Genomic DNA, 121,170 nt, shown 5'->3' with positions numbered 1-121,170 from the left:
GTTAATCTGATTGTCTAAGAAATAAACAAAACTTGGGGAGGGATGAGAAACTAGAGAAGAGGGAGATTGATGGACTACCTGGTGGGGGGGGGGGGGCAAAATATTTCTGAAATCAGAGAATATTTGTTCTATTTGAAGATTTTTTTGAGTTTTTATACTCCAAACACCCTCTGTCTTTCCAAACCTTCAGTAAAACCACTAAAACATATGGAGAGTATATTTTGTTTTATTTTGTTTGTTTTGTGGAAGTCAGGGAAGGAAATGAGTTCAGTGTTTGGGTTTTCTGGGTGTAGGACAAGGCAGTACTTGCTGTCTATGTGAAGACTGGGCCTCCCCAGAACTTTGGGGAATATTAAATACTTTCTGAGTGCTAGGTGCTAGCTAGGTACATTAAAAGCACTCTCTCCTTGCATTTACCTTGCATTGTTTCAGATATCAGAAATGTAATAGTCAGACCATCTATGAACTGCAACATGAGGTGGAAGGTCAGGCAGAGGGATGACCATAAAGAAGTGAGTCTTGGCCCTCTACTTCCACATTTACGGAAGTCATGAGGAGGACACTGTCTTCTAGAGGGAGTAAAATAGGAGTTCTGGCTATCTTATCCAGAGCTGAAAGGTAAAGAGACCCAGTTGACGTCTGGGTTGCATAACCGAGCAGATTGTTAACAGGAGATAATACTGGTCAAGCGTCTGACTCAACAGAGAGTCATAATCAGTATTTACTAACCAAGCTGTTTTGTACCTTTCTGAATCCCAAACTTGGTATTTAGGATCCAGAGAAAAGGACGGTGTCTTTTTCAGTTAAATGATACCTAGTCCACCAAGTGCCTAGCACAACACTATGGATAGAACAGGCACTAAACAGATGTTTGTTGTTACCAAGTTCTCAAAGTTCCCCTAATATGAATAGGTTCAAGGGCTGTATTAATCATCTGTTGATGCACAACAAATTATCCCAATACATGGAGCAGTGGCTTAAAATAACAGTTATTATTTCACAGTTTCTGTGGTTTATGAATTTGGGAGCAGTTTAACTAGATGCTTGTGGCTCAGGATTTCTTAGTAGCTGCAGTAAAGGCATCCTCAGGGCTGAAGTCACAGAAGCTAGACTGGGGCTGGTTTCCATGGCCAAGATGACCCACTCACACAGCTGCTGGCGGGCAGCCTCGGTTCCTCACCACACAGGCCTCTCCATAGGGCTGCCCACAGCATGGCAGCTGGCTTCTCTCAGATCCAAGAGAGCGAGACAAGGAAGGAAGCCACGATATCTTTTAAAACATAAAATGTGGAAGTTGCACGCCATCTCTTTCACTTTATTTCTTCATTAGAAGTAAGTCACTAAATCCAGCTCTCACCTTAAGAAACGTGAATTAGGTTCCACTTTGTGAAGGAAGTACCAAATAGTATGTGGACATATTTTTAAAACCACGACTGGGACACAGTGTGTTGCATATGGCAGTGTGCCCAATACATTTTCTTAAATAGATCCAAAGATAATGACATAAAACCTTTCTCTTTTATTCCTATTGTTTCTCTTCTATTCCTATCCCTGTCCCCAAAGATAAGACAGCATCTGGGGCCTTTCCGATGGTAAGGCCTTATGTGTCTCCGTGACCAACATTCAAATCACTGTTCCCTGTGGAGACAGTGCTATTGACCTGAATCTTCCCCGCCACCTTCCTGATTGGTTTTAGGGTTGAAAATTCCCCCTGTGAAATCCCTCAGTGTGCTAAGTCATGTTCTCCCAGAACCTGGCAGCTTGAATGGAGGCATCAGTGTGGTGCGTCATGTATTCCCATGGAGTGATGCAAGCGGGGGATAAAGGCACGATTGCATCACAACTCAGGGAAGGATGGGGATGAGGAAGCTGCTGCTGCTGATACACATAGTTCTTCCAATAACTAGACTTAATCTTTAAACATTTTTCCCTGACTTCTCCCAAAGAGGATTTAAGGCTGCTTTTCTGTGTGTAGTACTTTTAGCTCATTGATCAACCAATTTCTTTTTTGAAAACATTAAAAATGTAAGACATTTTTATTATTTTACCTCTAATAATAAAATTTTCTTATATTACCTCATGTTCTACTTTACAAAAAATTTAAGAAAAATAATTATGAGAAATGTTTTTATTAAGCAATATATTTTATGAATTGATGGAATTTCCCATTGCATAGATACGATATTTCTTAAAAATGTGAATTTTTAACTTCATGTGAATTTTCTCACTTTCTTTAATTTCTTCCTTTGGTCTTATATACTTTTTTTCTTGGACATGCCCAGTCAATGACTTCTTGCTTTAAATAGTTCATATAAAGTATTTGGGAGTACTCATATGAAAATGATGGCTATTCTCATAATGGTGTCCTTCTTTGTAGGATCCAAATCTAAAAAAAAAAAAAGTAACAGATATATAAAAAGTATTCAGAAGGATATGATCTTACGTTGCATGTCAAACATAATCCACTGTGGTTTTACTTATAAAACCAGGAGAGATGTGGTCAGTTTATAAAACATCAAATGAAGAAATAAAAAAAAAAAAGACCCATGAACATGGGGAAGGCAGACTAAAATTTTAGCCTCCAAAGTCCACTTTTTGTGGTTATGGATAATTCCAAAAGTACAGTACAACTGTTTAAGAATTGTTGGCTGTTGACATTGCTGAAAAATAAGTCTGGGTTTTCTTTCTAGCTCTCAGTTTACATAATATCCATTCCATAGGTAAAGAGTACATGAAGCCTGAAATGTCATCATAAACATTTGCACATATATAAAATCCATCTTGGCACTTCTAAATCTTTATATGTGCTCTTCAAGGTAATCTAAAGTTCAGCCAGAGTTGAGAATCATGGCAACCCAACAATGCTAATAACACACTTCCTTCCCACATAGTAACTCCAAAAGTGAGGAGATGCAACCCAAGTGAAGTTACTTCACTTTCCTCAGCCTGAGCTTCCTTATCTATAAAATGAGGATAAAAGAGAACCAAGCCAAAGAGGATAACTTAGATAACACACACAAAGTACCTAGAATAAGGTCAGGGACACAACAATGCTCAAATATTAGTAATTATTATTCACAATTGCCAAAAGATGGAAGCAACTCAAGTGTCCAAGAAGAGATGAATGGGTAAACAAAACATGGTATATGCATACTAGGGAATATCATCCAGCCTAAAGAGGAATGAAATTTTGATATATGCTACAACACAGGTGAAACCTGAAGATATCACATTGAGTGAAATAAGCTAGACTCTAAAGGACAGATATGGTATGAATTCACTTACATAAAATAGTTAGAATATGCAAATTTACAGAAACTGAATGTATATTACAGGTTACTGGGGGTGGGGTGCAGGTGGAGACGGGGACAGCAAATGGGGAGTAAATGCTTGGTGATGCAGAGTGTGGAGTGATGGATAAGTTTTGTTAACGGATGATGGTGATGTAATATAATTAACAACACTGAATTGTATGTTTGGAAGTGGTTGGGATGGCAAATTTTATGTTATATATGTATGTTACCACAATTTAAAGAGAGAGAAATACTAAATAGATGATGACAATTAAATGCAATACATGATCCTGTACTGGATTTAATAATGGAGGAGAACATGCCCAAAAAAGACATTATTGGGATAAGGGAAAAATTAGACTATAGATCGTATGCTTTATATCAATGTTCAATTTCTTGAACTTGATAACTATAATTAATGTGGTTAGATAAGTAAATATCCCTGTTCTTAAAAATGATACATGGATGTATTAAATGGTAAAGGAGAATGATGCATGTAACCTACTCTCAGAAGTTTAGAAAATTAGATAGATAGATTAGATAGATTGATGGATAGATGATAGAAAGAAAAGAAAGAGAGAGAGAGAATGAAAGAAAGAGGGAGAGAGAGAAAAAAGAAAGAGAACGGAAGAAAGAAAAAAGAAGGAAGGAAGGAAAGAGAGAGAGAATGAAGGAAGGAAGTGAGGGAGGAAGTGAGGGAGGGAAAAGAAAGAAAGAGGAAGGAAGGAAGGACAATCATGGCAAAATGTTGAAGGCTGGTAAATCTGGGCATCTGGGGAGGGGGTATATTGCAGTTGTTGGTGCTATTTTTGTATTATGGTTGCAATTTTCCCATCAGTTTTAAATTATTTCAAAACAAAAAGTTTTAAAAAACTATTAGCTATCATGATGATGTTGATCGTGACAGTGGGGATAATGTAATCTGTTTTTACCTTAGGTTGGAAATAGTAACATGTTTCTCTATCTCAGAAAGCAGGTACCATAATTTCATCCTAAAATGGATTTTATCATCTTTACTGAGATCTCTAGAACAAAATACAATTTGTAGCTTATTTTGAGGTAGGATTTAGACTCCCTAGAGGGGATGTGGCGTCTCACAGCTGTAGTCCACAACATTAAGGCATTTCCTTACCTGGGATTGAAATGAATTTTCTCAGGAACTTCCCTGTGGTCTATGACCACTTTCTGATTGTCTCTATAATTCACAGGGTCATCAGGGATCCTAAATTTGGCCATCTGAATTTCAGAGTCACTCAGTTCAGCACGGGAGATTCTTGCATAGCCCAATCTGTGGCATAAATAGAAATGATTTTTAAAGGCTTTTTTCATCATCTAGAAAACCAATGTGACCTAACAGATGGCACCTTCATTATTAAACTAATTTTCCATTTCTAATACCTCATACTCTATATATCACAGCTACAACTAGCTTAGAACTAAGTATTAATCATAACGTTACTTTTACGAGATAAATGAACAAGGAACATTCACACAGAACATACGTGGCAATTTCACTTTACTTTTTTACACTAACGAATATTCTCTCTACCCAAGTTGTCACCCACACAATTATGTTTTGAGTCAATAATAGGAATTCTTCAGAATGACCAGAGTTAGTACCGGAATTCTTTTCTTACCTTTAAAATTCCAAATATCACAGAGATATTTTCACCCACATTTACAAGGCTAAAATGAAAGATTTTATATGTCTGAGAAAACTCCACATCTTGTTTTAGCTTAGAACTCTCAGTTCCACAGGAAATTCAAAGCACTTCACAGACATCATCTAAATAATTCTTATTGAGACACTCAGATGGAAAAATGGGGAACAGTGAGCAACAAAATATTCATTTTCTCTTATTTATAACTTGTTTATTCCAAAAAAATCAACTCAGTTTCATTCATTCTATTCAATGAATAAATATATGTTAATCCCTATTGTATACCAGGCACTGTTTTAAGTACCAGGAATAAGCAGTGAACAAAACAAGGTCTTTGCCCTCAGGAAATTCCATTCTAGTCAGGGAGGACAAATTAAAAATGTATGTACGAATGTATGCATGGATGGATATATGATCTATCAGGTGGTGATAAGTACATTAATAGTACAGAGAAAAGCCAGAGTAAGGAAGATAGTGAGTGCTGGGTGGCAGAGGTTATTATTTTATAGTGGATGGCCAGGGCAGATCTCTCTGATAAAGTGACATTTGAGTAAAAAATAGAATAAAGTGGAGGGGAACAAGCAACAGATAATGGGGAAAGAGTGTTGTAAGGAAAGGAAGAGCAAATGCAGAGACCCTGAGGTTGAATGTGCTTGGCATTCCTGAGGACCAGCTCTACCATGACTGGAATGGAGGGCGTTAACCGAGAACACCGATGAGCTTAGACTTCGAGGCGGGGGGCGGATGATGCAAGGCTTTCCTTGAGGGCCACTGGAAAGACATTAGCCTTTTCTAAGAGTGAGATAGGAATCTAATAAAGAGGTCTAGAGCAGAGGTCTGCAATGGCTACTGTGTGGACAATCGGCTCCAGGGAAAAGGTCCAAGCAGGGAGACCAGTCAAGAGACTATTGCAATAATTTAGGTGAAAGACAATGGATGCTTGGACCAGAGAGGTAATGGAGTAGCACGTGAAACAAATCCTATAACTACCTTCAAAACAGAAACAGAAACCCAGAGTTATGTAGCATGTCTGATCACCCTAAAGGATAACAGAAGAGCTGTGCCTAATTATCAGATGTGGGTGTGAGCTGTCTGACAAGTGAATGTATTTGTCTAAGATCAGGTCCCAAATGCATGCTGCTCCATAGACTTTGAGGTCAGTGTCTCTAGTAAATCCAGGTTATTTATTTCCCAAATCTCTAAGATCAAATTTCTAAACTGTTTCTTAGACACTGTGTTCAGGGGCACTCCAAAAGTCCTTGAAGACCTGACAACCCAAATCTTCCACTAAAATGGAGAAACTCTCATTGTCACACAACATGTATATAAGAGCCTACTGTGTGCAGAGCATTGAATTAGGTCATGAGATAAAGTTTAAAGAACTGTTTCTTTGGGCAGAAACTGAAGAAGGAGTAGTCCCTAACTTCGATGATTTGGGTATCTTTAAAATTACCTTCCCATCTTCTAACAGTCTTACTGAACTTATATATATTCATGAATGTATCAAAATTTATATACAAAAATCCATCCTATCCCACATTCCTAAGGAGAGGTAATAAAACCTCTTCCTAAGGAGAGGTAAAAAAAAGTTGTCTTGGAAAACCAACAACTTTTACAACTTGAAATCATACCTATTTCAGTCTATATCATAAATTATTTTCTAAAAATTCTAATATCCCCATTAAGACAACCACTTACAGTAAATATTTAAACAGAAACTGTTTTCAAACTGAGACATAAAGTACTTTACACAACTAACATTTTAGCATGCCCCCTTCCCAACTTACCTCTTTGGAAATACCAAAATTACAGTCAAGCTAAACGGCCCTGCCACCATTTGGGCATGTGCTGGGCCTTTTAGGGTTTCTGAATTAGTATTTTAACCAGAATGATCCTAGCACCTCAAAGGTCTCCTTGACCCACCTCAGTAAGCACATAGACCCATGGAGTCATCAGGAACCAAGAAAGGGAATCAATTATTCAAATATTGTCCTTAGTAAGGGTCTGCAGAACCTTTCAACATCTATGCCCTTCCCTCTCTGCCCACACTTAACTCAGTTTACCCCACCAACACCTCCCCCCTCCACACACACACACACACTCCAGCCCCTCTAGCCTTACTTTTCCGCAAACCTACCTGAAACTCCTGCCTTAGAGCCTTTGCACCAACTGGTCTCTCTGCCCGGGAGGATCTTCTCCCACATACCCACATGGCCTGCTCCTTCAAATCTTGGTCCATTACTTCAGTAAATTCTACTCAACCACCCTAGTCACACTTTCACTTCCACATTCCGGATGCTCCATACTGCTCTATTTTTTCACCACAGCACGTGTTACTTTCTAAAAACACAATAGCATGGATATCACTTATTGTCTGTCTTCCCTCCACAAAGGGGGGATCCTTGTCTGTTTTCTTTACTGCTATGCCCCTGGGGCCTGGCATACACTAATCTCGAGCAATACTTGTTAAAAGAAAAATGGGGCACAGCGCAGGAGACCTAAAAGTCTGCTTTCACAGGATAGTTACTTATAACTGAGCAACCTAGATTCAGGTTGTTCATAACTGAACAACCACTGGGAGGGGAGGTGATCCTGTGAAGATCTTCTAGATGATCCTAGAAGACAACCATTTTCCTTCAGAAATGGGGAGACCCACAGATCTTAGAATACAATGTGACTTATAGGGTGATCAATGTCAATCATCAGCCACTACTTCCAGGCAGGTAATGCCAAGATGCTTCTGGGTGATCGAACTGCTCTGTAAGAATGAGGGTCTAAGACCCAGAGAGGTCCATCCTAGAAGCCCACTTATGAGTTCCCAGTACTTTCCCCAGGAAGGGAAGTAAAGGCTTTGGGTTGAATATCTCCAAACCTCTTCTGTACTAGCAGGAGGAGCCCCCATGAGTTTCAGGGAAGGTCTCCAGACTGCAGGAACTTTCCCTTGACTGAAGAACCCTGAAAGTGGAGGGACCTGGAAATCAATCGGTCCTCGTGTTCTGTTCCCCTGACCTCTCTGACCTCACCTCCACTACAGACACCATGGGCTCCTCGCTATTACCAATAAATATCAAACCTACTCTCCTCTCATGATTTTGCACTTGCTGTCCCTCTGCCTGGGGTGCTCTTCTCCAGGATACAAGCAAATTGACTCCCTCATTTCATTCAAGCTGTGATCTGAGCATCAATCCATATTATGGATGAAACATGTCATCAAGAAGATATGTCAAAGTCTTAATTCCTTGTACTTGTATGTGACCTTATTTGGAAATTGGGTCTTTGCAGATGTATTCAGGTTAGATGAGGTTATGCGAAGGGTGAACCCTAATCCAATAGTACTGGTATTCTTGTAAGCAGAAAAGAATTGTGAAAATCTTGTGTCTGATGGTCCTTTTATCTACCTTGTCAACAGACGAGTAGAACAAATGGAATAAAAATAAATAATAGGGGGAACAAATGTTAAAATAAATTTAGTTTGAAATGCTAGTAATCAATGAAAGGGAGTGGTAAGGGGTATTGTATGTATAAATTTTTTTCTGTTTTCGTTTTATTTCTTTTTCTGAATAGATGCAAATGTTCCAAGAAATTATCATGATGATGAATATGCAACTATGTGATGATACTGTGAATTACTGATTATATATGTAGAACGGAATGATCAAAATAGGAATGTTTGTGTTTGTTTGGTGTTTTTTTTTGTATTTAAAAAAATAAAATAAAATAAGTTCAAAAAAAAAAGAGGAAGAGAGAGACAGATATACAACACAGAGAGGAGAATGGCATGTACATGTCTATACAGGTTGAAGAGAAGAAAGCCATGTGAAGATGGAGATAGAAATTGGAGTTATGTTGCCACAAGCCAAGAATGCCTAGGTCAACAGAAGTAGGAAAAGGCAAGGAAGAATTCTTCTTGAGAATAGTCAGAAGAAGCATGGCCCTGCTGACACCTTGTTTCAGCTTTCTAGCCTCTAGAACTGTGAGAGAGTAATTTTCTGTTGTTATAAGTCACCCAGTTTGTGATCCTGAGTTATGGAAACCCTAGGAAATGAGTATACCCCATCAGAAGGACCTACTCTACTCACCCTTTATACCATACAGGGCCAACCCCAGCACTCCCCATCCATCTTACCTGACTTTATATTTTTTCATCACACTTTCCAATACCCGTCATATCCTATAATTTCTAATTTGCTTATTCTTCATCTCTTTCCATTGGAATGTAAGCTCTACGAGAGTTAAGGATCTTGTTTCCTTCCTGTTTTATCCACATCGCCAGGGAGATGCATGGCACATAACAGATCCTTAATAAATACTTGTTGAATGAATTAATGGATGAAAGAATGGATGGTTATTTCTTGTTAAATCATTAGGCCACACCTTGAAAAGATTGTTAAATTGTACAACTGGCCAAATCAATGTTAATAAAAAGTAACAAAAAATAATTGCTTTCATAAAGTTTCTCCTTCTAGAATAGATGCAAAGAGTAAAATAACATATTTACGAAACATAAAACATCTGTCCTCACCTGATCAGCCCTCGATACATGATATATTCACACCATCTGTTATGGTCAGTGCTGTCGATATCCTAATACAAAGCAGAGAAGAGAATGCTTAAAGCCTAAAAATCTTGTATTCTGAATTGCCAAGAAAATGTGTTAGCCAGTGATAGCAATGACTTTGTGCATGCTTTTTTTCTCTGCCTGGCTTCGACTCAAGTTTTAAAGTCCAAATTATTTACTCATTCCACATATATTTCTTGAGAATATATTATGTACCCATCTAGTTCCTGGACTAGAAGTGGGGAATACAAAAATGGAGTGGTTTAGAAAGGGAGTTAGGCAGATGTATTAGTCAGAATTTTCCAAGGAAACATAACTTTAGGAAATATATGCATATATATATAGATGTAAATATTATGAAATTTATTATAGGAATTGGCTCACACAACTGTGGGGATGGGCAAGTCCAAATTCCATAGGGCAGACAACAAGCTGAGAATTCTGGTGAAGGTTTTTACTGAATTCCCCAGGAGAAGCTGCTTGGCTGAAGCAGAGATGGAAAGTCTTCTTTCTGACTCCTAAAATCATCAGTTCTGCTTTTAACGTTTTCAAATGATTGGATGAGACTTCTTTCATTGTTGAAGGCAATTTCCTCAGTTGATTGTACATGCAATCAGTCATAAGTGCAATCAACTTACCGATCATTTAAATCCACAAAGTATCCTCACAGTAACAATTAAGCCAGTGCTTGCTTGACCAAACAACTGGACACCATAACCTAGCCAACATGAACTTAATCATCACAGCAGATAATAATAAAGTCTGTGACTCCTTGCATCTTTCCAAGACCCCCAACCTAAGCAGAATTTACCACATCTTCCTCTGTCATTCTCTGTGGAATAATAGTTCATGCACACCAGCTACACCATTCTGCTAAAGGTATTTGTTTATATGTGTCTCCACCCTCCCCTTCCTGAGAAGAAGCACTCAATCAAATTTGTCTCCCTTGCACTTAGCACAAATCCAGGCATTCCACAGATGCTCAATATGTGCCTATTAAGTTGAATCATGGAAATAAACACATTTTGGAAGTAATCATGAGTCTTTTTCATGTTGAAAGCTTGAGATCAGGGTTATTTTTCATCAGGGAAGCAGAACAGAAACCTATTCTTTTTCCTACAATGTGTTCAGAAAACTCAAAATATGAAGCTGTTACAGTAAAGGAAAAAGTCTCAATTTTCCTCTGTTGAAAAATCCCATAAATGAAGACATACCTGACCTTTTGCCATTTCTGAATTTTACTATTAAAATTTATCTAAAACACATTTTAAATCACTAAAAGAATATATGGCAATTTATTTATCTACTACTTAACTTTGTCCTTAACGTTGGTAGTGGATACATGGATGCTACTGAGTTCATCTTTACTTATCCTACACATATATACCTTTTTTACACATAAGAAAATTATGCTAAGTTTAAGAATTAAATTAGAAATCTTAAAGATGATATTAAAAATCACTATTCTGATTTGTTTTGGGAAAAAATCAAAGTTTAGTCATCCAGCTATACATACTGGGAATAATAAACAATGAATCTGTTTAACTATGATTTTATTTTATTAGGTTTTAAAAGATGCTGTCAAATTTTAAGACTTCAGAATTTAAAAACTCATTTCTTAAAGAGTAAAATCTGTTCATCCAAGTATTATGACTATAACTCCTTCCCATATTCATAAATTTCCTAATAGAAAAAAACTATGAAAATCCATTGTCAATCTTGACACAGCTTCTGACAGTGATAGTAGAAACCAACAGAGGATTAAATAAAAATAAAATTAAATTCCTCTTCCCTAACACACACACACACACACACAGAGAAACACACACACACACACGTCCTCTCTTACTATGATGCAATTTTTTCTCTGACTTGCAATACATTACCTTGTCTAACATTCTTCCATATGCTTTACAGATGTTCTTACATACACATTTATCTGACATATATATTTATTGAGTCATCCTACATCCAAGGCTGAGGGCTTTGTAGACATTACAGTATGTTCCATCCTCATAGCAACCCCATGATGCAACAGATACTACCATCAACACTTCACAGACATGGAAATTGAAGCCCAGAAAAATTAAATAACTTGCTCTAAGGTCAAACTGCTGGTGAATAAAATCTCAGCTGGGCTAGTGAATGATGAGGGGCAGTGTGGAGCAAGTCCAGGCTACCAGCAGGCCCCAGTGCTCCCGACATGTGGGTGGAGCCATCACAGACTTTCCAGCCACAGCTGAGCCACGAGCTGAGTGCACGAATGAACCCAGACAAGAACAGAGAACCGTTCTGTCAACCCACAGAACCATGTGAAATAATGAACCACTGCTGTTTTAAACTACTAAGTTTTGAGGTGGTTGATTATACAGTGATAAATAATCAGTGTAGTCTCTGTGATTCCACACTCTCCACTTTCTCCTCTTGTGAATTCTCCTTAATCTCCTTCTTGAAATTATCTCCCTTCTCCTCCCTCATCCACCACCTTAAATGCGGTTTGATCAGGGATCTTCTTTGGTCTTCCTTTTGCACTCTCAACCACTTCCATGGTTTCGATAATCACCTTTATGCTGGCAATTTCCTTCACTCTCTAGTCCTGATTGTCCTTCTGAATTCCAGATCCATATGTCCAACTACCTATGGGACATCTCCATTATGTCCCACTAAGGACTCAAACCCAGTCCAAAGCTGAATTCATCATCTTCTTTGCAAAAGTGCTTCCTTCTGTGTTCTCTATAATAAACATCACCACCATAAAGCCAAAATGGGGACTCTACTTTCTGCCTTATGCACGAGGACAGAGACTAACTCATGCTCCCTCATATCTGTCCTGCTTTTCTTCCAAAGTTACAGCATTTTAAGCTGGGTATATGGCCACTGAGATTAAATATCACAAACCTCAACCACTGTACAGCAAAGGGTGGCCATATGATAAAATTCCAGCCAATGAAATGTGAGTGGAAGTGGTCAGTTTTCTTGCACTGGCCTTTAGAGATACCGTGCATAAGCTTTTTGTTCCTTCTTTGTCCCCTCCTCTATCCTGGTACCTAAAACATCTTTGACCATGAGGTAAACTTGGGAATGGAGCCCTTGTAAAGTGGAGCCACAAGATGAAAGAAGAAAGATTCCTGACACCACAAGTGCCATATCAGTGCAAATCACCCACCCAGAATTTTCTTCTATACAGAAATAAACTTTTATCTTATTTAAGCCACTGTTACTTGGTGTTTTTTGACACATGTAGAAAATCCCATTATGCCATTCTCTCTCTCACCTCTGTCACTCCAAGAACTTGGTGTATAATGTTACACTGTAAGAGTTAAAGTAGTAAACTCAACGTAATATAAATAACGGTTTTACTCTGTAAGCATTATCTCAAGACATGGAGTTAAAAGCAAAAGGACCAAGAACTCTAGAAAAGGCTTAACTATATATAAAAATTTTATTTCTCATTATAAATTATTACATTTGGCATGTTAGCGTACAATCAGTGTCTTGAGGATTTTATTAGTGTGTCAGTTCCCCAGAGCATGATCACATCTGAGTATACTGATGATTTTAAGTTTTTTAGACCTAAAAAGTTAAGTGTCACTTGGTGAGTACCTGTCTGGCTGATCAGCCAGCCTCTCCATGTGGCATTTCATTTTTTATTTTATCATCTCAAAAAGTGGAAGGCTGTATTTTCTACATATGGCCACAGCAATATCTCATATCCGTTCTTATAATGTGTTGACACTCCTCCAATCAAGAGGTCGCTTTATATTTCTTTCATTTGAATCTGGCTTGTGACTGTGGCAAAAGTGACACCACGTGACGACAGGGCTAGGCCAAACAAGACAATACAGGGTCAGCCCACTCACTCTTGGAACCCAGTCACCTCGCAAGGAAGAAGCCCATGGAGAAGAACGAAGACCCCAAGCCCAAAGGCCCAGCTGAGCTCCTAGTCAACAGCCAGCCCCGACCTGCCAGTCATGTAAATAAGGGATCTTGAAAACCCCTCACTGAGTCACCTAACCCTACATGGAGCAGAGATGAGCTGTACATGCTAAGACCTCTGCAAACTGCAGATCTGTGAATAAGTAAATGGTTGCTGTTGTTTAAAGTTAGTGTGTTTTGCTATGGTTTGCTACATAACAGTAGATAAATGAGAACACATAAAATTGTTGGATTGTTTTTTTTAACATGGAAAGAGACATTTTACTTAACAAATCAGAAAACTTACTAAGATTGCGTTACCTTCAAATTGCCATGTTCAATCAGCTGTAGATAATCTCTGGAACCAGGCGCTGAAGTGATATATCCCAGAAATATCACTTGATTAGAGCTACTTTTCAGTAGTTTTGAAACAGCAATAGCTTGAAGTTTCCTGTCCAGGTCATCTCTAAGAAATGCAAAAAAAAAGGGCATCTCTTTATTGCATTTGCAAGGCAATTTTTTTAAGCCTTAGGTACCTAAGTTCCCACTGAATATCTTCAAATAGTGCACAAAACCAGAGTAATTCCTACTTGGACAAATGTCTTAATGTTATGCAACTGCACAAATCATAGATACAGTGCTCCAGCTGAGAAGGCTGACATACTTTTGACTAAGAACACGATCCTTCTCCACAAATCATTTGGCATCAAGTTGACTTAAAATATCAATTCTACAAAACTACATGCATTCAACTTTTCATCAGGAGAGATTATATCACTAATGTGAGACCTCATCATCAGTATTACAGCTGAAGAACATGTAGCAAAAAAGAAAAAAAGCCAGAAATATTGGTAAGAAGGAGAATCCTGACATTCACAGAACACACCAGGAGCACATAACCCACTCTGCTTCTTCTAAAACATTTTCTAAAACATTCTCTGGCTTCCCCAGCAAAATCCTGACTAAATGTGGTACTTTTGCTATACTAAGCACTGTAGAATTATAACTGAGGTAACAGGCAGGGATATCAAGCTTTTGGCGGGGGCGGGTTACAGTCAATCTGTTGGAGGAAGAGAACATCACATTTGACATGATCCAGCCAGGAAAACTGAAATCATTCTAGGTGTTTCAAACAAAATGAAATTAACATAAGGAATTGGTTACCAAGTAAATGGCAGCCAAAGAGAGGGGGGTGAGGGAACCAGAGATTCGCAATAGCGGAGAAACTAATACCACCTCTGTGGCTACAGCAACCACAGAAGGAGGTAATTACTAGATTCTAGAACTGCTGGTAGAAAAGGGAGTTAAGGAGGAGGCTCCCCAGAAGGGGCTAGGACCATGTAGGGTAAAACTGTATCCACAGAAGAGACTCAGTCTCTGCCAGAGATACCAGAGGAAGCAGAGAGAGAGGAGAAATACATGGCTTCTCTCCTCCTTCTACCTTCCAATCTTCCACTAGTGCCTCCTATTGGCTACAACTACCCAGAAGCCAGCAGGCAAGGGAGTTCGGGGAATAAGGTTCCCTGCAATATACAGGAGAGAAAAAGAAAAATTCATCCAAGAGCAAATAGAGAGTGGACCAATACAAGGATTTATATAGAAGGATAGCCAATAAATAAGCCTTAAGGAAAAAAAAATGGCAAAGGAAGATGGTGGGGAGACCAAGGACAGAGAAGATTGGGGAAATCTCATTGTGGCAGGATCTGAAGACAGGATTAAGCTTGGATAAGCATGTAAAAACAGATAAGCAATATTAAAAGCTATCTCAACAAATAGAAGAGTGAAAAGAATGACCATTTGTTAAACACATACTAAATGCCAGGTACCGTGCCATGGTAACTGAGTGGCAGGCACCGGCTCTAGTTTGAAATGAGGTTAACTAATTCACCTTTGGCTGTTCTCCACTTCCCCTATACAGATATGGTCTTTGCCCTCCTCTTGCCCTCAGAGGTTGACCCCTGCAGAGTTCATCTTTCAGGCTCCCTTGTCTGCTGGTTTCCAGTTGGGTTTCGCCAATTGGAGGCACCATTAGGAGATGAAAAGGTGAAACGACAGAGCAGTTGGGGTATTTCTTCCCCAGTACCTCCCACCTGTGTGGCAGCATCTCTGGCAGTGGCTGCATTCCTCATGCCAAGTGATCCCCCTGCCTTCGTCCAGATTTCACTGGGCTTTAGGAACATTATTTGTTCCGCCCCTTTAGCCCTGAGAGAGGTAATGACTCTCACTGCTGCTAATATCTCTGAGATCTCAGCATCTTTTCTCTGTTCCTTTTAACATCTTAGAAAGTAGTCCCTTCATTAGGTATGCAGTAAATTCTGTTGCTTCTGAAACACAGAACTAGGATTCAAATCCAGGTCCAGAAAGATCCAGAAAACTGCAAGACAGATGTGTTGTCATTCAAATATATTTTAGCAATGTGTTATTGGAAAAGTAATCTGTGAGTTTAGTTTTACATTTTCTCAGGAAGCAAATGTTATCTGGTGATAAAGTATATGTATTTGTGTGAGGAGAAAGAGTATGTTGTATGTTTTCCTATCTGTTAACACTGACCAGCCCAATAACACTGTTATGTGGTGTGCATAAGGCAATTTTATCCCATTTTTAGAGACAAAAGAAATGGAACTCAACAAGGTTATCCTGTAACAAAACCAAAACTAGAACACAGGTCTCTAGACTACAGCTTCTGTACTTGTTCCTCTTTGTACATGGCACATATTATAGATTTTTAAAAATATAATGTCAGTTAACTGATGGGCTAAGTTAATTACATAAAATTTTAGTTTATGATGTTTGCCTAAATGATTTCTAAGAAGTACTGCTATTTCCTAGTTATCAATTGTAAGAGATATTTGTGTAGGAAGTAATTTATAAAATTTTGATAAAAAATGCATGAGCATTTTGTAATTCATTACTAATGTGATTTTACATTTGTATGCCATAATCCCCAGAAAACGAAACCTCTATTTATTTGCAGTGAGAAGTTTTGTATCTGCTATTGAGTTTTGAATCTAGTATTATAGAATACAAAGGCAAACAAAAATATGCAACAATGGCTTCACAAATTATTCAAGGTCCTTTATGTGTTCTAGTTTTGGTTTTGTTACGGGATAACCTTGTTGAGTTCCATACAGCAGTGCCCACCAACAGTCCTTCTGGGCAGTGACACAAGAATGGTGGCTCCTTAAGGACAGAGATTACATTTAGCACTGTGCTCAGTATGCAGCAGATGCTCAATTCATGCTCAGTGAATAAATTATTTTTAAAGCTGCCTGGTATTTAGTGATGTCTGATTTGATTTCATAATAATGGCCAGTCCTAATGGAGAGCTTACTGTATTCATGTACTTTGCGTATGTTATCTTACCCTATGAAGTATGGAAGATTATTGCCACTGAGGCTCAAGGAAGTAAAATAAGTCTACGAATGTTGCACACCTAGTAACAGAATTAGAATTCAAACCAGATTGTCTGAGTCTACAACCCAGGCTCTTACCCATTAAAATATACTTCTTCCCTCCCTGGAGTTATAGATCTTTAAGAAGTTTCAACCACTATTACTGCTATGGTTGATTTTGTTATTATTAAATTAAATTGCAAGTAAAGGATACAGTGTTAATCAAGGGGCTTAAATATGTGGTCAACAGAAAGTTAAATAAGGCAATCCTTCCCTCCTCTTTTCCAAGCATATTCTTAGGATGTCTTTTTAAGTTTCTTTTCCCTTTTGACTTAACATTTATTCTTTACATTGGACAGGAGGTTGAAAGGTTAAAGGGAGCACAGAAAAAGTAGATTCAATTGTTTCTTAGGTAAAATTCTAGGTGAGGTTTTGCAACCTTTAGACACTAAAGTATCTATTTTTAAAGAGATAAAGCCAACTCAGTGCAATTAAGGTGGAAGTGGAGGGATTTTCTGAATGCCTGTATTTTGTGTATGAAAATTACTGGGAGAAACAGAAAGTATTTCTTTAAACAGCCTTTTAAAGAGAAATGGGTCCTCTATACCATCCATCCTACAAACACCCTTCTTATTTCTAAGGAGTCAAGCAGAAGACTGAATAATGAATGGTTCGTGTTCATTATATTTGGATGGATTGCTTACATTATTTATGCTCTGACATAAGCAGAAAACATTCAAATATGCTTTCACAGATCCATGTCTAGTGAGAAGAAGTGAGGTAACCAGGAAAATAAGGATAGTAGACATGTTGGTATTTTATGTGCGGTACAATAATGTTTTTCTAATGTTTTACATGTAACTTTAAAGCTCTGAGGTCTCCTGTATAACTAATGGGGACAGAATAAGCATGTTTATTTTACTACACTTCTATAGCACTTTGCATCATTGTTCTAAATCATTATGGTTTGGAATGGTAAAGCATTATTTATAAATTTTTATCTTTGCTTTTAATATATTGTTGGCAATATTCATGAATCACTCAATACTAACTCATTGACTGTTATTCTTTGGGGAATAAACTCATTCCCCATTCCCGAGCCTTCTTGTATAGGAGTTTCCTTAGAAAACTATGCTGGCCTCCTTCCCTACCCTTTACTTTGGGGGAGGACTTTTTAATAAGTTTGGAAGAATTAGCTGAGCATGCTTTTCTCAAATCCTTCCTTCTTGTTCCCCTTGAAACTTGCCAGTTTGCAGACAGGGTGTTTTCTGACCTGCTCTCTCTACCAAAGAGAAAACCTGACAGGGCAGCTCAGCCCATGCTGGGTAGGTCAGCTATTCTGGAGAACGGTGTCAGTTGTATGCACTGTTGGAGAATGCATTTGCATGCCTATAAGAGCATAATTAAGTCATGTCTTGCAAATAGGCTTATTAGTATTAAAAGTGATATTTTGATTTCCATCTGCCAGACACCTTTGTCTACGTATAAGCTGATTCTGAAAACATGACAGAAAAAAGGAATGGTGTTTGGTACCCTCAAATCCCAACAGTAACTTCTAATTGTAGTACTAATCCTGGCGGAAAAGGATTTTCATTTTTCTGTAGTTTGGTTTACTCTCTAGTTAAAAAAAAAAAATGTGCAGGTTCTAAAGTTGGGGGCACCTACTTCCTAGTTCATGATCTTGGTTAGGCCAGTTATCTATCCTCTCTCAGATTAGTTTATTGATAAAATGGTGTTAGAACAGTGCTTACCTTGTACAGAATGAAGATTAAACACAATACTGCACTTAGCACAGCACCTACACAGAGAATATGCCCAGTAATTGCTGGCTACGGTGGCCATCATTTCTGTCCTATGCCATAGCTAAAGAGCACATGCATCTCAGAATATTTCTCTGCCTGGTTTTTTTTCTTTCTATTTTTTAAATGTTTATGCTTGATTTTTAAAACCAGCAACATGGGGGGGAAATACTTAAGGAAAAGAAAGCAAATCAATGTCCTGTGTTAATATTTCTTGACATTTGTGTAATATCAGACAGACTAAAGAAACCCACTCATGATTCCCAAAGTGTGTCACAACAAAATCCACCAGTTTGTCTGTGACGTTAACAGTCAGCGTAATGGCTGGTGCAATCTCGCCCTCTGGCGACGGAAGAAGGTGATGCTCCGACTTCACTATCGGGTATCTTGACAAAACCATAATCCTGTATTGGAAGGAAAAGAAACGTGCATCATTGTTGGCCGCACATAACACGCAGCAAGACTAAGTTGTGTCTTACTACAATGATGTGCTACAAGAATGTGTCACGTTACAAGCATCCAAGGGGCATTAAGAGAAATAATGTGACAGAGATGAGCTACAACTGCTTGTCAGTTCATTGTATCTCTGCTATTTAGCATGTCTTGCTAAACAACAGCTATCAACTCTTTTTTATTATTAGAGAAGTTGTGCATTTACAAAACAATCATGCATAAAATACAGGATTCCCATATACCACCCTATTATTAACACCTCGCACAGTGTGGTACATTTGTTACCACTGATGGGTGCACATTTTTATAATCATATTCGCAACTACAGTCCATGGTTTAACTTAGGGTTTCTTGTTTTAATAAGTCCTATGGAGACTCCCAAAGAGCAGCATTAGTAATACACAAAATCCGTTTTATTTGCATGGTTACTCTGGCAACATATTTTCATAAATAATTCTAATATTAATCAAAACATACAGAGCTTTACAATCTCACTAGCTGTGCTGGTCTGAAACTGTGGTGGACCCCAGAAAAGTCATGCCCTTTGATCCTCATTCAATATTGCTGGGTGGGAGCATTTTGATTGTTTCCATGAAGATGTGACCCACCCAATTGTGGGTGGTAGCTTTTGATTAGATGATTCCCATGGAGGTGTGTCTCCACCCACTGAAGGTGAAGTTGCTTGCTGGAATCCTTTAAAAGAGGAAACATTTTGGAGAGAGCCCCTTTTTGGTAGAGACACGTGAAAGCCAGGGGACGCCGCCATGTTCACCACGTGCCCTTCCAGCTGAGAGAGAAACGTTGAACATTGTTGGCCTTCTTGAACCACGGTATCTTTCCCCAGATTCCTTAAATTGAACATTTCTATAGACTTGTTTTAATTGGGACATTCTCTCAGCCTTAGAACTGTAAACTAGCAACTCATTAAATTCCCCTTGTTAAAAGCCATTCCGTTCCTGGTATATTGCATTCCGGCAGCTGGCAAACTAGAACGCTAGCAAAGGAATGAAGTAACAATTCACAAAATTAGAGATTAAAAACTTTCCAATAAATATATATTTAAATGTTCAATGTCACTAAAAATTAAAGAACTATGTATGAAAAGGATGAGAAAAGCTCAGCCGCAACTGGCTTCTCTTCTCCAGCTATATGAACTATTCCCCTGGTGCCCTCATGGAGTCCAAGCAGAACATTCTCTGCAGCGATGATACACGAATTAACAGCCCCAGTCTGTCCCGGCATGGCCCTCCAGGCTACACGCATCTGTTACGTGACGGTGCCTGACCATCCAGGGCCATCTCAAACTCTGCACAAAATTGACGCTTTTCTGGTTGTTCCAGTCCCGTAAAAAGCATCATCTACTATCAGTTATTGAGGTCAAAAACCTAGACTCCAGGGTCAAGATGGTGGCTTAACAACGTGCGTGTTTTAGTTTGTCCTCCAGAACAACTATTAAATAACCAGAAACAGTACAGAACAGCTCTGGGGCCACGTCAGTGACCAGACACACAGCGTACCCCAGTCTGGACCAGCTGGACCAGCTGCGAGCACCCCCCCAAACCGTGAGTTCCCAAAGCTGCGGCAGCCAGCACCCCTCCCCCACAGGCCGCTTCCCAGAGGGGAAAGGAAAGGACTTTACCAGCAGCAGGGACTAGGCACAATCAAATGCCAATTGTGGAACTAAGTAACAAGTTCTGACTACTAAAAATAGGCCCCCAGCTCAGGTGAACCTGATCAAAGCAGAGGTTGCTCATTTGTGCCCCGGTGCCAAGTGGGCAGGACTGACAGAAAAAGGGGGGAAAAAAAAGGAAACAGAGGTTTTTGTGGATGTGTATCTACAAAGGCTTGACTGCCTCTGGATACAGCAGCAGGACTTTTCAGGCTGCAACTGCCCCAGGCATAGGCAGAAGTGAGCTCTTTTGGGGGCTTGTCTGGAGCCTGTGCGTTCGCCAGGGGAGGGGTGAAGCCCCACCAAGGTGGAATCCCTCCTTCAAGGAATTCAGACACCAGGGCTTCAATTTGGTAATTTGAAGCCATTAAAACCAGCCTACAACCTCTCCTCTGTCTCCACCACACCCCCAGCAGGGAGAGTCCACCAAAGTTAAAGGTACTGCATCATCTTACACTGGTGGGACCTACAGGCAGACAAGCACCACACACAGGGCAGGATAAGAAAAACAGAATCCAGAGACTTCACAGGAAAGTCTTTCAACCTGCTGGGTCTCACCCTCAGGGAAAACCGACGCAGGTGACTCTTTCCTCCTGATAGGAGGCCAGTTTGGTCTGGGAAAATCTGACTGGGGTATATAATATCTAAGTAGACCCTCCTAAGTGTGTGTAGGGGGGAAGGCACCACACAAGCAGGGCAAGAAACAAGAAAACAAGAACTGAAAAATTCTCCTCTGTTAAACAAAACTTAAGCTAAAGGTCCAGATAAAGCTGAACGGAATGTCAAAGAACAGATAGACAACAAATTCATCCAGCAAGAAAACCCTAGATAAAAGAAGTGAAAACAATCTCCAGAATAAACTAATTAAGGTAATTAAATCCTAGACGCCAGCAAAAAATAACAAATCACACTAGGAAAATTGAAGATATGGCCCAGTCAAAGGAACAAACCAACAATTCAAATGACATACAGGAGCTGAAACAATTAATTCAGAATGTATGAACAGACATGGAAAACCTCATCAAAAACCAAATCACTGAATTGAGGGAGGATTAAAGAAGGCAAGGAAAGAACAAAAAGAAGAAACTGAAAGTCTGAAAAAACAAATCACAGAACTTATGGGAATGAAAGACACAGTAGAAGAGATGAAAAAAACAATGGAAACCTACAATGGTAGATTTCGAGAGACAGAACATAGGATTTCAAAACTGGAGGTTGGAACATCTGAAATCTGACAAGAAACAGAAACTATAGGGAAAAAAATGGAAAAATATGAGCAGGGACTCAGGGAATTGAAAGACAATATGAAGCTCATGAATATACGTGTTGTGGGTGTCCCAGAAGGAGAAGAGAAGGGAAAAGGAGGAGAAAAACTAATGGAAGAAATTATCACTGAAAATTTCCCAACTCTTATGAAAGACTTAAAATTACAGATCCAAGAAGTGCAGTGTACCCCAAAGAGAATAGATCCAAATAGACACACTCCAAGACATTTAATAATCAGCATGTCAGAAGTCAAAGAGAAAGAGAGGATCTTGAAAGCAGCAAGAGAAAAGCAATCCATCACATACAAGGGGAGCCCAATAAGACTGTGTTATTGAACATCTCTCAGCAGAAACCATGGAGGCAAGAAGACAGTGGGATAATATATTTAAATTATTAAAAGAGAAAAACTGCCAACCAAGGCTTCTATATCAAGCAAAACTGTCCTTCAAAAATGAGGGAGAAATTAAAACATTTTCAGACAAAAAATCACTGAGAGAATTTGTGACCAAGAGACCAGCTCTGCAAGAAATACTAAAGGGAGCATTAGAGACAGATACGAAGACAGAAGAGAGAGGTGTGAAGAAGAGTGTAGAAAGGAAGACCTAGAGTAAAGGTAAAAAGAAGGAAAATTAGATATGACATATAAAATCCAGAAGGCAAAATAGTAGAAGAAAGTACTACCCATGCAGTAATAACACTGAATGTTAATGGATTAAACTCTCCAATCAAAAGACATAGTCTGGCAGAATGGATTAAAAAATAGGACCCATCTATATGTTGTCACTACTCAAAGGACACGAGGCCAAGGACACAGGTGGACATTTGCACACCAATATTTATAGCAGCATTATTAACAATTGCCAGGAGATGGAGGCAGCCAAGATGTCCATCAACAGAGAGCTGACTAAACAATCTGTGACATTTACATGAGATGGAGTGTTATTCAGCTGCAAGACAGAATAAGGTTATGAAGTATGTGGCAACATGAATGGACCTTGGGGACATTGTGCTCAGTGTGATTAGCCAGAAACAGAGGGACAGATACTGTGTGGTCTCACTGATGTGAACTGACATTGGTGAATAAACTTGGAATATTTCCTTGGTGGCGGAGACCATCAGGAGATAGAAATAGGGTGAGATATTGGGTGGTTGGAGCTGGGGGGATGCAGATTGTGCAACGGGACTGAATATAAAACCTCGGAGATGGATGGCGCAGTGCTACCTAACTGTAATGTAGTTATGTTGGAACACTGGGTGAGGCTGTGTGTGGGAATGGTAGAGGGAGGAGGGCTGGGGACATGGATGAAGTCAGGAGGAAGGATGGATGGCAAAGATTGAGATGGTGTAATCTGGGAATGCCTAGAGTGTGTGATAGTAGTGAAATGTACAATGTACAGATTTTGAAAATGTTTTTGCGTGAGGGAGCGGAGGAGTGTCGTTATTGCAGGGTGCTGAGAATGGATGATGATTGGTGCTTTAAAGTGTCACCTTGTGAGTGAGACTGAAGCAAGGAATGTTTGTTTGTTACAGAATTTGTATTTTGACTAGAGCATTTCCTAGTAGAGCTCATGTAGATAGTTTGATTGAATGTCGTGAGTGCATTGAATGAGGTTTTGTTGGCTTGTCTGGGGTGATGCCCTGATGAATCCCAGGGTGATTTGATCAGTGACTGGAAGAGTGTTTGTGGGTCCCCTTCGGGGAGTGGTGAGAGTGGGGAGAGGTTCAACTTCCCCAAGTTGAGTTCTTGATGTTCTCACAGGCAGTGTGGACAGCCAGGGCTATGGGCTGGGCCCCCAGTCTTGGGGTTTGTTCATATGAGGCTTGGCCCCACCAGGGATAGGTCAAGCCTACTTAAAATTTGGGCCTAGGGGTCACCCCCAGGAGAGCCTCTTTTGTTGCTCAGATGTGGCCTCTCTCTTCAGCCAACACGACGAGCAGTCTTACCACCCTCCCCCTCTCTGCATGGGACATGACTCCCAGGGGTGTGGACCTTCCTGGCAACGTATGACAGAGGTCCTGGAATGAGCTGAGACTCAGCATCGAGGGACTGAGAAAAACCCTAGAATGAGATGAGAATTAACATCGAGGGATTGAGAGAACCTTCTCGACCAAAGGGGGAAGAGTGAAATGAGACTAAGTGTCAATGGCTGAGAGATTCCGGGTGGAGTTGAGAGGTTATCCTGAAGGTTATTTTTGTGCATTGAGTGGATGTCACCTTGTTGTTCAGGATGTGGCGGAGAGGCTGGAGGGAGCTGCCTGAGGATGTGGAGCTGTGTTCCAGTGGCCATGTTTCTTGGTGATGGTTGAACAATGGTGTGGCTTTCGCAGTGGGACTCTGTGAATGTGGAGGCCTTGGGTCTGATGCTCCTTTTGGCTACTGTATCGGCAGAGGAGTGGAACATGTGGAGTGAAGATGGATAATGGGGGGAACAAATGTTAAGGTGAATTTAGTTTGAGATGCTGGTGGTGGATGGGGGCGAGGGGTGAGGGGTGTGGTGTGTGTGTCTTTTTTTTTTCTTTGTTGTCGTTTTCTTTCTTTTTCTGTTTTCTTTTTGTTTCTGTTTCTGGATTGAGGCGGATGTTCTGGGAGGTGGTGGGTATGCAACTGTGTGATGATGTTGAGAGTTGCTGGTTGTGTATGTGGAATGGAATGATATCTTAATGTTTTCTTTGTTAATTTTTTTTAATTAATGGAAAAAGTTAAAAAAAATTTTTTTAAGAAAAAAAAAAAAAAAACCTAGACTCTGTCCCTGATTCTTCACTTCCCTCACCCCAGACAACTAAACCATCATCAATAAGTTTTCAACCCTATTTCAAAATATTTCCTGAATTTGCCATCTTCTCTCCAACCTCATTGTTCCCAATATCATCTCTCATCTGTGCTACTGGACCTGCCTCCCTGCTCCCCCTCTTCCCCTCAGAACAGCCAGAACAATCTCTCTAGACTGTAACTCAGAGCGCTGCCCTGCTTAGAATCCTCCCATGGCCTCCCATCACACTGGCTTAGACCCAGAGTCCTGCCTCCCATCACACCGGCTCAGACCCAGAGCCCCGCCTCCCATCACACCGGCCCAGACCCAGCATCCCGCCTCCCATCACACCGACACAGATCCAGCAGCCCGCCTCCCATCACACCGATGCAGACCCAGAGCCCTACCTCCCATCACACCGGCCCAGACCCAGCATCCCGCCTCCCATCACACTGACGCAGACCCAGAGTCCCGCCTCCCATCACACCGACGCAGACCCAGAGCCCCGCCTCCCATCACACCGACACAGACCCAGAGCCCTGCCTCCCATCACACCAATGCAGACCCAGAGCCCCGCCTGCCATCACACCGACGCAGACCCAGCATCCCGCCTCCCATCACACCAACGCAGACCCAGAGTCTTAAGTCGGACTAGCAGGCCCTCTCTGATCAGGTGTCTGCCCGTGACCTAATTCTAACCAGTCCCCCTCCATCCTATGCACCACGCTTGACACTCTGCGGATCCCTTGGCTCCGGGCTGTCGCATCACGTGGCCTTCAGACAGCCCTTCCTGAACACCTGAGCCGGAGCAGGAGCCCCCCTCCCGCCCCCGTCGCCACTACCCACCGAGCCACTCTCTCTCAGCACCTTGTTTTCTTTTCCACATGGCCCTCTTCAACTATATCCAATTACTTTCTTTATTCCGTTGTGTGATGTTTATTTCCTACCTCACCACACTAAAATATAAGCTCCATAAGAACAGGACAGAAGTCAGACATGCTCCCTGCTGGTCTATAATAGTGCAAAATTGGAAATATCCAACAACAGGAAAACAAATAAATGGTAGAATATGCGTGTCACATATGCATGCAGGATGTCAGTCCCACACCCTTTCTATGCCTTTGCCATTTTCCCATCCTCTGACTTTCGCCTCTTTTGGGGACAGGCTACCCATGCTTCCCCAACTCCCAGCTCTCCCACTGTATCCTGGTAGCTCTTAGCCAATGCCTGAGAATTCAGGGGGGAAATACTTAAAGGATAGCCAAGTCCAGAGATCTTACTGTCAATTCAAAATCAACATTTTCAAAATCAAGCCTCTTCCCCCCAAAATATTCTATTCTCCCAATCTCAGGGAAGAGCACCACCATTCCATCAACCTCTCAAAGCCAAAAACATGGCAGCCACCCTTGAATCTCCCCTCAACTACCCCGTAAGTAGCCCTCAGACCTCTCCACTCCTCTCCTTCCCTGTGCCTGCATCAGACCTTCTTCATTTCTAGCTGGGAACACTGAAAATAGCTGCACTTCATCTGCAATCTCAGCTTCCTCCTTTCTCCCTCCCTACTGCCAAATCAAAATCCTTCAGGAATTTTATAGAGAGAATAACTAAGCTCCTTAGAACTTTTCATACATAGTTCATTAATTTTTAGTGACATTGAACATTTAAATATATATTTATTGGAAAGTTTTTAATCTCTAATTTTGTGAATTGTTACTTCATGCCTTTGCTAGCGTTCTAAGGAACTTAGTTATTCTCTCAAAAAGTCCTTGGAGATTTAGGACCTTCCAACCTCTCATGTTTGCCATTTTACTAAACCTACCCAGTTCATTCACACTGAGCTACTTCTGGTTCTGTGAATGAAAAATAGTCATCTCATCCCTTCTTTTGTGCTTGAAAAACACCTTACCTTTTAAGAGCCAGCCTGAGCTCTCCATGTTATGAAGCTGACTGTAAGCCCCGCTTAGCTTGAGGCGGTCCCTTCTCTGTGCTCCCATAAAGACCTGTACCTCTGTTCTATCTCTCATAGCTCGCTGTGTACTCCGAGTGTCTGTTTGCATTGCTAGACAGTGAAACCCTGAAAGGCTGGAATGATGCTGAACTCTGCTATATACACCTAACAAGTTAAAAAATGCCATAACAGCACCCAATTTAAAATATATATTATTGGTTTCAATTTCCTCTTTTAACGAACTTTACTTGAAGATACAAAAAAAGAAAAGTGAATTAATCGGCAATTTCTTTTCATCTTCCTGGCATACTTCATGCAGAGACACAGTCAAAAGAAAGGTTCGATCAGATAGTTCTATCTCCCTACTCCATATTAGTGACAGACCCTTCCAATATCAAACATTTAGCATTGCCATAGCCCAAACAACCCCAATGAGAAGTATGAAAAGATCAAAGGTGATGGTGGAATTATACATAGAAGATAGGACTTAACAAATGGATATGAATGCTGAATCATTAAATTTGTATCTCTTTTAGTCTCCAGTGTTTTAGAGCAGCTAGAAGTAAAAACCTAAAATTTGTAACCCATGTCAAAGTCTGAAATATGTTCTACAACTAATTGTGGTGCTGTGTTTGGAAATTTGTAGCTTTTGTGTATATATGTTATTGTTCACAAAAAAGGGAAGGAAAAAAAGTCAATTGTGATGATAAAAAAAAAAGTATTGAAGCCCTCTAGCCTCCTATATTCTGGAGCAGCTAGAAGGAAAAATATGAGAGGATCATATGGTAGCCCATGACAAACTCTGGGATCTATCCTGCAGCCACTTTTTGAAGAGTACTTTGAAAACTATTGCTTTTTTATTTCTTTGCTTTGTATATATGTTTTACTATACAATAAAAAAGTTTAAATACATATATAGCTAAAAAAAATTGCTATCACCAGCTATAATAAATGTTCCACACCAGTGCAAGATGTTGGCCGTGGGGTGATGTAAGGGAATCCTGTATTTTGTGCTATAAATCCACAACTTTTCCAATAAAACCCAGACTGTAAACCCACAACTTCTCTAATAAAAGGTTTTAAAAAAAGGTTCAGAGAGAACCCAGCAGCAAGGCATGGCCTACACAATAGACTTTCAGGGCTCCATGTGCTAGATATGCCGGCAGCCTTCAAAAGACATAGCCATTTTGAGTTGGTACCAACCCGTCCTATTGGGGTTGTTCTTAAACTTATTTCATTAAAAAATAAACCTTTAGGGTGGGCCACGATGGCTCAACAGGCAGAGTTCTCGCCTGCCATGCCAGAGACCCGGGTTCAATTCCTGGTGCCTGCCCATGCAAAAAAAATTAAAAATAAAAATAAATAAATAAATAAACCTTTCATTTGAGAAAGTAATTTTCCTGATGGCACATTTGAAAATGAATTTCAATTCGTTTCAAAGGGGTTAATATACCTTGCATTTTTAATAAGGAAAATCTACATCAAGTCCACATAGTCCTGTTCAAAGGTATTGGCTGAGCTACAAAACATAATTCCAAATTCAATAAAAGGATCCCCCGGATTTCACTTTAAACTGAAAACATAAGCACTTCTTTGGAGAAGCTGGCAAAGGACTCCAATTATACCTTGCCTAGAACGTTCTTTAGCAAAAGCATAGCACATCCTATAAGAACTTTGCTGTAGCTATACTTACACCTATTCTTCTGCAAAGTGCTTTCCTTTAAGTAGGCATTGCCATTCGCAAATGCCTTGTTGTTCTTCATTCAGGAGCTCTTAACCAGAGACATCAATGGAGCCTTTAAAAATATTTCTACTCAGCCTTCCCACTCAACAGTCTCTGACCTAGTAAATCTGGCACGTGGTTCAAGCATCAGTTATTTTTCAGAACTCCCATTGACTATCCACTGCCGAGAACCACAGCTTTGGGCTCTAAGCTCAGTGGTGTACTGAACAGTTCTAACTGACTCTGGAGTTACAAAGAAGAGAGTGCCAAAGGAGCCAAACCAATTCTGCTGGGAATTGTTTTCAGCACCGCCAAATGGGAGGGATGCTGGGCTGTCAGCCCTGTGTGAGTCCTCATCAATATCTATTCTTCAGCATGTCCTAGTTCCCCAAGAATATGAGACATCTTACATGAGGAGGGTAAGATACTCTTAACTTTCCACTCCAAGCCTGGGCTGTCTAGTCCGTCAGGGCTACATTGAGGATGAATTCCCAGTGTATACTCACCCCCACGTGTGATCCCTTGTGCTCGGACCGAAGTCGGTATAGAAACCCAACTTCTCCCCTAGCCACATAGTTAAGTCATTGTTCCCTATATAGGGCTTAGAAGCATCACTCTCCAAAATTGTTATGAAATCTGCACCTGTTCAATAAAAAAAAAAAAATGCACATAGTGGTTAGAGCATTGGAAAAAAAAAGTTTGTCAAAACTTTATACTTAAAATTAACAAGTGATGAATTGTGTGTGAATGTGGTCGAAAGAGGAAGTTTAGAGTTATTTATGTTATCAGGAGGCAAGCTCGAGACTAAAACATGGGACTGTATAGCACAGCGGATCTTGTGGTGAACGATCGTGATTAACAGTACAAATGTCAAAAAGTTCTGTCTTGATCTAGAACAATTGTACAACCTATTACAAGGTGTCAATAACAAAGTAGTATATGGAAAAAATGTACCTATTGCAGACTAGGGACAACAGTCCACAGTACTATCCACAGTACCACACCAATACCAAAGGCCAGTAATGGAGGTGAGGGTGGAATAAAGGGTCAGGGATGTTTTGAGTTTTCTTTTTTATTTCAATTTATTTTGATTTTTTGGATAATGAAAATGTTCTAAAATGTACTGTGGTGATGAATGCACAGCTGTGTTATGGTACTGTGATCCACTGATTATATAATTTGAATGGAGATTTATGGTGTGTGAATATACTTCAATAAAGTTGTATTTAAAAGAAACTATACTTGACCTTAATCCATTAACCTTTACTCATAAATTAAAAAAAAAAAAAGCAATTCCTAATGAGTGACTAAAGTGAAGTGGTTCAAATATGAGCTATAAAGGAATTTTCCCATGTTTAGAAAGTAAAATATGAAACATCTTGAGGAAATACAGGAAAGGTTAAAATATGAATTTTCTAAATTTTCAAATATTCTTAACATCCTTCTTAAATACACAAAATTTCAAATAATCTTAATGCTTTTCTCAAATACCCATTTTTATGTCCTGAAACATTACAGTTCACAATAGCATTTTATCCCAGGGCAAACACCCCATGGTATCCATACAGAAGAAATTAACTTAATGGTTTTTTTCAGACCCTGACCAGATATGCCTCGAAGGCATGTAATTGGGAATAAATAATGACTAAGGGCCAAAGAAAAATTATTTGCATTACAATCATACAGTCAGAAATTTCTCAGGAGAAAAGCGTATCAATAGGAATAACAAGAGCAGTTTATCCTTTACTTTCCTTGACCTACACGCCATGTAGTGGATCTAAGAACCAAACCCCCACGTATTTTAAAGGATGCTTCATACGTCATTCAACGATGAGCACCACAGGGCATGGAATCAATTTGCTTCACTAATGAGCATCACTCTGGCACATTCTGCCTTTTTAATCCAAGAATTTTCTAGGGTCCCAACAGTAGGTCCCCAATTACAAGGGCCACCAACAGGGGGCACCTCTAATAACAACAGCCTGACAAGAATCCCTGCGTCTATCCAGGATGAGGCTTTGTTTAGAGTCAAGTGAATTGCTCTCAAAGACAGATGTGCTTATAAAAGCTTAGTCCGCCTGCAGTTGCCCAGGAAAGAAAAGCCTTTTTAAGAGGAAATTAGTGTATGACCCAGCAAGCTGTCCTCCAAGGACTTATGATCTTACTCAAAATAAAAGTGATGACAGCTGTTTCTCAAGAACTAGTTTCTTAAAAACTAATTCTAGTAAGGCTTACCTGTTTGATTGAGCAGTTGAGCTGATCTCTCTAAATTACACCATCCTTCATTGTCGTATCCAAACCTGAAAGGCCAGATGGCGGCAGAGACCTCTTTGACTGGTGCCTGAGGAATTGTTTCAGTGGTAATTTAGGATGATTGTGAACAATGGCAGTGTGGTGACCCATTTTCTCCACCTCTCTACCAAAATTCATATTTACCAAGTATCAGCAAAAGGATATCCTCAGACATTCATTCACACTTAATTCATAAAGACAAGGAGATATTTGCTATGTGGTATTTGCATAATAAATCTCCTTTGAACTTTTAACTTAAGGTTGGAATAGAGGAATGTTTGGAAACTGAGTAGTTATAATAAGAATGCTCTACAACAGCAAAAAATAAAAACCTGGCAGTTCATCAATAGGAAAATTAATAAATGGTTATATATATATATATATATTGGAATGCCAACAGACCTAAAAAATGAATTAGGGCTATATGTCCCAACATGGATGAATCTCACACAGATTATTTAAGTAAAAAAGTAAGTTGCAAAATATCTAGGTAAGACATCATTTATATAAAGTGTAAAAGCATGGATAAATACAATATTGTCTGTGGCTACATCATATATAGTAGCAACATAAAGAAATATATGGACGTGATGTCATCAACATGGCAACGTAGGACATCCCCAGGTTAAAGTCTCTCCTCAGATCAACTGAAAAAGGAGAAATCCCACTTGCTTGGATCTTTGTATACAACTTGAGAAGGACTCTACAAATGCTGAATCAAAGGAAAAGAAAGAAAAGCCAACCCAATTCAGGTAGGAGATTTACATCCCAAGCCCACCAGCCCAAATCTTCCCCCTCACTGGGTCCCATGCAGCTTGGGAGTCGCATAGAAACAGCATAACCTTGGTTCCTCCTGCTGCTGATACAAACCATAAAGCCATTCACAACAACAAACCCTACTCATATCCAAGTCCAGGGACCCATGTCAGCAGAGTACCAGGGAGGAACACAAGTGCTTGAAGAGTACCACAAACAAAAGTGTCCCCAGGAAAAAAAGCAGACTGCAGCAGAACTGCTGGCAAGAGGGCACACATTCAATCAGGCTCTACTTGCTGGACCACCTATAAACAAAATAGACCTTTCTGAACGGATGCCATCTGGCACCCCACAGTGAGATACATTTATGGGGAAGAAAACAGAGGCAGAAAAACCCCACAGGGGTTAAAAAAAAAAAAAAAAAGAGGGGGTGGGGACTGAACTGCAGTGTGACAGGACAGGTCCCAGAACTGCGAAGTGTAACAAAAAGAGGACACTAAGTGAAGGAGAGAATTTAAACAAATCATGGGAGCTGGAGGAATATTCTGAGCAAAAAACAAACAGAACACATCAAGATTTCCAAAGAAGAAACAGAGGAAAGGAAGCTTTCTCCTGTAGGTGAAACAATTGCATACAAAAGGACACTTTTAAAAACTTTACTGCATATCCAGGGCAAGAATCAAGTGCAGAAGAGCTGAGAAAATCTGAACAGTTAAATCTATTCTACATGTCCAGAATAAGTTGGACCAAGCTTCAGAGAAGAGCTTTAACACAAACTGACCTTCAGAGTTAATACATCACAATAATCAGATGCCCAGACATCAGCAAACAATTACAAGCTATAATAAGACACAGGAAGATATGGCTCAGTCGGGGGAACAAATTAAAACTTCAGAAGAAACACATAATTTGGAACAACTACTCAAAAAAATTTCAAACAAATCTCCTAAATCAATTCAAAGAGATGAAGGAAAGTATGGATAAAAGTACAGTAATGGTGGCTATAGAGCTAAAGGATATTAAGAAGAAAATGTATAAGCAGAAAGGAGAATTCAAAAGCTTATTGTATTAAAGGCAGAATAATGGAGATTAAAAATACACTAGAGGCGTACAAGAGCAGATATGAACAGGCAGAAGAGAGAATCAGCAAACTAGAAGACAGAACAATCAAAATCAAACAGTCTGAAGAACAGATAGAGAAAAGAATAGGAAAACTTGAGCAGTGTCTCAGGGACCTGAGTGACAGCATGAAGCACACAAATATATACATCATGGATGTCCCAGAAGAAGAAAAGGGGTAGAAACAATATTGGAGGAAACAATATTTCCAAGCTTTTATGAAAAACTTATATGCACATGTCCAAGAAGCACAATGCACTTCAAACAGTATAAATCTTAATAGATCTACTCTAAGACACATACTAATGAGAATGTCCATGCCAAAGATAATGAGAGAATTCTGAAGGCAGCAAGAGAAAAGCAATTCATCATAATCAAGAAGTCCTCAAAGACTTAGTCCTGATTTCTCATAAAAAACCATGGAGGCGAGAAGGCAGTGGGATGATATATTTAAGGTACTGAAAGAGAAAAACTGCCAGTCAAAAATTCCTTATCTGGCCAAACTGTCCTTCAAAACTGAAAGAGAGGGCGGGCCACAGTGGCTCAGTGGCAGAGTTCTCGCCAGAGACCCGGGTTTGTTTCCCAGCGCCTGCGCATGTTAAGAAAAAAAAAAATGAGAGTTCAAAATATTCACAGATAAACAGAAACTGAGAGAGCCCATCAACAAAAGATTTACTCCACAAAAACTGCTAAAGGAAGTTCTTCAAGTTGAAAGGAACAGCCAAGATAGTATCTTGGAGTAGTGGGAGGAAGTGAAGATCTTCAGTAAAAGTAACTAAAAGGGTAAATGCAAAACGCATTAATACTGTATCCTCCATGTATAATCTACTCTTTAATTCCTATAAGAATCAGAATACAATTGTACAAGAAAAAGTTATACTTCCTGATAATGGACGCAGAAAGTATAAAGAAGTGATGGGAGACAAAAATAACATAAATAGGGGGAACGGAGCAATAGGGGAACAGAGAACATGCGTACTATTGAAGCTAAGTTGGTATCTTTTCAAATTAGTAGGTTACAGTCATAGGTTGTATAATACAAACCCCAGGGTTACCATGAAGAGAGTGTTTTAAATATATACAGAAACAGAAATGAGAAAGAGATGAATCATATACATCACAAAAGATCAACTATAGAAAAGTAGGCTGCAACAAAGAAAAAAAGAGAAAAAGGTACATAAAAATCACAGGATAAAATAGCTGAAGTACTGCCTTTACAGTAATAACACTGAATGTTAATGGATTTAACTCCCCAATGAAAAGGTACAGATTGTCAGAATAGATTAAAAAGCATGGTCCAACTATATGTTGTTTACAAGAAACTCACCTTAGACCCAAAGGAAAAAATAAGTTGAAAGTGAAAAGATGAAAAAAGATAATCCATGCAAATTGTATTCTAAAAAGAGCTGAGGTAGCTCTATTAATATAGGACAAGGTAGATATTAAGTCAAAAGCTGTTACAATAGACAAGAAACACTATGTATTAATAAAAAGGTCAATCCACCAAGAATAAATAACAAGCATAAATATTTATATACCTAACCATGGCATCCCAAAATACATGAGGCAATGCTGGCAAAACTGAAGGAAGAAATAAGACAAAAACAACTGGAGACTTCAATACATCACTTTCATCAACATACAGAACATCTACATAGAAGATCAATAAAGAAACTGCGAAATTGAATAATATGATAAATGAACTAGACCTAACAGACATATACAGACTATTGTACCCCAAAACAAGAGAATATACATTCTTCTCAAATGCTCATGGATTATTCTTCAGGACAGACCAAATGTTGGTTCACAAAAGAAGTCTCAATAAATTTTAAAAGATTGAAATTATATAAAGCCTCTTCTCTGACACAGTGGAATTAAGCTAGAAATCAATAAAAGGGACAACTGGAAAATCAACAAATATATGGAAGTTAAATAACACACTACTAAAGAATCAATGGATCAAAGAAGAAATTACAAAGGGAATCAATAAATATGTTGAGAAAAAGGAAAATGAGAACACAACACATCAAAACTTATGGGATGCAATGAAGGCAGTGCTGAGAGGGAAATTTATAGCCCTAAATGCTTACATTGAAAAAGATGAAAGCATTTAAATAAAAAACCTGACTGCACACCTGGAGGAACTAGAAAAAGAAAAGCAAATTAAACCAAAGCAAGCAAAAAGAAAGAAAGAAAGATTAAAGCAGAGAGAAATGAATTACAGACATAAAAAAACAACAGAGAGTATTAATAAAACCAAAACTTGCTTCTTTAAAAGATTAATAAAATTGACAACCCTTACCTAGATCAACAAAGAAAAAAGAGAGAATTTGCAATTAAATAAAAAATGAGAGGGTGGACATTATTTCTGATCCCACAGAAACAAAAAGGATTATAAAAGTATTTATGAACAACTGTATGCCAACAAATCAGATAACCCAGAAGAAAGGAAAAATTCCTAGAAACACACAAATAACCCACACTGATTCTAGAAGAAACAGAATATCTCAACAGGCCAATTACAAGTAAAGAGATTCAATCAGTCATCAAAAACCACCCCAAACAAAAGAGCTCATGACCAAGATGGCTTCATAGGGGAATACTATCAAATATTCCAAGGAGAATTAATACCAATCCTGCTTGAACTTTTCCAAAAAACTGAATAGGCAGGCACACTATCTAACCCATTCTATGAGCCAACATCATCCTAATACCAAAGCCAGATAATAAAGACATCACAAGAAAAAAAATTTAGATCAGTTTTTCTTATGAATATAGATGTAAAACTCCTCAACAAAATACTAGCAAATCAAGCTCAACAGCACATTAAAAGAATTATAAAACATGATCAAATGGGACTTATCTCAGATATGGAAGCGTAGTTCAACATAAGAAAATAACATCATACACCACATTAACAAAACGAAGGAAAAGAACACATGACCTTCTCTATTGACGCAAAACAAAAGGCATTTGACAAAATTTCCTTAGTAAATTAGGAATAGAAGGAAACTTCCTCAACATGATAAAGAACATGTATGAAAAACCTACTGCTAATATACTCAATGGTGACAAACTGAAAGCTTTCCCTCTAAGATCTGGAACAAGACAAGGAATGCCTACTGTAACCACTGTTATTCAGCCTAGAACCTGAAGTTCTAGCCAGAACATTTAGGCAAGAAAAAAAGATAAAAGGCACCCAATTGGAAAGAAAGAAGCAAAACTTTTATTATTTGCAATGACATGAGCCTACATATAGAAAGTTTCAACAAATCTACAGCAAAGCTACTAAACCTAATATATGAATTAAGCAAAGTAGCCTGGTACAAGATCAATATGCAAAAATTTGCAGTATTTCCATGCACCAGTAATGAGCAATTTGAGGAGGGAATCAAGAAAAAAAAATTCCATTTACAGTAGAACTAAAAGAATTAAATAGCTAGGAATATATTTAACCAAGGTGGTAAAGGACATATACATAGAAAACCACATAACTTTTGCTAAAAGAAATCAAGGAAGCTCTAATAAATGGAAGGACATTCCATGCTCATGGATTAGAAGATTATATATTTTCAGGATGTCAGTTCTACCCAAAATGATTTACAGATTCACCATAATCCCAATCAAAATTCCAACAGCCTTCTTTGCAAAAATAGAAAAGCCAATCATCGAATTTATATGGAAAATTATCATGGTGATGAATGCACAACTATGTAATGATATTGTGAGCCATTGATTTTACACCATGTATAGAATGTGTATGTATGAAGATTTCTCAATAAAAAAAATTTTTTATGGAAGAGTAAGGGGCTCCAAATAGCCAAAACCATTTTGAAAAAGAACAAAGTTAGAGGGCACACACTTCCTGACTCTAAAACTTATTACAAAGCAGTAGTAGTCAAAACAGCATAGTACTCGGCTCCTGGTAGTGAGCCTGGCCCTGTCATCATGGGACTGAGAAAACCTTCTTGACCAAAAGGGGGAAAAGAAATGAAACAAAATAAAGTTTCAGTGGCTGAGAGATTTCAAATAGAGTCTAGAGGTCATTCTGGAGGCTATTCTTATGCATTATATAGATATTCCTTTTTAGTTTTTAGTGTATTAGAATAGCTAGAAGGAAATATCTGAAATTGTTGCCCTGTACTCCAGTAACTTTGATTCTTGAAGATAATCAGCTATAATCAGCTATATATAACTACATAGCTTTTACAGTGTGAATGTGTCATGGTGAAAACCTTGTGACTGGCATTCCCCTTATCCAGTGTATGAACAGTAAGAAAATAAAGACAAAAAATAAATAGTTAATGGGGGGGTTAAGGGGGTTATTTTAATTTTTATTCTTATTTTTATTCTTTTTTTACTTTTGGAGTAATGAAAATTTTAAAAATTGATTGCAGTGATGAACACACAACTAAATGATGATACTGTGAACTGCTAATTGTACACTATGAATGATTATATGGGATGTGAAAATCTTTCAATAAAATTGCATTTAAAAAACCAGCATGGTACTGACACAAGGATAGATATACAGACCAATGGAATCAAGTTGATAGTTTGGAAATAGACCCTCACATCCATGTCCAACTGATTTTCAGCAAGGCTGCCAACTCCACTCAATTAGGAAAGAATAATCTCTTTAACAAAAGGTGCTGGGACAACTGGATATCCATATGCAAAAGAATGAAGGAGGACAGCTACCTCACACCACATGCAAAAATTAACTCAGAATGAATCAAATACCTACATATAAGAACTAGGACTATAAAACTCCTAGAAGGAAACATAAAGAAGCATGTCCAGGATTTTGTGTTAAGCAATGGTTTCTTAGACTTTACACTCAAAGCACAAGCTACAACAGAAAAATTAAATAAATGGGACCTGATCAAAATTTAAAACTTTTGCTCATCAAAGGACTTTATTATGAAAGTAGAAAGACAACTTAATGGGAGAAAATATTTGGAAACCACATTTCTGATAAGGGTTTACTATCCAGAATATATAAGTAATCCTACAACTCAACAATAAAAAGGCAAACAACACAATTTAAAAATGGACAAAAGATTAAAATAAACATTTCTCCAAAGAGGAAAACAGCTAAAAATTATGTGAACGGATGCTCAACATCATTAGCTATTATGAAAACTCAAATCAAAACTACAATGAGATGCCCTTTCACACCCACTAGAATGGCTACTATTAAAAAAAAATTAAGTTTAAAAGATATGGAGAAAGAGAACACTCATTCATTGCCGGGAGAAATGTAAAATAGTGCAGCCACAATGGAAGATAATTTGGCAAGCTAAATATAGAAACACCATATGACCTGGCAATCCCATGTCTAGGTATAGGCTCATAAGAACTGAAATCAGGGACTCAAACACAGGGACGCATCAATGTTCAGAGTGATATTATTCAAAATTGCCAAAAGTAGGGAGCAAGCCAAATGCCCCTCGAGTGATGAATGGATAAACAAGATATGATATATATATATACAATGGAATATTATTTAGTCCTGTAAAGGAACAAAGTCCTGATACATGCGACAGTATGGATGACCCTTGAGGAAATTATGTTGAGTGAAATAAGCCAGGCATAAATTGACAAAAACTGTATGATCTCACCAATATGAACTAATTACAACAAGCAAACTCATAGAGTTAGAATCTAGAATATAGGTTACCAGAAGACAGAAGGAAGATAGAGAATGAGAAGCTAATGCTTAATTTCTGCAGAATTTCTAATTAGATTGATTGTAAATGTTTGGAAATGGATAGATGTGATGGTAACACATTACTGTGAGTATAACTAACAGTGCTGAATGGTGCGTGATGTGGCTGAGAGGGGTGTTTAGGGTTGTGCATACCATTAGAAGGAATGCTAGAGGATGACACATGGGACTATCACACAATCAGCCCTGTTGTGGAAAATCACTGTGGTTAATAGTACAGATATAAGAATGTTCTTTCATGCACTTAACAAATGTACATCACTATTACAAGGTGCTAATAAAAAAGGTGGCATATGGGGAAAAAATTCACCCAATGCAAACCATGGACTACAGTTAACAGTAATGTTACCTTTCATCAGTTGTAACAAGGGTATCACACAGATGCTAAGTGTAAACAAGAGGGAGGTACACAGGGTAAGGGTTTTCTTTTTGCAAGTTATGAAAATTTCCTAAAATTGATTGTGATGATAAATGCACAACTCTGTGATACTTTTTGCTGTACACTTTGGGTGGATTGTATGAAGTATGAATATACCTCAATAAAACTGCTTAAAATTTTTCACTTACAACTAAAAAAAAAAAGGAATGAAGTTCTGATTCATGCAACACCATGGATGAATCTCAAAGACATCATGTTGAATGAAATAAAGCTAGACACAAAATGGCAAATATCGTATGATCTGACTGATATGAAGAAATAAGAATAAACAAATTCAGAGCCAAAATCTAGAATATAAGTTACCATGGGCTGTATTGGGGTAGGGAATGGGAAGTTAATGCTTAAATTGTTCAGAATTTCTACTTAGGTCAATTGTAAGTTGTAGTAATAGATGGTAATGATAGTAGCACCATACTGTGAATTAATTAACAGGCCTGAATTATTTATGTGAATGTGGGTAAAATGTGAAATTTTAGGTCATATATATGTTACTAGAATAAGAATTAAAAAAAAACATAGCACTATACAACACAGTGGACTCTGCTGTAAATGATGGACCATAATTAATATACAATTAGTAAATGATGGACCATAATTAATATACAATTAGAGAGGTATTTTCGTGAATTAAAACAAAGGTACCACACAAATGCAAGGTGTTAATAATAGGGAGGTATAGGGGAGCTCTGTGTTTTATGTATTTTATGTATGATATTTCTGTAAACCTACAACTTTTCTATCAAAAAAAATTAGTGAAAAATCATAGAAAAAGAAATGCATGGAAATGATAAACACCATACTCAGGATAGTGGTTACTCTTGCACAAGAGAAGAATGACATCACAAAGGGATACACAGAAACCTTTAACATATTTGTAAAGCACCGACAATTCTAACCTAATCAAGAATGGTGTTACACCTCTACTATACAGGCAAGGCAAGCTTCAGGAGCTTTTGAGAGCTCCTCTTTTGGATCCATGAGCTTAGTCAGAAAATGCACTGTCCAGTATTAACCATCCATCTTAAATGAATACCCAATGAACTACAACAGGAATCCTTTGAAAGATCATGGCCAGATTAGAGCAAGCCAATCACCACATGTGGAAAAAACAACTCAAACTGGACCACACAAGTTCAGTTTGGGAGAAGGATAAGTTATACCAACTTTGCATAAACAACTTTTATACCAACTTCACAACAGCTCAATGTGCGTGTTCTACCATCAATGAGCTGGACATTTCACCTGTATATAAGAGGGATAATTCAGTTCTGTGATGGTTATAAAAAGGGAATGGACTTGTCAACAGATTTCAAGAGGTATGGCTGTCCTCATTAAGCTATTCGTTTTCACATAACTACACTTCGATAATTCACATAACTACACTTCTATAATTAATTAACTTCATCACTTCAAACTCTACTATTTCTTCATTTTTCCCATGCCAGTAAATACCACCAGTCTCCTCCATCCAGTTGCTTAAGCCAGAAACCTAGAAGTCATCCTTGATTCCTTCTTCTTCTCATCCCCAGCATGTGCTCCAACAGCAAATCCTATCAACTCTACTTTCAAAATACATTCTGGGTCTGTCCACTTCTTTCCAACTCCAATGCCACCATACCCATCCAAACCACCATTTTCTCCATCCTGAACAACTGAAAAGGCCTCAAAACTTAACCCCTTGCTTCACTCTTTCCCCTCTATGATTCATTCTTCACAGAGCAGCTAAAATGATACCTGGTTTCTTCACTCTCTACTTAAAATAATCCAATGGCTTCCATTGCAAATAAAATAAAACCAGAACTCCTTCTTGTGTCCTACCAGGCCCTTTGTGATGTGCCCCCCACCAGCCTCTCCAACTTCATTTCCACCATTTTCCCCTGGCTCACAAGCTGCAGCATTCTCTAACCACCCAGACCCAGTTACTCCCTGCTGCATAATCCTATTTCCTTCAAAGAAGCCCTGTCTAAAGTTGTAGGCTTTATTTATTTGCTTATCTGAATACTGTCTTTCACTCCTACTAGAATATAAACTCTACACAGGCAGGCATCTTATCCAATTTGTATACCTCTGAATCTCTGGCACCAGACACATAAGAGACATTCAATAAACATTTATCAGATGAATGAATGAAAAAAAATGAATGATAGAACACAAATCAAATGATTCCTTTTGAAAAAGAACCCCTGGATGACGTTAGATATCCTCTATGTTAGCCGAAACTGTAACTCTAGCCTCACTTTGAAATGCATCAAACTTTTTGTCAAGGAAGATAGACTTGCATTGCTCCTGCCCACCCTTCTAGAAGAGAAAGAGAAAATTAAAATTGTAGGTGGCAAGAGGGGAAAGGAGGAGACAAGAAAACTTTCACAACGCATTAATACACAAACTACTCATAAACTGCAAAATCAAGAATTGTCTGTAAGATTTTTCTTAAAGGATTCCACATTGTTGTCTTCGGCAACTGCAAAGGCATACAGAGAACTGCATTATAAAATAGTTTCTTATTGCATCATTTAAGTTTATTAAATCATAAAGGACAAAAATTACTTCAGGTAGCAAAATGACAAGCAGTTAGCCTCTAATATATGGATCTATGCTGTCCCCAAAATGCAACTTCATAAAACTATATTAGCCTGTGATCTGAAGTTTCAGAAGATGAAATCCAGGACCCTGAAGCTATCAAGTCCAGGTCTAGAGTAGAATTAGAATGGCAAAGTATGTGCATCTGTGCATGCACATATACAAATATCATATAAAATACTATTTCAAAATGTTTAATTACTTACCCCTTTGCCCAATTTTCTCTCATAGGTTTTATACCGTAGTCCTAGTCCCAACAATCCCACACCAACAAGCAGCCACAAAACTAAACAGAAAGAAGAAATAATTGTTTAAAAGATTTAAGCTTAATATTTTGAAAAACTCACGTTTATGATTGTATTGAATCTTTTCACCAATAGGGAAGATATCTAATTCTTGCAAAGGCAAAATGTGCAGCCCTTAGGTTAATTTTCATGTGTGACTTACATGGCTAACCCATATGTAAAATATTCCAAGGACATAAGCTTAAAGTAAAAAAAAATAAAATCATAAAATACATAAGAGCAGAAACACTGAACAGGAACCAGCAGGGAAAAGCTCTTACAGAATCAAGTCCCCAAGACTTCAGATGTTGAAACTTTAAGAAACAGAATTTAAAATATGTTAAAAATGTTTTAAAAAATAAAAGAAGGTATTCAAAAACATGTCTAAGGAACTTGAGACTATAATAAATTATCAGGAAAAATTTTAAGGAAATAAAAGACTTCTAGAAATTAAAAATGCAATAACTACAATAATTAAAATTAGAAACTCAATGGAAAAGATAAACAGATTACACAAAGCTGAATTAGTGAACTGAAAGACAGATCCAAGAAAATTACACAGGGTACAGTGTGAAAAAAAAAGTAGAAAATATGAAAATGGTTAAGAGACATGGGGAACAGAGTAAGAAGCTCTAACATGTATCTAATTGGAGTCCAAAAGAAGAGAAGAAAAAGGAAGGGTAAGAGGAAATATTTGAAGAAATAATGGATGAAAATTTTCCAGAATTGATAAAAGACATCACTCTTCAGATTCAAGAAGCCCAAAGATTCCCACATAAGATGGGGAAAAAAATCTACAACCAGATATATCATAGTGAAACTTCAGAGCACTAAAACAAAGAGAAAAATCTTAAGAGCAATCAAAGAGAAAAGGCACATTATTTTGAAAACAGCAATAATTACATTGACAGTTGACTTCTCAAAAGCAGAAGCAGAAGCCAGGGACAGGGGAATAATATCTTCAGTATGCTGAGAGAAAAATAACTAACTACTAAAAGAACAGAAACTGAAAGTATAACTTTTAGAGTTTATCAAGGAGTATGGAGGAGAGGGATAAGAAAAAGAAAAGAAAAGAAAACCTAGCAATACAAAAGCAAGAGGAATAAAGAAGAAAAGATATCTAGAGAAAGTAGAAAAAGAAAAAGCATGGTAAGATGATAAAACTAAAACTGCAATATATCAGTAATCACAATAAAAATATTTGGAACACTCAAATTAAAAGACAAAGATTGCAAGGATTAAAAACAAACAAAAACTACCAGACCCTGCTTTCAAGTTATATCTGAACCATAAGAATACAAAATAACAAACAAACTCATTTTCTCCTAAATTTAAGTATAATAGCTTCAAATTATAATGAATATGTATGAACTCTTTATACAATGGTCTTATTGTTTTGCACATTTTAGAAAAACACTGAACATTGATTTAGCTTTTAAAACTGTTTTCTATCTTTTTACACCATAATATTTGTCTGCTTTATTCAACACCTTGAGGGTAGGGGCCATTTTTACATTCCTTTGAATCCTACATTAACAACTATCCAATACATTATTTTCGTACTGTAGACATTTAATAAATATTTTTAATTTAATCCAGTACATTTGAAATAAATTAGACCTTGAATAAAAAAATTGATTTCATATTTGAGCTTCTAGTACATCTGCAACCCTAACATTAACCATTTCGATACACACAAAAAGAAAAGTGGAGGTGGAATAAATAATTCCAAATATTAGAATAAAAGCATTTTGGAAAATTCATCTGTTATATCATCTTATCTATGTTAGAAACGAAAAAAACTAAAAGCGAAGTATTTGTAGGTGAAATTATATGATATCAGGAGCTTGCTTTATTATACTTCTGCAAAAAAAATAGTAGGGAAGGTAGCTTTTAAGAACACAGGTCAAAAAAAAACAAAGGACACAGGTCAAATGTTGACAAATTGTTGAAGCTGAGTGAATGGTACATTAAGGTTTATTACAGTTCTTCCATATGTTTAACAATTTATACAATAAAAGCCTTTTTTAAAAAAGAAAGCAAAACCATACTTACAAAGTTTTATGTATTTTTCACTCTTTTGGAAAAGCACTTTAGGACTATTTTTTGTTTGAAGAAGTGAGTCAAGGCTTTTCTTAGGACCAATGAGTATATTCAGTCCAATAAGTAGCATGATTGTCCCTGTTATAAAAGAAAGAAAGAAAAGAGAGAAAGTGAAAGAAAGACAGAGAACATATTCTTGAAACTTCTTCTTTGACCCATGTATTATTTAGAAATGTGTTGTCTCCAAATATTTTGGGTTTCTCCCATATATCTTTCTGTTATTGATTTCTAGTTTGATTCCACTGGGTCTGTATGCTTCCTATTCTTTTAAATTTGCTGAAGTATGTTTTACGGCCCAGGATGTGGTCTCTCTTGGGGAAGGTGTATTCCTCAATTGTGAAAGTCTTCCGTAAATGCCAACAGATCCAATTGATTAAGGTTGAGTTCAGCTATATCCTTACTGATTTTCTGCCTGCTGAAATGTCAATGACTGACAAAGGAATGAAAGATATTTCATCTAAAAATCCTTCAAAAGGTAAATTCCAGGAGCTGAGTTTTCACTTAAATAAATATAACTTGAAAATTCAATTAAGATAATTTATCTCAGTCCCTAAGACGGTACTCCAGTAGTAATTTTGATAGGTAGGGTGATCATAAGATATCAACAAGGGTTCTAGTTATCATGCCCTAAACCAGCCTTTTCCTGATGAAGGATTTCTTCTAATTTCCTAGCTGTTAGGTTGCTGATAGTGTAAACCAATGACTGTGGAAGAAATGAATGTTGATTGGGCAGGGGAAGACAGAACACAAGAAAAAGGAGAACTCTGAACTGGCCTAGGCACTCAATCTTCTCAACTTAAGAGGTCTGTGCGTGTGCCATACCAGTGTAACGGCAATGCTTACTCCACAAATTCTCAGTTGTGTACAGCTGTAACGAAGCACTGTTTCTGCAACCTCATAATCAGTGAAAAGGAACTAAAAAAAAGCTCATCATTTATAAGTTCTGAAGAACAAACTTATGCATATAATGGAATATTTATGGACTCTTACTTTCATCGGTATTCTCCACATGGCAGACCCCTAAGCAAGCTGGAATGAGAAAAAAAGCAGGGCAGTGGACAGGAAGATAGAGTAGGACAGAGTATACACACCTGAAAGAAACCAGAAGAAATACAAAGTTCGCAAGGGCAAGATCATTCCAGAGGAAATGCAGCAATGTATTTCTCTAATTAGATGAGAGCTTGGGTAATAAAAGAGCTATAAAATCCTCAAAAGTTGCTTATAAAATATTTCATGTAATTTAAACATGTATCTTCCAATTCAGCCACTCCTGACCGCTGTCTACCACGTGGGGCATAAATGTTTACATGACAATGTGCAGAGTAGCTGCATTCTTCCAAGGACACAAGAAGTAGCCTATACTTCTCCTTTCCAGCACTAACCCCAATTGAAATGTTATAAGTAGTTGTACAGTTTTATGTATGGTGTTTCCCACATTAGGCTAAAGCTCCAGGTGGGTAGGGACAGTATGTATTTTGAACCTCCAGCACCTGGAATTGTTGCCTCGCACATAGTAGGTTGCTTTTTGTTTTTTGGGGTTTTTTTTTGGGGGGGGGGGGTAGGGGGCATGGTTCGGGAATTACATCTGGGTGTCCCATGTAAAAGGCGAGCATTCTACCACTGAACCACCTGTGCACCCCATATAGTAGGTTGTTAATGAGTAAATAGGCAAATGGAAAAAATCAATGTGCAAACAAACAAGAAGTGGATCCCCTTATAAGCATGTTTTGTCTCTTCATTTATCAAAGAAGTTATTCTGAAAACATGTGTTATATTTTACTTAAACTAAAACATAGACGACATTGTGTGGGCTTGGTGTATGTCAATTCTTTTATTACTTCCAGAAAATAATTTTTAAAACATTAAGCTAAGCTAAGTTCGTGAAATTTTAAATGTGATACATAAGTTCATTACCACTAAAATAGAAAATATATTTCTTCTATGATTAAGGAATTTACCATTTACACTACGATATATATATGCAAAATATATTTTATCAGTAAAAATATGAGAAATAAAAATCATAGATAAAATTCAGGAGAACCAAAAATTACAATCTTTACATATAATTATAAGCCTACTACTGAAGTAGCATCATGAGCATCCTGATCATACCTTTTCTTGACTTTTCTTATACATTATGGATTAGAATTTTTCACAACTAATTCACTAAACAAGGCCTTGGCAATAATAAATGTTATCGAAACTCATTGGTGATTAAGAATTTTGTTTTTAAGTAATCATTTGGACATTCTTAAAATTTTTTTAATCACGAAAATCTATTTTCCTAAGAAAGGCACGACCATTCTATTTATTTCCACCAGTCACGTAAGGTATTAAATTTTGGTCAGTTCTGAGGTATATTTTTGGGTAGTCACTTTAATCCAGACATTTCTAATGTACTCACCCAGAAGCATATCAGATCTTTCTCTAGTGTAGACACCTCCGGGGACAAACTTAAAAGCTGTGCACCATGCACAGAAAAATATTTCTAGAAGATAAAATAACATGGCAATGGTCATGGTTTTCCCAGGGTTTGTCCCTGAGCTAATAAGGTGTCTGGACATCTGAGGCAACAGAGATGTTGTGAAGACGGCGAGCACACAGCCGCAAAGAGCAGCGGCCCATGTGGGCAGGTAAAGGAGACCCACAGCAGAAGCCAGACCTGTTTGTGAAAAAGAAAAAAAAAATCAGACAAGAAAGTGGTAATAGTTGTTTCCACTTAAAAAAAAAAAAATAGAAGAAAAAAGCATAATAAGTTTATAGGATGATCAATGTATAGCCATTTAGAAAGCCCTAGAAGGGACTTGAGAAGCAAACTAGGCCAAGCTCTTGACAGATGAGAAAACTGAAGTCTTGCTGGAGGCCGCACAGGTAGTTAACAGCACATATAGAGGCGGAATGCCAGTCTAGTAAGTCTGAGTCGGATAGTATTTCGGGGGGAAGAGGGAGAAAAGGGGTAACTAATTTTAGACTACTTGTGTTAAGACCCACAACAAAACAGAAATCTGTAATGATCAAAAACATGTCCAATAAATTTAACTACCCAGATCCAAGACTTTAGAAAAACATTTTAAAATCAGGGTAGTTTGCAGGCATTTTTGTTAAGGAACTTTCTAAAGGAATTTCCCTCCATTTAAATGCTGCCCCTTATCCTATAATATGTAAACTGGATTTCCCAACCACGCTGTCCCGTAAGAAGATGTGGCTGATGTGGTATTTGAAGACACACTGCCTCGGCAAGTCTGCAGTCATTTTGTTTGTTATTCAGCAGCCTGATCGGTGTTGGGATCTGTGCAATTGCCTGTCCTTATGAGGTACTTAGTAAATGTTTGTTAGTTTGTTGACTAACACTAAAGCGATGTAACACCTCTCCTAATTCCTATGAAGTCAGTTTTGAGACGGTACTTCAGGGTACTGCAGCAGCCTAGTCTGAAGCCATCAACCTATCACCTTTCCATAAACAATATGGCATCTTCTACACATTTCAGTCAATGTTGTGTAATTCCAACCCACCCATTCAAGGGTGCTACAGAAGACTCCTCTCTGCTCCGGGGCAAGACCTCCAAACCAGGAGGAGTAGGGCGCAGAAAGCCAGCTCCATGACACCCCCGGCTCATAGCCATCGGTAAGTTCCACCTGCACCATCACAGGGACAACTCAGTTATCTAGTCCTCCCCACTTCAAAAGCACACCCCTCAGATGAGCATGAGAACAGACTCCAGGGTCCTCTACAACCATGGAATTCAATTCTGTACCGAGACCTTCAAATACTTTGATCCTACAACGATTATTTTAATAACACATTTTTTTTTCATTTTGAAATAAAACAAATTGAAGGCTAATTCACTGTAAAAATTTGAAAAATACAGAAGTATAAAAGAAGCAATTAAGAATCACCTGAGACTGAGATAACCACAGCCATATCTCTATGTATTTTCCCTAAGTCTTTTTCTATGTACATATAGAAGTGTTTTTACATAAATGGAATCATACCACATATAAAAGATTATATTCTGACTTTTATATGATATTATATCAAAACAGTTTTTTTATTTTTTTCTAAAACATTATTTTAATGTATATATGATATTACATTGGATATGCCAAATGACCATTTGCTGGCCATTTATGAAGCTTCCAATGTTAAGCTTTTACAACAATACTGTAATAAACATTTTTCTGTCAAACAAATCTTTTACCATATCTCTGATTATTTCCTTAAACAGATTCCTAGAAGTACAACTATTGCATCAAGAAGTATAGGATTTTTTAAACTTTTATTGTGTAATATAACATACATACAAAGCAATGAAAGTAAAAAGCAATGGTTTTCAAAGCACTCTTTAACAAGCAGATACAGGACAAATCCCAGAGTCTGTCATGGACTACCATACCATCATCACAGATTTTTCCTTCTAGCTGCTCCAGAACATTGAAGGCTAGAAGGAATAAATATTTTTTATCATCACAATAGACTTTTTTCTTCTTTTTTGTGAAAATAACATATGGTATAAGAATTTTAAAGTAGTATTATTTATGGCCAATTGCTTTGTCTACACTTCCTCAGAAACCTTACCAAAAGTCTCTTTTAAACTTTGCCAAAATTATCTCTTTAAAAAAAATTGTGATGCACATAGTATCACATTGCATCTATTTGATTATTACAGACAGAATTTTTCCTGTTGACTAGCTTACAGTGACTGTTTTAAAAAAGAATGAGTCCTAATTTGATAGTCTAATCTAAAGATATTAGGATGATTTTGTTGCCTCTGTTTTATTACACAGAATTAACTGTAAGGAAAGAAAGCATCTGTTTAAATTTACCTTGACTGTTATTGTTCTTATTTTTAATTTAAGTTCTATTTTGAAAAAGGTAATATATTTTAAATCTATTAAAATTCTATTTTAAAATAGGTTCCAAATTCAAAATACAGAATTCAAAAGATACACAAGGGTCTCTCTGACCCTTATCACCCACTGGTTTCCCTTGGTTAAGGCAATTAATAGTAGCATTTTCTTCTGCTTCCTTTCAGAAACACCCTATGCATACAAAGAAATATTTATGTGTGTACATTTCCCTCCCTCCTTGCAGCATACAATACACAGTTAGCCATTTCGCCTTTTTCACTTAACTGTATATCTTAACTGTGTTTTGTCTCACACTGAGTTCTTCCAAATCATCTCTCCCAAATCTTTACATCATCTAAGGCATCAGGCAGAATGAACGGCAATGGAGCTGACATTAGTTTTCAATAGATCAAATTTTCATATAATAAAATTGTATGCAGATGGGATAGTATAGTGGGGTCCTAGTTAATGTGTTTAATACATTTATGCCTCTCAAAACTTAGTACAAATTTAGTTGCTATCAAGATTTAAAGCTCTTGTATTTTTGCTTTTAGGAAATTCTATTGGTCACTGCCATCATTAATTTCATGCTGAGTCCCCACTTGGGAATGCAGGCTTTAACTCTACAACAGGGAAAATATGATTCATCTTCTATTCTGCTTTATGATGTGGTTTCCAAAGATGAATCACAGTGAAAAAGTGGCACCATCTCCAAATAAGTGTGAGCTCTGATGTATTTCAGGGGAGCAGGTGATCAGAAAGGGAGATAAGGCTGATGCATTAGGGCCTTGCTTTCCTCCCCACTGCCAATAGCCTATGGGAAGGCAAATCTGCCCACCCCAAGGATCTTTAAAGCTGATGTTTTTGCCAGGTGCATGGGTAGTCCAGTTGTTAGATGCCCGCCTTTCATGCAGGAGACCCAGTTCAATTCCCAAACTATGCACACACACAAAAAGAAAAAGCATGCTAATTAATTGCTCAATAAGCATTTTGCCTATATTCTGTGAAAGAAGGCTTGATATAAATGCTGAACATACATTCAATGTGTTTCAGTTTCTTTTTCCAAATAGTCTACAGATTATGTAGTCAGAAATGCTCATTGCAAACTCAGCATTAACAAAGTTACCTTGTCCTTTTTTTTTGAGGAAGCTCATGAGATAGATGTTTTGTAAAGAGGAGAAAGGTTATTCCTATATACATACAAACTTCCACAGACCCCACATGGAACAGCTCAGTCTCCCAGAAAATATACAAGCCACAGTCTGCTCACACAACTGCAGGCAGATGAGGACCTAGTCAACCTCGCTTAATTTAACAGCCTATTTGATTATACACAACATTACTACGCAAGTGTGATGGTGCTTATAGTGTGTGGAAATTTCCTTGTGTTATTCATTCTCACATTTTCTACTACTGATGTACAGTCCCCAAACCTACACATGATACCCAGTGCCATATTCTGAATTGCCTGCTTAATTAATATGAATAGAGACATCTATGCTCATTATAACTATGTACTCAGTAACATACTAGGGGATTTTTCATTTAATACCAAAACTGACTATAATCAGTTCTGCCTGATTTTAAGGGGAAGGGAAACAGGCTACAGGATAATAAGTGCATTTCTCCCTCAAGCTTACAGCAATTGGTGGGAGAGGGAAAAAGGGAAGTATGATAGCCTTTATCCATATTTCTGTGATCCTAAAAGATATGACTGGAAGGTGATGGTCCAAATCTTTGAATAAACAAACATGAACACTGTGCCGGTTTGAAAGGATGTATGTCCCCTAGAAAAGCCATGTTTTAATCAAAATTCCATTTCGTAAAGGCAGAATAATCCCTATTCAATATTGTATGTTTGAATCTGTAATTAGATCATCTCCCTGGAGATGAAACCCAATCAAGAGTGGTTGTTAAACTGGATTAAGTGACGACATGTCTCCACCCATCTGGGTGGGTCTTGATTAGTTTCTGAAGCCCTATAAAAGAGGAAACATTTTGGAGAATGAGAGAGATTCAGAGAGAGCAGAGCAGAACGACATAGCCACAAGAAGCAGAGTCCACCAGCCAGTGACCTTTGGAGATGAAGAAGGAAAATGCCTCCCAGGGAGCTTCATGAAACAGGAACCCTAGAAAAGAAGCTAACAGATGACACCATGTTAACCACATGCTCTTCCAGATGAGAGAGGAACCCTGACCATGTTCACCATGTGCCTTTCCAGATGAGAGAGAAACACTGACCGTGTTCGCCACGTGTCCTTCCACTTGAGAGAGAAACCATGAACTTCATCAGCCTTCTTGAACCAAAGTATCTTTCCCTGCATGCCTTAGATTGGATATTTCTATAGATTTGTTTCAATTGAGACATTTTCTTGGCCTGAGAACTGTAAACTAGCAACTTACTAAATTCCCCTTTTTAAAAGCCATTCCATTTCTGGTATATTGTATTCCAGCAGCTAGCAAACTAGAACAGACCCCAAAGCAGGATAGAGAGATGGGGATCTAAACTTATGTGCAAAAGAGAAGAGGGGGCAGTGCAATGAAAGCTCAGTGGTAGAATTCGTGTCTGCAATGTGGAAGACCCAGGTTTGATTCCCAGACCATGCACCCATTGTCCCCCACCCCCCACCCCCCCAAAAAAGAGAAGGAGGAGGCATAGGGAGTGGTAACATTCTCTCCTGTCATGTGAGAGACCCTGGTTTGATTCCCAACCCCTGTACCGCACCCCTACCCCACCAAAAAAAAAAGAGAGAAAGGAGAATTGAGCCTCATTACAGAATCCCAAAAGAAGCATTCCAGAAAAAACAAACAAGCAAAAAAAATTTGGAGAATGGAAGGAGTCTAGCAATATGGTGATGTATAATCATTCATCATCTCAAACATTCAGTAAAATCTCCTATTTATACAAGTGCTTTGTATAAGTCATTTTGAGGAGGAAATTATAGCAGTATATCGAAGCAGGATGGGACAGCCATAGGGAGAAGGAGGAGGAAGCAGGAACCTGGAGCCAGGGATCACCAGAGACCTTGGTGACAGCTGGATTATAGTTGCTATGATTGGTTGAGCAGCCCACTTAGAAACTGCATGCATTTGTATGGCTGCCTTGGTCCTCTACTTCCAGTCTAGTTGCACATGCGTATGAGTAAATTGGATAACCAAGCTGAATGACTGGCATATCTGCAAGGGAATTCAACATACCTATAACCCACCAGATGAAAATGACAGCAGGAAACCATGAACAAGCAGAAAGCATTAATCCACTTGCCAAGCTCAGCAGAACTGCCCCGCTGTCAAAAAAGGACACGCTATAAGACATTTGATATGATTTAACATTTCATCATTCCAAATATAAAACAGAAAGATACCTCTTACTTTAGGTATATCTAAGAGATTTTATTAATGTAAAATGAGATAATGAGAGTCCATTGGGAACTGAACCTATATATATTCAGGACATCGAAGAAATAAAAACTCTGACTTCAGAAAAATGACTACTGCAATTTTCATGGTCAGTATAAACACCGTAATTGCATTTTCTCAGACTATAAAGTTACACTCAATATTGGCCATGTGCCATTTTAAATGATCCTGCCAAAAGGCAGAAGAAAAAAGTCACTGGGAATAGTTTCTATTTACTTTGCCTTTTTGTTTCTTTTCTCCACTCAGTATTGCTTTTATCTAAAATCTCTGTCTCCCTTGGAATCGTGTTAGTTTGATAAATAATTGATAGTTGCATGTTTTCTAAAACAACTCCAAATAATTTCATTCTTCTGCTATTTTGGTAAAAAAAAAAAAAAACAAAACTTGTAGAATGAGGAAAGAATTTAATTAAACCTATCCAGCAGCAATCATAGCTCCAATATCATACTCAATTAAGTGGCTATAACATAAATTAAACTAAAACATATAGCACTTCTAGTACCAGGGACTGTTCTAAGAATTTTATGTATGCATAAAGGCAAGAGCCATGACTATTCCCATTTTGCAGAGGAGGATACTGAGGAGGACACTTCTAATCAGGAGTGCCAGGTTAGATAAATGGGAAGCAGTAACCTGGGACTAAGACAGTGTGTCCTCCTTCATCCACCCAGGACCCATGGCCTGCACTGCTCCTTTGGTTTGCCAAGGTCCCTTCAGCACACTCTGCCTCTTCCCTCACCTTTCTCCCATGGAAATTTACCCATGAACTATTCCTTTCTGTGGAATCTAGCAACATCTACTACGATGGTGTTGGGCAATGATGGTCTAATGCAACGTATCCCAAACAGAATTCACAGCAACACCAATTTTATGAGATGTTAACAGGGACTTTTTTAAAAAGTCCACATTCAAGATATACAAAGAAGATAGGGTTTAACACATGAGTATGACTGCTGAATCATTATATTTATATTTCTTTTAATCTCCAGTGTTTTAGAGCAGCTAAAAGGACATACTTAAAATTGTAGAATTGTAACCCATATCAAAACTCTGAAATCTGTTCTACAACTAAAAAAGTTCTCCACATTCAAATAAGTTTGGGAAATGTTGGGTTTATGACTTCCAAGAGTCTCTAATATACTAATTCACCTTGTGAATTTCAAAGAAAGGAATATGAAACCCAGAATTTCCCAAACTATTTGATGTAGAAGCGTAGAAGCCTTTTTTCTTTTCAGAGCTCCTATTAACATCTTAGAAACTAGCGTCCCATAGAACACAATTTGGGAAATGCTGGTCTCATGAGCCTCATCTCCACCTTCAATATCTTCCAATACACAAACATAAAATGTCTGAAAAGAAAACCTTCATTTTATAGGTGAGAAAAACAAGGCTAGTGAGGTAATACGATTGGCTCAAGGTTGAATGGTGAGTTGCCAACCCTGAATCCAGCCTTGAGTTCTTGCTTCAGTTCTCCTTTTACTCTTCCACACAACTTATGTTTGGTTTAATGGAGAAATTTGGAAACAAAGTGTTCCCTTCTCCTCCCTCCCTTTGTTCCCTTCTTCTTTTTCTTCCCCCCCTCCAACTGTGCCAGAGCAGCCAGGATAAAAAAGGTCCATATTCTGAATGAGATAACATTTCAAAAGTTCCTAGATCAGTGCCTGACACAGAGAAAGTAATAAATATTAGGTCCTTTTTCCCATTCTCTGCTGTCAAAGAGTTTAGTATGTAGAAATGATGGGAAATAAAAATAACTATGAGAGAGAAAAGTAATAAGGGATATAAAACAAAGAGAGATTCATGATAGCATGTGGCCCCTGGGATACAGAGCAGATTTCACACAGGAGATGCTTGACGTGTATCTTAAAGGGTGGATATGAGCTTGCCAAGACATCAAGGAGAGAGGGCATCCCAGGCAGAGGGACCAGCATGTGCCTTCAGGTGGAGGACTGGAACAGCCTAACACCTGCAGGAACTACAAGTGAGTTCAGACCAATTGAGGCATAGGGACAAGGTAGGGAACATTTGGAAAGGTAAGTGGGGGCGGGGGGGGGGGGAGCAGATCCTGCCTCATATCTCCTTCTATGGGGTAGAAAAATTGCTGAAAGGTTTTAAGCAAGAGAGTGATGGCGTCAGATTTGGACTTTAAGGAGCCATTCTGGAGCAGTAAGTAGAGACCACACTGAAGAGAAACCACTAAGAGACAACTGCAATTGCCTGGGTGGAAAATGAGGAAGCCTCTACTAAAGCAGAAATGGTCAGGAATAGAGAGGAAAGTATGGATTTCAGAAAAGTAATAAAACCAACTGGACTTGGTGCCAAATTAGCTGGGGAAAATGAGAATGACGTAGAAATGCCAGGATGACTCTTGCTTTCTGGCTTTGGTGATGGCATAGGTAGATACAGCAGACCAGAGAATGGAGAAGAACATGTTTGGGGGACTGGAAAATACTGAATCAGGACATAGAAATGCTGAGTGTGAGAAACCTGTGGGATACGTTCAGGTGCCTGCTGGGGAAAGATCCAGCAGGCAGGTGCATGACTCCAAATGTGCGGACTTCAGAAATGCAGGAGTAAAAAGATATACGTGGAAGATCTTTTAAGGGATCCTCCATGCTTTTACATGAAGGGCTAAACCTGGCCACAAGAGATAAGTATAAGGAAGAGCAGAGAGAGGATCCGTGGAAACCACGCACATGACTAACACGTAGACTTAACAGTGCTAATGCCTAGTGGGTATCACGATTGGAGCAAGTCCCAAGGTACCATGGGAATCTAAGGCCCTCTGAAGCACCTCTCCTTTGCAAAGAGGAGATAGATATGTGTCCAAGCAACCCATCCGGACCCTCTCATTAGAGCACTCTGGACTTTTCCTACCAAATGGCCATACCTGTAAGGTGGAGGTGGGCAGAGGAAATGGCTAGGGAATGCCATGCCATCCCTGCCACTGAGAATGCTGTTCTATGTGCCTTACTCAGCTGTGAACAGTTCTCAGTCCTCTACCTCTAGATATGGTCCATTTTCCAGCAATCTTTCACCACAGAGGCAAATACCATTCTGGCCCCTTTGTGTTCAGAGTACACAATAATTTCATGCAATGTATCTGCCACCTAGAAAGTGTAGAAAACGAAATATCTGGCTATCACAGACATAGCTGCTCAACAAGGGAGGGATTCCTTCCACCAGCAACAACTGCCTTTTTCTTGATTGTTTCCAAATCCAAACTTACCCAAACGGGTTAGGATCTGGCCCTGGATGTGGATGCCCACTCACGGCCCATCTGGAGACAAGAGAGACTTCTCCAAAAATCCAGTGAGTGAGGAACAGAAGGCTACCAAAGGCAGCCCCTGTCAACAACCAGTTAGGTCCAGAGACCACTCCATTAACTGCCTCCCCAGTCTTCTTTCCCTCCGCTTTACTGCAGTCACCATCTACAATAAAAAAAAATAAGAACAGTCAGTTACATGAAAATTTACCCTACGTATTTAGTTTAACAGAATTTTACCCAGTGAGAAATGACACCTGGCCTCAAGGAGCTTAGTATGGTAAGGGGGATGAAACATGCAAATTCTATGTGAAGCAAATGTTCTGAGACCTATTCAGTGAGAGTGATTATTTGGGGCAGACTAAATCAGAAATAGTTAAGAGAGAACAAGCCATTTTGGAATTTGACAAGTGAAAATGCACAAGGTTACTGACCCCACGTGAAATTACCAGTCTGGGTAAAAAGTACAGGCAGGAAATTTAAACGGCATATTAAGGAAACAAATATAATTCAACTTGAGGGCAATATTCCTAGTACAGCAGTGTATTAGACCAAGTTCTCTAGGGCAATAGAACTGACAGGAGATATACATAAAATGTTAATACTATGTGACATGTATAAAAATTGTCTCATGTGACTTTGGGGATGGTAAGTCCCAATTCAGGAAGTCAGGCCACAAGCTGGGAATTCTGATGAAAGTTTTGATAAATTCCCAAGAGAAGCTGCCTGGCTGAAATAGAGATGGAAATTCTCCCTTTTGACTGCTGAAATCATCACTTCTACTTTTAATAATTCAACTGATTGTATGAAGACAATCTCCTCAGTTGATTGTAGATGTAATCAGCTACAGACACCATCAACTTAATGATGATCTAAGTCCACGAAATACACTTGCAGTATCACTCATTCCAGGGCTTGCTTGATCAAACAATTGTACAACATAACCTGGCCAAATTCACATATAAATTTAACCACCAAGGTCTACCTCTTGTCTACTTGGCAGGCAGTCACATTTCTTTGAACCATACTTAATTTCCAAATAAAATTTATAGTAGTCATATTTTTACCTAACAATAATCAACTGTCCTGCACATAATCAGAAACACACGAACTCTTCCCAAGACAAAGAACAAGTCCTTGAATAATAATCAGTCTTAAACTTATATAACTTATAACTTAAATACCACAACATGAAGCTAAAACAACTTATGTCATATGCTAAGGGGATAAGATAGGGAAGAAAAAAGATATTCATTTTATGTATATACACAAACATACTCATAAGAAAACAAGGAAAAACTATTCATAACCATTACAGTCCTCATTTCTGTAACTGGTCATGTGTTTGTAGGTCGTATTTATAACCACCTTCTTACATTACCTCTTACATATTCCTGTTACCTTCAGAGAGCACCTCTGCTGATCATGATTCTTTGCCTGATGTGGTGACCCAAACCTTCACGCCTGAAGTTTCTGGGCCGTTGCAGTCCTGTCTAGATTGGGTTGCTGCAGTTTTCCACTGACTTTAATCACAGAGCACGGTAGTACTAAGAGATGCCTTAAGGGAGCACCTGTACTCCAGGAAAACATTTCTTTATCTCCATTATGTAGTTGCAGCCTTATTTCTCCTTGATAATCAGCATCAATCACGCCAGCCTGAACAGCAACTTCCTTCTTTGCCTGTTGATTCAGAGACATGGCCTCTTGAGGCCTGGGTGGCAGTCTTAATTTCCAGTTCAACGGAATCATTGTTTTGTCTCTTGTTGGGAGCACTCCTCCTTTATTTTGGAACCTGTAGGCTAGCAGAGCTTAAGGTTGCAGGGACAGGGAAGCAAAATTTTTTCTAGTGGATCATTAGGGAAACTAGTGAGTGATGCCACTTCCATTTACACCTCTTGATTCCTGGACCCATGAATGAGAGAAACAGCACCATGAAGTAGATGCTGGCTTAGAGAATACACAGCCTCCTAGGGAATGTTACTCCAGCCTGAAAGTTACTGCCACCTAGCTGGCACTGTAATTAAGTCTTCCAACAGCCATTCCATTGTTCCATCAATTCAAACATTTCAAGATTATGAAGAATATCTTAAGACCAGTGAATTCCACGAGCATATGCCCATTCTTACACTTAAGTTGCTGTGAAGTGGATTCCTTGATCAGAAGCAATGTTGTGTGGACTACCATGATGGTGGTAAGGTATTCTGTAAGGCCAAGGATGGTAGTGTTGGCAGAAGCATTGTGTGCAGGCAAGGCAAACCCATATCCGGAGTATGTATCTATTCCAGTTAGAACAAAATACTTCCCCTTCCATGACAGAAGTGGTCCAATGTAATCAACCTACCACCAAGTAGCAAGCTGATCCCCCAGAATATGGTACCATGCTGGGGACTGAGTATGGGTCTCTGCAGCTGGCAGGCTGGGTACTCAGCAGTGGCTGTAGCCAGCACAGCTTGGTGAGTGGAATTCCATGGTGATGAGCCCATGCATGACCTCCATCACCATGGCCACTTTGTTCATGAGCTCATCAGGCAATGACAGGAGTGGCTGGGGAAAGATGATGACTTACATCCACAGAATGGTCATTTTATCCATGTGATTATTAAAACCTTCCTCTACTGAAGTCAACCTTCAGTATTCATGTGAGTATTCACATGGGACACAAATATCTTCATGTTTTTTGCCTGCTCAGAAAGATCTATCCATACACCTCTCCCCAAGACCTATTTTCACCAATTTTACAATCATGTTCCTCCCAAGTCCCTGATCATCCAGCCAAACTAGTGGCCACAGCCCATGATTCAATATACAAATGCACCTCTGGCCATTTCTCCTTTCAAGCAAAATGACCAACCAGGTGTACAACTCAAAGTTTCACCCTCTGAGAAGATTTCCTTTCACCACTGTCCTTCAGGGATGTTCTAGAAAAGGCTGTAGTGCTGCAGTTTTCTGCTTTGGGGTGGGGAGGGGGGTACCTATATATCATGTAGAGCCAATTGTAAACCAGACCCAAGTTATCTCTTCCTCAGTCAACTGATTGTAAGGAGCTCCTCAAGCAGCGATAGTTGTAGGTTGAGAAAGAGAAGGTAATGTGGCATGAGAAGGTAATGGGGTCATGGGCATTTGGGTCACTTCTTCATGTAATTTACTTGTGCCTTCAGAACTTGCTCTGGCCCTATCTTAAATATACCACTGCCATTTTATGATGGAGTGCTGTTGTGCATAGCCGACTTGGTGGGTCAGACAACACCCAGCTCATGACAGGCAACTCAGGTCTCATAGTAACTTAGTGGCCCATGATGATTAAGCATTTGGTCTATACTAAGGCCCTGTAAAGGCCAAAGCTATTTCTCAAAAGGAGAGTAGTTATCTGTAGAGGTTGGCAAGGCTTTGCTCCAAAATCCTAAGGTCTATACTGTGGTGCTCTGAAAGGGGTTTGTCAAAGGCTCCAGACAGCATCTCTATTTGCCACTGACACATCAGCACCACTGGATCTGCTGAATCATATGGTGCAAGCAGTGGAGGAGCTTGCATGGCAGCCTGGATCTGTTGCAGAATCTCATTTCGTTTAGGTCCCTACTCAAAATTAGCAACTCTTTCAGTCACTCGGTAAATGGACCACCGTAGTACACCCAAAAGAGGAAGATGCTGTCTCCAAAATCCAAAGAGGCCAACTAGGCATTGTGCCCCTTTTTTGGTTGTAGGAGGGGCTAGATGCAACCACTCATCCTTCACATTAGAAGAGATATCTTGAAATTCCTCATACCACTGAACAACTAGAAATTTCACTGAGGTGGAAGGAATTTTTGTTGATTTCACCTCTTACCCTCTAACACACAAATGCCTTACCAATAAGTCTAGAGTAGTTGCTACTTCTTGTTCACTAGGTCCAATAAACATGATATAATCAATATTTGGGGACCAGTACAATGTCTTGTGAGTGAGATGATCTAGGTCCGTGCAGACCAGATCATGACATAGGGCTGGAAAGTTGATATACCCCTGAGGTAGGACAGAGAAGATATATTGTTGGCCTTGCCAGCTGATAGCAAACTGTTTCTGGTGGTTATTATTAGAGAAATTGAGATAAAAAGCATTTTCCAGACCAACAGCAACATATCAGGTACCAGAGGATTTGTTTATTTGCTCAAGCAATAATGGTACATCTGGAACAGGAGTTGCAATTTTGGAGTCATCACCTGATTAAGTTAATGATAGTCCATTGTCATCCTCCAAGAGCCATTTCTTTTCTGCAAAGGCTTAATAGGAGAGTTGAATATGGTGGGAATCACCACTCCTACTTCCTTCAAATCCTTGATGATGGCACTAATCTCTGCAATCCCTCCAGGAATCCAGTATTATGTGAGATGGACCTAAGCTAAAACTCCATTGATCACCTGATTTTTAGAAGCCCCTACTCTGCCTGGTGGACCATAGTGATGTTTTGCGGCTCCTGGAATGAATGTTACTTCCCAGCCAGTGTTTAATAATTGCCTAAATGTCTGATTGTTTCCTTTTCCCCAAGCACAGTTACCCTTGTAAAAGGCCATAGATCCCTTTGGGGAAGGCTGGGAAGAAGATAATAGTATAAATTTGGGGGACTATAGCACCATCCTTCCCCAACAGGATTCAGTTTTCCCTTCACTCAGGGGACTCCAGGTCTGTCAACTGTCTCAAGTTTGGGAATTGATTGAGGCCATGATATTTTTTGTAATTCAAGTTACACCTTTGCTCACTTGACCTGGAACTCCTCTGCTTGTATAGATCAACAAAGAATATAGTTGACTGCCCATCTATTTTAGCTCTAAGTATCTCATGATCTACTTGCCAAGGCCATACTTCTCTGTAAGTTGGACTATTTTGATTACTGCTTTGACTCTGCTGTTCATTACAGTAGCCATGTCCACCTTGTCTTTGAAAATTAAGTATGGCCACTTGGCTTCTGTTAACGTGGGATCTGATCATTCCCAGTGTGTTTCAGGATCCACGTTCAGCAAAAGAGTTCCCATAGTAATATCTGATCTACAGAGAAGAGCAACTACATAGCTCTTCAGGGATGATGGAGTTAGTTTCACAGTCCTGGTGAAAGCTATGTTGTCTGGACATTCCTGTCTACGTGAGTAGGTCTTACATAATAAATCCACTCTAAAGTTCCAATCTCTCTGAGCCTTTAGATCCTTTCATATACATGATACCAGGATATTTCTGGCATTTCAACCTCAGACAATGTAGGCCACCTTTTGGTCCATGCTCCAGCCAACCACTCAAACAAATTGTTAGAGCCCTTTCTAACCCCTTGAACTATAACACTGAATCCAGAATCTCTGCTTAGTGGGTCCATATCAATAAATTCAGCCTGATCCAACTTTACGTTCATTCCACTATTATCTCCTACTCTTAATATTCACTCACAAACATATTCCCCTGATTTCTACCTATATGAACTGGAAAATTTTTGGAGTGGAGCATACCTCCTTGTGGGTGGCACTTTGTACCTCACCTTTTGGGGCATGTTTGGACTTCAGACTTGTTAGAAGGCCGGGAGGAGTGATGGGAATAGGTCACAAGAAGAATTAGAAGTGTCTCATATGCCAAATATACAGAGCATTCCACTGCAGTTTCATCTGGTGAAACAAGATTAATCTCTTCAGACAGAGGAATGAGGGCTATTTCCTCAGGGAAGGTGACTACAGGTTTATCAAGCACAGTGGAGTTCATCTCTTCAGGTGGAGGTTTGAAGCCAGGTTCATCTTCAAACAGACTGGAAGTCAGGAGACTGGTTCCTCAGAGCAGACTGGAGATCAGAAAGCTAGTTCTTCAGGACAGACCATTATAGGATTATCTGGCAAAGACTCAGTAGAAACTTGGGTTTCAATGTCCCCACTGCCATCATCAACTTATATGCCCCCATTCCAATTTTCAGGATCCAATTTCTTCCCAATCAATGTCTTCACTTTAACAGCAGACACCCTGCAAGGCTGGGAATTCGGTGTCTGTTGTAATTCAGCCACTTGAACAATGAGATTTGGTCTGTTTTTCAGAAATCTCAAGTCTGCAGCTACACCAAAGAAGATTTTCTTTTAGGACACACCTAGAAATTTTCATGTCCTTCATGCAATGCTTAAGTTGGGAATTTGAAGCCTTGAGGACATCTCTTTTGTTTATAACTGCATCCAGCATATTTAGGGACAACCAGGCAACATAATTATTTATTTTAATTACACAAGACTCTGCTAAGGTGTCAAAAAACTCTCACCCAGAACCTGGTCTCTTATCAGCATTTGAGTATCCATATCCAGTGGCGATATGTATCCCAGAAAAGCCATGTTCTTTTAATCTTAATCAAATTTTGTGGGTGCAGACCTATTGTATGGTGGAATCTTTGGATTAGGTTGTTTCCCTGGAGATGTGATCTACCCAACTGTGGATGTGACCTTCTGATTAAATGCAGATATGACCCCACCCATTCAAGGTGGGTCTTAATTAGTTTACTGGAGTCATTAAAAGAGCTAACACAGAGAGCAGATGCCTAGACACAGACTTCTGGAGATGCCTGGAGACAAACAGAAGCTCTGAGAAGAGGCCACTGGAAGCAGGAGTTGAAAGCAACAAAACTCAGGAGCCATGGGCCTTCTCTTCTTCTGCAGAGAAACCCTGGATGGGATTGGTCTTTCTTGAAAGAAGGTATTCCTCTTGTTGATGCCTTAATTTGGACATTTTCATGGCCTTAGAATTGTAACTTTAACTTAATAAATCCCCTTTATAAAAGCCAATCTGCGGAGAAGATGGCGGCTTAGTAAGACACGCGGGTCTTAGTTCCTCCTCCAGAAAAACAACTAAAGAAACAGAAACAATACGAAACAGCTCCCGGAGTCACGACAGAGACCAAAAAGACAGCGTACCCCATTCTGGAACGGCTGAACGGGCAGGGAGAATCTGCTGCGGTGAGATACCCGAGGGGCGCGCGTTTTCCCGGTCGGGGCAGCTGGCGACTGGGGTCCCCTCCACGCACGTGGCTCCCCGGTCTGACTGGGAACGTTGGATAGCGGGGCCCTCCCATCACGCTTGGCGTCTCGGGCCAGCTGGGCAATTTGGACCGGCACTCCCCCAAGCCGCGGCGGCCAGCAACCCCCCCCTCCACGCGCAGTTTCCCGGGCCGACTGCGAGATTCGGATTGGCAAGTTAAAGGAACCACAGCATCTTTTACTGGTGGGACCCGCAGACAGACGAGCACCACGAGCGCCACCTACTGGGCAGGAAAAGAAAAACAGAGCCCAGAGATTTCACAGAAAAACCTGTCAACCAGCGGGGTCCCACATCCAGGGAAATCTGTTCAAATGCCCAGACACCAGCAGAAAATAATGGATGACGCTCAGAAAATTGAAGATATGGCCCAGTCAAAGGAACAAACCAATAGTTCAAATGAGATACAGGAGCTGAGACAACTAATGCTGAATATACGAACAGAAATGGTAAAACTCTTCAAAAACCAAATCAATAAATTGAGGGAGGACATGAAGAAGATATGGGCTGAACATAAAGAAGAAATAGAAAATCTGAAAAAACAAATCACAGAACTTATGGGAGTGAAGGACAAAGAAGAAAAAATGGAAAAAACAATGGATACCAACAATGGTAGATCTAAAGAGACAGAAGCTACAATTAGTGAACTGGAGGATGGAACATCTGAAGTCCAAAAAGAAACAGAAACTATAGGGAAAAGAATGGAAAAACTTGAGCAGGGGATCAGGGAACTGAATGACAATATGAAGCGCACAAATATACGTGTTGTGGGTGTCCCAGAAGGAGAAGAGAAGGGAAAAGGAGGAGAAAAAGTAATGGAAGAAATTATCACTGAAAATTTCCCAACTCTTATGAAAGACCTAAATTTACAGATCCAAGAAGTGCAGCACACCCCAAAGAGAATAGACCCAAATAGGCGTTCTCCAAGACATTTACTAGTTAGAATGTCAGAGGTCAAAGAGAAAGAGAGGATCTTGAAAGCAGCAAGAGAAAAACAATCTGTCACATACAAGGGAAACCCAATAAGACTATGTGTAGATTTCTCAGCAGAAACCATGGAAGCTAGAAGACAGTGGGATGATATATTTAAATTACTAAAAGAGAAAAACTGCCAACCAAGACTCCTATATCCAGCAAAACTGTCCTTCAAAAATGAAGGAGAAATTAAAACATTTATAGACAAAAAGTCACTGAGAGAATTTGTGACCAAGAGACCAGCTCTGCAAGAAATACTAAAGGGAGCACTAGAGTCAGATACGAAAAGACAGAAGAGAGAGGTATGGAGTAAAGTGTAGAAAGAAGGAAAATCAGATATGATATATATAATACAAAAGCCAAAATGGTAGAGGAAAATATTATCCAAACAGTAATAACACTAAAAGTTAATGGACTGAATTTCCCAATCAAAAGACATAGAATGGCAGAATGGACTACAACCCAGCAATACCACTGCTAGGTATCTACTCAAAGGACTTAAGGGCAAAGACACAGACGGACATTTGCACACCAGTGTTATAGCAGCATTATCTACAATTGCAAAGAGATGGAAACAGCCAAAATGTCCATCAACAGACGAGTGGCTAAACAAACTGTGGCGTATACCTACGATGGAATATTATGCAGCTTTAAGACAGACTAAACTTATGAAGCATGTAATAACATGGATGGACCTAGAGAACAATATGCTGAGTGAGTCTCGCCCAAAACTAAAGGACAAATACTGTATGGTCCCACTGATGTGAACCAACATTCGAGAATCAGCTTGGAATATATCATTGGTAACAGAGACCAGCAGGAGTTAGAAACAGGGTAAGATAATGGGTAATTGGAGCTGAAGGGATACAGACTGTGCAACAGGACTAGATACAAAAACTCAAAAATGGACAGCACAATAATACCTAAGTGTAATGTAACTAGGTTGGAACACTGAATGAAGCTGCACCTGAAATATGGTTTTTTGTTTGTTTGTTTGTGTGTTTGTATCTTTTGTTTTTGTTTTTTTCTTTTTCCTTTTTATATATATATATATTTTATTAGTATTATTATTTTAATTCTCTTCTCTATATTAACATTCTATATCTTTTTCTACTGTTTTGCTAGTTCTTTTCCTAAATCGATGCAAATGTACTAAGAAATGATGATCATACATCTATGTGATGATACTAAGAATTACTGAGTGCATGTGTAGAATGGAATGATTTCTAAATGCTGTGTTAATTTCTTTTCTTTTTTTTGATTAATAAAAAAATTAAAAAAAAAAAAGCCAATCTATTTCTAGTCTATTGCATTCTGGCAGCATTAGCAAACCAAAATACAAACTAATTTGCAAAATTTCTCCCTATGCTCACTAACTCTATTTCATGCCAAAACTGGGGACAGAAGAGATTTGTATAAGTAGTTCATTCATTGTAAGCCAGCACCCTCTAAATTTCCATTAATTTGTGAGATTTCTCCTTGACTTTACAAAAGAACAGTTTTGAAGTTTGAAATAGACTGAAGGTTACACAAAAAAAACAGGAGCAAGTCAATTAGAACCCAGTTACTCTTTTTCCTTCTTTTCAGAAAAGTCTCAAGTTAGTGTATGGTACAAATATCAAAGTCAGATATGCATATATATCAGAATCAACTCCAGGTGATTTGAAAGGTGAAGCGAATTCACAAGACTTTCTTTCTTCTCAAGCTTTAGATTTGGAGCTTAATTATCTTTAGATCTCTGGAAAATAACTAAGTAGTTCCCACAACCCAAGCTCACAAATAACATTTCACAGTGTTGTATATGTACTGGAGTGGCATGGAAGTTGGGAGACGGAAGGATTCCATCCTAGAAATCACAATCCAGAGAGAAGGAGGAAGAAGACAGAACTGAAAGCAAGCTGGGATTATGAGGCCTGGTTCTACTCTTCTAATGCCACAGTGTTATAAAGCCAAAGATGGATTCTTTCATTTCATCTCTTCATCAGTATGGGCAAGGAAAAGGTGACTTCTGCTCAGACAATCGCCCACCAGCTATGCCAGTTACTATTTCAGAGTGGACAAAAATTGAAATGGAGATATAGTACAAAAAAAAAAAAAACTACCTTCATAGATCATCTTTATATAGATATAGTACAAAAAAAGAGAGAACTATCTATATAAGTCCTTCTTTCCGACAGGAAGAGTAAACTATACAAGAGGAAGAAACCTGTAAATAAATTGGGCATATGCTTACCTGTGGAAATGCGATCAAGTGTGGCTATGATACTTAATGTCAGTATCACTCTGTTGGATATCTGATCACTCCAGACTGGGTTTAGTGAAGTATACCATATGCGGAGAACCACTAGAAGAATATGTCCTAGAATGAATCCCCAGATTCTGAGGTACCTGTAAGGGTAAAAGTATTTTTAAAGACATTTCATAGAGTTTCTTAGAGTAAGTGTGAGAAATAGTCTTGTCCATTTGCTGTAATGTTTCTGACTTACAGTTTCAATAGGCCTTACATAAGAAATTTGTTGTAATTCTTTAATTCTCAAAACATGGTTGAGATAGAAGGCAAGTATTCACATCCTAGTTTTGTTTAAGGGGGGGGGTAGAAAAAGACTTCTATGAGGCATATGGAAGTTAAATAATGGAGCTTGAAATGTAAGTTGGAACTCCTAATGCCCAAGTTTCCCTTCGGTGACTAGCCATGCTTGTTTGTCTATAGGTGTAAAAAATACAAGATCATACCTCTGCAAACCACTTCCCGACCACCACGTCACAGTTTGCACCATCAATGAGGAAGACACACCTAGTGCAAGGACCACAAGTCGAAGTTTGGCACTTGGAGCATGGAAGGAGGCTATGCTGCCTACAAACAAATGTAAGGAGAGCTAAGCATTTCTGACAATCATGCACTGGTGACTCTTGTCCTTGAATGTGTGCACTTGAGAACTACTGTGTCTAATACCATCTTCTACTCTGGAAAAATAAAATCAACATTTAATTTTGTTTTTATGGAGGCATAACTCACATGTCACAAAATTTGGTGGTTGTTAGTACATTCACAAATTTATGCAACTATCACCATGATCTAATTCCAGACTTCTCATCACCCAAAAAAGAAACTCCACACTCATTAGCATTCACTCTCCATTTCCCCTTCTTCCCTAGTCCCTAACAATCACTAATCTTCTTTCTCTTTCTCTAGACTTACCTATTCTGGGCATTGCATATAAATGGAATCATATAATTTCTGGCATTTTGTGTCTGGCTTCTTTTACTAGCATAATGTTTTCAAGGTTTATCTGTGTCATAGCATGGATCGGTACTTCATTCCTTTTACGGTTGGATAATAATATTATATGGATGTACCACATTTTGCTTATCCATTTTTTTTGCTATTATGACTAATACTGTTATGAACAGTCATGTGTATGTTTTTCCGTGAATATATGTTTTCACTTCTCTTGGGTATATACTTAGGAGTGGACTTGCTAGCTCATACGGTAACTCTATATTTAATGTTTTGAGGAACTCCCAACTGTTTTCAACCCTAAATTGCCTACACCATTCTACAGTCTCACCAGCAATGCATGATGGTTCCATTTCCACATTCTCACCAATACTTGCTTTAGTATGCCTTTTTTTATTATAGCTAACCTAGTGGGTCAAAATCTTCAAGGTAAAAAATAACTTAAATTGATAGCAGAACGAACTAGTTCCATTACTAGTTTATTACTATGTAATTAACCTAAACTATCTGAAGTGCCAGAGGCAAGACAGCACAGTAACACTCAGACCTTCTCTGTAGATCTGTAAGAATCTTAGGCTCTTTAAAATAAAGCTGTTTAATATCCTCAAGAAGCATCTGAAGGGATTGCATCAGCCTCTGTTTAGTACCAACAAAGCTCTATGGTTACTTGGAAGAATATTTGGCAGATACTGGGCTCTTCATCCTCAACTCTGAGTCACTTTTTCCACTTACTTCGTCTTGCCAAATACAATTCTTCTTTTATTCAAGGTGACAGGTTTACATGGAGGAAAGAGGTGAGAGGGGAACAACAGAAGAGTCCCAATCAAACGCCATAAGCACCCCAAACTTGGTCAATATCACATCCCATATTGCCACCAGAAGTTACTGGGCAAGAACTGGACTCGACTAATGAAAAACCACCTCAGCAAGCGCTCAGCCTGCGGCTCTGCACAGAAGAGGTAAGGCCGACACAGGGAGCACTGAGCAAAGCTGATAAAGCAGAGCCACCAATGTGATCATTCCCATAAAAACCAGTCAGGCAACAATGAGAAAATGAATCCTGCATCACAGGTCACAGTAATTCTCATTAGGATGCTGTAAGCGGATAGCAGCTGAACTCAATGACTATATACTCAGTTCAGGATAGAAAGCTTCATTTCTATTATTTCTGGAGCAGAAAATTTTGTGACCATTTGGCATATCTTACAATTCTTATGGACACCATCTTAGTAAAGGGGGTATTGCCCAGTGATCTTTACTGTTGTCTCTCTGAGTCCAAAGTCTTTCAAAACCAAGAGCTCTAATGGTTGAGGGTAATCACAGAATTCACTGCACTAATCATATTCTACTTTCTTTAAGAACAGAAAAAGGGAAGGCAATTTCATAGTTATTCCTCTCACCCTAACTAGAAAAAGTCAAAGAGACCATTTCCAGGCAAAAGAAATGTAAGGCATGGCTCACAAGCAAAGGCCATTTGGAAAACTTGGTAGAGAAACCAAATGAGTCATAGCAGGAGGGCAAGATGGCCAGTTTTCAGTCAGTTAGGAGTTTGGTGGATTTGTTTGTTAAACCTTTTCTCCATGACCTTACCTTCTTACTTTTATACTACCACTACTTCTCCAAATATTTATTAATATTTTTTTTAAATCTCAAGTCTTTCTAATAGTAAGTGTACATTTAAAAATATTTTATCATTTTTGGCAATGTAATATATTAAAATATTCAAAACTACAAAAGGTACATAGTGCAAAGTCCCCCTTCTATATCCATCTCTAAATATGTTCTCCACCCTGAAAGCAACTAATGTTATCATTTTTTAAAATTCTTTGAGAGATATTTAATGTATGTTCAATCAAATACTAAATATATTTTCATCCAATCTTTTTTACACAAACATTAGCATTCTGTACACCTTGTTCAGTACTTCCTTGCTTCACTTAATAATATATTTTGAAGAACATTCCATCTCATTACATAATGTTCTATTCTATTTTATAGCTACATAGTATCCTACAGTATTCCAAGTTTTATAATCATAATTTTCTTAACCTATTTATCCCTTATTGATGACATTTAGGTTATTTCCAAACTTGTTACTATACATACATATTACAGCAAGGATTAAATAACCTTGCATTTTTAGCATTTTACATATATGTGAGAACATCTGTAGTATATATTCCCAGAAGTGGAACTGCAAGGTTAAAGGGTATACACATTTGTAATTCTGATAAATACTGCTAAATTACTCTCTATAGAGGTTGTGACAATTTAGATTCTCACCAGTAATGCAAAGAGTGCTTGTTTCCCCACTCCCACGATATGGTATTATCAAACACTGTTGTTGTTGTTGTTTTGCAATTCTGGTATTAAAAAAACTATATATGTATGCATGTATGTAATTTGTATTTTTTTAATCGGCCTTTTTAAATAATGATTTGTAGAGACTCTATACATACTAGGAAATTAGCTCTTTGAATAAAAGCTGCAAGTACTTTTACTAGTTGATGCTTTGTTGTGTTTGCCATGCAGAATTTGTGTATTTTTATGCAGCATTATTTGAAATTTTTTAATGGCTTTTGAGTCTTGTATCACAGTTAAAAGAAAAAATGAACTGGCATAAAATCAACATATAGACCAAGGCAATAGAATTGCAAGTCCAGAAATAAATTCACACATCTATAGTCAATTGATTTTTGACAAAGGTGCCAAGTCCATTCAATGTGGAAAGAAAATACTCTTTAACAAATGATGCTGGGAAAACAGGATTTTCACATGCAATAGAATGAAGTTGGAGCCCTACCCCATTATATACAAAATTTATCTCAAAATAGATCAAGGACCTAAATATAATGGGTAAAACCACAGAAAGCTCTTAGAAGAAAACACAGGATGAAATCTTCAGCTTTGGATTTGATAATGCATTCTTAGATATAAAACCAAAAGCATAAGCAACAAAAGAAAAAACAAATAAACTGGACTTCATTAAAATTAAAAACTTTTGTACATCAAAGGATATTATCAAGAAACTGAAAGACAACCTACAGAATGGGAGAAAATAGTTCCCAAACATATACCTGAGACAGCTTTAATATCCAGAATATGTAAAGAAATCCTACAACAACAAAAAGACATATGACCCAATTTTAAAAAGGCCAAGAGACTTGAGTAGACATTTTTCCACAGATATACAAATGGCCAATAAGCTCAGGAAAAGCTGCTTAACGTCATTAACAACTAGGGAACTAAATACCAAAACCAAAAATGAGATACCACTTCATACTCACAAGAATGGCTGTTAATAAAAAACTAAGAAAAAGAAAAAAAAGAAACAGAAAATAACAAGTATGGCAAGGCTGTGGAGAAACCGGAACCCCCATATATTGCTGGTGGGAATGCGAAAGAGCACAGCTGCCTTAGGATAGTGGTTTTGAGGTTTCTCCAAAGTTAAACACGAGTTATCACGTGACCCGGCAATTCCACTTCTAGGTATATAGCTATGCTGCTTTGAAATCGTCATGTACCCCAGAAAAGTCATGTTTTCTTTCCTAATCCAATCTTTTTGAGGCAGACCTATTGTTTAGGGCAGAAGCTTTGACTGGATTGTTCCCATGGAGCTGTGACTCACCCAGGTGTGGGTATGATCTTTTGATAGGAGTGTTTCCATAGGAGATATGACACACCCAATAACAGATGTGACCTTTGGATTAGATGGTGTGCCAGTATGAAAATATTATGTACCCCAGAAGAGTCATGTTTTAATGCTAATTCAATGCTATAGGGCATAAATTTTTATTAGGTTATCTCTACGGCGTTGTGGCACACCCGGTTGTGGGTGTGACCTTCGATTAGTTGGAAATATGACTCTACCCATTCCAAGTGGGCCTTGATTAGTTTACTAGAATCTGTTAAAAGAGGAAACATTTTGGAGAGACTCAGAAACGACAGAGCTGACAGAAACTTCAGAGTAGAGTTGACACAGATGCCAATGCTTAGAGAACAGAGACACAGATGTTTGGAGATGGTTGGAGCCCAGCAGACGTTGACATGAGATGTTAAGCAAACCAGAACCTGGAGAGAGCCAAAGGAAGTCAAGAGATGAAAGCCAGCCTCAGAGAAGCAAAGCAAGAAACCCCCACAGAAAGAGAGGCTGAAAGCAACAGAGCTCAGGAGCAAGGGACCAGCATGCCTTCACAGCTGACAGAGGTGCTCCAGATGCATCAGCCTTTCTTGAATTAAGGCATCTTTATCCTATATGCCTTAGTTTGGACATTATCACAGACTTAGATAAGCTTGTAAGCTTGTAACTTATTAAAATCCCCTTTTAAAAGCCATTCTATTTCTGGCATATTATATTCTGGCAGATTCCAAAGTAATATAGATGGAGATGTGACTCTGTCCATTCAAGGTAAGTCTTGATTAGTTTACTGGGTTCCTTTAAATGGAAAACATTTTGAAGAAACCTCAGAAGTAACATGGCTGACAAAGACACAGAATCTGGAGATGCTTGGGGTGCTGACAGAGAGAGAGACGTCACCATATGCCTTCCCATGAGATGCTGAGCAAGCCAGAACCCAGAGTTGTGTCCCAGAAGAGCTAAGCGAAGGACCACAGATGCTTAGAGAAGAAACCACTGGTATCAGAAGCTGAAAACAACAAAACCAAGAACAAGGACCAGCAGACAGGAGCCACATGCCTTCGCATGTGACAGAAATCAGGCTTTCCTGAATCAGGTATCTTTTTCTGGATGCCTTAGTTTAGATATTTTTATAGCCTTAGAACTGTAAACATGCAACTGAATAAATTTTCTATTTAAGAGCCATTCCATTTCTGGTATATTGCATTCCAGCAGTTTGAGCAAACCAATACAATAACCCAAACTATTGAGACCAAGGACTTAAGCAGATAATTGTACACCAAGATTCACAGCTGCATTATTCACAATAGCCAAAAGGGAAGAACAACAAAAGTGTTCATCAACAGATAAATGGATAAGCAAAATGTAATATATATATATAACATTTATTATAACATTATTATATATATAATGGAATATTAGGCAGCCATAAAAAGGAATGTAGATCTGAAATGTGCTACACCATGAATGAACCTTGAAAACACCATGCTAGTGAAAGAAGCCAGACACAAATGGACAAATATTGCATGATTCCACTTACATGATATATCTAGGATAAGCAAATTCATAGAGATAAAAAGTAGTTTAGAGGTACTGGGTATGAAGGGAAGGAGAAATCGAGAGTAAATGCTTAATGGATATAGAGTTTCTGTTTAGGGGATGAAAGCATTTTGTTAATAGATGGTAGTGATGGTAGCACAATATTGTAAATGTAATGAATACGACTGAATTGCATACTTAAAAATGGTTAAAAAGGCAAATATTATGATATAAATATGTTACCATGACGAATTTTTTAAAAGAAGAACAAAATATGCTCAAGAATTGACCAGTTCACCAAGGTATCTTCCCTCTTCTTTTTTCAACAATTTTAGGCTTTTCAATCTGGCTGAAAGTTAGAAATGTAAAATATGTTGACTCTCGACCTAATCTTCCAATTTTACTAAAGCTCTTCTGAGGTAAGGGAAAGGGAGGAGAAATTTTGTATTATTCAAGCATTTAGCTGTCAAGGAACAGTTTACATAGTTTCACTTGATGTTTAACTTTTAAAAAAATCTTAAAGAAACACTTCTCTTACCAACAGTAATTATCCGCAGCAGAGTTAGCATCCACTTCTTGTTGGCCAATTTCCAGAAAGGAGTAATTGTTAGGAGTACTGGAGAAAGAACAGCTACACCCAAACCTTCAAGTCCGGTGAGTTCTAATGTTTGCAGAGGAAAATAATAGATCATTGGACCCAGGCCACAGTAGAGAGACCAAGAAACATAACCTATAAACAAATTTTAAAAGAGAAAGATTGTAACTTCCACCTGATTTCACACATTAGCCGTGCCCCTCCGCTGCAACTGCTTGCGTGGCTACTCTCCTTCCCAGCTCCTGCCTTAACTGGGTTCCAGTAACATGATCCTTTCCCTCTCAGGTCCAGGTTGAGAATGGCTTCCTGCTACTCCAAGTCCCTCGACAGCCCTTGTTTGTTCCTTTTACCTTGTCCAGGACCAGCCTCTTCATCTGGACCAGGGCAGATTAGTTTGGTTTCCTACCGGGACTAGTAAGTACCAGCCTACCTCAAAGGGTAATGGTTAGCATTCAACAAAACAAATGTGTGTGTGAAAGGAGCTTTGTCAACTACAGAGCAACTATCTTGATCCCAGGGAGTTTTTCTCAACAAATATCTTGTAAATATCATCATATTTTTTAAAAACTAGATTTGCTTTGAAATAAATGGCTTCATGAACATGAAATGTTTGGATAAATTAAACAAAAAGGTCTTTATTTAAAAATCATTCCTTATATAAATTGACCCCTATCTGATGAGATAAATCATGAAAATAAAAAAGAGCAACAAACAGCAGGTCTCCCGTCTCCTAACCCAGACTCCATCCAAAGCCACTCTGCTTAGGCAACAATCTTTTTCTTGTGAATAGACAGTAAAATCCAACCAGGAAAAAGGTAGTGCAGCATTCAGGAATATTCAGATTTGAAGTCAGTTTCACCTCCACTAATTACTGATCATGAAATCTTGTGCAGTAATGATAATTAATATGAACAGACACACATCATGTGCACTGAGCTAAATATTTAACAGGAATTTTCTCTTTGTTCTCACACCCCCATGAGGCCGATACTACTTAGAAATGCAAATAACAAAATAAAAACCCCGTGACTCAGAAAGGCAGGTAACCGCCTAAGCCACACAAGCAGCAAGGGGCAGAATGGATTTAAATCCAGGGAGTCTAGCTCCAAACACAGCCTGAATCTGACCACTGTGATGGTGAACTTTCTCCCAAGTGACTTTTCCCAGCCTCTCTTTCTTAGTCACTAAAATAAGCCTTTTAACCACCTCCCAGAGCTGTTAGGATTAAAGGAGATCACGCACATGAAATACCTGACATCACAGGTACTCATTCGATTAGTCGCTTTACACCGTCCCACCCATGAGCTACTGAGTCAGAAAAAAGAGAAAGTGCCCAGTTCCAAGAGAATCAAGTTCTCAGGAAGGCGTCCTCCCAAGCCAGAGTGATGCTTATTTCACAAATGAACCGCGCGGCTCTAGCGAGTTCTCAAACATTCGTTTGAAACTATGACTTTAATATTACCTCTCCGACAGGATTACACTAATAATTATCTTTGGAACTTTTTGCAAAGCTGCTAAGTAAGCAAAAGGAACTTGAGTCCGATGCTTCTCATCAAATGTTGAAGCGTGCAGCCGCCGCCCAGGTCACTCCTGCCCCCGCCCGTGCTCACCTACGGTCCCCGAGGAAAACAGCCGCTGTTAAGTTCCGAAAGTTAAAGTTCAGTACTGAAACTTACTGTCAAACTTATAGGTCATGGGTAGGGGCATTCCGGGGCGATACCTGCTGCGCGGATTCAAGGCCCGCAAGTGGAGGGTCCGCGCCCCTCGGGCGCAATCCCAGAACCGCAAGGGAGCTGAGGAGGCCTCCACTCCCGCGGGCGCCTCGCCGAATCCTGGGCTTCGGAACTTAAATCTAGATCTTTCCTTTTTTTTCCCCTCTCGTTAACAGAAGTTCCCAGGGGACGATAAGCATCTCCATTCTGAGCTCAGGGGGCGCTTTACTTCCTCTCGGAGCACAGCCAAGCCGGGCGAGCGCCGCGGCGCCAGGCAGAACCCGGGGGCGCGGGAACCCGGACCTCGGCAGGGGTGGGCCTCGGCTTACCCAGGAGGGTCTCCAGGAGGATTTCTCTCCACAGGAAGGGCATCGCCGGGGCGTGGAGGGGCGCGCTCCGGGGAGGCAGCGCGGGTCAATCCCGCGGCACCTGCCTGAAGCTCCCTGCGTGGGAATCGCGCCCGCCGGCCGCAGCCTGGTCCTCCTCTCGTCGGGACCCCACGTCCCCACGCGCAGACCGCCGCCAGCCGGCTTGCGTGCCAAGCCCAGGTTGGGTGCGGCCAGCAGCCCATCCGCCCCCTTCGCACCACACCCGGTGCACCCCGCGCCGCCCGGGCGCCGCCTGGGTGCGCTACTCCGCCGCGGGCGCCCCTCGTCCCCGCGCGCATTCACTCGGCTGCTTCTGCGGAGTCCAGCACCTGCCTTCTCCCCGGGGCTACTGCAGATGGCAGGGACGTGCGTCGGGACGTGGGGACTTGGGGACCTTGGACCCTGCCGTCGGGCAAGAACGTTGTGGCCCGGGCCGCGTGCCGAGCAGCCCCGGGGACGGAGCGTTACCAGCGCCAGGAGGGTGGAAACAAGTGCGATTCCGACAGATGGGCCACCGGTGCCCTCTTTGAAACGAGGCCGGTGGGGTGCGTTGTGGGCAGAAGGTGGCGGGGAAGGACTGGAGACGCTAATGGGGCACCTTGAGCTGAGGGAGAAAGGCGATAATATCGAACCTGGAGCTTCCCGCAACTCACAGCTTTGGGCGCCTTTCGCAGGGCGCTGTGCCCAGGCCAAGCCAGCTCTCCAGACACCTGCGGTTTCGGGCGAGTCTTCCCTGACCACGCTAGGCCTTCTCAGCTTTGAAAGCACATAAATTGCGTTCTGGAAGGCTAGCCAAAAATTGTAGAGAAGGCAGGATTTTCTCTGGTCGGGGGAGAGAAAACAACTGATGCGAATGGAAACTGCCCTTTCAGTTCCATGAATATTAGAGAGTACCCATCTTTAAGGAGAAGGTGGGAGACGTTTTAATTAATAGTAGCGAGTGAGCTCGGCAAGTTATTTCTCCTCAAATATCAGGATATATGACATTTTTTAATCTTAGAGCAATATATTTTAATTCGCTTTACTTTTTAGTAGAGATCATTTATCACTGTGGAAAGTTAGCTCTGGAATTAAACAATGGTGGAGTCTCTTAAAAGCATTAATATCACTTGAAAGTAATGATGACTATAATTCTGTAGCAGTTTTGAGGAAGGACTCCCAAATCACTTAATTACTTACTAGTACTAGTTGTCATAAGGATAGATCAGTGAAACAGAATTGACAGAAATAAACCCTTTCATTTACAGTCAGTTGATTTTTGACAAGGCTGCCAAGACAATTATATGCATGGACAAAATAGTCTTTTCAAGAAATGGTTCTGGGACAACTGAATATCAACATACATAAAGTAGGGGTTGGATCCCTACCTTAAATCATATACAAAAATTAACTCAAAATGGACAGAAGATCTAAATGTAAGAGTTAAAACTATACAACTCTTGGAAGAAAACATAGGAGTAAAACTTCATGGCTTTGTTTTAGACAATGGATTATTAGATACTGCACAAAAAGCACAAGCAACGAAAGATATAATAGATAAATTAGATTTCATCAAAATTTAAAACTTTTCACTTCAAGGGCTCCCCATCAAGAAAATGAAAAGACAACCCATAGAATGAGGGAAATATTTGTAAGTCGTATATCTAAGGAACTGGTACCAAGAATACATTAAAAATCTTTCAACTTAGTAATAAAAAGGTAACCCAATTATATACGGCATAGGATTTGAATAGACATTTCTCCAAAGAAGGTATAAAAATGGCCAAAAACACAGGAAAAGATACTGAACATCACCAGTTATTAGTGAAATAAAAATCAAAACCACAATGAGATACCACTTAATACCCACTAGGATAGCTATCATCAAAAAGACAGATAATAACAAGTGTTGACAAGGATGTGGAAAAATTGAAACTCTCACACATTGGGAATGTAAAATGGGCAGCCACTTTGGAAAACCACTTTGGTAGTTCCTTAAGCTATTAAACATAGAGTTACCATGTGACCCAGCAATTCTACCCCTAGGTATATAAATAACCAAGAAAAATGAGAACATACAAAATGTGTGCACCTCTGTTCCTAGCAGCATTATCCACAATATCCCAAAATGTAGAACAACCCGTATGTCCATCAATGGATGAATGAATAAACAAAATGTGGGATATCCATACACAAATATTTTTCAGCAATGAAAATATTTGTTACATACTACAACATAGATGAACCTTGAAAACATTGTGTTAAGTAAAAAAAGCCAGTCACAAAAGATATTATATATTACTGGTTTCATTCATATGAGATGTCCAGAAAGGCAAATTCATAGCAGTTGAGAATAGATTAATTGTTGCTTAAGGCTGGGGCAGTAGCAGAGGGAGAGAGAGTATTAATGTGTACAGAGTTTCTTTTAGTAGGGAGATGAAAATGTTCTTAAATTGATTATGGTGATGGTTGCATAACCCTGTGAATATACTAGAAAACATTTTGTACACTTTGGGCAAAATTTATGGTATGTGAATTATCTCAATAAAGTGTTTTTAAAATGCGACTCATCCTAAGTATATTTTGCAAAAATGTTTGCCTTGGGTTCCAGTCATTTACTATGAGGCAGTCTTCAACTTGTGAAGGACTTCAGTGACTAAAAACATCAGACCCTTCATTTTCCTTCCTTTTTGCTCATATATGTTTATTTTCTTTGAGTCCATATGAGAAGTCTAATTCAATGTTATGTGCGCATAGCAAGTGCTTTGTTAATGTTTGTTCCCTTTCAAAGCTAAATGCTAGGAAAGACTTTACTTCTACTAAGGAATCAGTGTGTTTTCGCCACTCTGAGCTCTGTTTTTGGTCTTAGTAACTATTTTTTTCTTTTTAACATTTTGATCAAACCTTACTGGAAGTGAGTCTGGAAAATGTGCTTTAGCTGTATTTCCCAAGAAGGAAAGAAATGAGGTCTTGGTAAGTTGCTGGTCATCTCTGCTACAGAAACTTACTTTATATACATATATGACTGTTTTGAGCTTTAAATAAAGCATGGTGCCCAACACCTGCATGTTCAGTAAATGGTAACCTGTATTACTATTTGTTTACACCATAATGGTGGCCTGTGCTAAGCACATGGTTAGTGTTCAGCACAAGTTTGGCAATTATATCAATAGCATTTCCATCTTGAGATCATTTTAATTGCTTCCTCTCAGCTTTCTGGAACTCATTCTGAACTTTTTCGAAAGACAGAGACGAGAATGGCATTCAGTATGCCGGGGAATTTCATCTGAGGATTTTTTTTTTATTACTCTTCTACAAAGGGAAAATAATGCTTCCATTTTGTTCGTGATAATTTTTCTGACTTGTTTTTATCCCTCTGCAGCACACTGTGGCCCATAGTAAGTTTATTATGATTCTTGATCTTTTCCTGTGTAGTTAGAATTATTGTTCCTATAGCAAGTTCATTTTGAAGTTGCTTTTAATTTCATTCCCAAATATCATGCCTCAAATATAATGCTGATATGAACTTTGAACTACCTTGCCCTCCATTGAATTTTGTTGCTTTTTAATTAGGTACAGTTTCTATATCATTTTCACTCATAGCATGCAGGATATGAGTTGTATAACTGAAGATAACAGCATTGTTCTAGTCTGCCAAAGCTGCCAAAATGCAACACATCAGAGATGGATTGGCTCTTAATAAAAGGGGATTTATTTAATTAAAAATGTGTAGTTTTTCAGAGGAAAGGCAACTAACTTTCATATGAGGTTCTCTCTTACACAGGAAGGCACTGGGCGATTTCTGCTGGCCTTTTGTCCAGGCGTCTGGGTTCCAACAGCTTTCCCCAGGGTGATTCCTTTCTTCATCTCCAGAGGCCTGTCCTGAGCTGCGAGTACTTAGAGGAGATATGCTGAGCTGCGCTGAGCTCTCTCATTTAAGCATCCAGCCAATTAAATCAAACATCATTCATTGCAGCAGGCACCCACCCCCCCAGCCCATGCAGATGTAATCAGTGACAGATGAGCTTCACATGCCATTGACTCATGTCCACAGCAACAGGACTAGGCACCTTCACCTGGCCAAGGTGACACCTGAACCTAACTACCACAAGCATCATTACAGTAATTCACGTTTGACCTGCTCTGTTAATGCATCCATTATATGGATGGATTACTTCAACTTTCATATTTGCAGTTGAAATATGTAAATATGAAATTAAAAATATTCTGCTACCTTAATTTTTATATTTATGATCTGTCTCATTTCAATTTAACTTTGAAGGCCATGGTCTTAATTCATTTTGTTTCATTTGACGTCTCTTTGACCTCAAGTTGCCATTTGCTTGCTTATTTTACATAGGAATGAATTGTCTATTTTAACACTGCCCTCTGCTTCTTTTTTCCTTCCTATTTCTTAGAGCATGAACACATAAAGTTCATTTGAAACATATTGAGACTATTTTTCTTTTTATCAGAAAGCAAGAATCTCTACTAAGAGATAACATTTTTTTGGTATAATGAGGATATTTTGGTCTTCTAGCTAAAAGAAGAAATATTTTTCTCTGAAGAGCTGAAATAAGGAGAAAACACTTCATGCTACTTCAAGTTGTCAATTAGGTTCATTCATTTTTTTAAAAGACATCAGTCCCATTTTAGGATAAGCTAGGTTTGTGTTTTACGAGGACAAAGTCTATTTCTAACTCACAGCACATGTCCATCATGTGTGGGCTGCAGCTGTGCTCCATCCTCATAAATCTGGGACTCAGGCTGAAGGACCAGCATCTATCTGTGAATCTCAAGGAAGACCCCATGATTTCCACTCACAATTAGCAAATACAGTGGCCAAGGTGGGTCTCAATGGGGCCAAGTCTACACAAGAGGAGCAGCAAGTGTTTTAAACAATGAAACAATCTATTGCAGTTCTCTTTTTATAAGAATGTATAGTTCTGTTTAGTCCTTTAAATTTTTATTAGTAATCTATTAATGGTTATTCATTATCTTTGATGAGCTGTTTTTGCCTAACACATCAAGAATGTTTTCTCATGTTAATAAATGACCTCTGCAATGTGATTTTTAATGGATGTATATTATTCCATGGTATGGTTATATATAACTTATTTAACTAGTCCCCTTTTGATGGACATTTAGATTGCTTTGCTTATGTTAATACTCAAAAAAACATGTTTGCTATCTAGAAAACATGAAAAACCCTCCCCTTTTTTTTTTGCCATACAGTTCATTCCAAAGAGAGCATTTACATATCTCCAACAGAATAAAAGAAGTAATGAACTCCAGGGAGCTGATGGCCCTTGGTTCTGTTTTATCCAGAACCTTCAGGGTACTTGGTTTTGCTTGAGATCTACAGACTTCAGTTCTTAACTGTAAAGAAATGGGGGACTGCATTTTGCTCCATACATGTTAGACGTATTAAGTTTCTTTCCTTGACTGGAGGGAAAGTGGAGGCTCCCTATGGCAGAGGTTGACTATATACCAAAACTTTGTGCTTATCCTACACCTGCCAGAGAATAGAGTTGTTTCTGGAAAGGTGCTGCAAGCCACGGACTAACATTTCTCAGCATCTCTGTCATTTTCATGAGGTCTTCTGTAAAATTGTTTCTCACCAGTGGAATGTAACCAGAAATGTGTGTGTCACTACTAGCCAAAGAGGTTAAAGAATGGGTGCCCTTCCCCTCCTCTTTTCTCTTTTGCTTGTGATCACGAGCCCCTAGGGGAAGGCTGGGCCACAAGATGAAAGGATCCCAGGTTCTGGAATCACCACATGGTGGAAAGCTAGCCACTGACTGGGAACACTGACCTTGAACTGGTCTCTTATTGTGTTAAACCACAAAAATGTTGGGGTTTATTCCTTACCACACTAGCATTTCCCTAACCAACACACACACATACAGTTTGTTCCCCAGAAGTTTAAAAAGTATAAAAGTTAAAGGAATGTCATAAAGCATTCATCCTGTGCCCCTGTAGGTACAGGAAAGAGAGAAAGGGAAATAAATAAGTTTACAAAATGTGAGCTTTATTCACATCTAATTTCTCTTCTAGTAATTGTCATGTTGCTCCAGATGAACATTTGTTCAATAAACACCATCTAGGGAAGTCCATACAGGTGGAATCCAGTCTTACCAACTTCCAGTGTCCTCTGTCAGATTTCAACTGGAAAAACAGGGAAACACACACACAAAAAAATGCACCTATTAAGAATGGGGCCTTGGCAAAAAAAAAAAAAAGAAAACCTGTGTTCAATCCCAGCTCAACTGTTGACTAGCTCCAGGCTAAACATCTGGGACCAATAGTCAAAACCATGCTGCAAAACTGGTCTGGAGAGAAACAGTCCAACTGTGTTGAGCTCTAGATGCCATAGTTTCCTCAACTGCCATTTCTGTGCTAGGAAGTCGGTGCCCCTACTACCAACACTAAAGCCACCACTGCTCTCAGAACTTGCCTTTTCAACTACTGTTTTTGCCATCACTTCCAGAGATGAGGGTTTAGGTCCCTCAGGAAGCAGAAGTCAAGACGGAATTAGAAGTGGAAGAGATTTATTGGGGGAAGGTGGCAGGGAGGGATGCCTGTGAAAGACAAAGGAGGAGGCAGCAGGAGCAGTCAGACTGTGATGCAGGTCTGACACCTGTGAAAGCAGAAAGAGAAGGAAGGAGGATTGGGTAGGAAGAGCCTCAGACTGCAATGATATCTGCAAAAGTTTTGGCTAGGATGAAGGGAACTTCCTAGAGTATCCTGCATTGGGGAAGAATGGCCTGACTCCAGTACCCCTACGTGTTCATTCATTGACTGGAGTTGCCCAGGTGGAGGAGAGACATGGGATGAATTCTGCAGCAATTTCTAAAAGGCTCTCACTAATTGTACTCCTCACAGCCAGTTCTCTTGTAGGGAGATGTGAATAGTGCACTTCTATGTTTGCTTAAAGGAGTGCTTCCATCTTCCCTCTGGCATCACTAATTCCTGAGTCAAAATTTGGCCAATAGAGATTAGACCATGTTCTCTTGCTGCAAAGAAAGTTAGGGAAGCATGTGTGTAGCATCTCAGGCCTGTATATCCTTAAATATAGGCCAAAACAAATGATGAGTGTCTGCTAGAGTATGTAAAGCACTTAGTCCAATTCCTGGCACATAACAGTTACTGGATGAATGGAAGCTGCTGTCTTTTCTACACTGAGAGTGGCAGGGAAGGGTGATGGAAGTAGCACGGTTGTTGGATCAATCTCTCCTGCATTCAAATCTTGACTCTAGCCTTCCAGTGAAATTGGGCAATTTACTTAACCTCTCTGAAATTCATTTTCCTCATCTATAAAACTTTTGCAGAGTTGTGAGGATTTGATTATGTATATCAAATGATTGGCTCAGAGAAAATAACAGTGATATAGTTCCTTTGTGGTAAACAGTGTAAGAAACAAAAAGATCAGAGTGGGCACCATGCCATGTTCATCCCCACCGTTGATTTCCATTCCTTAGAGGCAACCGCTTGCAGATCCTCAACTGTTGGTTTCTTTTTGTGTTTGTTTGATATTTACTTCCATGATGATATTTCTTGATTTTTTAAAAAATTAGACACTATTGATTTTTATTTTGGATGTGGGGGTTTAAATTTCTTACACTGCCTCCCCTTACACACACACACACACACAGAGAGAGAGTTCTCTCCCCATTCTAATACAGTTGTTTCAGTTGCTTCATAATGTTTTGCTAAATCAGTAATGTGTTTTTTGTATTAAAATTGTGATGATCACAAATTCATTCCTAAACTATCTCTAGAGCCATAAAATCTCATAGTAGGCAAACACAGGTGGACTTCTATCAGTCCTCTAGTTTTCCTGGAGACATCTTTTCTAGATCTGCTGCAATCTGTACAGGTGATTCTAGAGCTCTAGTGTCCTAGAGTTTTTCTTCAGCATCATTTGAGAAATCTCTCTTACTTCTTTTCTGTATAAATCTTCCTTTTATCCAGGATCTCATGTCTTCCTTTTGATTGGTTACTCCAGGAGCTTCTTAAGAAAGAGTGAAAAGGAAATAAGTTTTTTGATGATTTGCTTGTCTGCAAATGTCTTTACCCTACCCTGTGTGTTAGTACAATCCAATGAGATTCAGAAAATATTAGCATAATAATACCTTTTTAAAATATTTTTATTGACAAATCATCACACACATACAGTCCATACATGGTGTACAATCAATGGTTCACAATATCTTCACATAGTTGTGTATTCATCACCATGATGATTTTTAGAACATTTGTATCACTCAAGAAAGATAAAGAAAAAAGAAAAAGCTCATACATCCTATACCCCTTACCCCCTCCCTCTCATTTCCACTAGTATTTCCATTTACCCAATTTATTTTACTTCTTACCCCCTATTATTTATTTATTTATTTATTTATTATCCATAATTTTTACTTATCTATCCATACCCTGGATAAAAGGAACATCAGACACAAGGTTTTCACAATCACACATTCAGAATGTAAAAGTTATATCTTTATACAATCTGTTGACTCTCATGATTTACTGAGGGTCAAAAGCACCACTTTGACAGAACAACCACCTAATGCTCTACAAAACCAGTAGATATTCCAAAATAACAGTGACTTGAACAAGACTTAAGTTTTATCTCTCTCACATAAATGTTGGCATAAGTATTCCAGATCTGGTGCTGAATACACAGTCATCAAGAACCCGAGTTCTTTCTATCTCGTTGCTCACCAACCTCAACATGTGGTTTCCACTTCATGATCTGAGATAGCTGCTTTAGCTCCGTGCTTCAATCCTCATTAAAGCCAGCAGGAAGATGAAAAAGGGAGGAGAAAATGGAACCACTTTTTAAGGACATTTTCTAAAAGTTGCACACACTTCAACTTATGTCCCATTGGCCAGAACTTAGTCCCATGATTATATTAACATTCTTCCTTATTTTATCCTTGTTTTAAACCTTATTTTCATTATATCATCCATAGACTTCATTATATTTCTATATCTGTAGCATTACTATTATTAGATTTTAAGCATATGCAGTGACATAACCATGCCTCTTCAATTTTATTATTTTTATGTCTTTAATTTTTAACCTAGATGTTGGCTGTCACTACCCACAACTTCTGTTTTAAAGGTTATACTAATTTTAAGGCATATCACCATATTCCCCAGAAGAAAATGTACTCCACAAATCAGTCATGACTTTTGAAGTTTGTCCTGGCTGTCTTTCTGGTGAACATTGTCCATGTGAATGGTTTAAGGTTTCAGAATAATTCTTTGATTTCTTGGTGGTAGAAGCAGTGCAGTGTAAGCAGGTGAGATGTTGTGTGTCTCCCACCATGTGGAGGAAAGTAGTCTACTTTGAGAGAGAATGTATCTTATATGATAAGAAGAGTAGAGATGAGAGAACAGTCTTGGATGCATTCAAGCCCCTTATTTTATCTGTTTCTAAGGTTCAGCTGCATCTGTTCAAATCCTGTGGTTCAACTGGATTGTTCAACACTTCCATAGATCCTTTTATCAATAAATCCTCCTCTTTGCCCAAACATTTAATCTAGATCTCTGCCACTCAAAAGCAAGATAGTCCTAACTAATTCACATTCAAACAAAGTAGTGTCTTATATTGGCAACAGAACTTTTTCATTATGCAGAAAGCGAATTTCCCATTGTTTTTAGTTCTCATTACAATCAATTACATTGTAACAGTATCAGCCCATGAAATGCTAATCAAATTTCTTACTTAGTGAATCATATTGTATCCAATTTATAATATGAAAATTTGGATGGTGAGGGAAATATCTTTGCATCTGCTATAACATTTAGTTTTTAAAATGATTTTTTAAGAAATCTTGATATTTTTTCCAGATCACTCTATCACCAAAAATATAAATAAAGTAACAATGTAAGTACTATTATAGAACAAGTATTTTTTAAAAAACCTTATCATTTAGTGTCAAAATGAAAGGTAGGGCAGTGCACTGGTGGCTCAGTGGCACAATTCTCACCTGCTGTGCGGCAGACCTGGGTTCAGTTCCTGGAGCCTGCCCATGTGAAAAAAAAGAAAGGTAAAATTTTACAGCGTTCTAACTTGTAGCTAATATGAATAATGTTATTTAGTTTCATTCTTCATAATTTTGCCTTTAATTCAATACTAGTAGTTATGTACTGTTTCTAACAGAAATGGTTACATTTGCACCATAGAAATGTAGGTGCAGTTCACAAGGGCTTCTTCCTCTACATTTATTTGCCTCCTTCTTGATAAAAACTGAGTAATATTAAAAAAAAACACCAGTCCTTCTCTTGACAATTAATATATATATTTTTTTCAAGTGCTCTTAGAATATATACCAAAATAGACCACATCCTGGACTTTTAAGTCAGCTTAAAATTGATTTAAACAATAAATTTAACAGAATTGAAATCATATGGAATAAGTTCTCCAACCACATAGAACCCAACTGGAAATTGATAATACAAAGATAACAGGAAAATCTTAAAACACACTCTTAAATAATCCATGGATGAAAGATGCAGTCTCAAGAGAAATAAAAACATACATCAAACTGAATGAAACTAAAAACAACACATCAGAACTTGTGGGGCACAGTTTGTGCTGGTTTGAAATGATGTATATACCCTAGAAAAGCCATGTTTTAATCCTAATCCCATTTTGTAAAGGCAGCCATTTCTCTAATCCCTATTCAGTACTGTGTGTTTGAAACTTCAATTAGATTATCTCCCTGGAGATGTGATTCGGTCAAGAGTGGTTGTTAAACTGGATTAGGTGGAGATGTGTCTCCACTCCCACCCACTCTAGGTGAGTCTTGATTGCTTTACTGGAATCATATAAAAGAGGAAACATTTTGGAGAAAGCTTGAGTATCTGAGAGAGCAGAGAATGCTATAGCACCCCGAAGCAGAAAGTCCATAAACCAGTGACTTTTGGTGATGAAGAAAGAAAATGCCTCCCTGGAAGCTGGAGAGGAAGCTGGCAGATGACACTGTGTTCACCATGTGCCCTTCCAACTGAGAGAGAAACCCTGAACTTCATCGGCCTTCTTAAACCAAGGTATCTTTCCCGGATGCCTTAGACTGGACATTTCTATAGACTTGTTTTAATTGGGACATTTTCTTGGCCTTAGAACTGTAAACTAGCAACTTATTAAATTCCCCTTTTTAAAAGCCATTCCATTTCTGGTATATTGCAGTCCAGCTGCTAGCAAACTAGAACAGATTTTGGTACCAGGAGTGGGGTGCTGCTGCAGTTTGCAAATACCAAACATGCTGGAATGGCTTTTTAAATGGATAAGGGGAAGATTTTGGAGGAGTTGAGAGGAACTTGATAGAGAAGGCCTAGAATGCTTTAAATAGACTGTTGGTAGAAATGTGGACTCTAAAGATACCTGTGACGAAGCTCTAGACAGAGATGAGCCAAGTGTTATTGCAAACTGAAAGGAAGGTCACCCTTGTTTTAAAATGTCAGAGACTCTGGCAAAGTTGACTAGTGGCTTTGGCTGGAAGGCAGATTTTAAAAGCCATGAACTTGGATATTTAGCAGAAGAGATTTCCAAATTAAATGTGGAAGGTGCAGCCTGGTTTCTGCTCACAGCTTATAGTGAAATGTGAAAGGAAAGAGATACGCTGAGAGCTGAACTCTTGGGTACAAAGAAACCAGAAATTGATGTTCTGGAAAACTCTGGGCTTCCCGGAATGGACCCCTCAGAGAATAGTGCCCCATGTGAGGATTTGGCCAAATGTGGAACCAGTCAGCCATTTCAGAAAAAGCCAGGATTGGACATGGAGTTATCCAGGTAGGATTTGTGGAAACCCCTTATGTCTAATGGGCATGATCTGAGGCTACTGCCTAGAAAGACAACAAGAGTATTGCAGGATCTGTATAAAGAGAACCACTGCCAGGTTAGGACTGAGAGGGACAGAGAAGGGACTCAATGGAGGAAAAATAACTTCAGAGGCAAAGCCATGGAGGCTGAGGTCTAAAGTCAAGAAACCTCAGGCCAGGGAAACAGACCCACTCAAGCCCATGGAGAGGGTGAGTTTGCCCCAAAGGCAGAGGACGGGACTTCCACCTCATGGCAGTGGAAGAGTCATGCCGCCTCAGGCCTTGGAGAGGGTGAAGCATATTCCTTGGGGCTTGGGGAAACCCTGGCTTCCACCACATGGAGGGGTTGAGTGTGTGCCCCGGAGATGGCAGAGAGCACAGGTGCAGCCCCGATCCTTGGAGAGGGTGGAGCCGAGAAAAAGGTGGTCTCCCCAATATCCCACAAGGTTGCGTTTGGAAAGAGTCAGGCTTCTGCATAAGCCCTTGGAAAGGGTGGGACTGCTGCTTTCTAAAGCCCTGAAGTTAAATGACTCTCAGACTTTGAAATCTAATGGACTTTGCCCTGTGGGTTTTTTAAACTGTTTGGGTCCGGTGACCCCTGTGTTCCTTCCTGCCTTTGCAAGTGGGTATATGTATCCTAAGACTGTTCCTCCTTTGTAAGTTGGCATCAAATAACTTGTTTTGAGTTTTCACAGGTCCAAAGCCAGACGAGAACTTTGCTTTAGAACAAACCATGAATGTAACTGACTCTGTATGGTTTTAACCTTGTATTGCATTTGTATTCTAATTGAAATGGTTTAAGGATCTCTGATATTGTTATGGAATGAATGTATTTTGTATATGGGGAAAACATGTCTTTTTTAAGGTCCAGAGGGTAGAATGTGCTAGTTTGAAAAGGTTTATGTACCCTAGAAAAGCCATGTTTTAATCCTAATCAACCTTTTGGGAGCAACAGTTTCTTCTAATCCTAATTCAGTACTGTATGTTTGAAACTTTAATTAGATCATCTTCCTGGAGATGTGACCCAATCAAGAGTGTTTGTGAAACAGGATTAGGTGGAGACATGTCTCCACCCATCCTAGGTGGGTCTTAATTACTTTACCGGAATCCTATTAAAGAGAACAACAAGAAAGAAAGACTGGAGATTCTGAGAGAGAAGAATAATGTCCACAAGAAGCAGAGTCCACCAGTCACATTTGGAGATGATGAAAGAATATGCCTCCTGGGGAGCGTCATGAAACAGGAAGCCAGGAGAGAAAGCTAGTAGATGACACCACTTTCACCTTGTACCCTTCCCGATGAGAGAGAAACCCTGACCATGTTCGCCATGTGCCGTCTCACTTGAGAGAGAAACCCTGAACTTCATTGGGTTTTTGATTCAAGGTGTCTTTCCCTGGATGCCTTGGATTGGACATTTCTATAAACTTGCTTTAATTGGGATATTTTCTCAGCCTTAGAACTGTAAACTAGCAACTTATTAACTCCCCTTTTAAAAAGTCATACCATTCCTGGTATATTGCATTCCAGCAGCTAGCAAACTAGAACACAGTTACACAGTTAAAGCAGTGCTGATGGAAAACTTATAGGAGTATATGCACACATTAGAAAAGAAGAAAACTCTCAACTTAGTATTCTATACTCTCACCTCAAGATTCTAGGAAAAGAATAGCAGAAAAAAAAAGCAGGTAGAAGGAAGGAAATAATAAAGGTCTGAGCAGATAGCAATGGAATTTTAAAAAACAGAAAAATAATAGAGAAAAATCAATGAAGCAAAAAGTTGGTTCTTCAGAAAGATCACTAAAATTGAAAACCTTTAGAAAGATTGACAAAAACAGAGAGAGAAGATATAAATCATCAAATATCAAGAATGAAACTAGGGATATCACTGCAAACCCTACAGATATCAAAATAAGGGTGTACTATGAACACCTCTACACTATAAATTTGACAACTTCAATTAAATGGACCAATCTCTCAAACAATGCCACCAAACTCGATATAAAATAGATAATTTGAATAGTCCTAAAAATATCAAGGGAATTGAATTTTAAAATAATTGAATTTAAAGTCTCCAGACTCAGGACAGGCAATGGTGGTTCAGTGGCAGAGTTCTCGCCTGCTACACAAGAGACCCAGGTTCTATTCCCAGCGCCTGCCCATGCAAAAAAAGAAAAAAAAATCTCCAGACTCAGACGCTTTCAATGGAGAATTCCAACAAATGTTTAAAAGCAAATTAACACCAATCTATAAGTCTCCTCTAGAAGATAAAACAGGAAGGGGAATTTCCCATTCATTTTCTCAAACTAGTATTACATTTATATCAGAATCAGACAATGTCAATTGGAAAAAGAAAACTAAATACCAATATCCCTCATTAATATATATGCAAATATCCTTAACAAAATATTACCAAATGTAGATAGGAATATACAAAAATAATTATAGGGTGCATGGGTAGTTCAGTGGTAGAATGCTCACCTTTCATGCAGGAGACCTGGGTTCAATTCCTGTACCACGCACCCCTCCCCCCAAAAAAAAGAAAAAAAGAGAATTATACACCATGACCAAGTGGGGTTTGTTCTAGGGTGTAAGACTGGTTCAATATTTGAAAAGGCTGTAAGACTGGTTCAATATTTGAAAAGGCAATACACCATATGAACAGATTAAAGAAGAAAAAAGAATCATATGATCATATCAATAAATACAAAACAAGGATTTGACAGAATTCAATACCCATTTATGATAAAAATCAAGGAAAATGGGAATATAGGACAACTTTTCAACTTAATGAAGAGCAGCTACAAAAAGCTACAGCTAACATTATACTTAATGACGAAAAACTGAATGCTTTCCTCCTAAGATTGGGGAAAAGGCAAGTATGTCCTTTGCCATCACTTACAGTCAATTTATTACTGAAAGTTCTAGCCTGTGCAATAAGGCAAGAAAGGAAATAAAGATAAATCAGATCAAAAAAGAAGTCCCTGTTGGGATGATGATGTCATTACCTTATGTAGCAAATCCCAAGGCTAAGAAAAACAGGATAACCCTCTGTGTCAAGACATGTTCTTAATCTTAATCCATGTTTCTGTGAGTGTTTACTTATTTGTAAATAGAACCTTTTGAAGAAGTATTATCAATAGACTCATTTGTGACTAGAATCTCATAAGATCCTATTGAGGTATGGCCAAACTGAGTCAGTATGGGCCTTAATCCATATTACTGGAGGCCTTAAAAAGTGAAAGCCACAGGAAGAAGCCAGAAGTCAGTGGAAACTGGGATAGCAGATACAAGGAGAGAGAGATCACCATGAGAAGGGAAGCAGATCTGTAAGCCAAGTAACCCCAAGATTTGCAGCAAACAAGTACCAGAATGCTACAGACTTCTGGAAGAGAGCATGGTTTTGCTGATGCCTTTATTTTGCACTTATGGCCTCCCAACTGTGGAACAAGAAATTCCTGTTATTAAGACAACCCATTGTGCAGTATTTGTCATAGCAATCTTGGCAAACTGAGACACCTTCCTAGAACTAATAAGTGAATTCAACAAGGTCCTAGGATACATGGTATGCCGGTTTGAATCTGTGGTGGATCCCAGAAAAGTCATCCTTTCATCCTCATTCAATACTACTGGCTGGAAGTTTTTTGATTGTTCCCATGGAGATGTGACTCACCCAATTGTGGATGGTAACTTTTGATTAGCTGGCTTCCATGGAGTTGCGACTTCTCCCATTCCAGGTGGGTCTTGATTAGTTTAGTGGAATCCATTATAAGAAGAAGCATTTTGGGGAGAGTCCCTTTTTAGAGCCCTGAGAAGCAGAGAGTCCACTCAGCCAGAGACCTTTGGAGATGAAAAAGGAATATGTCCCCAAGGGAGCTTAATGAACCAGGAAGCCTGGAGAGAAAGCTAGCAGATATCGGCATGTTTGCCATGTGCCTTTCCAGTTGAAAGAGAAACACTAAACTTCATTGGCCTAACCTCTTCTTGGTGCTCTAATTTGGACATTTTTATAGACTTGCTTTAATCGGGACATTTTCATGCCTGAGAACTGTAAACTAGAAACTTGATAAATTCCCTCTTTTTAAAAGCTGTTCTGTTTCTGTATATTGCATTCCGGCAGCTAACAAACTAGAACACACAGTAAACACAAATATCAGTTATATTTCTACATATTAACAATGAAACCTGGACACTGATATTTAAAATATAATACCATGTTCAATCACTCAAAAGAAAACAGAACTAACTATAAAATCACAATTCAGAGACATTTCTAGTGTTTACAATGATCATAACTCTAAATGATAAATTGAGAACTACTGCTCACTTTAAACTGAGGTTATATGCAATTTCTTACTCAATAAATGTAATTCCATCCCTGTCTTTTGCACTCATGAATGCATGCAAAGATACAAGTAAGAATGACATTATTTTTATAACAATCTTGGCTTAATTCTAATTTACTTTTTTATGGGAACAATTAATGAAAAGCAGTATTTTAATGTTATTGCTACAAATTATTTACAATATTCTTTGCCACTAACGATGACACACAAATGTGCCTTGATGCCATGGTGGGAAAACATTGTTGAGAGTAATAAGAAACCACTGAAGAGTTTGAAATTAGGAAGGAACAGAGTTAAATTTGCTTTGTAATTTGTTGCTTTTACCATAACCATTTTATTGTATCATAAATCATATCAATATCTGTCCTTTACTTCCTTGAAGGGCCAAGAATTTTTCTTTGATTATTGGCAACTGCCAAGAACACTGAGTCTTCTTTTTTTAGATTTATTTTTGACAGATTGCTCTTAAAATAGTTGGAAGTATAGACTGTGTAGGAAACAGAAACTAGTGGCTGAGAAACCAGCTACAGAGTTAGCCAGATTGTGCTGGTAAGATTCTAAACTAAAGTATAGTATAATAGGAGAAACTTTCTGAGAAGTCATTACAAAAGATGAATCAATAAGAGTAATAATCAGGTATGTGGAGCAAGGGAAAGGGAGGAATTAATGATGACTCAATGGCTCAAAAATTATTCACAGGGTTGTTTTGTGAGAATAGAATTGGAATGAAAAGGTTAGGATGACTTTGGAAAAAAGAAGAGCATCAGACATGTCATTATCTGTAGATAAAAATATGCCTGAATAGTGAAAGTATAGGGCATGGGCATAGGGGTTGGCAAGGGAGGGCTCACCGACACCCAACTGGGCCAAAGGAATGGGTTTTGAGTCTGTCACTAAAGAGCCAGCAGTGAATGTCTGCTGGGCATCCAGGAACCACATGGCTATGGAGGCCAGAAGAGAGCAAGTAGGTGGACCCATATGCATAGAACCTCTTCTCCTCCCCATTCTCCTTCACCATAAGGCTACCTACACCCCTCATACCCGGTCAAGAAGAGTCCTTCAAACACCAAACAACATTAGCCTCCCTCAATCATTCCAATTCTATCTACAGATATTAGACATCTACCCTTCCCTACATGCAACTCTCACAGCCTCACCCCCAATATTTGCCTTGAGGCCTCCAGGACTAATTTCATGTGCTCTTGGTCCTCATTTGCTTAAGTCACCCATACTCGAAGGTCACCTTATCCCCTGCACTCTCACCCCCAAATGGCTCTTTATGTACTCTCTCTCTCTTTCTCCAATCCACCCCCTACCCCCCATCCCCAACCCCCACACACAGTGTCCTATGGAAACCAAGGTCCATTATCAAGATAATTTCTCTGTTTCCACAACCTCCCCTCTGAGTGTTCCCTTTTCTTCTTGCTCAACAGAAATGTGATTCTGCCTTGAGAACACTGCTTCTTCAGTACCCTCCTCAAAGTAATTGCTGCTTTATTCTCTCACAATTTTAGCTTCTGCCACACTGTCACCACCACTCCTGCCTTAATTCTTAGGGATTTAAATATACAGTTAGAGGATGGTTCTAACAACCTGTCTCACAACTTCCAAACTTTTTTTCTCCAATAATTTTATCTTCATTAGTTCGGCTAGTCACTCCCATTATCGTACTTTAGACTTAGTCATTATCAATAATTGCAAGAGCTCTATGAACTCAGTTGCGTATCTATTATCCTCCGACAATCAGCTCCTATCGTTCCAGGAGGTTGTACCCCAACTCCAACAATCCCTCAATCCCGCTGGGGCCTCCAGCCCACTGAATCATGATATGCAAGCAACAAAAGAAAAAATAAAATAGATTTCATCAAAATTAAAAGCTTTTGTACTTCAAAGGACACCATCAAAAAAAAGGTGAAAAGACAGCCCAAAGAAGAGGAGAGAAATTTTGCAAGTCATACATTTGATAAGGGTCTAGTATCCTTAGAACATAGAAAGAATACTTAGAATAACAAAAAGACAAACAACCCAAGTAAAGAATTAGCAAAGGATACGAATAGACATTGTTCAAGGGAGATATACAAATGGCCAATAAGCACATAAAAAGATACACAAACCATTAGCCATCAGCAAAATACAAATCAAAACACAGTAACACTTCCTACCCACTAGGAAGGCTATAATCAAAAAGACACATCATAAGAAGTGTTGAAGAGGATGTGGAGAAACTGGAATCCTCTTACACCACTGGTGGGAATGTAAAATAGGGTAGCTACTTTGTAAAACAGTCTGGTAATTACTCAAAAGGCTAAACATTGAGTTATGGTATGACCCAGCAATTTTGCTCATGGGTATATACTCAAGAGAAATTAAAACATGCATCCATGCAGAAATTTGTATATTTTTTGTTCATAGCAGCATTATTCACAATAGCCATGTCTATTAACTGATGAATAAAATGTGATGTATTCATACAATATACAATGGAATATTATTCAGCAATAAAAAGAAATAAAATACTGATAAACACTGCAACATGGATGAACCTTGAAAACATTGTTAAATGAAAAATCCAGTCAAAAATGACCATAAAGTAGCCCATGACAAACTTTGGGATCTATCCTATAACCACTTTTTGAAGAGTGCTTTGAAAACTATTGCTTTTTTATTTCTTTGCTTTGTATATACGTTATACTGTACAATAAGAAAAGTTTAAAAATATAAATAAATAAGTAAAAAGAATATTAAAAAAAACAACCACAACAAAAAAATCAAAGTATATGATTCCATTTATATGAAATATACAGAATAGGCAAATGTATAGAGACAGAGATTAGATTAGTGATTGTCTAGGACTGGAGAAGAATGTGGAAGAGTTGAGGATAATGGCCAAAGGGTTTCTTTTTGGTATAATAAAAATGTTCCAAAATTGAGTGTGGTGATGGTTGCACAACTCTATGAATATATGAAAGCCATTGAACCATACACCTCAACTAGATGAATTTTGTTATATGACATATCTCTATAAAGTTGTTCTTAAATGCTATATTATTATATTGTGAAATTGATACCTATACCTATAAAATAGCTAGCAGTTATATCTTCCTGGAGTTGGTTTAAACTCTGTAAGAGTGCTGTTCAAGACAGTTAATATCATTCTCGCAGCAGACAAGGCAAGGTGTATTCCTGCAACAGGAGAGTTGGATGTGCCTATTCTCAGAGGCCAATAACAAAACCAGCACACAAGGTTTCTCAAAGTGATGAAAGGGAACCAACCATTTTGGCACCTCCAAAGTAAAGATGGTCTGTTTGAGTAAACATTTTAAATAACAGTAACAACAGGCTATATCAGGCTTGAGAAATGCTGAGTTCATGCCCTAGCATGAACATTAGGTTTGGATTGGTCTTTTTTTTTTTTCTTGCAGTCTTATAATCAAGAGCACCATCTTAGCATAGTTTTTTTTTTTTTAAGTTTACTTGGAAGATATACCTCAAATGACCAGAAACTACATTTTTAAAAATGCATCCATTTAACCAGCAGTTAAATGAAATATACATTTTTTGCATATTCATTCTCCTAACATTTCCTGGAAATCATCTCTGTTTGAGATGCCGTCATCATCCTGAGGGCACAGGGATGTTCATGACACAGTCCCAGCATGTAGAAGCTCATGGTACAGCGATGGAACCTGAAATACTCAGATACTCACAACCCAGCATGATAAGTACTATAACGGACACAGGAGCTGGGCGCTCTGGGGTCCTCAAGGAGGACGTCTGCCTGAAGGCACTGAGACATGGCTGTTATGGTCTGTTTGCACATGGTGAATTGTGATGCCCATTTGCCTTCCTAAACCTCCATTTTCTTACTTGTAATATAAAGCTAATCATGGAACTGAGAAATTATTGCATCACTGCACTAACTGGTCTGACTTCAAAGAAATATAGATTAAACGTGACTTAGAGCATGCTGCAAGTCAGCTTCCTTGGAAGACTGTGACCCAATATATAAATTTCTGGAAGGAGTTACCAGTTACCTGGATACGAGAATTTTATTAGTATAAACAAATTTTTTACTCATTTATTCATTCAATACATATTTATTGAGCATCTATTAACCATGCTTCTCAATTGGTATGCACAGGGGTAGGCAGCAGTGTATCAGAGAGTGTGCCAGTCCAGTGATTCAGTATTACACATCTTCTAGGAGCACCTCAGTAACTTATATTTTTTCTTTTACATGGGCAGGCACTGGGAACCAAACCCGGGTCTCCAGCATGGCAAGTGAGAACTCTGCCACTGAGCCACAATTACCCAGTAACTTCCATTATTTTTTATTTTTTATTTTTTATTTTTATAGATTAGTCTATCTTTCTGCTTTATATACATGGAATTCCGTATCATGCACTTTTTACGCCTGGCTTTGTTCATGCTATATTATGTATGTGAAATTCATTGAAAGCTTGTGTGGAGTTTGGACCATTCATCCTCATTGTAGTATAGTACTCCATTATATAAATATACATCCATGGACTTATTTTTAATTCAGGACATTTGTAAGTGATAAATCTGGAGCGTGGTGTTTCTTACATTATTTTTCATGTTAAAACTAAAATGAGATCAAAGGAAGAAAGGTTTATTTTGTCCAGAACCTAAATTTTCTGTAGCACATAATCTAACTCAACCTGTCTGGATAACTCATTTGAACAATCCAGGCACAGGGAGCCCAGAATAACAATGAGAGCCCTTAATCCTGTATAGCTTGATGTAATGCCTGGATACACCCCAGAGTATATTAAGCAGATAATTATAATCACAAAGTATTGGCAGAGTTCCTTGAGGGATGGAAGAAAAAATATGGAACTATTAAATGTTACCACTGGGGGAAAAACCGAGATACTGTGTTGAATATGAGGGACACCCAAATCAATAGGCCAAGCCCTTGATCTTGAGGCTTGCTCTTGTGAAACTTATGTATATAGCAGAGAGAAGCTTAGCCTACCTGTAGGTATGCTTAAGAGTCACGTCTTGAGGACCTCTTTTGTTGCTCAGATGTGGCCTCTCTCTCTCTCTCTAAACCCAGTTCTGCAAGTGAAACCATTTCCCTCCCCTGCTATGTGGGACATGACATCCTGGGCTGAAAGTCTCCCTGGTACCATGGGAGATGACTCCCAGGGATGAACCTGGATGCCATCTTGACCAAAAGGGGAAAAGAAGTGTAACAAATAAGGTATCAGTGACTGAGAGAGTTCAAATAGAGTTGAAAGGCCACTCTAGAAGTCACTGTTATGCACGCTTCAGTTAGATATTGCTACCCACCATAACTTGCCAAACCCCAATCAAAACCATTCCTAACGATCCTAAAGAATACCTTGGGCATTATATAAGATTCTACAAAGGTTCCATGTACTAGGATAACTTTCCAGAAACTTACAATCCTCAGATGGGTCCCTGGATCAGATATGACCTGAAGTGAAGAGGGGCTAGCCTCTTCAGAACTTCAACTAGTTCTATCCCACAATTGCATATTATCAACAGCCCCTTCCAACATGATGGGCATAGCCCAAATATCCCTAAAGAGTGGAAGAAAGATTGAAGGTGATGGTGGAGTTAAACAGAGAAGGTAGGGTTTAGCCAATGAGTATGATTGCTGAATCATTATACTGATATTCCTTTTAGTCTCCTGTACCTTAGAACAGCTAGAAGCAAAAACCTAAAGCTGTGTAGTTATAACCCATACCAAACTCAAATCTGTTCTACAACTAATCATTGCAATGTACTTTGAAATTGCTTTTTTGCATATGTTATTTTTCACAAAAAAAAGAAGAGGCATATACCAGAGAAGATAGGATTTAATAAATGAGCATGACTGCTGAATCGTTATATTGATATTCCTTTTGGTCTTCAATGTCCTGGAGCAGCTAGAAGAAAAAAAGAAAAAACATTGAACTGTAGCCCATGCCAAACTTTAAAATATGTTCTACAACTACTTGTTAAAATATACTTGGAAATGTATTGCTTTTTTGAATATATGCTATATTTCACATATATTCAATTTTTTAAAAAGTTAAAAAAAAAAAAAAAAAACCTAATGGGTATACTGCAGAGAAGAAAGTAAAATGCATAGGAAGTTTTAGGATAAAGCATTTTGGGCTCACAGTAGACTCCTTTGACATAGGTCTCCTAAAATTTGGGGGAGGAACTTGTTCATTCTCTTCTGCCATTAATTGAACATCAGTTGGCAAGTCAGCATCTCAGGAGATATATAGATATATATATATTCCTATCAAATACAGATTCCTCCAAGAGTATATAATCTCAGCTGAAACAAGACATTTGAACAAGCAAATCAAATAGATATCCATTCATGTGTCTTTTGAGAAGTGCAAGAGATGGCTCCTATGTCTGTGAACTTATTTTATATTAAATGCCTGCCATGACACAACTATGAAAAGTCATTCTCCCGGGGTGGAGCTTTGGCATGTTCCACTAGAGAGAGCCGGAGAAGAGAACGGGCAGCTCGTTAGGGACACAGCACAGATTCAGAAATAGCAAGGGAAAGGTTTTCTTACATAGGGCAAAAGCTCATACCTGCTAAGGTGATCAAGGGAGAGAGGCCTGGAAAGATGGAGATTACAAAGTCATTCTAGGTGAGCAGAGGAACAACCAGAAAGGGATAAAGTTACAAAAAGCAGGCTTGTATTGGGGATTCAAGGAATAATGTGTCGGCCTAAAGCAGAAGATTTTACAAAGCATACTAGCCCACTGTCCAATGAAGGGACAATGAAACCAAGGACAAAGCATTTGAATTCTACCTGCCACTTAGCACGTGCTCATGAAGTTTGCTGACTGAGTGGATTAAACGACAGGACCAGGCAGATGTGATCACGGAAGCCACTGCTTCCGAGCAAGTTAAAACCTGTGCAACATAAGAGTCTGCCTTGAAGTATTTCTAATCTGCCTCCTCCTTCCCTTCCAAAACTTCTCTGTTTATTCTCTCCCATTCCAATACACACACACACACACACACACACACACACACACACACACACACACACAAAACTGAGAACTTACCTACATCACTGGCTTCATTTTACGTAAAATCCTTGAATAGTCAGAGGAAGGAATACCTTGTGCGAGGTAAATAAAAGGGTAAGGAGTTTTGATTACCAAGTTTTTGGTGTGTATACTATTGCACGTCTGTGATTTTACAACTTCCTAGTAGCTAGGTGTTCCACTCACCCGGGGAAGGAATTGTGTCTCATTTAAATTAGCTCTCTGTGCCTGGCACATAGTGTTGAGGTTGTAGAAAATCAATAAATAGCATCCTTCCCCACCAAAGTTCTGAATCAACTAAGAGAGCCAAAGGAGTCAAGCAGGTGAAGATTTTTTTTTAATTAGCTTAATCACTTTTAAAAGCTGGATGGGCGCATGTGGCTTAGATATGCCATAATGATGGATTTCCTAATAACAGATCCCAAGAATTGAGCCAGCCACAGACAGCCCTGAAAAGCTGCAGGTCTCGCCCTACCCCTCCCAGGCAGACCTTCCATTATGTGGCCAAGAGTAGAACAGAGCACGTGACCTTTGCAGGCTGATCCCTCAGAGGAAAAGGGAGGGAATTGAGCTATAAATGTTCCTCCTTCCCAAACCACCAGTACCTCCTGGAGGACACTGGACGAAGAGAGCAGAAAAGGCCAGATAAGTTACCCTAATAAACGTCCCTAGCGGTCAAAAGGCTTGCCCCGGATGCGATGCCACTAACTATACGTCTGCTGAAATGTCTTCATGATGGGGTACTTAGCAGGGCCGACTGCAAACAAGAGGATTTTGAGGGAAGGCGCTTGGTTATCCCAGCTGGTCCTCTGGAGATGGAGGCTGCCGCATACTTTCTTATTCACAAGGAATCATTTGATTAGTCCCTCTCAGTTGAGACTTGTGCAGGAGGCTTTCGAGGGGAGAGGAAAGTGAAGGGTGTATGGGAAGGATTCCGGGCATTGCTCCTAATAGAGGTCGCTGAGTGGCAAAGCAGATCACTGCGGAGGGATCCAATAAATTTGCATAAAGAGCCCCTGCCACTTCGGAGAAAATGGGCTGGGGCCCCAACACCTGCTTTCATAGATCTGGAAACCTGGAAACTGGCTGGACAGTTGGCATCAACCTTTTCTAAGAGATCGTGAAAATTGGAACCACAAAGCACATCACAGCAAAACAACTTTATCTTTTATTTAAATTCTTTTTAAAGGAGCATTTTCTGAGAAGGTGGCAGATTTTCACAATAAGAAGGTAAACCTGATGACACAATGATACCCTGCCTCGTTGTATATGCATATATGTATATGCCTACAATGTTAATTTGACAACATTAAATCATGACAATGACCATGGAATGGGGCGTAAGCAAATTACATACAATTTTTAACAAAAGAATGTGAGGTTCTAGGCTAATTAATAATAGAGTCATAAATGAGACTATGGTGAAAGCAAACATTTAGCCCATTTATGAGAATCAGAATGTTCACCCCATTAGTATAGGTAAAGATTATTATACTAATTACAAATAATTATTGCAAGTTCATTTTTTAAAAGGTATGATTTTCCCTTTTCTTGGGAACAGCCTAGTTTGTGTTCCTACATGTACATCAAGTTATAGAGATTTTAGAGTGGAAAGGGATCTTAGAAATCATCTAGTTATTTAGTCAGACAGATACCCCAGTCATCTCATTTTACAGATAAGTAAGTGACATAACCAAGGTCAAGTTGTTGAAGGGGCAAAATTAAACCGGTCTATTGTCGAAATATATTTAAAATATTCCAGTTCAAATTTTAAAGTGATAGACACACATACACAAACACACACACACATTGCCCCCCAATTCTGACTTTCCATCCACTTGATTTAAATTAAACCAGTTTTTCTGCATGGAATGGAAAAGCAGAATAAAATCAATACATAATGTAAAATTAACCCCAAACCCTGGTCCCTCCTGGGGAACAGGAAGGAAATACAGTGAGATGCGGCAGATTTCCCAAGAAGCTAATGACCACTAGGCGGGTCTCCAGCCATGGACTCACTCGGTCAGTGTATTTCTAAAATTTTCAAAAGCAAGCTATTTTAATTTCGATTGGTTCAGACAGCTGTTTCTTTCTGCTCCAAGTTCCCACCTGTCACATTTCCCCTCGGGTCGGGGACATGAGCATGGCCAAGGCATTCTGGGAATCCTGCTAAGGGGGAATGAATGGAGAATGTGCCATTTTGGTTGCAATTTGAAAGCCTGTTTTGGAAAGTTTCAGTAAAACAAGTAAGAAACGACAGACATCTTGACAAAATTTTCAGAGGACTGAAAGAAAATAGAAAGAAATTGATAGACTATAAAGCACAAGTGGATACAATGAAGAATGAAATCCACAGAAATTAGTCTGACATTGAGAAACAAATTATGACAAAAAAAAAAATTTAGAAGGTACCGAAAGCAGTAATTCATCGAGAGGAAGAGGAATTTCAGATAGAAGTAATGAGTAGGTTCTTGGATGGCTGTGATAATCCCAGGAAGAGGAGTGAAATTGTGAAGACACAAGAAAAATACATAAATTTCTTGCTACATTGTCATAAAATATTTTTATCCATAAAGATAATATAGGACCCATAGTATGCCACTACAAAGAAGACATGGAGACAAACTGGTTAATAAATGCTGTCAGTTCAAACAGTATTCAAGACTAGATACTGTACAAAAAAACTAGAAAATTTCCTGAAATCTTACACCTGATATGTAAATGCTAGAATTCCCCAAATTTGATCACAGTCCTCAAAGTTTACACGACATTCCCAATGAATTGTGAAGCTGAGGAAAAGTCTTCTCAACTATTAACAATAACAAACAAATTGTGATGAACCACAATACAAAAAATTCAAATTCTTTTTATTCTCACTATAGAAAATATCATAAAAATCAATTTTATTGAGGCAATCAGAATATTTTTTTAATGTAGGGGAAAGGGTGTTATACGTTAAGTAATTAATAATTTTTAAATTTTGGGAGGATTGTGTGGTGCTTGTGGTATTTATCAGCTTTTTAATTAAAATTTCTCATTCTAAATTTAGAATTTAGAATTTTCTCATTCTAAAATAGATATTCTTTCATTCCTAATTTTGCATTTGTAATTTTTTACACTGTCATCTTAAAAGGTCCCCAGAATTGAATAAGCTTCAGGACCCACAAAACCTGGATCTGCCCTTGGATGTGAGTTAAAATGGCAATGTATTTTCTTAATAGGAAGAAATCAGGGCCTCTTTTTACAGCCTTTGGGTGGCTTCCTGATCCTGGGAACTTTCGTTGCATCAACCCTTGACCAGTAGGGGGCAGCGAGGCAAAGCAATTCCAAATAATAGTCGTGGTTGCATCAAAAATAACAGCAAGATAAAAGGTTATTTTTGCATGCTGTCTGGTACTAGATGTTTCACTGTGCTTTGGCATACTTTAGAGGAAGAATGTTTTGAGAAAGATACGAAGTTTAAATATAGCTACCCAGTACAGTCAAAAAATACCAAAGGAGTCTTACATTTAATAGCACATAGATCCTAACCAATATTAAAATTATTCGGTTTTCACTTTAGAAACACCATGCTTCAGAGTTTTACTGCACCCAAACCAGTACTGCCCAAGGGGTTGTTTCCTCCTTATTATCCAGGCAGAGAGCTCAGTGTTTTTCCACCTGAGAACAACCCCTTCTCATTTTCAAAGCAAATGTTAATTTGCTGGGTTTGTTACACTCAAAACTAAAAGAGTTTCATGTTGATGACATACAAAGTCTGATGATTACATGAACAGCAAAGTGGGCCTGTGTCCGGCGGGAAAATCATGGTCAGTTAAACCCCAAGTCTTTTCCAGGTTCTTGGTTTTTGTTAATAGTAACTTATACCTACATGGGACTTGCCAAGTGTCAGATATTGTTCTAAGCTTTTCATTTTATTTTATTAACTCGATGCTTACAGCAGCTCCATGAGGCAGCACTAATACTACTGTTTTCAAGCGCAGAAATTGGGCCAAAGAGATTAAAGGACTTACCTAAAATTCACACAGCAAGTGGCGGAGCTGGGCTTTGAACCGAGGCAACCGGGCTCAAAAGTCACATCCTATCCTGTCCTTTGCTGCAAGTCCAGTCTTATTTTTATCCTTTCCAAAGAGAAGGTTATTCTGAAACACTCAGTAGGACATAACCTGAGAATGACATTATTGCAATGTTTTGTTCTTTTAACAGTGATTTAAAAGGGTTGCTACTATTAAATTTGACTTTCCCCTCCATGGTAGGAAAGCTGCATGGCCCAAGACTGGAAGACAGAGAACTCCGCCTCATTTATGTTCCTCCTGCAGTCACCGACCAAGAGCCACCAGCCGTAAAACGTCCCATGGTATCGAAAGGGGATTTCTTTCTACTCTATACTCCCCTCAAGTTATCCAAGCTCTCTTTTCCTTGCTGTGAAACTCCTTGAAATAATAGACCATACTCATTTTCCCTATTGCCTAAACATCTGCTCACTTGTCAAAACATCTTTCCATTTAAAGGAATGTAACATAATTTAATAATTCCCAGTATTAGAAGGAGGGGAGAGTAGGGGAAAGGGAAGGGAGGGGAGGGGAGGGGAGGGGAGGGAAGAGGAGGGAAAGAAAGAAAGTGGAGGAGCCAGACTGGAGGACAGCCACCTTTTGGGGTAAATGCCTCGTTGTTATACCTCTCAGGAACTAATTAGAAGTTGCTTTGAAAATAAAAAGGCAGGTATTTAAAAACACACACACAAACTTTCCAGATACATGCTACAACATGTAGCATGTTTTCAAGGATGGACCTTTAAAACATTATTGCAAAGTGAAAGAAGCCATTCACAAAATGCCACATATTGTATAATTACATTTATATGAAATTTCCAGAATAGACAAATCCAGAGACAAGAAAGAAGATCAGAAGTTGCCGGGGATAAGGAATGAGAGTGACTGCTAACAGATATAGGATCCCTTTTTGGGGTGATGATGATCTTCTAAAACTAAATAGTGTTGATAATTATACTGTTGGGTGAATATACTAAAACCACTTTAAAATTGTATATGTCAGACCCAAAGAATTGGAAACAGGGACTCAGTTATCTGTGCACAAATGTTTATAGCAGTGTTATTCACAGTAGCCAGAAGGTGGAAGGAACACAAGTGTCCATCAACAGATGAATGGATGAACTAAATGTGGTATATCCATACAATGGAATAGTATTCAGCTATAAAAAAAAGAACGACGTTCTGATGCATGCTACAACATGGATGGAACTTGAAGACGTTATGTTGAGTGAAATAAGACACAAAAGGACAAATCTTGTATGGTTTCACTTATAAGAAACACCTAGAATAAGCAAACACACAAAGACAGTGGATTCCAAGTTACAGGAGCAGGGCCAGTGGGGTAGGGGGCCAGTGGTAATGGGTAGGAATTGCTTGAGTTTCTTTTTGAGGTGATGAAAAAGTTTTAGTAATGGATGGCAGTGTTGACACAATATTGTGATATTGTGATACAATAATGTTATATGATGTAATTCATATATAACATAATTGGACACATGAGAGTGGTGAAAATGGGAAATTTTGTGTCATATATTTTTTAATACAATTAAAAAGTTTTTAAAAATTGTACACTTCTGAAAGGTGAATTTATAGTATGTAAATCATATCCTAATAAAGTTGTTTTTTTAATGATTTAAAAAAATTATTCCTGACTATAAGAACTGTAATAGAAAGGTGGAATGAGATCTCTCCAACCCACCAAGCCCCTTGGGGCTTCCTTCCCTTTATGAAACCCCAAAACATCAGAAATTATTTAATCAATTGTTATGCTAGTATTTCCATTAAAAATTAGGGAAGCTGACTTCCGGAGAAGATGGCGGCTTAGTAATACGCGCGGGTCTTAGTTCCTCCTCCAGAAAAGCAACTAAAGAAACAGAAACAATACAAAACAGCTCCCGGAGTCACGACAGAGACCAAAAAAGACAGCGTACCCCATTCTGGAACGGCTGAACGGGTAGGGAGAATCCACTGCTGTGAGATACCCGAGGGGTGCACGTTTTCCCGGCTGGGGTGGCTGGCGTCTGGGGTCCCCTCCACGCACGTGGCTCCCCGGTCTGACTGGGAACATTGGATAGCGGGGCCCTCCCGTCACGCTTGGCGTCTCGGGCCAGCTGGGCAATTTGGACCGGCACTCCCCCAAGCCACGGCCAGCGACCCCCGCCTCCACGCGCGGTTTCCCGGGCCGACTGCCCCGCAGAAAAACGACCGCCACGAGCGCCACCTACTGGGCAGGAAAAGAAAAACAGAGCCCAGAGATTCCACAGAAAAACCTTTCAACCAGCTGGGTCCCACACCCAGGGAGATCTGATCAAATGCCCAGACACCAGCAGAAAATAATGGATGACGCTCGGAAAATTGAAGATATGGCCCAATCAAAGGAACAAACCAATAGTTCAAATGAGATACAGGAGCTGAGACAACTAATGCTGAATATACGAACAGAAATGGAAAAACTCTTCAAAAACCAAATCAATAAATTGAGGGAGGACATGAAGAAGATATGGGCTGAACAAAAAGAAGAAATAGAAAATCTGAAAAAACAAATCACAGAACTTGTGGGAGTGAAGGACAAAGAAGAAAAAATGGAAAAAACAGTGGATACCTACAATGGTAGATCTAAAGAGACAGAAGCTACAATTAGTGAACTGGAGGATGGAACAACTGAATTCCAAAAAGAAACAGAAACTATAGGGAAAAGAATGGAAAAACTTGAGCAGGGAATCAGGGAACTGAATGACAATATGAAGCGCACAAATATACGTGTTGTGGGTGTCCCAGAAGGAGAAGAGAAGGGAAAAGGAGGAGAAAAACTAATGGAAGAAATTATCACTGAAAATTTCCCAACTCTTATGAAAGACCTAAATATACAGATCCAAGAAGTGCAGCACACCCCAAAGAGAATAGACCCAAATAGGCGTTCTCCAAGACATTTACTAGTTAGAATGTCAGAGGTCAAAGAGAAAGAGAGGATCTTGAAAGCAGCAAGAGAAAAACAATCTGTCACATACAAGGGAAACCCAATAAGACTATGTGTAGATTTCTCAGCAGAAACCATGGAAGCTAGAAGACAGTGGGATGATATATTTAAATCACTAAAAGAGAAAAACTGCCAACCAAGACTCCTATATCCAGCAAAATTGTCCTTCAAAAATGAAGGAGAAATTAAAACATTTATAGACAAAAAGTCACTGAGAGAATTTGTGACCAAGAGACCAGCTCTGCAAGAAATACTAAAGGGAGCACTAGAGTCAGATACGAAAAGACAGAAGAGAGAGGTATGGAGTAAAGTGTAGAAAGAAGGAAAATCAGATATGATATATATAATACAAAAGCCAAAATGGTAGAGGAAAATATTATCCAAACAGTAATAACACTAAAAGTTAATGGACTGAATTTCCCAATCAAAAGACATAGAATGGCAGAATGGATTCAGCTTTAAGACAAGATAAACTTATGAACCATGTAATAACATGGATGGACCTAGAGAATATTATGCTGAGTGAATCCAGCCAAAAACTAAAGGACAAATACTGTATGGTCCCACTGATGTGAACGGACATTCGAGAATAAACTTGAAATATGTCATTGGTAACAGAGTTCAGCAGGAGTTAGAAACAGGGTAAGACAATGGGTAATTGAAGCTGAAGGGATACAGACTGTGCAACAGGACTAGATACAAAAACTCAAAAATGGACAGCACAATAATACCTAATTGTAAAGTAATCATGTTAAAACACTGAATGAAGCTGCATCTGAGCTATAGGTTTTTGTTTTGTTTTGTTTTGTTTTGTTTTGATTTTACTATTATTACTTTTATTTTTTTCTCTATATTAACATTCTATATCTTTTTCGGTTATGTTGCTAGTTCTTCTAAACCAATGCAAATGTACTAAGAAATGATGATCATGCATCTATGTGATGATGTTAAGAATTAATGATTCCATGTGTAGAATGGTATGATCTCTAAATGTTGGGTTAATTTCTTTTTTTTCCGTTAATTAAAAAAAAAAAAAGAGAAGGGATAATTGGAGATGAAGGGATACAGACTGTACAACGGGACTGGATATAAAAACTCAGAAATGGACAGCACAATACTACCCAATTGTAATGCAATTATATTAAAACACTGAATGAAGCTGCATGTGAGGTATAGGTTTTTTGTTTTTGTTTTTTTTGTTTTTTTTTCTTTCTATTATTGTTTTAATTCTTATTCTGTTGTCTTTTTATTTCTTTTTCTAAATTGATGCAAATGTACTAAGAAATGATGAATATGCAACTATGTGATGTTATTAAGAATTACTGATTGTACATGTAGATTGGAATGATTTCTAATTGTTTTGTTAATTCTTTTTTTAATTAATAAAAAAAAATAAAAAAAATAAAAAATAAATAAAAAAAAAAAATTAGGGAAGCTGTTTTTCTTTTTACTTGAGAAACATCCTTAAAGTTTATTGAGAGATTTGTTCATATGTTTTTTTAAAAAGCAAATATGTTTATATGCTTTTAAGGAAAACAAACATTTGTATAGGTATAATTTCTCTTCTCAAGGAGTTTATGTTCTAATTAAATAATGAACGTTCATTCACATGTCAAATGGTAACTAATGCAAGAGTTAAATAAATAATACAGGAGATGACACACCACAGAAATGCCTCTAGTAATGAAAAGGCACCTTCATTACTGACACCTTTATTACAATCCAAAACTTTGGATGTAATCATTCCAATATTGTGAATTATTAAATTATGCTACATCTCTTCAAATGGAAAGATGTTTGGGTATATATAGAATAACATGGGAAAATGGTCATGAAATGATCATAAAGGAACAGATACAAAACAGTTTACAAAGCATACTCCCAAATTTATCAAACACAGGTATGTGTCGCAAAGAAAAGACTAGAAGACTGCTCAGAATATTAACAGAAGTAGAATTGCAAGTTTTACAAATGAATCTGTGGTATTTTACTTTAAATTTTTCTAAATGGTAAAGAATTTAAGGGTAACAAATGGGTATCGAGGGAAAAGTAACCCTCTCTCCCATGCCTGTCCCTTGGTTTCCCTGCCCCAGAGGCAACCACAGTTATGGACTTCCTGTATGTCTATGTATACACGGGCATGTATGACCTCCAGCCATAACTGGGTTAGCATAGTTCCCAAGTAAGCAGTTAGCCCTGGAGTGGAGGGACTAAAAGATCATTCCTTTAGCTGCCTCTACTTTATGCACTCTTACAAGGATCATAACATCCTTTCCACAGCAAAAAAAGGCCTCACCTGATATCGTAGGATTCTCCAGTCCTCACAGATTTTCTCCACTTTCCTCCCGGATGCCTAAAAGCCCTTTAACTGGAACAGAGCTTTTCGTGCACCAGCAAAATAAAAAAGACTAAAACTGTACATATTGGGTGAGCTGAGTACTGCAATCCTGTTATACTACAGGACAGAACAGGTCTTGGGCTAATTGACAGAATGGAATAGAGTTAAATGACTATGAACCACTCACCTTCTTCTAATCTCTTGTCCTTCTGGTCCAATGTTTCCCAAACTTCAATCCCTCACATACTGTGGTAGTTAGGTTCAGGTGTCACCTCGGCCAGGTGATGATGCCCCATTGTTCTGTTGCTGTGGACTTAAATCATCAGTACGTGAAATTCATCTATAGCTGGTTACATCTGCAGTTGGCTAAGAGGAGTGCCTTCTGCAGTGAGTGATGGTTAATTTAATTAGCTGGAGGCTTAAAAGAGAGAGGTCAGAAGACAGCTTAGCATCTCAGCATATCCCATCTCAGTATTCACAGCTCAGCCCAGACGTTGATGCAGAAAGGAATCACCCCGGGGAAAACCATTTTAACCCAGAAGCCGGGAGGGAAGCCCAGCAGACGTCCACCATGTGCCTTCCCATGTGACAGAGAAAGTCAGATGAAAGCCAGCTGCCTTTCCTCGGAAGAACTATAAATTTGTAACTAAATAAATCATCTTGTTAAAAGCTGATCCCTCTCTGGTGTGTTTCATTCTGGCAGTTTTAGCAAGCTAAAACATGTACCATGTTCGTGATTTTTGCTCATCCACCTATTCTATTAATCAATTTTTTTCCTTAAGTCAGCTCATGTTTTCTTCTTAAAAAAATGTATTTTTAAAAGAAAATTTCATACTATACAGTAGTTTTAAAGTTCACATGTGAGTATAATTATTAAAACTGATTTAAAATTTTTCCATGTGTCCAGGGATTATATTTGAGATATTTAACAACACAGAATGGCTAGGTCACAATGAATAAGCAGCAGGGCTCTGTTGATCCTGGCTCCCTGAGTATCAGCCCTGCACAGCCCCCTAAAATCATCACCTGTACCTCCAATGGTGCACTTAACAATGTTTTATCAACTCTCCTGGGATCCATGCTAATCTTCCTAAAACACAGATCTAACGTTTCTCTCCTGATGGAAAATTTTCCATGTCCCCTGCCCCTCATTGCTTATAGCAGAAAATCCAACCTTCTTAACTTGGCATACAAATCCTCTATAATAGGAAGACAAATCATCCTTCATTACTCATCCAACAGATCTTTTTTCTGTTGTTATTAGCTTTCATCTTTTATTATTAATATAGATATTGGTTCCCTCTGGATTTTCTGTTTGTTTTTGCTTGTTTGTTTGTTTTATTTTTTATCGTGAAAAACAACATATATACAAAAAAGCAATACATTTCAAAGCACACTGCAATAATTAATTATAGAACAGATTCAAGAGTTTGGTATGGGTTAAAGCTCCACAATTTTAGGTTTTTCCTTCTAGCTGCTCCGAGACACTAGAGGCTAAAAGAAATACCCATGTAATGATTCAGCAGTCACACTCATTTGTTAAATCCTATCTTCTCTGTTACAACTCCACTTTTTCCTTTGATCTTTCTCCCAAACTTTAGGGGTATTTGGGCTGTGCCCTTTCTGACTTTTTCATGTTGGAAACGGCCGTCAATAATGTGGGTTAGCTGAAGCTTGCATAAGAGCAGCCTCTAGACTCTATTTGTGCTCTCTCAGCAAGTGATATCTTGTTTGTTACAAATTTTTCTCCCCTTTTGGTCAGGAAAGAATTGCCTATCCCATGGTGCCAGGGCCAGGTTCATCCCTTGGAGTCGTATCCCACATTGCCCGGGAGAATTTCACCCCTGGATCTCATGTCCCACATAGGTGGTGGGTAATGGTTTTACTTGCAGAGTTGGGCTTAGAGGAAAAGAAGCCGCTTTTGAGCAAAAAAAAAGAGGTCGTCCTGAAGTAACTCTAAGGCATAACTATACATCCAACAGATACTTATTTATTGACCACCTACATGTGTTTCCAATTTTATCTTCCACTACTCCCTTTAACATCTTAAACTCCAGATCTTGCCCTACTCCTTCCTATATTGATTCCTTTCCTCACACAATTCCATCCCTACAGGCTACAATTTCCTTCCTCATACAGCTGCCAAAATCCTACATATGCTTCAGGGCTCAGCCCAAATTGCTTCACCACCATGAGGCTGCCCCACATCCTTCTGGACCAGAAATAGTCTCTCCTTCCCCTTCCTACCCACAGTCTTTCACCATCTACAAGTGCATAATAGTTAGAATCATGCCTGACTTCACTCCCTTATAAAATGAGTCAATTCCCAAAAGGGAATTGTCTGGCCAGTCATCCCCCTTCACCTGTCCAATGTCTAGCATAATCTCTTGAACCATTTAAAAATATTTCTTAACTTAGGATGCAAACTGTGCCCTAGCAACAACCTACCTAACCCATTATATCTCTAGTTTTAAAAAATGCAAGTTCCTTGTTCCGGGAACAATCATTGGTTGAGTTTTCTTTTGTCCAGGAAAGTATTCTGACATACTGCCCATGCTTTCCAGGCCACCCCCCACTGTATTGCTTCATCTGGATGCAGTTCAAGGCCAGGCTGAATATGGAAAGCAAAGTGTGGGGAATTGAAAGATCTATAAATCTTATCTGTGCCAACAAGTTACAGCTAGTACTCTACGTGACAGAGGCCAAGACGGAGTGTCCTTTGTGAGTAAACCATGGTACCCATGAAAACAAGGGAAGGACATTTCTAGATGATTGGCCACCAGGAAACTACATTGTTGTTCTTGATTCCTGTTATAACTGGAAAGGCCATAAAGACATTGAAAAATTTTATTTTTCGGGCTTCAATCAGGTTAAACTTTTATCCCTTATACTTGCTCTTCCCAATTAAAAACTATAAAACTCAGCTCTAATTAAGCCTCAAAAGAATTGGCATGGTATTTATTCAGAACTTCTTAAATGTGCAGCTTTTCTTTAGAGTGGGGGGAAAAAATCCAGAAACCCATGGGAAGAACAAGTAAAAGCACTACCACTTCTTACAATGTTGAACTCTGTAGACAATCTCCAGGTGGGAAACTGCTGCGTTTCATTTTCCCTTAGGTTTCATTCACTTTGATTCCTTCTGCCACTGTCAACCCCAGTAGCGTCTAAAGGTCTGACTTCTTCCCCTTTATAAGTCTGACTTATGCATTTATAAGAAGCATTTCCTTACTCCCTTAGCGTAGTTGAGACAGGATAGAATTTTCAAATAGACCTTAGAAATGCCCAAGGAGCACACAATGGAAGTAAATACAGAAAACATAAGTACCTGTCTAGTTCAGCCGTTCTCAGCCAGGGTCCCCTTAGAGGACATTTGGCAATTTTTGATTGCCTACCTGGGGAGGTGCTACTGGCATCTTCAATTCCCGCTTGCTTCAAAACTACAGTTCAGATGCTGCTAACCATTCAACAATGCCCACAATAGCCCCCTGCAACCAAAAATTATCTGGTCCAAAAGTCAATAGTGCTGAAGGTAAGAAACACTAGTAGCTTATAAGAATTCTTAATCCTGAGTGACCACCTCCTCTCTGAGTCCCAGCTCCATGTTAATCTATTTGCCATTCAAGATAGCTACACACTGGCTCCAAAGGGCCATTGCCTGGACCTCTTGTTTCTTGGCTCCCAACACGTCCCCACAGGAGGGTGTTGGATAAAGACCTCAATCTCTCCCCCGATCATCTTAACATCTCCGTGGTTAAGTCCAAGGTAAAGAAGCATCCCCTCTCTTTGACCCACCGACACTTCTCTCACCCAGTTTTGGGAGAGAGGCTTTTTGCCTAGTTGATAACACAATGAATTCCTTCACCCTTCAGGTACACCATCACTCCTCTCATACAGGACTGCAGCTTTACCCTAATATACAATAGTAGAAACACACATTGATGTGAAACAATCACAGAGCAGCCACACATGGCCTGAAGGAAGTCCTTCAAGTACAAGGAGCATCCACCATCCACAGCTCTAGTAGCTGGTGTAAGAGTGGCCCAAATATCATCATGGGTACAGAGACTCATTCATGCCACAAGCCCGGGTGCCAGGCCCTGTAAAAGGTGCAGGATAAAACACGCTGAGCACATGGAGTATACAAATGAATCAATAAATTGGCAATTATGGGGTACCATGTGCAGGCACAATGCTGTGTGCTTTATGGGCATTATCCTCAATGATTCTAACAATAATCTCGTGGGTTGGGTGCTTTACAGCTGAGAAAATAGCATCAGGAAAATTGGATAACTTTTCTGTGGTCACACTTCTCTTAAGTTGTGGAGGCAAAGTTCAAATCCACACCTATTTGAAACCATACCCCAGGCTCTTAACCCCTTCTAGGATATGTCAAGAGACATTTTTAAGAGCCACAGTCCCATATTCTTTTTTGGCCCTTGTCTACTTAGCCCAAATTTTACATCTCCAATGACAGGGAGGGAAGTGATAGTGGGAGAGGGATGCTGATTCATGAATCTCTTTGCTCCTTCAGCAGATGCATTGGCTTATGTATTCAATAAGCGTCTATTTTTTTGTAGTTGTGGTTGAGTCGAGAGGAAGAGATGTACCCATATATACTTACATCTGCTATACCACTATTTGCAAGAGTTATCATACTTTGCTGAAAGAGCAGGAACATAAGAAATTAAAACGCCTTAAAACTGTGAACAGAAACCAACAGGAGGTGGCGTTAAACTGTTGGACAAGAAAAGGAAATGAAAACAATATGGAATTGAATTAGTCAGCAAACAAATTGGTTAAATCTCATCCAGAAGGGGCTTGCACAACTCCATCTTCTCAAATGTTATAAAAAGGGCCCCAGTGATCATCTCTGGCACAGGGGACATGGAGCCCACATGCTCTGTGTCCCGGCCCAAATCCAGAGAGTGCCATGGTCAGAAATGGTTAACCCCATAATCTGGACTTACCCAAGATGGTAAAATTTCTCCCTGTAATTGGACAAATGCCTTTTCAATTCCAGAAAAGATTAGGATTAAATAGTGATGAAGCAGCAAATCAAAGCCATAGAACTAATAGCTGTATAGCAGCTTTAGGAATCAATTTTGTATTCAATTGGAAGCTCGTAGATGTTATTTAATATGATGATTAAAAGAATAAAGCATGCCATGCAGGAGACCTGGATTCAATTCCTGGCCCATGTACTTCCCCCCAAAAAGGAAAAAAAAAATTCAACATATGGTGCTGCGATAACGGGATAGTCACATCAAAGAAAGAATGAAATGTGACCCCTACCAGATTGGAAAATCTGATGGATTTCCTTCCTGACTTCAGTTTGAGATGTATCATTAGTTTTTGAATGTGTAATTTTTTTTTCAAAAAAAAAAAGACAAACAAACAGACAGACAAAAAAAAAAAAAAAACAAACCTATAGCTCAGATGCAGCTTCATTCAGTGTTTTAACATGATTACTTTATAATTAGGTGTTATTGTGCTGTCCATTTTTGAGTTTTTGTATCTAGTCCTGATGCACAGTCTGTATCCCTTCAGCTCCAATTACCCGTATCTTACCCTGTTTCTAACTCCTGCTGGACTCTGTTATGAATGACATATTCCAAGTTTATTCTCAAATGTCGGTTCACATCAGTGGGACCATACAGTATTTGTCCTTTCGTTTTTGGCAGGACTCACTCAGCATAATATTCTCTAGGTTCATCCATGTTATTACATGCTTCATAAGTTTATCCTGTCTTAAAGCTGCATAATATTCCATCGTATGTATATACCACAGTTTGTTTAGCCACTCGTCTGTTGATGGACATTTTGGCTGTTTCCATCTCTTTGCAATTGTAAATAATGCTGCTATAAACATTGGTGTGCAAATGTCCGCTTGTGTCTTTGCCCTTAAGTCCTTTGAGTAGATACCTAGCAATGGTATTGCTGGGTCGTATGGCAATTCTATATTCAGCTTTTTGAGGAACCGCCAAACTGCCTTCCACAGTGGTTGCACCATTTGACATTCCCACCAACAGTGGATAAGTGTGCCTCTTTCACCGCATCCTCTCCAGCACTTGTCATTTTCTGTTTTGTTGATAATGGCCATTCTGGTGGGTGTGAGATGATATCTCATTGTGGTTTTGATTTGCATTTCTCTAATGGCCAGGGACATTGAGCATCTCTTCATGTGCCTTTTGGCCATTTGTATTTCCTCTTCTGAGAGGTGTCTATTCAAGTCTTTTTCTAATTTTGTAATTGGGTTGGCTGTCTTTTTGTTGTTGAGTTGGACAATCTCTTTATAAATTCTGGATACTAGACCTTTATCTGATATGTCATTTCCAAATATTGTCTCCCATTGTGTAGGCTGTCTTTCTACTTTCTTGATGAAGTTCTTTGATGCACAAAAGTGTTTAATTTTGAGGAGCTCCCATTTATTTATTTCCTTCTTCAGTGCTCTTGCTTTAGGTTTAAGGTCCATAAAACCACCTCCAATTGTAAGTTTCATAAGATATCTCCCTACATTTTCCTCTAACTGTTTTATGGTCTTAGACCTAATGTTTAGATCTTTGATCCATTTTGAGTTAACTTTTGTATAGGGTGTGAGATACGGGTCTTCTTTCATTCTTTTGCATGTGGATATCCAGTTCTCTAGGCACCATTTATTGAAGAGACTGTTCTGTCCCAGGTGAGTTGGCTTGACTGCCTTATCAAAGACAAAATGTCCATAGATAAGAGGGTCTATATCTGAACACTCTATTCAATTCCATTGGTCAATATATCTATCTTTATGCCAATACCATGCTGTTTTGACCACTGTGGCTTCATAATACGCCTTAAAGTCAGGCAGCGCGAGACCTCCAGCTTCGTTTTTTTTCCTCAAGATGTTTTTAGCAATTCGGGGCACCCTGCCCTTCCAGATAAATTTGCTTATTGGTTTTTCTATTTCTGAAAAATAAGTTGTTGGGATTTTGATTGGTATTGCATTGAATCTGTAAATCAATTTAGGTAGGATTGACATCTTAACTATATTTAGTCTTCCAATCCATGAACATGGTATGCCCTTCCATCTATTTAGGTCTTCTGTGATTTCTTTTAACAGTTTCTTGTAGTTTTCTTTGTATAGGTTTTTTGTCTCTTTAGTTAAATTTATTCCTAGGTATTTTATTCTTTTAGTTGCAATTGTAAATGGGATTCGTTTCTTGATTTCCCCCTCAGCTTGTTCATTGCTAGTGTATAGAAATGCTACAGATTTTTGAATGTTGATCTTGTAACCTGCTACTTTGCTGTACTCATTTATTAGCTCTAGTAGTTTTGTTGTGGATTTTTCCGGGTTTTCGACGTATAGTATCATATCGTCTGCAAACAGTGATAGTTTTACTTCTTCCTTTCCAATTTTGATGCCTTGTATTTCTTTTTCTTGTCTAATTGCTCTGGCTAGAACCTCCAACACAATGTTGAATAATAGTGGTGATAGTGGACATCCTTGTCTTGTTCCTGATCTTAGGGGGAAAGTTTTCAATTTTTCCCCATTGAGGATGATATTAGCTGTGGGTTTTTCATATATTCCCTCTATCATTTTAAGGAAGTTCCCTTGTATTTCTATCTTTCGTAGTGTTTTCAACAGGAAAGGATGTTGAATCTTGTCAAATGCCTTCTCTGCATCAGTTGAGATGATCATGTGATTTTTCTGCTTTGATTTGTTGATATGGTGTATTACATTAATTGATTTTCTTATGTTGAACCATCCTTGCATACCTGGGATGAATCCTACTTGGTCATGATGTATAATTCTTTTAATGTGCTGTTGGATTCGATTTGCTAGAATTTTATTGAGGATTTTTGCATCTATATTCATTAGAGAGATTGGTCTGCAGTTTTCTTTTCTTGTAATATCTTTGCCTGGTTTTGGTATGAGGGTGATGTTGGCTTCATAGAATGAATTAGGTATTTTTCCCTCCACTTCGATTTTTTTGAAGAGTTTGAGGAGAGTTGGTACTAATTCTTTCTGGAATGTTTGATAGAATTCACATGTGAAGCTGTCTGGTCCTGGACTTTTCTTTTTAGGAAGCTTTTGAATGACTGATTCAATTTCTTTACTTGTGATTGGTTTGTTGAGGTCATCTATTTCTTCTTGAGTCAAAGTTGGTTGTTCATGCCTTTCCAGGAACCTGTCCATTTCATCTCAATTGTTGTATTTATTAGCGTAAAGTTGTTCATAGTATCCTGTTATTACCTCCTTTATTTCTGTGAGGTCAGTAGTTATGTCTCCTCTTCCATTTATGATCTTATTTATTTGCATCCTCTCTCTTCTTCTTTTTGTCAATCTTGCTAAGGGCCCATCAATCTTATTGATTTTCTCATAGAACCAACTTCTGGCCTTATTGATTTTCTCTATTGTTTTCATGTTTTCAATTTCATTTATTTGTGCTCTACTCTTTGTTATTTCTTTTCTTTTGCTTGCTTTGGGATTCGTTTGCTGTTCTTTCTCCAGTTCTTCCAAGTGGACAGTTAATTCCTGAATTTTTGCCTTTTCTTCTTTTCTGATATAGGCATTTAGGGCAATAAATTTCCCTCTTAGCACTGCCTTTGCTGCGTCCCATAAGTTTTGATATGTTGTGTTTTCATTTTCATTCACCTCGAGGTATTTACTAATTTCACTTGCAATTTCTTCTTTGACCCACTCGTTGTTTAAGAGTGTGTTGTTGAGCCTCCACGTATTTGTGAATTTTCTGGCACTCCGCCTATTATTGATTTCCAACTTCATTCCTTTATGGTCCGAGAAAGTGTTGTGTATGATTTCAATCTTTTTAAATTTGTTAAGACTTGCTTTGTGACCCAGCATATGGTCTATCTTTGAGAATGATCCATGAACACTTGAGAAAAAGGTGTATCCTGCTGTTGTGGGATGTAATGTTCTATAAATGTCTGTTAAGTCTAGCTCAATTATAGTAATATTCAGATTCTCCATTTCTTTATTGATCCTCTGTCTAGATGTTCTGTCCATTGATGAGAGTGGTGAATTGAAGTCTCCAACTATTATGGTATATGTGTCTATTTCCCTTTTCAGTGTTTGCAGTGTATTCCTCATGTATTTAGGGGCATTCCGGTTCGGTGCATAAATATTTATGATTGTTATGTCTTCTTGTTGAGTTGTTCCTTTTATTAACACATAGTGTCCTTCTTTGTCTCTTTTAACTGTTTTACATTTGAAGTCTAATTTGTTGGATATTAGTATAGCTACTCCTGCTCTTTTCTGGTTGTCATTTGCATGAAACATCTTTTCCCAACCTTTCACTTTCAACCTATGTTTATCTTTGGGTCTAAGATGTGTTTCCTGTAGACAGCATATAGAAGGATTCTGTTTTTTAATCCATTCTACCAGTCTATGTCTTTTGATTGGGGAATTCAGTCCCCAATCAAATTAATAACTAAATTGATTAGTGTTATTAATCAATTTAATAACACTAAATTAACATTTAGCATTATTACTGTTTGGATAATATTTTCCTCTACCATTTTGCCTTTTGTATTATGTACATCATATCTGATTTTCCTTCTTTCTACACTTTACTCCATACCTCTCTCTTCTGTCTTTTCGTATCTGACTCTAGTGCTCCCTTTAGTATTTCTTGCAGAGCTGGTCTCTTGGTCACAAATTCTCTCAGTGACTTTTTGTCTATAAATGTTTTAATTTCTCCCTCATTTTTGAAGGACAGTTTTGCTGGATATAGAAGTCTTGGTTGGCAGTTTTTCTCTTTTAGTAATTTAAATATATCATCCCACTGTCTTCTAGCTTCCATGGTTTCTGTTGAGAAATCTACACATAGTCTTATTGGGTTTCCCTTGTATGTGATGGATTGTTTTTCTCTTGCTGCTTTCAAGATCCTCTCTTTCTCTTTGACCTCTGACATTCTAACTAGTAAGTGTCTTGGAGAACGCCTATTTGGGTCTAATCTCTTTGGGGTGTGCTGCCCTTCTTGGATCTGTAATGTTAGGTCTTTCATAAGAGTTGGGAAATTTTCAGTGATAATTTCTTCCATTAGTTTTTCTCCTCCTTTTCCCTTCTCTTCTCCTTCTGGGACACCCACAACACATATATTTGTGCGCTTCATATTGTCCTTCAGTTCCCTGATCCCCTGTTCAAATTTTTCCATTCTTTTCCCTATAATTTCTGTTTCTTTTTGGAATTCAGATGTTCTGTCCTCCAAATCACTAATTCTATCTTCTTTCTCTTTAAATCTATCATTGTAGGTATCCATTGTTTTTTCCATCTTTTCTACTTTGTCCTTCACTTCCATAAGTTCTGTGATTTGTTTTTTCAGTTTTTCTATTTCTTCTTTGTTCAGCCCATGTCTTCTTCATGTCCTCCCTCAATTTATCCATTTCGTTTTTGAAGAGGTTTTCCATTTCTGTTCGTATATTCAGCATTAGTTTTCTCAACTCCTGTATCTCATTTGAACTATTGGTTTGTTCCTTTGACTGGGCCATATTTTCAATTTTCTGAGCGTGATCTGTTATCTTCTGCTGGCTTCTGGGCATTTAGTCAGATTTCCCTGGGTGTTGGACCCAACAGGTTGAAAGATTTTTCTGTGAAATCTCTGGGTTCTGTTTTTCTTATCCTGCCCAATAGGTGGCGCTCGTGGCACTTGTTTGTCTGTGGGTCCCACCAGTAAAAGGTGCTGTGGGTCCTTTAACTTTGGAAAACTCTCGCCGTGGGGGAGGTTCACCAGCCGAAGCGGCTTGGAAGAGTGCCAATCCGAATCTCCTAGCCGGCCCGGGGATCTGAACGCGGGGAGGGTCGCCGGCTGCCACAGCCCAGGAGAGCACCCGTCTGAATCTCCTAGCCGGCCCGGGGCGCCAAGCATGGCGGGAGGGCACCAGCCGCTGCAGCCCAGGGGAGTGCACCGTTCCCAGCCAGACTGGGAAGCCACGTGTTTGGAAGGGACCCCGGTCACTGTTCTCCATGGCCTGGGGATCTCCGATCCAATTCTCCCAGCTGGTCCGGGGGGGCACGCGTGGGGGCGGCGCCAGCTGCTGCGGCTTGAGGGGACCGCCTGTCCAATTCTCCCAGCCGGCCCGGGAAGGAGTAAGGGAAGGACTCCAGCCGCCTGCTGCCCTGGCACGGGGAAGCCCGCGCCCCTCGGCGATCTCACCAGAGCGGGTTCTCCCAGCCAGTCAGCCGTTCCAGAATGGGGTACGCTGTCTTATTGATCTCTGTTGTGGCTCCGGGAGCTGTTCTGTATCGTTTCTACTCCCCTAATAGCTGTTCTGGAGGAGGAACTAAGACCCGCGCATCTTACTAAGCCGCCATCTTCTCCGGAAGTCCTTGACTGTGTAATTTTGAAAACTATAAGAAAACTTGAACAAATAGTTAACTAGTATTAAATATTTAGGAAAACAAAAGGGTAACTGTATTTACAGGTTTAATTTACTGAATGTATGAGTCATCTAAGTACTTAAAAAAGTTTCACTTGTTAGGTCATAAATTTGCCTCCTCAGGCATTTGAAGCTATTGGGAAACTAAATATATTATATGGACAAATGCAGTTTAAAATGTTGAAGGGGATTTAGTCACATTTGTAAGTGAGAACAATGTTTTGGAGAATATAATCTGTTCAAGTTGAATTAATCTGGGCGGGCCATGGTGGCTCAGCAGGCAGGAATGCTTGCCTGCGATGCCAGAGGACCCAGGTTCGATTTCCGGTGCCTGCCCATGTAAAAAAAAAAAATCAAGTTGAATTAATCTAACGTCAATCTGAAACAATTGATGATGATCATTCTTGTTTTATTAGGTTTATAAAAAGTCTAACAAGATTTCTAAATGGAACACAATGGTTTAAGAAAACTAATGTAACTAATTATAAAACTAGCTATATTAGAATGTAGTTTAAATATTTGAAACTATAATGCATTGTTATTAATTTCAAATACAAACAAAAACACTAATAATCTTTTCAAGACAAAAAGACTCGTCCTTGATCATTAAAAAAAACTCAGCTGACAGATGTGACACCAAGGATGCTTTCCAAACTTTTTTCAAGGACTCTGACAGATGGATAGAGGACAGTTGTAGTGGCCCACGGCAAACACACATTTGCTTTGACATCTCATATTTGATCTTTAAAAGTAAATTTTGGACCAAATTCCATAATACATCTTTTGAATATGAAAATATTTCCCAAAAAAACTTTCCAGTACAATTAACATTCCAAGAAGATGCCCCCTGCTGTCCTATATTTCACATACATCCTGGCACCCTTCTGTGTCCCTCCAGAATACAAGAACGCTTGTTGGAGAAGCAAGAGCTTAGTCCATCAGCCCAGGTCTGCCAGAGATCATACATATGAATATAGAACTAACAGTTCCTCTCTATCCCCACCACCCATCCCTCGATCATCATCCCAGTGTTTCACTTATGAGAGATAGTGGTCCCTTTCAGATGACCCCTTGGATTTTGGAATTTAATGCAAGAGAGGAGTGGAGTTGATAACAAAACAGCCCCTCCCCCCTCAGCCACTGTCTTAGAAACCTTCAAATGAGTTTGAAGTTCCCTGGCCTGGTGTGAAACCACATATACTGGTTATTAAGATATTGATTGTCTCCAGTTCCAAATCCACCCTATGATAAGCTGTTTTGTGCAGCTATGGCTGGACACCACAGACAATACTTTTCTTGTGCCTGCTTGCTCCCTATGATGGTTTGGAGCTGTATGCTCCCCTAGAAAACATGTTCTTAAACTTAATCCACTCCTGGGGGTATGAATTTATTGTAAGTAGGACGTATTGATGAGGTTACTTCAGTTAAAGTGTGACCCACCTCAAGCAGGTGGGACCTAATCCTATTACTGGAGTCCTTTATAAGCAGAATGAAATTCAAACAGAGAGAGAGAGAGAGAAAGCCACAGAAAGCAATAAGCTGAAATTCAATGGAGCCCAGAAGAGAAGGCAACATCCATTCCAGAGAGACTGCCATGTGCATTGCATATGACAGAGAAGTCAAGGACAAAGGATTACTGGCAGTCAGCCTTAGAATACCAGCTTTGAGAAGAAAGCATAAGCCTCAAAACTATGAGCTAATAAATTCCCATTGTTTAAACAAGCTCATTGTGTGGTATTTGCTTGAGTGGCCCAGGAAAACTTAAACACTTCCGTTTTGGGTTCTGCCAATAGTGAATCCTAGAAATACAGGAAGGCTGGAGGAGAGAGCAAGGACTTGCTCCTTCCAGCATTGTCTCATAGTGGCCATGTGCTCCAGTTGTTTCAGACTCCAGATTTTATTGACAGTCCCAGAATCAGTCGCCTAGAGAGTATTCAGTGTTATCAGCACCTCTGTGTTATCAGTACCACCTAGAGAGTGTTCCCTCCTCAGAGATCTGCATCCCAGCTCCGAGAGACCCATCCTCTGAATTTCTAGATGCTGATAATCCCAACCTTTTCTTTTGTTCCCTCAATGCCAGGGAATGGTAGCTTTGCCTTGTAGTTATTATCTCTCATTACACCAGTGATCCCTCTTTGCTCCTTCAGCCTCCAATGTCTATCCCCTCATATGAAATTCCCTCTGTTGCAACAACCAGTGTGGTTTCTATTTTTCTGGCTGGACCCTGACTGAAGCAATAGACATTATTCCCCATTGACCCTTCCCCCTCAAGTAACAAGGTCTTGACCCTACCCGACAGGGTGGAAGGAAGAGTCCCAGGCTCAGGGTATACATCGAATCTGTGGTCAGTGGGGTACCATGGTCTATTGGTCCTTGGCAGGAAAGCAGCTGTGGGTAACTTGGTACTCTATCTTCTGTTTCAACATCAGGGCAAATATTTCCTGTATATCTTCAAGGTGTACAATAACTTTTTCATTCAGGACCTACATATTCTATTTAGAAGAATCCTGAATCTCACACTGTAATGATGATTTAATTCTTCATAACCTATGTTTAAGGTGGAAATATCTCCATTTTACCAACGAGAACTTGAAGAAAGGGTACTTGCCCTGCCAGGCTCTCACCTAGACCAACTGGAGGCAAAACCAAACCTCTTTATTTCTTCTCTCTTCTGCCTCCAGGATGACATTAAATGCCTAATGCAATGGTTCTATCGCTGCACAGCAAATGAGCACAAATTTAGTTAAGACAACATCCATTCGTTTGCCCACAATTCTTTAGTTAAGAAATCTGGTGCGGAATGGCTGAGCTATCTGCTCAGGTTATCACAAGGCTGAAATTAAGACTCAGCTCTCTTCTGGAGATTGTG

The 121,170-nt window shown here is 38.8% G+C and overlaps 1 protein-coding gene across 6 annotated transcripts; it reads right to left on the bottom strand.

Annotated features, from left to right (window-relative positions):
- Positions 1 to 2,101: 2,101 nt before the first annotated feature.
- CWH43 (cell wall biogenesis 43 C-terminal homolog) lies at positions 2,102 to 74,517 on the bottom strand. Of its 6 annotated transcripts, none has more exons than XM_077136828.1 (16): positions 74,316 to 74,517; positions 72,218 to 72,409; positions 65,999 to 66,119; positions 65,499 to 65,653; positions 55,235 to 55,436; positions 51,784 to 51,872; positions 46,142 to 46,399; positions 43,687 to 43,812; positions 41,554 to 41,633; positions 30,663 to 30,768; positions 28,934 to 29,069; positions 18,873 to 19,022; positions 13,749 to 13,893; positions 9,477 to 9,538; positions 4,426 to 4,581; positions 2,102 to 2,386 (listed from the first exon to the last, which is right to left on the bottom strand). In XM_077136828.1, the coding sequence occupies exons 1-16, from the start codon at positions 74,356 to 74,358 to the stop codon at positions 2,308 to 2,310; spliced, it is 2,100 nt and encodes a 699-aa protein (XP_076992943.1). In that variant the 5' UTR covers positions 74,359 to 74,517; the 3' UTR covers positions 2,102 to 2,307. The 6 variants fall into 6 exon arrangements, with proteins under 6 accessions (XP_076992943.1, XP_076992944.1, XP_076992945.1 ...); XM_077136829.1 differs by having other exon boundaries at positions 65,999 to 66,059; XM_077136830.1 differs by having other exon boundaries at positions 72,218 to 72,340.
- Positions 74,518 to 121,170: the final 46,653 nt, after the last annotated feature.

The sequence above is a fragment of the Tamandua tetradactyla genome, chromosome 19 (genome assembly GCF_023851605.1).
Source record: "Tamandua tetradactyla isolate mTamTet1 chromosome 19, mTamTet1.pri, whole genome shotgun sequence".
Taxonomy (NCBI): Eukaryota; Metazoa; Chordata; class Mammalia; order Pilosa; family Myrmecophagidae; genus Tamandua; species Tamandua tetradactyla.
This window is presented reverse-complemented; position numbering and strand designations above follow the sequence as displayed.

Coding starts and splice junctions, on each gene's coding strand:
- CWH43 (XM_077136828.1), bottom strand. CDS start 74,358: ATGCCCTTCCTGTGGAGAGAAATCCTCCTGGAGACCCTCCTGG. Junction 72,410..74,315: donor CCTCCTGGAGACCCTCCTGG/GTAAGCCGAGGC, acceptor ATTTGTTTATAG/GTTATGTTTCTTGGTCTCTC. Junction 30,769..41,553: donor AGAGAAAATTGGGCAAAGGG/GTAAGTAATTAA, acceptor ACAATTCCTCAG/GCACCAGTCAAAGAGGTCTC.